The sequence below is a fragment of the Arvicanthis niloticus genome, chromosome 4, assembly GCF_011762505.2.
Source record: "Arvicanthis niloticus isolate mArvNil1 chromosome 4, mArvNil1.pat.X, whole genome shotgun sequence".
Classification (NCBI taxonomy): Eukaryota; Metazoa; Chordata; class Mammalia; order Rodentia; family Muridae; genus Arvicanthis; species Arvicanthis niloticus.
In genome coordinates this window covers 122,482,050-122,616,404 of record NC_047661.1, presented here as the reverse complement: position 1 = coordinate 122,616,404, position 134,355 = coordinate 122,482,050, and the positions used below count along the sequence as shown (strand labels likewise).

Here is a 134,355-nt window from a genome sequence, read left to right as displayed (position 1 = left end):
GAAGGCAATGCTGCAGGTGTAATGGATGTCGACGCTGGTCTACTAGAGAGGCTGAAGACCACACTCATCCACCATGGCCCGGCACGTGGCAGATGCAAAGGTGCCAAAGCGTTAGACAAGCACCATGTCCATCTCTGTGTGCTTGCATCCAACTGTGGGGAGCTTGTATGTCAAGCTGGTGGAGGCACTTTGTGCCGAGCACCAAATGATAACAAGAAACCAAGGGAATGCGTAGGCCTCTGTAAAATCAATCGAGGAGGGGAAGCCACAGAAAGTGGTTGGTTGCAGTTGTGCAGTGCTCAAGGACTATGGCAAAGAATCCCAGGCCTAGGATGTCGTTGAGGTCTACCTCAAGTGAAAGAAATGAGCCAATAAACAGGGAGAGAGATGAGGGAGCACCTGATTGGTCTGTCCGAATTCAAGAGACTGTGGACAGAAAGCAACACTAATGATCAAGCATGCAGTCCAAGTTTTGGGAAAGAGGAGGCCTGCATTGTCTTCTGGGATTCCTGGAAGCTAGGAAAGAAACACCAGAGAATGTGAACGGAGCTGGTGAGTTAGGGATGATGGTATTGGGATGAGAGCATGGAGCCTGGCTACATCTCCATGCCAGAGCAGCACTTCGGAAAACAAGGAAAGGAAAACCATCAAAACAATAATAAAAGCCTCCAAGAAGGGTTTTAGTTCAGTGGTAGAGGTATGGACTGACGTGAGCAAGGCCCTGCTTTGGAAGGATAGCATGGGGCAGATGGAGGGAAAGAAGCAGAGGAGGAGAGAGAAAGAGGGAAGAGGAGGAAGAGGGAGAGGGAGAAGAAGAGAGGGGGAGAGAGAGAGAGAGAGAGAGAGAGAGAGAGAGAGAGAGAGAGAGAGAGATGCTTGCCTACACAGTGTTGAGGGATAGGTGTAGGGGTGGTTCTGATGCTAAGGTCCTGTTCTCCAGTTGGTTCTTGATCTATCAGTAAAGAAGCCATGGGCCAATTGCTGGGCAGAAGGGATAAGCAGGACTTCAGAGTCTCTGGAGGCAAGCGGAGAGATGCAAGGAACTTCCAAGTCCCTGAAAGCAAGAGACAAATACAAGGGAGAAGAGGAGAGTTCACCATGCTTCTGATGGAGAAAAGTTGATCAGCCATGTGAGATTTCAAAACGGAGTGGCCACACGGGCTGCTCCTATAAGCAGGTGGTTGGGGGCATTTAGCAGGGACTGGATGTAACTGAGAAACTAAAGTTTTGGGCAGGTGAGAGGTGCAGAGATAAGAATATCCTGTTTCCAGGCAGGAAATAGTAGCTCCCAGCAATTGTGTCAAAAGGTGAGTTGAAATTGAACAACTGTGTATCTATGTCTTTTATCCAGCTTTTCAAGGAAAGCTGGGTGGGGATGGTGGCGCAGCCCATTCCTGGCATTTAGGTGGGGTAGCAAAGCCACACGCAACAGATAGGTTGTAAGGCTGGAAACACAGAACTAAGGTGAGCGCTGAGATCATATACATACAAGCAACAGTACACCAAGCAGGTTGTATTTACAACTTAGGAATGCATGTATGTAATAACATGTAACAACTAAAGACAAAGAGGCTGTGAACTTCAGAGAGAGAAGAAGGTACATGAGAAAGGCTGAAGAGAGGAAAGGGAAGGGGCAATGTGACTGTAATTTCAACAAATAAAATATTTTAAAAACTGACATGGTTGACTGGGTTTTTTTCAGTAGCAACAGATCAACAGAAAGGGTTAAAGTCAGAAACAAGAAATGGGGTGGGTTCAGCTGTAGATGGGAATAGTGGAAGGAAGGGGAGGAAACTGTTTTGTTAAGAATGTAGCAGTGGATGAGGCAGGTAGTGGAGCTGGCATGGAGAGAAGGGACTGGTAGAGGGGTGGGGTGGGAGGTTTCTATTGACTAATAAATGCCTAGGCCTTAAGCTAGGCTTGCTCTCCCACTACCTCTGAACTTATATTCACCCATTTATACTGTTCTATATCTGCCACATGGCTGGTTAGCTACCTCTCCTCCATTTCATACGTCCAACTTTCTCATAGTCTGGGTGGGGAATCTCCCCCACCTGACTCTTCCCCAGAGTTGTTTCTCTGCCCAGAAGTCCCACTTTACTATCCAGCTTTTTGCTACAAGCCATAGGCTTTTTATTAGTTAATCAGAAGATGCCTTAGGCAGGAAGGAAGGACAGAGACTCATCTTCACACAGTGTACAAAATAGCACTCCAACACAAATCAGTGGGAGAGTTAGCTGGGAGACGGGGATCAAGGCTGGAAGCCGGAGTCTAGAAGGGATTTGAGAATTTATGATCTTGGGAACAGTCTTTCCAGGTGTAGATTTTGGTGGAAATAATAATCTCTGGACACAGTGTGGACCTAGAGCCTGCTGTCCAAGCCTTCATAGAATGAAGAAAGATGGCGAGTTTCTAAGGTTAGGCTTAGATGACTATGAGATGGAAAACCAGCACAGACTCAAGGTTTTCACCCCTCCAGTAGCTCTCTGTGGAAGCAATCAGTACATGGTTCCTCATTTAATTCCCTGTTCATTTATTGTCACCCCTGGAGAAGTTAGCGTTACCCACAGAATATGAAACTGAAGCCTAATTACGTAAGTTTCCTCAGTCTGTAACAGCACACACACACACACACACACACACACACACACACACACACACACACCATGTGAATGCTCCTCTGACTGTGAGCTCCAGATCAGGCTTCAAAAAAGAAAGTAAGAAAGGTAAACAGAAAGATAAAGAAAAAAAAAAAGCAGAAAGGTCTGGAAAATTCAAACTGTCCACTATACCCAATAGTTGTTATTGCTGCCTCCTTAGTGGGTAAGGTCTAGTTTGATGACCAAAAATCTGGTCTCTTCAAAACATGAAGGATCCCTTCAATCACCCCTTTCCTCTTCCTCAACTGTTTAATGTATGGTTTTGCTTTTAAATCTGAGCCACGCTAAGTTAAAAGTCCTCCAGCAAGCCCTGTTGGTTATTCTGCCTGCCCTACTTTGTCTCATGGGCCAGGTGAAGAAAACAATCTTCCCTTCTCTTGCTTGCCTATTTCCAGGAACTATCACAGCTGCCACCATCTCCCACCCCCTATCCCCCACCCACACCCCCAAGGTGGGCAAACAGTTCAGCTTGTTCTCAGAACAGATATAGACAGGAAGGAACTCTAGCTGGGCCTCTCATGTGGACCATTGAGAGTGAGAAAGAGGAGTGACCCTTGTGTCTGGAGACCCAGGGAGCACTTTCTCTCCAGTCACTGGGAAGGAGAACATGCTTGTAGGTCTCCATTTGGGGCTAAATGTTCTGAAGTGTTTAATATTGTCATAAAAGGAAACAGCACTTGTGTGTAGGCCTTTCCAATACTTTCCAGAACCTAATGATCAAACACTGTGGCTAAGCCTATGACTTCCAAGGTCTTTTGCTTCACCCTCTTCTGCATAGGCTGAAGGAAGGTAAATAAGTTCTCAAGGTTGTGAAAACAGAGATTAGACATCTCACCCCCCACATTCCCCACACACCTTTTCCCCATCCTCTTCACCCCACAGTCCACACCCGGATCCTGTCTCCCAAGGGCCAGGAAAAGACACAAAATGGAACAGCTGGCAACCTTGGTCTTGCAAACGTGGCAATTCTGGGATCTGCAATGCTTCTGTGGCCTTCCAGGAAAATAGATGGGTGAGGGTTGGAGGACTGTGGGAACCTTGGGGCTCTCCAACTTGCACATTCTACCATCACCTGTTCTATAAATGGGGCTTCCAAGTACAGACCATGCTGGTTAGCAAAGGCAGACAGCTAAGCCCTGTGGTTCTTTCTAAACCATTCTTTCAAAGTCCGCTGTAGTTGTGTTTAATCCAGCAACTATGCTAAAGGTGGAAGGCTACAGAATTTCCTGGCTCAACAAGACCCAAAAGCATCCATTTATTTAAAAATCTGTTGCATAAGACTACAGGTGGAGGAAGGAAGGGATCTGGGAGAAAGATGTCCAGAGTTCCCCCAGAAGAATAAATGGCCCAACTCGTGACCTGGAGGAGGACTACAGAGAGTTCAAGGAATGATGTGAGGGATGAAAGTCTACGAGCCCACAGGGTAGGGGGCCACAAACAAAGCTATGGAGCACTTAGGAAAAGTCTGTGCCAGCGACACTGGCTGAGAAGCCAGCTTGGGCAAAAGTTTGAGGTATTTTTGGTATCTCAGGAACATAATTAAGAAGACCGGAGGAGAATCTTTCCTGGAGCTTACAAAGATGTTCCTCCAAACTTTGAGCTTTGCATTCATGCTAAACAAACAAGCTTGGATAACTGTAGGGTAAAAATAACGGAAAAGAAGGGTGAATGAAAATAGACTCCTGTGTATGCAACAAGAATAAAGTCATACCCAAACCCATGGTCAGAATTGAGAAGATGGCACCAGGATTCAGTTTCCCTGAGGCCAGGGATAAAGTGCTTTGATAATTCACTAGACCATTTCTTGGCTGTTCTCCTCCTCACTGCAGCATGCTATAAGCAAACCAAGCCATGGAGTCACTGAAAGCTTTCCCTAGCATGGGCAATAACAGGACCTCTGGGAGATGGAGGGCAGATTCAAACTCCCATCAGTAGGACATCTTCAGCAGTATCCCAGGCTTTCAATCTTGAGGTAGGATGTAATTGTGGAAGGATTCTGTAAGGCTCTCTGCAAACCTAAAAATACACCAAGCCTCTTACCAGCGGTAGGCATGGCAACAGTCTGCTCGCCAGCTTTGTGAGAAATACCCTTCAACTCTCCCAGTCATTGGTTACAAAAATAAGATGCATTCAGTGTAATCACAGTGTGTTGTCTTCCTATGAAAATACCCAAAGTGCTGTGACATTTAAGACTGTCCTGGGGAGTGGGACCTGTGTGGAAGCTGGGTTTCATGGTTATGAAAGAAAAGAAACTATGGGGGTGTTGTTGCTGTTTGTTTGTTTGTTTGTTTGTTTGTTTCTCATCCAAAGCTCTTCTGGGTGGAACTCTTGTGAACCTAGGTTGATACTCAAGGAGAGGCCAATTCTCTCAGCAAACAAAGACCCAAAACAACCCCTACGTGTTGTTAATCTGTCTTTACATAGAATTTACATCTTTGTGGAATATCATTTTCTTCTGGGGTAATTAAATATCAAGGAAGTTTTTACTTAGAAAAAAAGATCAGATTTGGGAGTAGAAAAGCAAACAGGAGTCTAATTAATATTTTCTATTGGTAGAAAAGTAATACATCTGTTTAAATGTTGAAAAAATATTTCCTGCAGGGACCACCATCTTTATTACAACAATAATTCATTATTAACAGGAAAAACTGATCATGACAAATCTCTCTATATATTAGTAGCTCATAATGGTATGTATATTCCAAAACAGATAATAAGGTTATTATAAAATAAAAATCTAGCCTTCTAGCTAACAACCTTACTTTTTTCTTCCTTCAATTCTATTCTTAACACAGGAGACAATAAAAAAAAAAAGTCCAGAATGTTTCAGACTTTTGATCAAATCTATACAATATTTAAAATAACAAGTCTTCGAGCTGGGGAGATGGCTTCATGAATAAAGTACTTGCCATCCAAGTGGGAGGACTAAGTTCTGGCCCCTAGCCCACATGAACACCAGAGGGTCCACCTGTAATCGCAGCACTCAGGATGTAGTTTATGGTGAGCTAGCTGCCTAGTTAGTCTAGCTGAATCTGCAAGTTGGCTCTGGGTTCAAGTGAGAGATCAGGCCTCAGTCAAAAGGACATCAAGGACAACACCTGACGTCTACCTCTGACCTCCACATGAATACGCACGAACATGCCATAAAATAAAATGAAAGCAAAACTCTTGCAAATACTTAGGGTCTCTAAGACATTGCCTGGTCTTAGTCCTTGTGACTCTGCTCCAGATAAACAGGCTTTCTAGTCACTTTAGTAATCTGGGCACCTACTTCTTGTTCATCATCACTAAAAGCTTGACCTCCTCAGGGATGCCTTCCCTGCCAGGCTGGCCATCACTGCATGATTAGCTCCCACTCTGAAGACACCCAGGCCCTTTCGCTGGTTCCCTCCTTCTCTCCTCCCCTCTCTCCTCTCTGTTCTGTCTCTCCTCTCCCCTCTCCTCTGTCCCCCTCCTCTCACCTCTCCCTTCTCCTCTCTCTTCTCTCTCTTCTCTCTCCTCTCTCCTCTCTCTTTTCTCCCCTCTCACCTCTCCCCTTTCCTCTTTCCTCTTTCCCCTCTCCTCCTTCTCTCCCTTTCTCCCTTCATCTCTCTCTCCCTCCCTCTCTCCCTTCTCTCTCCTTCCCCCATCCTTACCGTTTTCCACCATCTGATATAACCTGGATTTTCCTTCATCGTCCATCCTGTATGTCCCACCACACATGAATATAAGCTCCACAAAGACAGAAATGCTTCTTTTTTTGTGCTCTGAATTATCTGTTTTTTAGCCCTAAAAGAGTGCCTGGCAGTCAGACCACCATGGTTCTACCTAGACTAGAGAGTGAAAACTCGTCTCTAAACAAAACAGAATTCCTGGTTGTGAAGCACAACAGGGCATGCCTGTAATGCCAGTACTCTAGAGACAGAGGCAGGGGGATAAAGAGGTGGAAGCCATCACATATAGCAAGATCTTGTCTCAAAAACCATAAACTCAGCACGGTGATAAACATTCAGGTGACACAGTGAGTTCAAGGCCAGCCTGGGCTAGCTACATAATGAGACTGAGTCTTAAAACAAAACAAACAACCAATGCTTGGTACCTAACAGAAGACCAGAGAGATTTGTTGAGTGAATTAAATGAAGCCAATTAGCACCAATTTGATGAAACAAGAAGGAGAAGAAGTTGAAAAACGTACAACTTAAATCCACCCATCTTTATCTCTCTTGAGCCACTCCTTCCTAAGGTCTAATCCAAGAGCTGGCTGATCCTGGAACCTAGATTTTCACAGGCTGGTTCCCAGAGAGGAGACAGTATTCTTAGAAGTAAACCTGGGCAGCACCCTTCCCATAGACTGCATGTCACCTGCTTTGCAATTATCCCCTTGTTATAAAAATAATCTCATTGATACTAGATACATATTTAAATGTAATTTCAGACCTGGCAAGATAGCTTAGCTGAAAGAAACTCCTGCTTATTAAGCCTGACAAACTGTTCAATCCCCAGAACATCCCTAGTGGAAGGAGAGACCCCTGAGAGTTGACCTCCGACTTTCACACATGCATAGTGGTCTATGCATGCCCAATACACATACAACTAAATAAATGTAAAGAATAATTTTTCATTTAATTTTAATTTTATGTGTTTCACCTGCATATATGCCTGTGTGCCACCTGTGTATAGTATCTACAGAGGTCAGAAGAGGATGTCAGATCTCATAGGAATGACATTTCAGACAGTTGTGAGCTGCCATGTGGGTGGGTGTGGGGTATCTAACCCAAGTCCTCTGGGAAAGCAGCCAATGATCCTAACTTCTGTGTTCTCTCTCCAGCCACAAAGAATAATTTGTTAAATATGAAAGGGAAACATTTTCAAAGCCGTTACCATAGATACATGACACCAGAGGACAGAGATTGATTGGGTTCAACTTCACTCACAGAACCAATGGGGGGGGGGGTGGGGAGTAGAGCAAGGGTCAGCGGATGGAAAATTACTGAAAGGAAAGACAGAGATTCAGATAAATTCTGACTAAGCTTACCAGGCTGCTGGAAGGCCAAGGTGACCAGACACTACTTAGAGTTTGGAGGATGAAAAACCTGATGAAATGTCAATGCTGGTTAAATGATACAGACGCCAGATCTTGCAAAATGGCCCCTAAGTCTGTCAATCCAGAAGATACAAGGAAACACTCAGATGAGCCTAGCAGATGCTGGATTTTGACTAAAGTCTGGCCCAGCAGAATCTCTGTCACTCTGTGAAATCAGTGTTGGCATGTATTTACATTTGAGGTTAAGTAGACGGACTGGAGGAGATTTGTACATACCAGGGTCACCTGAACAGGCATTGCTGTCCAAAGCAAGACTGATGCACTTCAGTAGAAAACTCAAGACACTCCAAAATTCCACTGGAATCAGATATAGCAGACTATATATCACATGTGGACAAGAAATCCGAACTGTGTGCTCTTGACAAAAGCGAAAATATAAAAGCAAGGGCTTATGAATGTGTACAATGTCTTTTATTTTAGCATATAAGCTTCTGAACTTCAGGGACCATGCCGTTGAGCACCCTGGTGACTATTACTTCAATTCATGCTGAGTCTTCCAGGCATCATTTCATATTGTTGCCCTCTGTGATACTGGTGTGACTCACATGCTGGGTACTTACTGGAAGACTAATTTTATTTTATTTTATTTTTACAGAATGCTGCCAAACTCACACCAGAAGCTGAGCAGAAATCATAGTTAGAGTTACCCCAAAAGTTTTTATCCATTCCTTCTCTAGGACAGAGATTCTGAAAGAAAAGACCCAGGAAAGAGGTTTTGAAAAATTTTATAAAGGCAGAGACTTCTTAGAAGTAAATCCTACTTAGAATCTTGGCAGGTAAGTAAACAAAAACAAGACCGTGTGTTGAAGGAGGAGTGGAGAGTGAGAGTCTCTGTCTCATCCTCCAGCAAGGGCAGAATCCCTTGCATAGCTCTGTCCACCCTTAACTGAGCCAAAGCTGGTGTTTGAGAGGTTTTACCGGTGAGGCAAGCCAAAGTATCAGGAAGAGATATATATCTGAGCAAGGATGTGGGTCCTTGTAAAATTAATTCTCTGCGAGTACTCAGATTTCATTCCTTTATATTAAAGAGTGATTAAATTTATTTAAGAGGTAACCCAACGGCCTGTATTACTTATGCTCATGTTTAGAACAGAGGCCAAAGGGGTGGACTTGGGGCTCGGTTTCAAATCCCTTTTAATGGATCTACCATTTATTGTGTCTCTGCCAATTATCTGACCTCACGCTGCTACTCCTCCTCATCTGTGAAAAGGAGATGAGAATAGCAACAGAATCTGCTTCAGAGACTGTTCCAAGGAATGTGAGCTCCAGAATATAAAGCAACGAGAGGATTGGTGGGCAGGGTTTATGTTATGGAGAGCCATGGTAGCCTTGAGTAGAACGCAAATGTATCTTAACCGTGAAAACTAGAATATTGTGCAACATTGAGGATGTTTCTTAATTGGGGTGACATACAAGAATGAATCTCAACTTGTGTATCAGGACTCTCAGAAGGTACAACCAGCCAGTCTTCCCCTCTGACAACACTGGTCTCCACAGAGCTTCTTCTACCTAGGTCCATCTACTCCTAACCCAAGCAAGACATACTCCACCCACCAAACTGTCCTTCCACATAAAGAGCAGAAACTACCAGAAGAACAATAAAGACAGAAAATAAATACCAGGAGCATTCATTCATAAACCAGGAAAACACATGTGCATTTCCATTCATTTACCAAATACTCATATTGACTAAGGTTTTTGATTAAGATGAGCTACTGGTGTTAAATAATATGAACCCCATAACCTAAGGTAGTAAGATTATTCATTCCTGTCTTACAAACAGGAAAACTGGAGCAGAGGGCAGTTAATCAACTCCCCAGAATCACATAGATAGCAAACAGTATCCCAAGCATCCCATTGAAGAAAAGGACATTTCACCGCACTTTGATGATTCCTTTTGGAGCTGAGCAATGGAGCCAGACTATAGTAGGAAGAACCTGCTAGAAGGAAAGGAAGGGGAGAAGAAAGATGTAACAGTTGCCACTACGTGTTATACACGAATTATATGGTAGGCACGTACCTGAGTACTTTGCATAATTTGTGTCATTGACTTCCCACAATTCTATGGGATCTGTCCCATCTTACCAGAAAGGTGACTAAGGAGGGGGATGGTTAAGCAATGATACATTAGTAATCAGTACAGAGCAGAGACTCAAAGTCGGTTCTGCTTACCTCTAAACACATGCTTCTAACCAGTGTGGCCAATACTAGGACTGAAGAACTAAGATTGGTGCCAGGCATACCTACTGTTCACAGAAATAGTGGAGTCAGAGAAAGCCCACCCAGCCACTGGGAAGAACCCAGGCTTCTGCTTTGATGACTCCCCTGCGAAGCAGGAAGACTGTTTGCAGAGCAGAACCTAAGATAGTTTATATCTTTTGTCCATCAATCTCACATGTGGAATGTAGACTAGCCCCCCCCCCCCACACACACACATTTTGGTTGCTTAAATAGTCCTCCCATGCCCAACTTCCCTCACTAATTGAACAAGTGGCATGACTTAAAAAGGGAAGTCTGAAGAAGTTATGAGCACCCTCTTTTTCTCTAAGGGCCTGCTGTCTGTGTTGAACCCCAAATGCAACCAACACACCACCAATTCTGCCACAAGATATATAAAGGCCATCACAGTAGGGAATGCCAGAGAGAGAGAGAGAGAGAGAGAGAGAGAGAGAGAGAGAGAGAGAGAGATCTAGCATGTTCTGGAAACATCTGCCTCCTCTGCCTCTTCTGCCTCTCACTACCACTGAAAGGTGACCTAGACCATAGTTGACAGTAACAATATGCCTGACTGAAGTTACTCCTCTAGAAACTAAGATTAAATTAAATTATACTCAGATTTACTAACACTTACCAGATAGATGGTAGGGTTCATTCAAATACTTCATTTTCTATTATTCATAAAGCAGAAATGGTAAGTCTGTGGTCTCCCACCCAAACAGAGCCTAAGATCTTGAATACTGTGTCACAGTTCATGCTAAGAGATTCTTTCACTTAACCAACAAAATGAGGCCTAGGATTTTGGCTTATTCTTGACAAAAAGCTGGTTAGACCTGTATTCTTACTTGCAACTGTGTGTGTTTCCCCCCTGTTCTAGGGTGCCTTCTCCAACTGACGAGATTCAGAAAAGATCACCTGAGATGAACTACAGTGAGTTACAAGAGGGGGAAAAAAAGCTCCAAGTCTAGTTGACCTGAGAAAAATTTATGTGTTGAAGTTAAGTTCTTATAAAATGAAATCCCACAACACTTCAGCTACAACATAAAAGTATCAGGGCTGAGTAACATGTTTTTTATAGCCCTGTATATACTGGCTAAAAGCCTCACATAGAGCTTCTGGTCTTCCTCCTGCAGACACAGCACAACTGCTCACGTCACTCTGAAGCCGAGGCTCCTGACACCACACAAGGAAGGTTATGCTCCCTCATGTGGAGAGCCCTCTGCCAAGTCTGCATTTGGTGTCTACTTGAGTTTTATTGCTGGAGAAACAAGAGAGGAAATGTGTGTTCCCAGCTAAGTTGATAGGGAAGAAGAGGCAGCTGAAGGCTGAGTCTGGGACCAGAATCTCAGCTCCTCATCTTTAACACCCATATTTTTACTGCCAGCCCAGAAGGGTGAAAATAAAGAAAAGTATAACAAATATGAAATTTTAAAGAGTGGAGCTCAAGTGAACTGTGATTGACACTTCCTGTACGCTGAGAGTAGAAGCATGCCGTGGCCACCCTAGGGTCTGATTGTGCTAACAACCTCCAGTCTGGGCTCTGGGGTTCAATGACTGCATACCTGGTCCCCAGAGAACCCTAAAACATAGGCTGTAATTAACATAGGAAAAGCTAATCACTGAAGTGGAGTCACCGTCTTTATACATCAGAGTTCTTTTTTACCTTATAACCAAGAGAGAAAAGGAAAACAAATGTGAACAAATCATGTGTTTCCTTTAAGAAAAAAAAATCTAAGACATAAAATAGCTGCCCACTCTGCACACAAAGATGTAAGTCTCTGTTGTTGGTTTCCCAGAGCTCTTTTCTGAAGATGGACTTCATCGCACTCACAAAGTATGTAAGTATGTAAATTAACTCCTGCTACAATACATTAATCACTTCCAAATGTCATGTTCTCATTCTTTGTTCAATCAGCCAGTCATCAAAAAGTATCCATTGAGTAACAGGTCACCTCTGTCTCTACCGAGCAGATCCCAGTACGAGGAACACAGCAGAGAAACAAATATACACACACCCAGAGCTCATGGAGCTACATTCTATTTGAGATCTGTCTATTTTTCCGATTGCCAACTGAATACATGCTGACTATGTGGTAACTAATAGCTGACATAACTCATGGGACTGACACTGTTATAAAGATGGGCTGCGATGCACATAAAGCATAGGGAAGTTGCACTATGTCGCTAATGGAACATATTGTTACATATTCATTTGCCTTCAAGCTCCTTGTTCATTTTTTGGCCAACCAAGAAGTAAATGTACTTTTTAGGAAGTATTTTCATCAAGGCATACAGTATAAAGTAGGTATTACAAACAAAAGTGAGCCTGCTGCTGCTCACCTTCATTTGTGAAACTACGCTGAAACACCCCAGACTTACAAGGTAAGCATAAAAAAGGAAAGGCCACAAAAGTGGCATCACAAAAACCAGCAGAAACGTACCCCAGTGAAAACTTACCCCAAGAAGGTTCGGAGATAATGCTCTACAGCCTGGGGCTTCCATGTTGGCTACAGTTGTTCTGGAGACAGCACAGCACTACTAACTTCCAGCCAGGCCTACTGCATCTTTTAAGTGCCCTGGGTGGTGCAGCCGAGGAAGGGTGGGTCAGGCAAACCCAGGTGTTTCACAATACAGCCAGGTACAGAGCACGTACTTGCCTCTGGGAAATAAAGTTACGAGGGTGAAAGCTTCCGAGGAAAATCAACTATGGCATCAAGGAATGAGAGCAAAATTGGAAACACAAACATCAAAGCCTAGGTAATTATAAAAGCAAGTCTCTAAAAGAAAGACCATCACTGAACAAAGCTACCTTAGGTACTTCCCTTGTGAGTTAATTGGATGAGGGAAGAGGGGGGTTTCTTATATCTGAAAGGAAGGAAGGCAGGGAAGGAGGCAGGGAGGGAGGGCAGAAGGAAAAGAAGAAGGAAAGAAGGAAGAAGGGAGGAAAGAAGTAGGGAAGGCTATGTCAGAAAAAAATAACAGAAGAATAGCAGTATTTACAGGAGTCATGGTACCTTCATGTAAGATACACTTAAGTAGAAGACAAATATGTAATAAAGAAGAATGAACTAAGCTTTCTTCACTGCCATGCTTAACAAATCAGCATTTATATGACTATCAACTACATTTATATACAAAGAAAAGAGGGAAAGTGAAGAAAACCAGTAAACATTAGCAGTAAGGTACAGAGTTTTTTTCAAGCCATAGAAAATAAAGTACATACATGAACAAGAACACAAAGTGATCCTAGGATGTCCAGGTCACGAGCTACCTCCATTCTGAGGATAGCAGTAGGAGCTGAATTCAAATTCTGATCCCACCATTAAATATCATTTCAGGCAGCCCCTATAAGATGGACAACATCACTCCACAGCAATAAGGCATTAGATGCAACTTCCTATTTAATTGGAGAGACCCAAGAAATAACAAGTCATTGTCCTGAGTCAAATAGCCATTGAATATGTTGACAATGCATGCAGCTTTCCTTATACACAACTGAAAATTTCTATATCAAAAAGGCTTGGGGAAGGGGAGACAGATGGGGGTAGGATGCAGGCATATGAAGACAGCAGGCAAGTGTGACATTTTAGTCTCTTTTTTGTTGTTGTTGACTAAATTTAAACCTTTGCTTTTGAATATTTTCAAAATATTTTAAAGATGTTGGTCCCTCCTTCACACTCATTTCTCATTGTTGTCTCTGGATTCCTTTGCTGGTTGTTCTCTTTGGTGCTTCTTCCTTTTTGCCCCTTTTTTTGTGGACTATGAAATTCCAAGTTTCTGTAGCAAAGAAAACAGGATATGAGTTGTAGGTCTCCCTGCCCTCATGGATCATTGGCCAATACGGTCCACTAGGGAGAAAGGGGCAGAGATGATGAGGGGTGGGGTGCTCAGAAGCCCTGTTAGTATAGATGTGAAATCACCACATTGGGACCAGATACAAGGAGGCAGATCAACTTTACAATGGGGTGAGGTTTATAAAGTTTTGAGGGAACTCAGGGTAAGAACATCCAGGATGCGCAAAGGTCATTAGCTGGAGACTTAGGGTACCAAAATGCCTCATCAGCATGAGGCAGCATCTCAGGAATCTGAGGTGCTAGCTGAACACATTCTTATCAGGAAAAAAGGCAATTGATCCTGAAATCTAATCAGGTGTGAGGGCCCAGACAAAGTCAGAGAAGAAGAAGCACCACTAACGAAGGGAGTCTTCCATTACTTGCTGAGCGCAGAGGCTATCTGATCAATGGCAGACTTCAGCATTAATTAGCAGAGTTTTCCCACACTGAGTAGGAAAAATCTGAGTGTGTTCGGGTCAGAGAGTCCTGGTTCTGCCCATGTGTCTTGTTTTATGTCTCTGTTGCTGGAATAAAACACTGACCAAAAGCAGCTTGAGAAGGAAAGGATTTATTTGATTATATGTCCACAACATAGCCCACCATTGAGAAAGTCAGGGTGGAAACTCAAGCAAAAACCTGCAGGCATGAACTGAAGCAGAGTCATAGAGGAATGCTGCCCACTGACTTGCTGCCCAAGGCTTATTCAGCTAGCTTTCCTATATAGCCAAAGACCATCCACCCAGGATGGTACCACCCACAGTGGACTGAGCCCCCATCAATCAAGTCAACCATCAATCAAAAAATGTCCTCATCAATATGCTCACTGGCTACCCCAATGTAGGTCAATTACTCAGTTGAGATCCTCTTGTCCCAGTTGACTCTAGTTTGTGTCATGTTGACAAAAGATTAGTCAGCACACCACACTTCTTAACGTAGTGATGATTGTTATGGTGTGTGTCTGGGTTGGTGACGCAGGAAAGAAATGTCAGCACAAAGTATCCTAAGCAGCACATTAAAACTCTCACATTTTTCTACTGCACCCTGCATCTCTCACCTTCTGGGCTGGTGATATTCTACAAAAGTCAACAAGGAACTTTGCATTCCCGAAGTCACAAGGCCTGCATGAAAAGATGGCTACATGAGCCAGGCACACTGGCTCACATCTATACTCCCCTCACACAGGAGGTTGAACAAGAGAAACACCATGAATTCAAGGTCAGCATGAACTCCAGTGAGATCTTTTGTTAGAGAGAAAGAAAGAAAGAAAGAAAGAAAGAAAGAAAGAAAGAAAGAAAGAAAGAGGCAAAGAAGGAAGGAAGAGAGGAAAGACAAGGGGAAGGAATGATTACTGAATGCCAATCCCTTTCAGGGACCCAAAAACCAACAGCCACAGCAGAATACTGACAGTCTACACCCTAAACATTCTGGCAAGAAGTAAGGTTTCTGATAATTACTCATGTTCAAACACAGTGTAATTACTGCTGAAATTTCTGTAACTACAAAGAACCACGTTGGAGCTTGTAGTTCTGTTGGGTTCATCTAGTTTGAAGCTCTGCATTCAGTCCTTACTTAGTACCACCAAAATGGGTCATGGTGACATATGCCTGTAATTCCAGTACTTAGGCTATGGAGGCAGGAAGATAAGAAATTCAAAACCTCCTCAACTACTTAGACATGAGACAAGCCTAGATTACATGGGGCCCTGAAACTACCACAACAAAACCCCACCATATACCAATGCCACTACCTCAACAAAAACCTACTATGTTCTGAGGAAAACATTTAACAATAAATATACACCATCCGTTATAAATAAACATAAAAAAGTAAAATAGAAAATACGCGAAACAATTGTAAAATTAATACATGACAGCATAGGCAAGGTTTTTTTTGTTATTAAATGGCCGAACATTTTGAAATGTTCATATGCTCCTCTCCATTCTTCATGCCCTTTCATTTAGATTCTGTTTGCATCCTGTCTCCCTATCCAAGCACATAATTATATACTTACAGCCTCTGAGTAGCCCTGGGGTGGGAGGTGGAAAGCAGCAGAGGCCTATGAGGTTTAGAATCTATAACCTTCCACGGTCATAAAAACGCGCGGGCATTTTATAGAGAGGGTAAGTTTTGATGTCAAACAAAGTGGCATGTTGGTCAACTATAAAGTAAAAAAGACTTTCCTAAGTAGAGAGTCTATCTGCTCCAACAAGAGGCTGAGGAGACCACCTCCACCAGATCCCTGAACCATATAAGTAAGCTTCCCTTCCCCCACCCATCTTCCCTGCTGTTCTCAAAGCCCTCTGGGTCAAGCGAAGCTGCCCTGAGCAGCCTGCTATCCCTGTAGGACCTCCATACTCCTGCTGCCCCTCCCCCCCACTTCCATCAGACCTGAACCACACAGGTTAGTTGCCCTTCCCCCACCCATCTATCCTGCTCTGCCTGAGCCCCCTCATCCTTCCAGTCTGCACCTCCATCTGAACCTGTAGCAGATTGGTGTGTCTGCCCTTCCCCCACAAACTACCTGGCTCAAAAGATGTCTGTCATAACTAGGAACACAGGTGAGACCCCTTCCCCAATATCCACATCAACGTGGACCCCTACAGAACCCAGCAATCTATCCTGTTCTGCCTGAACCCCCTTGTCTTTCTGGTCTGTGCCTCCATGTGAACCAGTGGCAGATTGTTCCTGCCCCAGACATCAAAACCAGCCTGTCTCCCAGGAGGTCTGTCCTAACCAGGGACACAGGGACACAGGGACACAGGAGGACTGCTCTAACCATGGACACAGGAGGTTTGACCTAACCAGAGATAGCACTGCCTGCCTCCCAGGAAGCCTGCTCAAACCAGGTCACACATCTCTACCTCCCTCCAAGGAGGCCTGCTCCAGTCTGAGACACCCAGGCCAGTTAACACCAGAAATAACCAGATGGCAAAAGGCAAGTGCAAGAACATAAGCAACAGAAGCCAATGTAATTTGGCACCATCAGAACCCAGTTCTCCTACCACAGCAAGCCCTAGATACCCTAACACACCTGAAGAGCAAGATTCTGACCTAAAATCCATCTCATGAAAATCATAGAGGCCTTTAGGGATATAAATAACTCTCTTAAAGAAATATAGAAAAACACAGGTCACATAGAAGCCCTTTAAAAGGAAGCAAATAGATCCCTTTTAAAAATACAGGAAAATACAATCAAACCAAAGAAGGAATTGAACAAAAGAGTCCAAGACCTAAAAATGGATATAGAAACAAAAAAAAAAAAAAAAAAAAAAAAAAAAAAAAAAAAAAATCACAGATGGAAAACCTAGGAAAGAAATTAGGAGTTACATCACCAATAGAATATAAGAGATGGAAGAGATAATCTCAGGCATAGAAAATACCATAGAAGATATTGACACATCAGTCAAAGAAAATATAAAGGGTAAAAAGTTCCTAACCCAAAACAGCCAAGAAATTTGGGACACATTGAATAGGCCAAACTTAAAAATAATAGGAATAGAAGAGGGTAAAGATTCCCACTCCAAAGGGCCAGAGAACATCTTCAACAAAATCATAGAAGAGAACTTCCCTAACCTAAAGAAATAGATGACCATAAACATTCAAGAAACCTATAGAACACCAAATAGATTGGACCAGAAAAGAAAATCCTCTCACCATATAACAATCAAAACATTAAATGTACACAACAAAGAAGAATATTAAAAGCTGTAAGGAAAAAAGGCCTTAGTAACATATAAAGGCAGACCTATCAAAATTATATCAGACTTCTCAAGAGAGACGTTAAAAGGCAGAAGATCTTGGACAGACGTCATGCAGACCCTAAGAGAAAACAGATGCCAGCCCAGGCTACTATAACCAACAAAGCTCTCCTTCACCATAGATGGAGAAACTAATATATTCCATGAAAAAATATACAAATTTAAACAATATCTTTCTACTAATCCAGCCTTACAGAGGATACTAGAAGGAAAATTCCAACATAAGGAAGGTAACTACACCCAAGAAAACACAAGAAATTATCTCACAATAAACCAAAAAGAAGAGAATCACACATACATACACATAATACAGGCTGCAACAACAAAAATAAGAGAAAGTAACAATCATTGGTCTTTAATATCCTTCAATATCGACAGACTCAATTCCTCAATAAAAAGACACAGGTTAACAGACTGGATATGCAAACAGGATCCATCATTCGCCCCCACCCCCTACTACCCCTCCCCCCCCTTATATGAGAAACACACCTTAGCAACAAAGACAGACACTATCTCAGAGTAAAGGACTGGAAAAAAAAAAAAGTTTTCCAAGCAAATGGTCTCAAGAAACAAGCCAGAGTTGCTGTTCTAATATCTAATAAAATAGACTCTCAACCAAAAGTAATCAAAAGAGATGATTCTGATGAATCATACTCATCAAAGGAAGAATCCACTAAGATGAAATCTCAATTCTGAACATCAATGCCCCCAATACAAGAGCATCCATATTTGTAAAAGAGAAACTTTACTAAAGTTCAAAACACACATTGAACCTCACACACTAATAGTGGGGGACTTCAACACCCTGCTCTCACCAATGGGCAGGCCATTGAACCAGAAACTAAACAGAGACACAGTGAAACTAACAGAAGTTAGGAACCAAATGGATTTAACAGATTTAACAGAATATTCCACCCCAAAACAAAAGAATATACATTCTTTTTAGCACCTTATGGAACCTTCTTCAAAATTGACCATATAATTGAATAAAAAACGAGCCTCAACAGATACAAGAAGATTGAAATAATCTCATGCATCCTATCAGCTGACCATAGTCTGAGGATGGATTTCAATAAAAAACAAAAATAACAGAGAGCCACATACTCATGAAAACTGGGCAACTCTCTACTCAATAATAATTTGGTCAGGGAAAGAATAAAGAAGTTAAAGACTTTCTAGAATTCAGTGAAAATGAAGGCATAGCACACCCAAATTTACAGGATAAAATGAAAGGGAAATTCATAGCACTAAGTGCCTTTACAAAGAAATTGGAGAGATCCTATACAAGCAATTTAACAGCACAGCTGAAAACTCTAGAACAAAAAGAAGCAAACACATCCAAGAGGAATGGATGTCAGAAAATAGCCAAATTCAGGACTGAAATCAACCAATTAGAAACAAAACAGAGTGCTGGGGACAGCATACCATGACAGGGACTGCCCGCAGCAGGCTGGGATGGAGACATCTCAGTAGCCCACAGCAGCTCTTTGTTAAAAAAAAAAAAAAAAAAAAAAAAAACAGTTGTTCCCATTTTCCTAACCTTAGCCCTGAACAACGGCTGTATAGATTTCATTTGTGCATGACTGCTTTTCAGTTGGCCTTGGTGTGCATAATTATTCTATTATATCTGACTTTTCTATTTCTTTCTCCTGCTCTGGTGAATTCTGTGAAACTAGATGTTCCTTGATGTAATGATTCTTAAACAATTAAAAACAGAGGCATAGGGCACAGCACAGCACAGTACTAATGGCCCAGGTACATGCTGTGTGTTCTCATCTTGAAAACAATGTAATATCTGCACAATGGTAGTTCCAGATTAATGTTTGACTTGCAAAAGAAAATTTGAAGAAATTATTGGAAAATGAAATAGAGCCAACATTGGGAACCCAAGAAAGAAAAAAGCTATTGAAGTTATGAAATAAGTTTTACACAACATTTAAGAGTGGTTCCTGGATAAGCAAGTATAGAATCCATAAAATAATACACTAGGAAAACAGAGTCAAAGCACTGGGACCCTTAGGAGTCAATCGTGTGCAATGTACAGAAACAGAAGCTAAGAGTTAAGAGTTAACTTGATTCTTTCTGGCTACTGCCTGGCAACTTTGCCTATGTCATTTATCATTAGAGCTTCACATGAAAATACAAGTAGCTGACCTCAGAGCTCTGAGCTCTGAAGTATAATAAGTCAAAAGTTAAAGTTTAAATAATGATAAGTTTGCAATTATTATTATGTTGGCCAATGACCTGAGAATAGGGGAAGCTTGAAACTTTGGGGATCAATTGTAATTCTTGATCCTTTGTGGGATGTGGTTATTCTTTTGATTTGATTTGGCAATAATTATGCAATGCCTGTTTTTCTACCTGCTTTTGGAATATCAATAAAAGACTGGGGCAAGAAAAATGTGAGAGAGCTAATGGAGAATAAGGTGCACATGAGGTATGCGTGAGGTGAGTGTACAGTGAGGGGAGAGAATGTGAGAGGGTGTGAGGAGAATGTGTATGTGAGTGAAAAAGAGCAGTGTGTGTGAGGTATGTGTGAAGAGTGTGTGTGAGTGAAAGAGGAATGCACAGAGGTGTGTAGGAGTGTGAGAGGTCGAGAAAAGAAAAGCAGAGTACACAAGAGAATGCAGAGTGTATGCAGCCTCAAGCTGAGAGAGGGAGAAAGGAAAGGAGGGAGGGAGGGAGGAAAGGAGGGAGGGAGGGAGAGAGAGAGAGAGAGAGAGAGAGAGAGAGAGAGAGAGACTTTAAGCCTTAAAATTTTGCCTGTCAGTTTGGACCCAAAACGTTGTCTGTGTCCATTTATTATGTGCATTCCAGATAGCCCTGCTACCAGTTGAGAACTCCAATCCTGTGTCCAGGTTCAAAAGAGAACAATACAAAGAGTCAACAAAACCAAGAGCTGGTTCTTTGAGAAAATCAACAAGATAGATAATCCCACTAAAATCAGGGACTAGACAAGGCTGCCCATTCTCTCCCTATCTGTTCAATATAGTTCTCAAAATTCTAGCTAGAGTAATTAGACAACAAAAGGAGGTCAAGGAGATACAAATCAGAAAGGAAGAAGTCAAAGCATCAGTCTTTGTGGATGGTATGATAGTATAAGTACTCAACCCCAAAATTCTACTAAAGAACTACTACAGCTGAAAAAAAAAAAAAAAAAAAAAAAAAAAAAAAAAAAAAAAAAAAACCTTTAGCAAAGAAGGGCTGGAGAGATGGCTCAGCAGTTAAGAGCACTGACTGCTCTTCCAGAGGTACTGAGGTCAATTCCCAGCAACCACATGGTGGCTCACAACCATCTATAATGGGATCTGATGCCCTCTTCTGGTGTGCATGAAGACAGCTGAAGTGTACTCATAAAATAAATAAATCTTTAAAAAAATAGCTGGGAGTAGCTGGGACCCACTAGGACCCAGGAAGTCACTCTTGGCCCAGAGCACTGGTTCCTTCCTGTCTGGGCCCGAGCACTGAGCAGATCCTGGGTGGTAGCTCTGCCCGAAGTCTCACAGAATCCAGAGGAAGTGGGCTTTCCAGAAGTTCTACCCTGGGCAGTATCTTAGATAAGGAGAAAGCAACCCCAGCCCCAATCAGGGAGTACCTGGGACCCACTAGGACCCAGGAAGTCACTCCTGGCCCAAAGCCTTGGTTCCTTCTGGTCTGGGCCCAAGCACTGAGCAGATCTTGGGCCCCAGCCTTAACCCCAGTAGCAACACCCACCCCACACAGTTCTGATACAACTAAAAAAATAGGAAAGACAGGCTCCAGTCACTGACAAGGCAGGTAGCACTAAGGAGATCCAGATGGTGAAAGGCAAACACAAGAACATAAGCATCAGCAACCCAGGGTACTTGGCATCATTAGAACCTAGTGATCCCACACAAGAAAGTCCTGAATTTCCCATATCACTAGGAAAGCAAGATTCAGATTTAAATTCACTTCTAATGATGATGATAGAGGACTTTAAGAAGGACATAAATAACACTCTCAAAAAAATTGAGAACACAGGTTAACAGGTAGAAGCCCTTAAAGAGGAAACACAAAAATCCCTTAAAGAATTACAAGAGAATACAACCAAACAGGTGAAGGAATTAAACAAAACCATCCAGGACATAAGAATGGAAGTAGAAACAATAAAGAAATCACAAAGGGAGACTACCCTGGAGATAGAAAACCTAGGAAAGAAATCAGGAGTCATCATAGATGCAAGCATCACCAACAGAATACAAGAGATAGAAGAGAGAATCTCAGGTGCAGAAGATACCATAGAAAATATAGACACAACTGTCAAAGAAAATGCAAAATGCAAAAAATTCTTAACACAAAACATCCAGAAAATCCAGGACACAATAAGAAGACCAAACCTAAGGTTAATAGGTATAGATGAGAGTGAAGATTCCCAACTTAAAGGGTCAATAAATATCTTCAACAAAATTATAGAAGAAAACTTTTCTAATCTAAAGAATGAGATGCCCATAAACATACAAGAAGCCTACAGAACGCCAAATAGACTAGACCAGAAAAGAAATACCTCCCATCACATAATAATCAAAACACCAAATGCACAAAACAAAGAAAGAATATTAAATGCAGTAAGAAAAAAAAAAGCCAAGTATCATATAAAGGCAGACCTATCAGAATTACACCAGACTTCTCACCAGATACTATAAAAGCTAGAAGATGCTGGGCAGATGTCATACAGACCCTAAGAAAACACAAATGCCAGCCCAGGCTACAATACCCAGCAAAACTCTCAATTACCATAGATGGAGAAACCAAGATATTCCACGACAAAACCAAATTTACACAATATCTTTACACAAACCCAGCATTACAAAGGATAATATCGGGAAAGCTCCAATACAAGGAGGGAAATTATAGCCTAGAAAGAGCAAGAAAGTAATCCTCTTCCAATAAATCCAAAAGAAGATAGCCACACAAAGATAATTCCACCTCTAATAACAAAAATAACAGGAAGCAACAATCACTGTTCCTTAATATCTCTTAACATTAATGGACTCAGTTCCTCAATTAAAAGACATAGGCCAATTGACTGGATATGTAAACAGGACCCAACATTTTGCTGCATACAGGAAACCCACCTCAGTGACAAAGACAGGCTTTGCCTTAGAGTAAAAGGCTGGAAAACAATTCTTCAAGCAAATGGTCCTAAGAAACAAGCTGGAGTAGCCATTCTAAAATCTCCAGCCTGAGAACACAAAGGGAGGGACTCATGGCTCCACCTGTATAGGTAGTTGAGGGTGGCCTTGCCAGGCATCAGTAAAAGTGGACAGCCTTGGTGCCTGAAAATTTGGATTCCCTAGTGTTGGGGAATTTCGAGAGCAGGGAGGCAGGAATAGGAGGATGCTGGGAGCACACCCTCATAGAAACTCCCAGAATTATATGGATTAGACATGACAGAGGCAGGCCACCAGAAGACTACATTACAGAATTCAAACAAAAAATTATCTTGATACTAAAATTTGTTTTGTGAATTGTATATTGCAGAATACACAGCCTCGGTGTATCTACTCATCAAGCAAACTGAGCAGACCTGCTCGAACCTCTGATGTCCTGGGATTCCAGCTGGATGCAATGAAGACACATTGTCAGAGGCTTATCAATTTATTCTTCCCCCCACCCCTCTTCTAATTTCTCAATGCCCGTAATCAGCTTGAAGAAGTTAATGAAGAGTCGGCGCCCCTATTTACTGGGCTTGGGGACTGAGGTGATTATTGGGCTGTCTTTCTAGGGAAAAGCAATGGTTTTGTTGGAACAGGGAGGATGAGCTAGGATTTATTTCATAGCCATAACCTATTGGTAGAAATAAGTATAATTGTTATTAAGATGAAGTTATAATTTCTTAAATGGCACAAAATTTACTTTGATTTCAAATTTAAGTTTCTCATTGGCACAAGATTCTTATTGATATAAAAGTGAGATCAATATTGTTACTCTCATAGGCATTGTGCCTATGTAACACATTTAGGAATACAAGGCTTAGACCGAGTCCTTCTTTAACTTTTCTAACTGATTTGAGATGGTTAACCTGTGAGTTAAGGGCCTATAGCAAATTCATGGCTCTGAGTTTATTGTTAGGGTGTTTTCTATATTTTTCTTAGAAATAGCTGAGAGGAGTTAACAGACAACAGTCCAGATTGCCTAACATGGATAGTTGGTTTTCAAAACATCAGAAGTCCACAGAATTGACGTTACAAACATTTCTGTATTAATGTTCATTTTGATTAGAGACCTGTCTGCTCCTGACAGCTTCCTGTCTTGGATTCTAAGAAGAAATTGAGAATCTTTGGAGTTACCCCAGTTGTGGTGAGACAGCCACTAGGCAAGAATTGCCTCTTGTCATCTACAGACAAATCACTGTCCAGAAAAGGACACACTTGCAGAATAGTCGACTGATTATATCTGCCAAGACAGAGTAATTAGCCCTTAATAATTCTGCATCACTAGGTCTGTCAGATGATCCTGGGCCAGAAGGCTGAAGATCAAATGTTTTGTAGTATAGGGAATGTCCAGGTGTTCAGCGGTCTCTATAAGTTCTCTAAGTTTTAGAAGCTATGCTTTGTGCTTCCCATAATTTCAGTTAACTCAGTCATTCTGGATTTCTGACGGGGTTGAAGACTTATAGTCTCATAGCCAATCCTGGCTATTTACTTTGAGAGAAAATATTTGAGAGGATGATTTTCAGCTGACATTCACTCTAAAGCCAAGTAAAAAGCCAAGTTCAGAACTAAGTCTTTTAGTTAGGAGAGATGACAGAGGTTCTGGTTAGTCAACAAAATGATGGACTGGATATTGGGTCTATCTTGTACCTTAGTGACATAAATTGGTATAGTTATGCTCTAATTGTTTTTTAAGAGAAAAGTTTTATTTTAACAGGAAGGGTGATATGTAGGAGGAGCTAAGGTGGGAGGAATACGGAGAGGAAGAGGAGGAGTAAGGAGAGGAGGAGCTAGGTGATAAGAGGGGGGAGGAACATGGAGGCCAATGTTCATGTGTCTCCACCAGTCAAAGATAGTTGATATATCTAGGTTGGGTATTAGGTTACACTTCTGATTGTATGGGCATCTTGTAATTGAGCATTACCAAACTTATAAAGCCTTTGATTAACATTAAAAAATTTTTTTTAAACTCTAGCAAAGTGGCTGAATATAAAATTAGGTCAAATTAGTAGCCTTCCTTTATACAAATGATAAACAGGCTGAGAATGAAATTAGGAAAATGACACCCTTCATAATATTCACAAATAATATAAAATGTCTTGGTGTAATGCTAACCAAGCAAATGAAACAAGTCCCTGAAAAAAGAAATCAAAGAAGATCTCAGAAGGTGGGAAAATCTCCCATGCTCATGGATAGGTAGGGTTAACATTGTAAAAATGGTCATCTTGCCTACAGATTCAATCCAATCCCCATCAGAATTCCAACAGAATTCTTCACAAACATGCAAAGAGCAATTCTCAACTTCATATGGAAAAATAAAAAACCCAGGATAGTGAAAATAATTCTCAACAATAAAGGAACTTCTGGGGGGAATCACCATCCATGACCTCGAGTTGTACTACAAAGCAATAGTTATAAGAGCCAAACGGTATTGGTACACAGACAGGCCAAACAGTGGAGTAGATTTGAACACCCAGAAACAAACTCATGTATCTATGCACACTTGACCTTTGACAACGAAGCCAAAATCATACAATAGAAAAAAGAAAGCATCTTCAACAAATAGTGCTGGTCTAACTGGTGATCTGCTTGTAAAACAATTCAAATTGATCCATATTTATCACCTTGTACAAAGTTCAAATCCAAATGAATCAAGGACCTCAACATAAAACCAGGTACACTCAATCTAAAAGAAGAGAAACTAGAAAATAGCCCTAAACGCATTGGCACAGGGGAAAATTTCCTGAACAGAGAACACCAATGGCTCAGGCTCTAAGATCATCAATTGACAAATGGGACCTCATGAAACTAAAAAGCTTTTATAAAACAAAGGACCCTGTCAACAGGACAAAACAGCAACCTATAGATTGGAAAAGGTCTTCACCAGCCCTACATCTAATTGAGGGTTAATATCCAAAATATATAAAGAACTCAAGAAGGTAGAATCCAAAAAACCAAATAGCCCAATTTTAAAATGGGGTACAGAGCTTAACAGCGAATTCTCAACAGAGGAATCTTGAATGGGTACGAAGCACTTAAAGATATGTTCAATATCCTTAGTTATCAGAAAAATGCAAATAAAAATGACCCTGAGATTCAACCTTACACCAACTAGAATGGCTAAGGTCAAAAACTCAAGAGATAGCACATGCTGGTGAGGATGTGGAGAAAGAGGAACACTCCTCCACTGCTAGTGGAATTCCAAACTGTTAGAGCCACTCCAGAAATCAATCTGGTGGTTTCTCAGAAAATTGCAAATTGTTTTACCTGAAGACCCAGCTATACCACTCCTGGGAATATACCCCAAAGATGCTCCACCATACCACAAGGACACATACTCCATTATGTCCATAGCAAACTTATTAATAACAGCCAGAAGCTGGAAACAACCCAGATTTTCCTCAGTGGAAGAATGGATACAGAAAATGTGGTTCATTTACACAATGGAATACTATTCAGCTACTAAAATGAGAACATCAAGAATTTTGTGGGTAAATGAATGGAACTAGAAAATATCATCTTGAGTAAGGTAACCCAGACCCAAAAGGACATGCATGGTATGTACTCAACTGATAAGTGGACATTAGCCAAAAGTACAGAATACCCATGATACGACTTCTTACAGAAGCTAAGAAGTTTAACAAGAAGGAAGGGCCAAATGAGGATGCTTCAATACAACAAACAAAATAATCACAAAAGGCAGAGTGAGGGAGAGACCTGGGTGGGAGGGAGGAGGGGAAAGAGGAGTGGGATCAGGTAATGAGGGAGACAAGAGAGAAAGCCAGAGGGCCAGCAGAATGAATGGAAATAGCAGTCGAGGGGGGTAGGGGCTCAGGTGAACCTCTAGAAAGTCCCAGAGACCTGGTATGTGCCAGGATGTGAGTAGTCCCTGATGGGACCACTTCCACTAGATAGGCAGGGCCCCCAGTGGAGGGATGGGGTCACCAGCTTACCTTCAAAATATTTGACCCAGAATTGTTCTTGTCTAAAAGAAATGCAGGGACAAAAATAGAGCAGAGACTGAAGGAAAGGCCGTTCAGAGAACAACCCAACTTGGGATCTATTCAATGGGCAGGCACCAAACTCTGACACTATTACCAATGCCATATTGTGCTTACAGACAGGAGACATGGCCATCCTCTGAGAGGTTCTACCAGCAGCTGACTGAGACAGATGCAGATACTTACCATTGGACTGAGGTGGCGGACCCATATGGCAGAGTTAGGGAAAGGACTGAAGGAACTGAAAGGGATGGTAACTCCATAGGAAGAACAACAGTGTCAACAAACTGGACCCCTGGGCACTCCCAGAGACTAAGAGCATACACCAACCAAACAACATACATGGGTGGTTCCTCCCCCAACTCCAGCACATATGAAGCAGAGGACTGTCTTGTCTGGCTTCAGTGGGAGAGGATGTGCCTAATCCTGTAGGGACTTGATGCCCAGAAAAAGGGGATGGAGGGTGAGGTAGAGGGTGTGGGAGGTGAGGGTTGGGGGTCAGGGGGTGGAGTGTTGAATGGGGGTGGGGGAGCACCCTCTCAGAATCAAAGGGGAGGGGGGACGGGATAAATAACTTTGGGAGGGAGAACCAGGAAGGGGGCAACATTTAGAATGTAAATAATTAATTAGAATGTAAATAATGTAAATAAAATAATTTAATAATTTTAAAAAGGAGGCTAAAGAGAGACATGGCTAATGAGATCTGCCTGTTCTGAGAGCAAAGCAAGCCAGGGTCCTGCTGTACACTGGTATAGCTTCAAGAACCACAGAGAAAAGGACTACCTGCTGGGGTCTGGAAAGCAAAGCAGACTTCATGTAAAATTTCCAGCTAACTTCAGCAGGTAAAAGTAAGAAAAGCAACTCTTCCCAGAGGGTCTCATCTTGGAAACAAAAGGACATGTTGTGTGAGGAGCCGAATTTGCCATTAAAAGATGGCGCAGGCTTCTGCTTCCTGGTTCTTCACGGAAGCTTTACTTGAGAATGCGCCTGCGCATGGCGCGAAAACAGAGTATGACAATTGGATGAAAGATTTGAGCCAATGAGGGATCTGCACGTCTCACAAAGCTCTATTTAAGCAGCGGGCTTTCTGAGCTAGGGGTCCTTCCTCCACCTCACTATTAAGAGAGCTGTTTAATAAATGCTGTCAGAAGAATCCTGAAGTGTGGCGTGCTCCTTATCGGCGAGGCTGCGCGCTACATTTGGTGCAGAAACCCGGGGTTGAAGCCGAAAGTCTCGGAGTTTTGACCAGTCACGAAGGACCCTGTAAGCTCGCAGAGGATTCAGAACTGGCAGCGCGGAGAGTCTAGACGCTTTTCTGCAAGGTATGGCAGATCTTGTTTGGCTTACCGTTGCTCTTTCTGTTTGGGTGGCGATAGTCCTTGCTTGTTGTTTGTGTCTTAATGATTATCAAGAGGGGAAAGAGTGCACTTACCCCCTTCCCCCGCCCCCCCCCCCCGTGTTTATAGGAACTGTAAGTCACAGGTAGATAACTGTGCTAGTTCGTCCACTCCTGTAGATAAAGGAAGCATGGGGAAACAGCAAATAAAGCCGTTTTTCGCAGTGATGCAGGCGTTGCTGCAGGAAAATGGTTTGAAGATTCCGGGGAGGGTTTTGATTAATTTTTTAAAGGAAGTGGAACGAGTTGCTCCGTGGTTTATTACTACCACCGGATCCTTATCTAAGGACACCTGGGATAAACTTGGAGCTGACTTGATTAGTGAAAAGGAAAAAGGGAAGTTAAGACCAAGGACATGGCAAATATATAAAATGGTTAGAGCTTGCATAGAAGACGCTAATTGCCAAGAAAAAGTGAAAGAGAGACAAAGTTTTGGTGGAACAACAAGATAGCCTATCAGAAGCAGAAAAGGGAGAGAGCGCTAATAAGAATGAGAAGCGGAAAATTGGAAACTGCTGTGAGAAGGAACCAGTTGTTGGGTTCCAGAACTCTCAGCGGAAAATTGGAAGCTGCTGTGAGAAGGAACCAGTTGTTGGGTTCCAGAACTCTCAGCGGAAAATTGGAAGCTGCTGTGAGAAGGAACCAGTTGTTGGGTTCCAGAACTCTCAGTGGAAAATTGGAAACTGCTGTGAGAAGGAACCGGTTGTTATGAGGGACGTTAAAGTCTTGGGGTTCCAGAACTCTCAGCGGATAGGGCGGTCGACCGCAAGCAGAGAAAAGGAGGATACCCCAAAAAGGGATCCTCATAATAAAGTGAAATTTAGCAAATTGAGAATAGATTCGTCCTATTCCTCATCTTCAGAGGAGACATCCTCGGGGGAGAAGGAGAAGGACACATCATTAACTTCCTCATTGGAGGGGAGTTCCCCTGAGCCTTTCAATTCGGAGGAGCAGAGGGAACTAAAAGAGGAGGTGGCTCATTATGAGTCCGAGAGATACGGGCGGGATCCGCCTTACGCGCCAGGGTATGTCCCGTCTGCAGAGCTAAGCAGAATGATGATGTTAATTGATTTAACTTTCAAAATGGGTATGATTCTGAGTTATATAGTTATATTTTTCTGGATAAAAACTCAATGTAAAGGTTTTTCTGGTTACTGGCTTAAGGAAAAGTTAATTTGGAAAAAAAGGTTTTTCTATGTGTTTTCTGATGAGGTCATTAAGGTAGTAGTTATGTCTTCCAGAATTATATGGATCAGACATGACAGAGGTAGGCCTCCAGAACACTAGATTCCAGAGAATCAAAATAATTATCTAGATACTAAAACTTGTTTTGAGATTTGTATATTGCAGAATACACAGCTGTGGAGAATGAATCTTATCACCTGCATGTTCACTGATGCCCTGGACTTCCAGCTGGATGCAGTTAAGACAGACTTCAGATGCTTTCAATTTACCCTTCCCCTCATTCCTCTTCTAAAAGTCAACGCCCATGTTCAGCTTGAAGAAGTTAATGAGGAGTCAGCGCCCCAATTCCCTGGACTTAGGGACTGAGGTGGGGGTAGGGTTATTTGGCTGCACAATCTTTGGGGGAGTGCTGCTTACCCTCTGGTTGCTCTGCAAATTCAAACAACAACATCAAAAGGATACGCAAGCATTGCTTGTCGTGGAGCAGGAATATCCCCTCAAGCCTGGTTGAATCTGCTTAAACAATGAGACGCCATTACTTAATAGGATATCCTGAGGGCTCGTGTTCCCATTGCACCAGGTATCCTAGTGGTGGTCCTCCACACTTCCCAGGGCTCAGGTTCCCATTGCACGGGATAAAAGGTGTGGAGGGTCTCGTACTGTTTAACTGCCTTGAACGCCTACTGGTAGAACGGTGGGTTAGATCGGCGACCTAACAGACCTTGATTGTTGTTGCAGTTTAATAAGGAAGGGGGAGATGTGAGGAGCCGAATTTGCCATTAAAAGATGGCGCAGGCTTCTGCTTCCTGGTTCTTCACGGAAGCTTTACTTGAGAATGCGCCTGCGTGTGGCGCGAAAACAGAGTATGACAATTGGATGAAAGATTTGAGCCAATGAGGGATCTGCACGTCTCACAAAGCTCTATTTAAGCAGCGGGCTTTCTGAGCTAGGGGTCCTTCCTCCACCTCACTATTAAGAGAGCTGTTTAATAAATGCTGTCAGAAGAATCCTGAAGTGTGGCGTGCTCCTTATCGGCGAGGCTGCGCGCTACAATGTTGTTTGAACAGATCTTACCTCAAGCAAAAAGTAGAATGTATTGGTAGCCTGTGAGGAAGTTCAGGAAGTGAACCTTCAAAAAAAGGAAGGCTGAGTCACTAGAGAACCTGCCTTCAGGAAGCACAGAAGACAATCAGTTGGAGTCAGAGGGGGGCATCTCTGGGACTAGCCAGATAAAAACTAAATCCTTCCTTCTACTACAGAATGCTACTTACTATTCATTGGTCTAAAAAGTCCTGTTTCAGCATATCCTTCTAGTCCCTGCCCATCTCATTCCATGGAGTTCTTTCAGCTCATCTACAGTTCTCTTCCTTACCTGCGCCCACACCTCCACAGTGCCAATATAATTCCTTGGATACCCTGTCCTATTTCATAATCACAATCTTTCCTCATACCATTTTCTCTACCTGGAAAGCCCTTCCCTGTTCCTTGTCTACCTGGAGGAGAAAAACTTGCCCGTTTCAAACACTTCCTCTTTGAAGATGCCGCCCAGGTGACTTCCCGGCCATTACATCCTTTCCCGTCCTTTCTCATCATACATCCAGCAAATCCTCTATGGTTTACAATTTAATTTTGCTCTATTGTAATTATTTACATCAGTGTTTGTCTCCTAATGGGTCTTTGAGCTTTGTGGGGAGATTTTTAAATAACAATTGTTGAGTAAGTTAAGCAACTTTTCCGATAGAAACCAACGCTCCACAATGGACGGTTTTGCTTAGACTCATATACAGTGGGTGTACAGAACGTTTACTAAAGCATCTGCTCCCTGACATGAGCAGGCAGACCATCCATAGAGACGGACAGTTAACAGAGATAGGACAGGAGGGTTTTATTAGGATCTGCAAACATGCCCTTCCTAATCTCCACCTTTACTTGCAAGCCATGCTCTTTTTGCCTACTTGATCCACCAATGCTTAATAACTCTTTGCTTTATGTCAGTTATGGAATTTTAAAATGTATACTCTAAAATACCATTATACATTTAATTACTAACAAGTTTTACATATTGAAACATTTCATAGCATGGCCACTGAGCACTCGGGCTTAAGAGCCAGATTGCCTGGGTGTGAATTCTGATTGCAACCAGGTAGTCAACTTCTCTGTGCCTCAGATCTCCGCTCTGTGAAATGAGGCATTGTGTACCCAATCCTTTTGGATCATCAAGGCGATTAAATGATTCACAGAGAGAAAGCATTGGGAACACTGGGGGAGTCCGAAGTGAGCTGAATGTTAGTTGGCTTGCTTGCTGCAATAAAACGCAATCCTTATTATATGGCCATGATGTTTGGTCATTATCAGCATCTAATTAACATGTAATTAATATGCAAATGAGAAGCATGGTGACACAAGGAATAGAAAATCAGGAGATTGTTTCTGTCATAATAGCATCCACATCCATGGTCTCTGGTAATGTGACCCTCAGCACACAAGAATTAATTTGAAATTAAGAATGTTCTATAAGGAAAAATGACTGGAAAATGAGCTGCCTTTCAGTTTATCAAGAAGGCAGCTATGAAAAAGACAACAATAAATCCTTCATCTAAATGGAGGAAAAAGCTTTGGGCCTGTCCCCGCCTGAGGGATTGAAACTGATTATGGATTCCAGTTAGTCATGAGTCAGTTGTCTGTATTTTCAGTCTTGTTTCCTGGAGTTAGAATAGCAATCGTAACAGAAACTGATTTTGATCTAGGGAAATATAAGAAATTTATCTTCTCTCCTGTAAGCATATAGTTTAGTTGAAATTGGTGGCATCCAGAATTGGTTTAGCTTTTTGTTGTTCTTGGGGGTAGGTTTTTACTAGTTTGGGTGTGATACCCTCTTGATAAAGTTTATATAATGGGACATACTTTGAGTTTGTTCCGAAGACTACACATTGTCACCTTTTAAACTTCTCTTTAATGGGTCTCATGCAACCTAAGCTAGAATGACTAAAAGCCCATCCTCCTGCTTCCACATTTTGAGTTCATAGCCATATGGCACCACACTCAACTTATCACTTCCCTTTGGGGGAAGATTCCTGTCAATCCAAATTTATTTCTGTATATTTTGCTTCTTAAAAAATATTATTGAGCCGGGCGGTGGTGGTGCACGCCTTTAATCCCAGCACTTGGGAGGCAGAGGCAGGTGGATTTCTGAGTTCAAGGCCAGCCTGGTCTACAGAGTGAGTTCCAGGACAGCCAGGGCTACACAGAAAAACCCTGTCTCGAACCCCCCAACCCCCCCCCCCCAAAAAAAAAGAAAAAAAATTATTGGGGCTGGAGAGATGGCTCAGCAGTTAAGAGCACTGACTGCTCTTCCAGAGGTCCTGAGTTCAATTCCAAGCACCCACATGGTGGCTAGCAAACCATGTGTCATGGGATCTGATGCCCTCTTCTGGTGTGTCTGAAGACAGTGATAGTGTACTTACATACATAAGTAAATCTTAAAAAAATATTGATTCTTTATGAGTTTCATCTTGTACCTCAACCCCACTCATCTCCCCATCCCTCTATATCTGCCTCTGTCCTTGCAACCTCCCCATGCAATAAAATAAAATAAAATAAAATAAAATAAAATAAAATAGATAAATAAATTGAAATTGAAAAAGAAAATCTCACTGTGGAAGCTGTGGTGTATTGTGGGGTCACTACCACCACTACCAAGGTGTGTCACAGTGTGTGCAGTGTGTCACAGTATGTCACAGCGTGCCATGGCGTGTCATATAGTACACCCTTTTGCCCCCCCCCCAAAAAAAACTTTACTTGCAAATGTTCACTGCAATGAGTCATTGGTCAGGATTGAGGCCCCTGACTTCTGCTACAGTCAATACTGGATCCTCACTGAGACTCCTCGTAGATATTCTACTGTCACCCTGTGTCGTGGAGATCCTGAGCTTTGGTTCTGCAGAACCTGCCCCTTCACATGCTACAGGAGCTCGTAGATGGCGTAGATGTTGGGATGCCATCTCAAAGCCCTAGATCTGGACCTACGTGATAGCTGAGTTGGTCAGACTGTCTGCTCTCCCTCACCTACATCACTGTGGAAGCTTGTTCGGAACCGCACTAGCCCCACGTTCGGGTGCCAAAAAAATGTTGCAGCCCAAGCAAAATGTTGAGGCCTGGGCTGCCCCGAATTTGGCGGCCACCGTATCCTGGCCCAAGCTGCCGATCGGGTCCGTGGGTCGGGGTTCAGCAAGAGAGAGAGTGAGGATGTACTCGAAGAATGGAGACCAGACAGAGTGTGATTCAATCCCGTTTATTCTTCAGTCTCTCTTCCTAGTCCAAGTCCCAAGTCTTGAGTTCCTAGTTCCTAGTTCCTAGTTTCTAGTTGTACTCCCTGAAGTGTCTGATTCTCTCATCTCTCTTCTGTCTGCCTCTGCCTTTTATATGTCTCACTTCTAAACCATGCCTTTTGGTTACACCTTTAATCACGCCCTTAGGTCTTGTCTCTAAATCTGATCTCTACACTTCTAAATCATACTCTTAAGTTACACACCTTTAATCTCACACACCTTTAATCTCACACACCCAAGGTATCTAAACCAAGATTATCGGAGTGTGCTCAGCTGTTGTAGGCTATTGTAATCCAAGTCTCATGTCAGGGTATATGGCTCAAGATGGCTACAAAGCTAATAGCCGCTTTCTGCTAAAAGTCGGCCCCCAACAGAAGCTGTTCCTCACTACCCTGGAGTCTCCAGTTCTGCCTCTCTTCACAGCGAACACACCATCCCCTTCTTTTTCTCTCCCATCCCTCCACCACATACTTGCTCATCAAAGTGGCACGGTCCTGCAGGCAGTACTTGTCTGTGTTCCACCCACCTGCACCACATTGTTTTGCTTCTTAAAACTTGACTGCAGATGTTGTTTTTCACAGTATTCATGAGAGCAAGTGTCTGCCCTTAATGACTGGGGAGAAAGCCAAAGTTATAATCAAGTCTTTAGGTTTCAGAGATTAGTGACATATTTTACTTTCTTTCTAATCTCTCTTGATTTAACTCTAACATGGGTTATATATTCATGAGCAAACTGAGATCATTTGTTATGTGAAAGGTAACTTGTGGGGGCTCAAAAGACTGTTGAGCTGTTAAAGAACTTACACTTAGATCAGTGGACCAGTGTTTGGGTTCCAGCATCCATGTCAGGTCGTTCAAAAACACCTGTTACATCAGCTCCAAACAATCTGATGCTCCACTTCTGCCCTCTGGAGGCAACCATGTGCATGTGCATATGTATGCACGTACACACAGACACACAATTAGATCTTTTAAATTTTTGTTTTAGAAAAGATGACTTGAAAAATAAAAAAAACAAAACATAGGGATGTTGTGAAAGGCAAGAAGAACATGTTTCCCTAGAAATAACTTAGGTGAAATGGAGTCTGATGTCTAAAGGCTCCTAAGATCACAACCCTAAAACAAGATGAATGCTTTTGATGAAACTAAAAGCTCCTTGCTTAAGCTTCATCTCGTTGTGTTAGTCATTCACATCTGAGTTAGAAATGGAGACTCAGATCTCACATCCAATATTTAGCATTGGGATGATAACTGCTCTTATACTACGTGCACTGTGCTTTCAGAATTGCTACCTACGCTCCAAAGTTGAAAACAATAGATATCAAAGAGCTTCAATTATCTAGAGAGAACCTTTGGATCACTGAGAATCATCAAAAGGTGCAGGGGCTGAAGAGATAGCTCAGTGGTTAAGAGCACTGGCTATCCAGTTGTTCAGTTCAATTCCCACCAACATGGTGGCTCATAACCATCTGTAATGGGATCTGATGCCCTCTTCTGGTGTGTCTGAAGACAGCAACAGTGTACTCATACAAAATAAATAAATTGATTAATTAATTAATTAAATATTTTAAAAAGCATCCATCTTCCATCCTCTCCTCCTCTCCTGCCTTGTTTATGTCTCTATTATACATTATTTATATTCTAGATGCACAAAGAAACAAGTAACAGTTCTTCCATCTCCAAACCAAGGTGGAAAACTAACCCAAAGTACTTGTAAAGACAATAAATACCTGTACAAAAGAGATGAAAATATCTTTTTGCTGGCTTTGGCATTTGAATAGATCGTGGATTCCCCAATTGTTCTCTGTAATATCCTGAGAAGAAATGCCACAAAAGAGAAGTGACTATGGATAGGGTAGCAACCAGTTTGCAGCTCCCAGAAGGAGCCACAGAAGGTCAAGCTTCAGTGGAACGTCTGGCTAAGAAAACTCATGTAGAGTAAAAGAACCAATGTGAAGTAAGGGGGCCATGCAGGAAATACGGGGACCACAAATGAAGGAAGGGTATGACATCGTACAAGTTGCTAAGGAAGATACCAGAAGCACTGCTTCTTTTTGTTTTGTTTTGTTTTGAATTTAAATCCACTTTTTATTTTTCATAGATTTTAATAATTATACATTACTCTTAACATAAAGATAGTGAAATCTTAAGGATATTGAGGCAATTTATATAGCCTCTTCTATTCATTGTTCAGGATGGAAGTTTCCAAAGGGCACGGGTATGAGATTTAACACTGGAAAAATACATATGAAACTTGTTTAACTGGCTGCACTTAGGACCAGGCACAGCACAATAAATAGAGAACTGCATAATCTTTTAAAAAGACTGCTATATTGTAACACATCCTTACTAAAGAAGCACTATCAGTGAACAATCTGAAGCTCTACAATGTGGGCAAAGGGAAAGTTACAGTGAAAATCTGGGCATTGTTTCTGTAGCATCTGCACACTCATACATCATACAGCGAGGAAGAATGCACATCTCAAATCCAGGGCAACAAAAACAAACTTGGTCAAGTAGTTTCTTGGGATCATTCATTCTGATCACAAGCCTAGGTTGCTGGTAGGTATAAGCAGACAAGTTTTGAAATCTTTCTCATCTCCACAAGTCATGGCTTCTGGATACGAAGCCACTTTGGAAGCAAACCAATTAAGCAGCACCGTTAATCTACCTCTCAACAAGTCACTGCATAATCCATATCCGTTAACAGTGTTTAACAGTTTTTAAATTGTTACACGGAAGAATCTCCTGCTTGAATAGCAGTCCACTGTGTAGACCTGCACTAGCAAGGATGTACACATTACATCTGAAGTGTATACTGACTCTATCTATCCAAAAGACTGTAAGAGATGCACCACCTAATAATTTAAACAATATACCAAGGCTTAACTAAATACTTATGTTATTACACTTGTGTACTTGAGAGAGTTAGCCATGTTCCATGGCCTTCCCCTTCCTGAAGAGGAAGCATGGCCAGCACTATCAGCCTGAGAGTAAATAGGGAGCTCTCTCTCCAAGCTCTCTGAAGCGAGCCTTATTATGCAAATATGAGAATTATTATTTAAACACAGTGAAACAGCAAGACGAAAAATTATCTTTTCTTTTTTTTTTGTTACCAGTTAAATATAAGAACAACTTTCATCTCTCACAACAGAAAGGAAGCTGCTGTGACCAGATACATTGAGAAGCTTTCTGAGTCAGTGAAAAAGAAAACACAAAAAATATATTCTACAATTGGTAAACTTGCTGTTTTCAGAATGTCAACAGGCAAACAAACACAGGACACAAGTACCTTGTGGAAACAATGCCACTCTGGCCCCAAACTCCACAGTGAGGGTGGTTCTCCCAGGAGCAGACTGCCTGCAGGCACTGTGTGTCTGTGGTGTTCTAATCCTGCCCCACTCCACTCTGAGAAGCTCAGCTGACTAAGTCTGAGGAAAAGAACCGCCATGATGTGGAACATATTTTCAATGATTTTTAAACTGTATTTAAAAAAAAAAAAAGGTTTCCTAGTAATTGAGTATATAAAAGTCCTTGATATTAAATTTCTCTTAGTGAAATAAAATATGCTTTAACAAGATGATGTCAATTTAAGTTTGACCACCTAGCTCTTTCATTTCACTCTTTCACATTTTCAGAGGGAACTGATTTACCTATTATGTCTTGCAAATGTCTGTTAGAAAAACACAATAGTTCCCAAGTGCCCCACAAACAGTCCTGATTGATACTGAGGAAGCTACAAATAATTGGAACATTAATCTTTAATGTTTTTAAATAGAATTATTTCCTGCAAAAACAGTTACTCAACAAAACACTAAGTTGCAAGTGGTCTAACTACAAACGCTGAGTCTTTTCTTAAGTACCTATCCACAGTACGGAGATCTGGCCTTCCATTCCCAGTAGAGTACATGCAGTAGTCCTGTTTATTTTACTGGAGACGAGGGAAGGGGTAGTCACCTTATACACAAGTTTACAGTATGTATCGTGTTACAATGTGTATGTTACACTGTGTATCGTATGCACTACATTCACCACTTCAGATAAAGGTCAGGGAGCTCCGTCAAACACTGGAACAAAGGAATGTTTGTTTTATAAGACCTACCAAAGAAACAGCCAAATGAAAGAGAAGACACATAGGCACTAGTCTCAAAGCTGCACAACATGGAAGCAAAGGGTTGGAGATGGGAAATTCAGGAAAATGAGCTTGCTGAGGAAGAGGGAAGAGATCACAGTTCTAGTCTTCAAGGCTACGGAATGCATTCTGCATGTCTCCAAGAAGTTGTGCATAGTCGGCCTTGATCTTTGCCTCGCCATCTTTTACTGGATCCTTGAATTTCATGGAGGAAAGTTTATAGAGAATCTCCCCCATGTGCTCACGGATAATGGACCATGTGATCTTATTGTCACTCTGGGCAGTGGTCTCCACAGCTCGGCGAGCCATGTCATAGAATGAAATCATGTTGGACAGCATCCCCACTGTCTTATAGAATGGACAGAACCTGTCATAAGGAGTGTACCCATTTTGTTGTAGGAAGTCATCTTTAATAAGTTTTGCTACCTCCAGAGTGATTTTATGTCTCTGCTAAAGACGCCTTTCCCACGAGCTGCACAATTTCTGCCAGATCCTCTTCTTCCTGCAGAATCTCCTTAGCTTTAGTCCTCAGAGGAATGAACTCTGTGAAGTGTTTGTCATAGTACTCATCCAGGGCTCGCATGTACTTGCTGTAGCTGATGAGCCAGTTGACAGAGGGGAAGTGCTTGCGTTGAGCTAACTTCTTGTCCAAGCCCCAGAACACCTGAACAATAACCAGAGTAGCAGGTGTGACTGGATCAGAAAAGTCGCCATCAGGTGGAGAAACTGCTCCTACAATGCTGACACTCCCTTCTCTCTCAGGGTTTCCGAGACACTTCACTCTGCCTGCTCGCTCATAGAAGGAAGCCAGCCGGGCACCAAGGTAGGCAGGGTATCCACTGTCGGCAGGCATTTCGGCTAAGCGACCAGAGATTTCTCTGAGAGCCTCAGCCCATCTAGAGGTAGAGTCAGCCATCATACTGACGTGGTAGCCCATGTCACGGAAATATTCTGATAGTGTAATTCCAGTGTAAATGGAGGCTTCTCTTGCAGCTACAGGCATGTTGGAGGTGTTGGCTACCTCTTCATGATTGATTCCACTTTCCCGTCCACTTCCATGGTGAGCTCAGGGAAGTCTCAGAGAACTTCTGACATCTCATTTCCTCTTTCACCGCATCCAACATAGATGATCACGTCACTGTTGGAGTACTTGGATAAAGACTGGGAAATCACAGTCTTTCCACAGCCAAACGCACCCGGAATAGCCGTAGTTCCTTCCTGAACACACGGAAAAAGGGCGTCGAGAACTCTCTGGCCAGTAAGCAAGGGATGATTGGCTGGTAGCTTTTCAGTGACAGGTCGCACCTGATGCACAGGCCATACTTGGACCATGCTGAACTTTTCCTTCACACCTTCAAATTCAAGCTCCAGGACAACATCAGAGGCATCGTAATTCCCAGGCAGGGCGATGTAAGTCACACTTCCTCTGTTACGTGGGGGTAACATGATTTTGTGTTTGATGAGTGAGTTCTCATTGACGATCCCATAGATATCTCCACCAGTGATATGACTACCAACCCGCAGGTTTTTTCTGGGTGTAAACTCCCATTTGATATCTCTGCTAAGAGCAGACACATTTACTCCTCTGGGGATGTAGATACTCTGGGTCTGACTGCTGATATCTGATAGAGGTCTCTGAATACCATCAAAAATGGCTCCCATAATGCCAGGACCAAGCTCTACCGAGAGAGGTTTACCAGTGCGGAGTACAGGGTCTCCAACAGAGACACCAGAAGTTTCTTCATACACCTGAATGGTGGCCATGTCACCTTCCAATCGAATGATCTCTCCAACCAGCTCGCTGTGCCCCACTCTCACCAGCTCGTACATAGCAGCACCCGCCATGTCACAGGCTGTAACCACAGGCCCTGAGACTCCATGCACATAACCAAACGTGCTTTCTTTATCTTCATCACGGATTTTGGGTAGCTTGGAGAAATCCATTGTGTTAAATTTACCTGCCCGGGCTCGAAATGCAGACTCAGTACCTAGACGGGACCCCTTCTTTTTGTATTGGAGAACTGTGGAAACCCTTGCATGAAATTCTCAAGGGCTTGTCTCAGTCGGGTTTCTATCAGTATGACAGACACCATGACCAGAATCAAATTGGATTTACTTTATAACTCTCAAGTCACACTCTCAATTCACTGAGAGAAGTCAGGGTGGAAACCTGGAGGCAAAAGGCAGAAACTGAGGAAGAAGCCACGGAGGAACACTGCTGACTGCTGACTGGCTAACTCCTCACAACTTGCTCAGCTCACTTTCTTATACAACTCAGGGCCTCCTGCTCACACTTGGCACCACCCACTGTAGGCTGGACATTCCCATGTCAATTATTAACCAAGAAAGCCCACATACAGGCCAACCATTTGGAGGCATTTCCTCAACTGATTGACCCACTTCTCAAATGACTCCAGCTACTGTCATGTTGACAAAAAAAAAAAAAAAAAAAAAAAAAAAAAAAAATCCCGACCAGGAAGACAGAGGTCTTGTGAGGATGCCCAGAAGAGCATCCGTTTTTGTCTTTTTGCAGCACTTGGGACCAATTTAGGGCTTCAAGCATGCTAGTCTAATGCTCTGCCTGGGAATTATAGCTCTAGACCTCAGACTGGACTTTTAATGCCCAAAGGTCATCTCACAGCTGTAACAAGAAGACGAGCTGTGAGAAACTGAGCATTCCATCAACTTCAGTGACTAAACAAAGCCACAGGTGGCTGCACGTATCTATAACATCAGCACTCTAATAGCAAGATGGGAGATGGAGAAAGGAAAATTGTCTAAGCAGAAACAACAATGGAGATCTGCCTTCGCAAGGCAGAAGGAGAGAACGGACTACCAAGTTGTCCTCTGACTTCCACATGCACAATGTGACATACTCTGTGTATGTGTGTATGTGTGTCTGTCTGTCTATCTGTTTCTGTTTCTCTGTGTGTGCGTGTCTCCCCTTCCCCCTCTCTCTCACACATACACACCATGCATTCATAAACAAACCATAAACACACACACAACTGGGTAGACAGGCCTAGATTGCATCTTAACTTCCATGAGAAATCTTTTGTTATAATGATGAACTGCTGAAACTTGATATCTGGTGAAATTTTGCTGAGTGTCACATGGTGTCCATTCCACTCATTACTCCCACCACCATAGTCTAGCTGCTCCTCAATTATAGAAGAAGGTGACAAACTTCTAGAGAAGTAGGACTGGTCAGTTCCACACAGCTCGACGACATGGGCAGGGACCAGAACCCACACCTGGCTAACTCTGAAACCTATGTTCTTAAATACAATAACATATCTTGATAATACAATCTTTATGGAACATCGACTGGCAGACAAACCTCCAGATGTCTGCAACGTTTTTTTTTTTTTTTTTCAATACTATTTAATGCCTGGTTGAACTCTGAGCTGTCACATTTGTGTGTTTGGGTCTTGAATTAGATTTTAAGTTTCTGGCAGAGAGAGGCTTTATACCATCTCACGATTCTGTTTTCCTCACAAGGGCCAAGTCTACTTCTAAATACTCAGAAATATTTTTAGTTTGAATGAATGAAGACTGGGATAATCTTACTCTATAGTTCATATGAATGGAAGAAAGCCTGCTCACTAAACAGAACTTCATATTTAGGGAGACGTTAATGATTGCAGATCAATGCCGTGGCCCCTACTTAGCGTTTTGTAATGACCCTGAGGAAAACTCAACATGATCCATCCCCTCAGCCAGAACAAGTCTGTGACCTATCTACAACAGATGTTAATGTCACAATGATTGAAAAACTATTCATGGTAAAGACTTGAGGTAAAATATGAAATACATCTACTTTGTGCCCTTTATCAATGTGCAAAATGCTAGGAGTCATTATTTTAGAAAAAGCTAGAAGGTGATTGTCACACAATCCAAATGGTAAACCTATGCTATGGGTGATTTTCTTGTAGAATCATATTCAGTTGTTTGAAATTTGTTTGATTCTCTCCCCAAAAGAAGTTTAACCTAGAAGAAAATATGCAAGTCTTCTGGCTTCTAACCAATAATTATGTAATTATAGCAATCAAATAAATTTTAATATATTACCTCAACTCACGAGATCATAGAGAGAACTATCTTCTACTTTGCTATAATTGAGAAGACCTAAAATAAGTCTCCAAGGTTTAATTATAGAAACGAGAGATTATATAAAACACATATTTTCTTAATTCCACATGAACTATATCAAACAGTATATATCTATACCATAGAATACATGGTTGAAATAGTTCAATCAATGCAGCAATGGTCCTTGCATGCAGTGCTGTGAGCTCCACATACCAACCTCTCTCAAAGCTTCCAAATGGCACTTTCAGCTGTTTTGTTTCTGAAAATAGAGTTGAGAACCAAGACAATGAGCCCCTTGCAAATAAATGCGTGGGAGTGTGTCCATTGAACATGGGGGTGTGTCCATCGAGCGTGCAAGTGTGTCCCACGAGCCACTTTCCTTAAGCAAAGTGGACCCAAGACTACGTTTATAATAATCATTAAAAGCAATGATTTATGTTATAAGGTAATGATTTACACTTTAATCTGAGCATTACATCCATATCTTTGAATTTTTATTGAGGCCTGCTCTGCTCTGCCTGGCTAGAGACAAAAGACTTAACAATGCCTGAATAGTTACTATAACAAAAATGTTGCGACCTGCTCCGTTCTGCCTGGCTTGGCCTCCCAAGTGCTGGGATTTCAAACTGCCGCTCCGGTCTTTGGGTGAGGGTCTAGAGAGAGAGAGAGAGTGGGGATAAGGGGTAGAGACGCACAGAATGGAGACAAGATAGAGATTCTGATCAAGTCCCATTTATTGAAGGGAAATCTGGGGTATTTATACACATTTGTCATGTGCCTTGTAAGCCTTACAGGCATGGATAGCACATGCACCATGCACCTTGCAGGCATAGATATCACGTGCACCTTGCAGGCATGTATGGCATGGATAGCATGTGGATAGCTGCTTTCTAGCCACTTTCTGCTAAAAGTCGGCTCCCAACAGGTCCCCCTTTTTAATTATTTTTTCAAAGGGGAAGGCTGGGAAAACTGTGCCTGTCTTAGGTTGGAACAAATGACCCCAGCCTCCCTTTCCATCCTTGGATACTCAACAGCCATTGGTTGAGCTCCTGTCTTAGGATGCTGAGGCCACCCTTTTTTAGGGGCAGGGAGGGGGTCTTGATATGTTCTCTTATCTGTCATTGACTATCCAGCTTAGTGCATAAGTTAGGGGTTAATCCTCGTCAATCTTGATGACAGAGGTTTCAGGGTCCCCTACTTCCAGCCTGTAATAATGGACCTGTATGGATTTTATTTGAATAGCATCTATCTGTTGCCATACAAAAGCCATCAGTCTGTTGAACAGCATAGACCCGAGAGACAAGAGACTTAATGCCTAAATAGTTGGTATAACAGCAACACTCTTTTTAAAGGCAACACACAGAAATACAGAACTGATCATAGCTTTGATCTTAACAAAACAAGTAAGGAAATTCCCTGTCCCTGCTCAGTCAATCTCAAACCCCCAAAACAACTATAACAACTGTGGTAGTGGGTTTAAACAATGTACCCCGATGAATCATAAGTCAGAGAATCAAGAGTCCAGCAGAGCCACCCTGGAGATTCAGGTGGTGATGTCTCCTTCAGCATTGAGAACTTCCCAAGTCAGGTTTGCTCATTGATCAGTTCCAGTTTGAAGGCAATTGTGAAGCATCTTCATGTTTCCTTCATATTTCCTGCAAAGAAAAAATACACTTCTCAGGGGGTTTCTCCTCCCTGGATTTGTTATTGTTGTCTATTTGTTTAATCAGTCTCTCTGGCAGCCAATGTGCAGCATCTGCAGTCTGGGAATATATGCAAACAGAACCTCTTCCCCAGATAAGCACTGGATCTGGCCTATTCCAGGTGCCAGTTAATGGGTCTTTTCAGAGGACTGTTGAAAAATTCTTTTTGGTATAAGGATGCCAGAATCTATCTGCAGCAGATTTTCCTTCGAATTCAAAGTTTAAAAAATTTAAAATAAAGAGTGTGTGATGAAGAATATTTCGGGGGGGAAGGGTTCCTTGGTAGGATACCATTCCCCGTTTTTAATTTTTTCAAAATGACATTTAATGGTTTGATGTGCCCTTTCTACCATACCTTGGTCCTGTGGATTATATGGAATACCCATTTTATGTAGTATTCCCAATTTTTCACAGAATTGGTGGAAACTGGAGCTTGTGTAACCTGGGCCATTGTCAGTTTTTATCTGTTTAGGCACACCCAATACAGCAATTGCAGCAAGCATATGAGTGATCACATGCTTGCTTGCTTCTCCAGTTTGTAATGTCGTATAAATGAAGCCACTGTATGTATCTACACATACTTGTATATATTTTTGCTTGCAAAATTTATTATAATGAGTAATATCCATTTGCCAGAGACTGTTTGGTATTAGTCCCTTTGGATTTACACACAAATGAGGAACTGGTAAAAGTTTAACACATGATTGACATTGTTTGACAATTTGTCTAGCTTGTTCTCTGGTAATTTTAAACATAATTTTTAAAGTTTTAGAATTAAGGTGTTGTAACTCATGAGCCTTTTATTGCCTGATCCAAATTAGATGGCAGATCTGACAAAGTCACTGCAGCTACACGAGTAGCTAGATCTGCCTTAGTGTTTCCTTCAGAGAGAGGACCTGGTAGCCCAGGGTGGGCTCTCAGGTGTCATATAAAGAATTTACACTTTCTCCTCAAAATTAATTCTTGGTACTGTAAAAACAAATCGACTGTGTTGGGAGCCAACTTTAATCAGAAAGCGGCTAGAAAGCAGCTATCAACTTTGCAGCCATCTGGAGCCATATACATTGATGGGAGACTTGTTTTTCAATAGCCTACAACAGCTGAAGCCCGCTTTGATAAATATCTTGTTTATACCACATAGCTTGTTTTGCTGTTTAGTGACCCCAGCTGCATGGTGCACGTGGTAAAATGTTTTCACCTGTGTTCTCCTGTTTGTGCTTATATATACCCAGGATTTCCTTGTAATAGGGTCAATAGGAGAAGTCAATAGGAGAAGTGTATAGGAGGTGAATAGGAGGTGTGGATACAGTGAATGGGAGACAGTAAAGGAGGCTTGACTACAGATCCTCTGTCTTGTCTCCATTCTTCGTGTCTCTTGCCCCTCCATCCCCTCTCTCTCTTGACCAGAGCACTTAGCCCCAAAGCGTGGGGCAGTGTAGACAGCAAATTAGTAGCCCCAAAGTGTGGGGCAGTGCAGTCCTCAACAGGCTGCTTCTGAGGAATGCTTTTTTTTGTGCAGCAGTTTCTAAGAAAGGGATAGACTAAACTATATATGAGCTATCTGTGTAAATATTAATGGCTTGATTTGGAAATGCTTGAAACACAGCGATAACAGCATGTAATTCAACCAATTGAGCTGACACAGATGATGTTTCAAAGGAGATTATTTGATCTTTAAAGGCATAAGCAGCTGTTCCTGATGAGGAACCATCAGTGAAAACTAGCAATGCTTCCTTGATAGGTGCATGTGCAGTACAAGTTGGAAAAACAAATGCATGGTGATTATAAAACTGAACCAATTTATCTGGTGGATAATGATTATCTAGCTGACCACCAAATGAGGCACATGCAATAGGCCAGACTTCAGAATTCTGCATAAGCCAATCAACCTGATGTCTTGTATAGGGTTGTACTATGATATCAGGATCTTTTCCAAAATATTTTTGACTGTTATCTCTGCCTAACATAATCATATCTGCTACAGATGCATAGTATGGATTAAGAACCTTCTTGGGGCCGGGCGGTGGTAGTGCACACCTTTAATCCCAGCACTTGGGAGGCAGAGGAAGGCGGATTTCTGAGTTTGAGGCCAGCCTAGTCTACAGAGTGAGTTCCAGGACAGCCAGGACTACACAGAGAAACCCTGTCTCAAAAAACAAACAAACAAACAAACAAATGAACCTTCTTGGGGGATGAGGGAAGATGAACCCAAAATATGGGTGCAGTTTGCCAAAAAACTGCAGTAAGAGTTAGTTAGTGTTAAAAATAAGAAAATATAAAGGCTTAGAATAATTAATATGAGTTACAAATTGGGACGAAATAGCACTCTCTACCTTCTGTAAGGCTTTTCTACCCTCCTCTGGTAGAGCCCTGTCAGACTTAGGGTCAGGATCTCCCTTGAGAATACCAAACAGGCTTCAATTCTCTGGTCGTGAGTTTCAAATATGGTCATAGCCAATTAATGTCTCCCAGTAGTTTTTGAAAATCAGTAAGTGTCTTAAGGGAATCAGTCCTCAGTGTGGCCTTACTATTAACAATACGTGAACCATTAATCTGAAATCTTAAATAAGTATATGGATCTTGTAATTGTACCTTTTCTGGTGCTATTTGTAACCCTGCAGTCTGTAAAGCTGTTCTAAGATCATCAAAGCATTGGAGTACCTGTTTTCCTTCTTTTCCAGCTATTAGAATATCATCCATGAAATGAATCATGTAGATTTGCTTCCACATAGTTCTAACACACTCCTGTATGGCAGAAGCCACAAAATTTTGGCACAAGGTAGGACTGTTAGCCATACCCTGAGGCAAGATCTTCCATTGATATCTTTTCATAGGTTCTCTAAAGTTTATAGAGGGGACGCTGAAAGCAAAGTGCTTTCTATCATTAGGATGCAATGGGATAGAAAAACAAAACAAAACAAAACAAAAAAAACAAAAAAACAGTCTTTTAAATCTACAACTATTTTATAATAACCTAAAGGTATGGCCACCGGTGGGCAGCCCAGGTTGTAAGGCTCCCATCCTAATCATGGTCGCATTAACAGCCCTCAAGTCTTGCAACAATCTCCACTTTCCTGACTTTTTCCTAATGACAAATATTGGGGTATTCCAGGGAGAGTTACTCTCTTCTAAATGTCCTGCCTGTAATTGCTCCTGCACTAGCAACTGGGCAGCTTGTAATTTTTCGGTGGTTAGGGACCACTGATCCACCCAGACAGGCAAGTCCCCCTCCCAGGTGATTGGATCTGCACAACGTCCTAGGGGTGCAGCTGAATCAGTAGCCCTCATCAAAAATATCCCAAGCCTCTTCTTCCAGTGTTACCATAAACCTCAATAGGATGAGTGATCCCATCTTCACTTTTCCTAATCCTTTCCCTGGGGAAAATCCAGAGTTTATCATTTGAGCTGTAATTACTTCATTAGGGCTGCACATAATTAATCCCAACTGGGATAACAGATCTCAGCCCCAGAGATTAATAGGAAGGCCTGAGATGACATAGGGTTTTATATTTCCTGTATTTCCTTCTTTATCTTTCCACATTAGAGCTTTGTTGTGGGTTTTGACTTTGGCCAATACCCCTTAAGTTGGTTAAGGTTTGGGGTCAGAGGCCAGGTAGCAGGCCAATCACTTTGTTTTAGGATAGTCACATCAGCTCCTGTGTCACCCAAGCCTTGGAATGCCTTTCCATCCAGCCATAGTGTCATCATAGGTTTTTGTTTAACTATAGGCTGTACCCAGTATGCATCAGAAGAACCAAAACCTTGATCCCCTCTTTTAGGATTCTTATATTTGTGATTAGTAGGGAACAATGGAAGTAACAATAGTTGAGCTATCCTCCTTCCTGTAGGAATAGTGACTATATTCTGAATTGCCTGGGCCATTACCTTAATCTCACCCTGATAATCATTATCTATAACTCCAGGAAAAATTTGTAGTCCCTGCATAGTAGCACTGCTTCTTCCCACTATCAGGCCAAACACATTTGGATAGATCGGTCCAAACACTCCAGTGGGTAAGGCCTGAGGTCCCATTTCTGGGGTTAATACTGTGTGGGTGGCAGAACTGAAGTCCAGTCCTGCGTTTCCTGGTGTTGCTCGACTAAGTTCAGAAAGGGATTGGTGTTTGCTGGTATGACACTGACTGCTCCATAAGCCTGTTTTGGCTTGTGTTGGTTCAGAGCCTGGAGCTGGCCCCTGTTCCCGTTTCACTGATTATGGGAAAGGGTGTTTCCTTGTGTGTCTCTTTTGGACCTACATTCACTAGCCCAATACCTTCCACGTTTGCAATGTGGGCAGAGCCCAGGCTGTTTGCTGGGCTGTATCTAGGTTAACTCATTTTCTGCCTCGAAATCTCTTGCAAAGTGTCTAGGCTTGCCACATTTAAAACAGGCCTTTTTATCTCTTCTTGCCAAAAATTCTCTTACTGATTGTCCTTGCATGGCAGCTGCCATAGCTAAGCCCTGTTGGTAGGAGGGACCTATGTCAGAACAGAGTCTGATATACCCTGTAAGATCTGTCTTTTTCCTGTAGGGTCTAATGGCCACTTGGCAGGCAGAATTGGCATTTTCATATGCAAGTTGTTTCACATAGTCTACACCTGCCTCTGCATTACCAAAAATCCTCCCTCCTGTTGTCATTAATCGATGAACAAAGTCAGAAAATAGTTCATCAGGCCCTTGCCTGACTGTTGTTAAAGATGCACCAGGGTCTCCCTTTACCGGGAGTTTACACCAAGCCTTCATGGTTGCATTTTTAATTTGAGCATATAAACCTGGATCATATTGCATCTGGTTATCACTAGAAGCAAATTGCCCTTCTCCTACTAAGACATCAAAGGACCAACCATTGCCTGCCTGAATGTTTCTACTAGCTGTCTCTTTACAATTCTCATGATACTCTGATTTCCAAATAAGATAGTCTCCACCACTAAGAACTGCTCTCACTAACATATTCCAATCACTAGGAGTCAGCCACTCCTCTGCCATAGACTCTAAAATTGCAAGAGTAAAGGGAGCAGTGGCACCATATTGAGATACGGCATTTTTTAATTCTTTAATAATTTGAAAATTAAACCCTGTGTGATGTCTCCAAGCAACCCCTTGAGCGTCTCTGGTCTCTGATACAGGGAAAGCCTCAGCGTCTCCCTCCTCTGGCTGATCTGTAGCTGAACTAAGGCTAGAGGCTAGGGACTGCCTCTGGACACCGGGTTGAGGAATATGAAAATCCGGGGGATTTTCACAGTTGGCCTCTTGAGACCTCTTCCCTGTCCTTAATTTTTGTAGCTGATTAATTAAGTCCTGATACTCTTTTTCTAACTCTATTTGTTGTTTAAGAAAAGAAATTTTATCTTGTAACTCCTTTCTGGGATCTACAACCACTGTCTCCACAATGGGAGTCTCTGGAAGTGGAGGTGCACTGGGAGAGGGCCTTTCATGGTCAAAATATTTAACTGCCTCTTCCTCTAGGTCGGCACAATCTGGCTCTGACAAATTGTCATCAACCTTTGGTTATTTTTTTGGATTCTAATTTTGGATATATATGTTTCTTTTTATTTTGAACATGAAAGACAGCATTCAAACAATGAAACAAAAGCAGGCAATTAACACACGTGAGCAGCAAACAACAAAACAAAAACAGAGAGTTGAGTTCAGGCTTATTTCTTGCCCCATTTTCATTATACCTTTCTTGCAGCAAATTCCTGTGGCAATTCGCATATCCTTTTAACGTCCTAACTGGGTCTCTCGTTCCTAATGTCCTAACATTCTTCTAATGTTCCTCACTGGGTCTCTCATCCTGCTGCCTCTTGTTGAGTGCCAAAAGGCATACACCACCAACGCTCAGCTCAAACTGCCACTCCAGTCTTCGGGTCAGGGTCTAGAGAGAGAGAGTGGGGATAAGGGGAAAAGATGCACAGAATGGAGACAAGACAGAGGTTCTGATCAAGTCTCATTTATTGAAGGGAAATCTGGGGTATTTATACATTTTTGCCATGTGCCTTGTAGGTACGTGGATATGACATAAGCCTTACAGGCATGGATAGCACGTGCACCGTGCGCCTTGCAGGCATGTATGGTGTGGCTAGCATGTGGATAGCTGCTTTCTAGCCGCTTTCTGCTAAAAGTCGGCTCCCAACAAATTTCCATGTTTCAATTAAAAAAATGAAAGTATGCCTTTCTTTACATCCACCTCATAGGAATTTTAAAAGGGTGCAGATGAATCCAATAGAGGCACTTTGACAATTTCTAGTGTTTGATGTTAGCTCTGGATGCCTTTAGATGACTTTGCATGCCATTTGCATAGATAATGCAGAGGTGATCAGAAAGAGAAATAGTTCCTCCTTATACTTTTGTTCCTAATGTCTTTGTTCAGACCTCTCCAGCTATAGCAAAAGCTCCAGCAAGATATTTGTGATTTTTTTTATTACCTTAAAAAAAATAAGTGTGATGAGTAACTGTTTTCCAGTATTTTTTTTTTTTTCTAAAAATGTGCTCTTCACCATGAACTATTCAGCCTGTGTATCTCATATGGGTGATTTCAATGTCTTTATATTCTGGTTTCTACTGAAAGATTCTGCATTTTGACAAGCTTTGATGAAGTCTATTCACTCTAGACAATGTCTACAAACCCAAATTGAATAGTTGATTTTGACTTAATCCCCTGGAGTTCCTAGAACTGTCCTGATTAAAATTTAAAATATAATTACAGGTAGCACATTTAGTCAGGCAGTTAGTCAGAGAGCTGACTATGTAGTGAATCTTACTTCCTGCAGCATATTGCATTAAGTGTTCTGGAGGAAGGAGGGAGTGGGTGGAACAGTCACCTATGAAATGATTTAAGGATTATTATTAAAACAATATATCACCAAGTGCAAAGTACTCGGGTAAACTGTATAAAAGTTCAAGGAATGGAGAGTAAGGAGGGCTTCCTCCCTTACTAATGATCTACTGCCTATATCTAGGAAATGTGTTTTGAGGCTGTTGGAACCTTTAGGAGGATACTAACAAAACAAGTTAAAGTATTGGTCTATTACTAATAGGTAGGCAGTCTCCGTGCAAAGCAATTCTATAATTTCTTTTAAATGGACACCAAGGAACTCTTAGTAAGGAGCAAGGAGAAATCTTTCATTTTGGAATATTTTTCAAGTTTACATAGGAGTTGCAAAAGTAGAGCAGTTAGCTCATGTGTGCACACCCCCTCGTCTCTCCACAGGGTAGCATCTTACATTAGCATAACAAAGACTGCAAAATCAACAGCCAACACTGGTGCCTTGCAATTAAATACAATTAGGGCTTTATTCACACTTCATCTCTTTTCCACTAATATTTAGTTGTTGGGTTTTTTTTTTTTTTCCTATTCCAAGAGTAAATCCAGGTAGAAAGAGACTTGAATACTTCAATATTGAGATTCAAACAGCACGGGCTTCTGAACAATGAAGCTAATCTGTGCAAGATATTAATGTAGGCAGAAAAAAAAGAGCCGAGCATCCAAGAGTCATCTGGACACACTGAAGAGTCAGGTTGCTAGCCAAATTAAAGGCAAAGTAAGCCCAATTTTGCAGCCAGTCATTAATCTCTCTTTTCTTTGCCTAAAGGTGCTGATTACATCTCATTTTATCATAACAGATAAATCTTTTTATTGCAGATACATAATAATGTGTTGCTATAAGAAGTCTTTTAGTAATGCCTAGTTCAGTCATCTAGATTTTTTTTCTACATGAAGAAAGACATCAGAAGAGGTTGATTTGGATACTAAATAAAGTCAGAGGAACAAAATCCTTAGTGACCTGTTTTGGGGTGTCATAAGATCACCTGGAGGGCTTGTTAAAGTTCAATGTCTCTTCCCAGGGCCTCTGGCTCAGCATGGCCCAGGCACCTGCACTTCTAATAAGCACCTTGGTGTTGTGCTCACTGCTCACTCCACTAAGCTAATCTTCATAGGTTCGTGGCCAGGAGAACTGTGCAGATACAACAACCATAGGCTCTTAGAGTTGTATGTTTCTATGTTGCTTACTAGTCGGATAAGAGATCTGGCAACTCTCATTCCAGTTCTGTGCAAGGATGAAGTTAGGAACCAACCAAGCATCAGTTTCCCACAATGTTTTTATCATCTGGTCTTACCTTGAGAAAATGCAGTCACTTAAAAATTAGTAAAACATTTTTTGACAACAAAAGAGTATTTAAAACTAACCATGGCTTGTTACGAAGGCACATGCCTGTCACTGCAGGCTTTGGAAGATAGATAAAGATCAGGAATTTAAAATCATCTGCAGCCATCCTGAGGCCAGCCGGGGGGCTATAAGAGACCATCTCAACCTGCCTTTCAAAACAAAAAAGTAAACAAATAGGCAACCCGCACAATAAGTAAATAAGTCTAATAAAATTTTGGGACTCAAGCTAGGCCTCTAATAAATTAATGGTGGGAGAGCTGGATAGGTGGTTTAGTTGGTGTGAGCATAAAGATCTGAGTTTGACCGCTGGTAGCCATACAAAAACCAGACATCCCAGCATGCATCTATGACCTTAGTGCTGGGAAGGCAGAGATAAGGCGGGTCCACTTGGAGTTTGCTAGTGTGAAAGTCTAGCTATATACAGTCCTCATCCTTAAAGGATCTTCCATTTCTTTACCTTCCTCTCCACAAAGGCCATCTGGCTGTTTGTGATAGTAATTACAAGATTTCGTTTTATTTCTCTCCCAAAATGAAGCTTAACTTTCTTCCAGCTTATTGTGAAACCAAGGCAACATTAGCATTCTTGTTAAAGTATAAGAGGAAAAAGACGACAAGACTTTATCTCTAATGTATCTGCTTGCTGTAGAGAATAAAAAGGATTTTCAAATAAATGTGCCTGAAGGATAATAATAGAAGCCGTGAGAAAAGTTTACTTTCTTTAAAGGATCAGGAAAGAAAGAAAAAAATCTTATTCAGAAGGAACCAACAGTATAAACCTTTGGTTCTGGGGACCATTGGCCATTTGGTGAGGTTTGGCTTGCACATTGAAGAAACCCCATAAAACGCTCTTGACATTTCTTCACAGAAAATTCCTGTTCTATAGTAAGACTTTATGTTGATTGTTCTTCATCTTTAATGAATGGTAGCAATAGGAAAGAAGCCTTGTTTTTAAGGGAAGTTTATATCAGTAAGAGTCTCCACCATCCATGACTGCTCAATTCTCCAAAGCCCTGTTTTAGTTCCCTGGGTTTCACTGAAGGTATTGCTTGTGGCTCATATGCAGCCAAGTTTAGTGCTGTTCAAGTGGGACTTTGGTGCCACTGTGAGTGTGGCACATTTCAGTGCCTTGCTGATTAAGTTAGGATTTTTCTTTTCTGTCTTTTTTTTTTTTTTTTTCTTAAACGCTCACTGTGTTTATGAGGAATGCTAAATGGACACAGCAGTGGTGTGTGTGTGTGTGTGTGTGTGTGTGTGTGTGTAATAATTAAGGAACAAGTCATGAATTTGAGAGGGAGTTTGGGGCATGGGAGAGTTGAAGGAAGGAGATGGTTATGGAAATGAAGTGGTGACTTTTGAAAACTTTTAAAGTATGACAAATGATGGCTTCTAAGAGAAGGGAGGTGGGCCTGGGAAACGCTGAATGGAATGGATATGATCAAACCAGTTTGCCCAAAACTCTTGTAGAACTAGTAACATTTGTTGCAAAGATTTAGCAATTAGGAATAGGACAAAGAGATTGAATTAGCAATAATTTCAGCTTCAGTAGCTTTGACTTATTGATCTGCATGCTGTGTGTGTGTGTGTACGTGTGTGTGGCAAAAAAAAAATGGTACAACAAAATGCATCAACTTTGAAAGATACAGTAAACCAATATCTTCCAAATAATCAATAACTGCATTGTTACAAAGACACACATAGGTAGAAGGTCAGAGCAATACATTTTAATGTATGTAACAGACTATTAAAAGCTCATTGACATAACTTATGGAATTTTAGAGGTTTTTTTTTTTTTTTTGAAACAAGTCTTACTATGTATCACTGGATGGCCTGGAACTCACTGTATAGACCAGGCTGGCCTTAAATTCACAGGGACCCACCTGTCTCAGCCTCCCAAGATCTGGGATTAAAGTTGTGCTTCACCATACCCAGCTGTCATGGCAAGTAACCTTTAAGAAGCTTGTCACTTGTCAAATGTTGATGTAGTACCAAATATCAATAATTGTCTGAAAAAAAAAAAAACTCTTAGATATTCCTCTCTCAACTAGCTGCATAATTAAGGCTAGATTTTCTTCAGGTATTTCAACAAAGATTTCCTATCAATAAAGACTCTATGCAAAAATAGTTATCAATCCAGTTAAAAGCCCATAAAACAATATGACTCTTTGCAATTTGTTTTTTGTGCTACAGAGTGTAGTCATTTTCATAAAGTATGTAAGTTCTTAAATAATGGTTTTATTGCTACTATAAATATATGCAAGATTTAAAAACCCTAATTTATGTTTTTCCTTGTTTTGACAGATATAACCACATAGAGGTTTTCAATAACTTTTAAGAGTATTCTAAGACAAAACACCTGAGAAAAATTGGCATAAACATTTAAAATATTTGTCGGGGCTGTAGAGATGGTTCAGTGGTTAAGAGCATTGACTGCTCTTCCAGAGGTCCTGAGTTCAATTCCCAGCAACCACATGGTGGCTCACAACCATCTGTAATGGGATCTGATGCCCTCATCTGGTACTCAGGTGTACATGCAGATAGAGTATCATATACATAAAATAAATAAATAAATCTTTAAAATATTTGTCTCTTGCCCGGATGATCTGATCACAATGTATGGGCTAAATTTTATAGAAAATACACTCTTATCGATGGATTTCCAAGTACCACGGACTATTCAGTAAAGGAGATACATTCTGTGAATGTTTCTACCACACAGTTTTATCACTGTGCACACAACATAGTGTGTGCTTACACAAATGTTGGTAGCATATGGCAATCATTCAGCATAGTCTTTTGATTTAATCAAGAGATATGATAAAACATGAAGCATATGAGTTGTTACAGGTGTAACATGGCACACTGTTTTACAGAAACAAAAATTGAAATGGGAGTATAATCCAAAGATTAAAAGTATAGGACAACAAAGATTTAAACCAGCAATATCACATCTGCCAGGAACATACAAGTTGTTTTTTTTTTTTTTTTTTTTTTTTTACCATTGTCAAGAAATGAATTCTGTCATAATTGTAACGCTGTCATAATTTTATATGACTGTCATCATGGTGGGTTTACACCAGCATTACCACAAACATAAATTATGTTCGGCTACAATTTAATAATAGTTACATCCCTAACCAATAGGATTGGTTTCAGCTCCATGGTAACTGGAGACCTGTAGCTGAGATTTCTCACTGTGATATAACTGCCTACTTAGTGTCTTCATCAATGTATTTGGAAAGTATCTTGATTTATGTATGACTTTTTGTTCTATTACTATTAAAAAGGCTTTAGGAACTTGCTTCTACCTTAGACAATGAAATTTTGGGCGACCTAAACCTATGTTTTCAGCCCACTCATATTTGGCTCCAGAATAAACTGTCTCTCTTTCTCTGAGGTGAAAGCTGTGTGAATACTACCTTTGTTCAATTCATTATCATTTCTAACTTCACCCATTTTCCCGTAGTTTCTTCTTAAATAATTATTTTTAAGAATTGTTTATTTATTTTATGTATATGAATACACTGTAGCTGTCTTCAGACACACCAGAAGGTGTAGAGTGAAAAATTATAAAGGCCATCTTATCAAATATGTATAAATTTTTCGCCTTAGACCTTGGGCAGAAAAGCACCTGCCAGCAGGTTTGGGTCCATCTAATTAGTTACAGAGGAGGGGGGAGTTACAGTACAAAGGCCTGTTAAGAACATCCCAGAAACTGACTGGCCAAGGGAAGAACTACACCCTGCCCCATGGTACGGCCTACTAGTGTTCAAAAAAGGTAAAACAACCAATCCTGTGCACCCGCGCGAAAGTTCGATTTTTCCCTACCCCGCCCATATATAAGCGCTATGCCCCTGAGCCACGAGGTCAGTCCCTCTATCCCCTATGTGAGATATGGGGATATGGGCTGGCCCAGAGCTCTGATATAATAAACCACCTCATGTATTTTACAGCAAGACGGTCTCTCGTGTGTCCTTTGGGTGCGTGTTATCCTGAGACTTAAGTGGACCCCTTTTTGGGGAGTCCCGGACCTTTCAAAGGCATCAGATCTCATTACAGATGGTTGTGAGCCATCATGTGGATGCTGAGAATTGAACTCAGAACCAATGGAAGAGCAGTTAGTGCTCTTAACCACTGAGCCATCTGTACAGCCCCCTTAAATAATTATGAGTGTTGTTTTATATGTGCAAATCAAGGAGATTGTAAATCCAGCTTTATGAAGACCACTCACTTAGCATCCACAAACCCTGAGTTAGGGCCGTAGCACCTTGAAAATAAAACAAAATACCAGATCATTTTCTCCCTCAGAATACACCAAGAGGACCACATCTTACATAAAACACAGAATTTTACAAAACCCTCACAAAATCTATTCAGCTTCAAGCAGCAGACAAGTTTGCTGCTGCTGAGGTGCCTCGGAGCTGGTCGTTTCCGTTGCTTGGTAACTCTTCTGCAATACCAGCTTGTCTCAGATTAAAGGCTTCTCATTGGACTACTGCATAAACATCTTTACTGAAAGTCTGAGGTCAGTGGCAGAAGCACCTTCTGAGAACCTTTGAAGTTGCGAGGCTCCCTTGTTCTGTTTAGAGATTGTTCTAGTGGAAATAATGGGACATGCTACTTTAAAGCTCACCACACAACTTGTGAGCCATTTTGTTTCTTTGCAGCAAATTGTAGCTAAATACAAGGATCAACACTCAGGAGAGGCTCAGTGAAAGAATCTAGGATTTCTTCTCTCTGTTCGTAGGGTCAGGAGCGAACCCTGAATTTTGACATTTTTTGTTTTGTTTTGTTTTTTCGAGACAGGGTTTCTCTATAGTCCTGGCTGTCCTAGAACTCACGCTGTAGACCAGGCTGGCCTTGAACTCAGAAATCCGCCTGCCTCTGCCTCCCAAGTGCTGGGATTAAAGGCGTGCGACACCACTGCCAGGCTTTGACACTTTCTTAAACAGCTAACCCATAAAGCAACACCTTTGTTCCTCAACTTGGCGGCTCCGGAAGTAAAACCGTCTTAGGCGGGTCAAAGACGGAAAGCACTTCCGTTTCCGTACAGCTGCAAACAATATGGCGAAGGCCGGCGAGAAAAGTGGCGGTGGCGGCAAGGGAGGCTTGAAGAGGAAAGCCGCCGCTGAAGGGTCTCAAGAGGCTGCGGTCGCGAGCGATGGGACGGCGGAGAGCGGGGTGCAGCCCGCGAAAGCGGCTGCCTTCCCCCCGGGCTTCAGTATCTCGGAGATTAAGAACAAACAGCGGCGACACTTGATGTTCACGCGGTGGAAACAGCAGCAGCGGAAGGTACGCGCGCGGGGCCGGGGGCGCGCGCGGGGCCGGGGCGCTGGGGCCGGGGACAGACGTCCTAGAGCAGACGACCCACCCCCTTGCCCCGGAAGGCGGCGGGCTCGGCGCAGCCTGCCTGCCTAGCGTCGGTTGTAAACTCCAGGTCCTAACCTCGGCCCCTGACTCTTTCAAGGAACCCTGAGTGAAGTTTTAGTACTGCGAAGTGTCAGTAGTAGCTGCATTTGTTCTCTGCCGCCTTGTGCTCGCACGGCCCTGGGATCCAACATAGGCTGAAAACTAGACAGGCTTGCCCAGGATCATGAGGCTCATTTGTGTCTAAATTACAATTTTAAAAAATTCCCTAGTACGGCTTACATAGCAACTAACCCATGATGTCCTTTAGTTTTGTTTGCGTTCTCTTACTGGAGGACCTTGGCTGGAACTTTCCGTAAGTGCTAGGTTGCTACTGGAGTTCTTTTTTTTTTTTTTTTAATATTTATTTATTCATTATATATATATGAGTCTACTGTAGCTCTCTTCAGACACACCAGAAGAGGGCATCAGATCCCATTACAGATGGTTGTGAGCCACCAGGTGATTGCTGGGAATTGAACTCGGGACCTCTGGAAGAGCAGTCAGTTGTCTTAACCTCGGAGTTCTTATGGTAGACATGTCACCTATTTTGGTTTGCAAAGGTGAGGGAGGAATGTCCTAAAAGCCTTTTTTTTTTTTTTTTTTTTTCCTGAAGATCAGTAGGCACTACAGAATGTCAAACATTTTGTCTAGATTCAGGAGATACGGGTGTATACTAAGTAACAACTAATCATGTTTGCAACTTCCTATTGATCTTAAAAGGTGGTTTTGGTTATAAACTATAAGAATAACTAGTGGTGACCGTATTGGAAATATTCTGAAAACTCCCATTTCTGTCTATTTTTAGTGCTTTCCAGGAGATGTAATCATTACACTCGTGACCCTTAGAAAGCATCCACTAGGGAAAACATATGTTGATGATATGTTTAGTTAATTGGAAGCACTATAGTAAAAATTAAAACTACTGAAAGTTTAAGTGTTCAGCCTCAGCGCTGATATGATGTAAATGAAACACAGAGCAAGTTGTTTGTTAAATGAATCTTACTGATTAGTCTGACCATTGGTGGTTCAGTGTTGTAACTATTAAAGAAAAATCGATATATCTAGTTGTGGGTGGTAGTATGCACCTGTAATCTAAACACTAAGGAATCTGAGGCAGGAGGATGCCTGGATAGAAGGGCTACCTAAGCAGAACTTTAAAAAGTTTCATGTGCTTACTTTAAAAGGTTACAGTAATTTCTCAGAATGTTCCTAGAGTTGACTTGTAGTTTCAGTATGACTTTGTGAAATAATTGCTGGTTTCTCAATATTGTTTGCTCTTATCCCAAAGGAAAAGTTGGCAGCTAAGAAAAAACTTAAAAAGGAGAGAGAGGCTCTTGGTGATAAGGTAAGTAAGGTTTTTAGTCATGTGATTTGTCTTCTGTTATGAAGTGTTTCCTGTTACTGTGTTGGTTTCTTCTAAAATATTTCAGATATGTAAAAATAAATGTAACAAATCCCTTTCTACTCTTCACCCAGCTTGTCAGGTAGTGGTGAAAACTCACCCCTGTTCTCAGAGTTGCTCACTCAGATGGAATTGTTGAATTTCCCTGTGCTATACCTTTCTCAGTATGCTGTGTACAGGCAGTAAGCACAGGATGCTATAAGCACAGGATGTTGCTGTTGTCCAGTAGGTAGAGAAAGCTCTCCCTGGCTTTGGGGCTGGGGAACTCCCCACTTCAGCCTTGAGTGTTTAGCTCTTGTGGCTTAAAGCTGAAAGAAGTACTAAAAACCCCTCCATTGTTGCTCCAGTAAACTTTTCATTTTTAAAAAATTTTGCACATATGCTTAATTTCTAATTTATCTTGTAAGATTTTTTAAAAGCATATGGTTCTTCTCTCTCTTATCTCGTATAAATACCAAGTGAGAATAAGGCTTTCTGAGAAAGGCAAACATGTTCAGACTGTATACACACTAAACACACTGCTTTCTATGCACTGTCCAAGTAGGATCAGTTTAAATCATCTAAAATCATCAAAGTTAGGCTATTTCAACCTTCAGAATTCTATGTATGTGAGTCTACTGTCACTGTCTTCAGACACTCCAGAAGAGGGCATCAGATTCCATTACAGATGGCTGTGAGACACCACATGGATACTGGGAATTGAACTCAGGACCTCTGGAAGAGCAGTCAGTGCTCTAACCACTGTGCCATCTCCCCAGCCAACCTTTAAAATTCTAATACATCATATAATATTATTAGCTAATTGCAGCAAATTTATGTGCAGGTCAACCTTTAACGTTATCACTGGCCCTGGGTTGGGTGTAGCTGCAGCAAGGTAAAGGAACTTGCTGCTAAGCTTGGCCAACTGAGGTAATTCCTAGAACCCGCTGGATATAAGGAGAGAGCCAACTTCTACAAGCTGCACACCTTACACACATACCAACCATCCTGAATAGTCCATCAGTTCATCTTTCCTTCGTGTCACTGCGTAGCATCTATGTGTTCCCGTAGTTCTGTTTTACTCCTTGCAGGTGTGTTGATACCGTGAGCTAAGCGATGATAATGCTGCATTATCTGCTCATGTGATATGCAGCGTGTTAGCAATTGCTATGCTGTTGGACATTTGCTATATTGGTGTTTGTTTCCATTACAAATGACCACCCCATCGACTTTTATTTCTTTCCATGTGTTAACCCCAAACAGAATTACTAGGTGACTGGATAGACTTTTGCCACATTTCTGAGTAGACTTCAGGAAGTACAGAAACAGTCCCCTGGATTTGCACCTTACTAAATATTTTTCCATTCTGCTGGCTTCCTTTTTACTGTTAGATATTATTTTAGACATGGATAACTTTTGTGATTTCTGCTATTTCTGCTGGATTTTCAAGTCATTTCATTCTGTATTTCTATAAATGTCTTTTCAGATTTTTAAGGGGGAGTGTTATTTCTCCATTTTATTCCTAAGATTTGTGTAGCGGTGGTTGTGGTTTGAAATAAGGACAAGGTTGTTTTGAGGTTATTTGAAGCATTTTTTGTTTCCCAACAGTAATGTGAAGTTGTAAATATAAAATACTTCTAACACTAAAATATAAAATGCTTTCCCTTTTACTTAGGCTCCACCAAAGCCTGTACCCAAGACCATCGACAACCAGCGCATTTACGAGGAGACCACAGTAGACCCCAATGATGAAGAGGTAATGTTGGAAACCAAGTGTGAACGAGCATCCCTGAGGTGGTGCCATTTACCATCATGGTGATTGTAAGGGCGGGATACCCTTCCCCCTTCCTCATTGTCTCTCTTCCTTCTCGATGGTAGTTGTCTTTCCTAGATAATGCAGATAATGCACCAGATCATGCAGTCTGGGGACCTGCATGTATTCTTCACTTAGAGCTTTCTTAAATACTAAAAATTTATTTCAGTACATTTTGTACTTTCTCCATAGTGGTTTTCCAAGTAAGTCTTGTTAGAGCTACTCCTGCCCTGTGGCTATTCCCTCGGGCACGTGCAGCTATGAAGATCGATTTGTTTGCTAGTTTGTAAAGATACAGGTGATTTGATGGTAGTGGTCCTCTAACTATAGCTTGACTAAACTGGCTTGTCATACTTTTCTAAATATTAGATAATTATTTCTCCAGTAACACATTTATCTCTTGCTTTATTTTTTCTTTTGTTCTGACTGGAATAATGTTTTGTTCTGTTCTGCTATAATGTTGAGTGACTAGAAGAGGCAGTGAAGGGATCCTTGAGTGTTCCTCATAGGAAAGAACACTGCGGAGCCATCTCCTTGATGTGGATATTGTCAGCGGAGGGCTTCCTTCTGCTTTACAGAAATCACACTTATGCTTGGATCCATCATGAATGACTGTAGAATTCTTTTTCTGAAAATACTGAGATGTGTGAGACCTTCAGTCTTAGCTACTTTTTTAAAAAATATATGATAAACAGCTTTAGATTCTAATGATCTTACTCTGCCCTGTTTATATAACATAAATTAATTTTCCTGTCTTTGGCATTCTTCCAGCCTCTGGCAGATACCATCCGCCACTGCATCTTACCTAATTAGTTTTCTCCAGTCTCCAATTCCTGTGCTCATCTTTGGCTTTATCTGGTCCTCACTCAGCCCTGAGCTTTCTAAGGAAACACAGATCCAACTTCTCTGATAGCGTTGTGTTTAAATCTCTGGTTTCCCACGCATTGCTTTAACAACAGGATCCATACATATTGACAGCTTGTTGTTTTCTTTTTTTCTTTCTTTTTTTACTTTAGTTGAGAATTTTGGATGTTGTTTTGAGTTTTGTCGCTGTTTGGAGTGTGTGTGTGTGTGTGTGTGTGTGTGTGTGTGTGTAAGGAGGAGTTGGAACTAGGCAGTCACTCCAGCCCAAGGGATTCTCTAATTTCCCTAATTGACTTTAGCTTATCGATTATTATGTGTGCTAATTTACAAATATTTGAAGATATAGATTTCTTTGGGTGATTACTGTTAATTTTACTGTGCTTCCTTGCTTAATAGACTTTGAGTTTAGTCCTTTTCAGTTAAAGAGATTTTTAAGTCCTGGCATGTAGTCTGTCCTGAGGAATGTTCGGTGTTGTCCTTGAAAACCTGTGTTTCCTATGATTTTGGGAGGAATTGTGTATCTTCATAGGCTGCTCCCATCTTACATATTCTCTCTGCGTGTCCATTTCATTGTTACCGAAGGAAGAGCATGGATGCTCTACCTCTCAGCTCAGCGGTCTGCCTCTTCCAGCACGTTGAGTTTTCTTCCTAGTGTTAGTTCTTTTGTTAGCTGCCTGCATTTACAATTATATTGTGTATGTAATAACTTATGTGTAATGATAATTACACTTCCTTGATGTACTCATCCTCGATCCCACAGAAACTATCTCCTGTGATTTGAGCAGCACCTTTCTTCATGTCTTCTGTGTTGTGTGCGTGGAAACACTTCGGCTGTCAGGGACTCTCTCCACAGTAGGCTTGTCCAGGCTTTGCTTTGAGGTTATCCTCAGACTTGAATTTAATATGTATCACTTATCAAGAGCATACAGTTAGATCTTGCTTCTTTTGTCAGCCTGAAAATTAGTATTTACTGTCAGTAGCATGCTAGACTTTCACATCCATCTGCCTTTTCCCTGCTCTGTTTTCCTCTGTTCTTCCTTGGCTGTTTCCTTTTATATTATTATTTTTTTTTAGTATGCTGTTTTAATTCCTCTTGATTTTTAGACTGGTATTCTCATAGTAGCTACCCCTAGAATTATGTCATGCATTGGGCTGGGAGCTTAATCCTCAGCACTGGAGGGACACAAGCCAAAGGCCACGTGTCTTTAATCACTAGAGGGACCGCAGCAAAGCCGCATAGTTCTGCTAAGCCTGCAGAGACCACGGAGCTGGTAACTCGCTCTCCTCTGCCTTTGTATGTGCTGTTGGTCATAGACCACGTGTTGGCTGCATGACCTAGTGTCGCAGTTGCTGCTTGAATTCATCTGAAGCTTTTCAAAGGAACTGGAGTGTCTATCCATATGGCTGTCTTTTATGTGCATACAGCTTTGCCATTAGCACCTGGTTCCTGGGTCTCCAGGCTGCCATACCATCTAATGTCGTTTTCTTTACGTTTACAGGATTTCACTTTTGTTTCATAGCAGATTTAATAGCTGCTAATTATCTCAGGGTTATTTACTGAAAAATATGTATATCTTGGGTTTAACTGTTCAGAGTCTAAGGTTCTTTTTCTTTCTGTACTTTGAACATATTCTGCGGCATATTAATCATTATTTTTATCTGTCTCATCACAAGGCTTTCTGAGATTTTTAACAGCTTGACACTACTGCATTTATTATTGTTCTTTGATATCCCACTTGGATTTGCTGAGCTTCTTAGTGTCAGTGTTTTCATCAGGTTTGTCTTTTTAGCCATGATTTCTTCAAATAGCTTTTCTCCTGTCCGTCAGGATCCCCCATTACACACTGCTGACATGTTTGACGTTACGCTGCAGTTTCCCCCTCTTTGTTGCACTTCTAGGATGGGTTTTTGGTTCTCCACACTGGACCGTGTTGCTATCCATTTGAAATTGTTTTTCAGTTCATGTTTGTTTGTTTATTTATTTGACAGGCTCTCCCTCTATAGTCTATGCTGCCCTAGACAATGTAGCCTAGCCTGCCTTCAAGCTCACAGCAGTCCTCCTGCCTCAGCCTCCCGGGGACTACTGGAATGAGCTTGTGCTTAGCTCTCGCTTCTTGTGTAAGGACTGTTTGTTTCTGCAGCTTACCTGGGCTTCAGAGGGTGAGGTCACTGGGTTTCCCAGTCTTGTTTTGTCTTTGACCTGCATTGCTGCTGACTGTCCCTGTTTTTATCGCATGCTGTTTATCAGTCAGTAAATAGGCAGGTACTGTTGATCACCTGGGGTCCCTCAGACGTGCGTTTCTCCATCTGTGTGAGCATGTGTGAGCTGTGCATGTGTTGAGGAAGGCCTTCAGAGTGCCACCAGTTCTCATCTCCCTGCCTTACACATTTAGTGGGGTCTCAGGTCTCCCTTAGCTGTGTGAGATTAGTGCCACCTGAGGCTTTGTGGTGACTGTGTCAAGTACGTCTACAGTTTGTACTTCAGAGTGCCATGTTTAAATTTCTGGCTGCTCCATACCTACCCTAAATGAGGTCTGCAGTCCTGGTTTGACAAAGCTATGACTTCACCCACCTTCCTTCCCTCCTTCCCTCCTTTCTTTCTTCCCTCTCTTCCTCCCTCCCTGTCTCCCTCCCTCCCTTCCTTCCACCAACCTGTATTCTTGTCCTCTTCTACCCTAGACTGCCCTCCCTATCATAGAAGCTGGTACTGTTTCCCCCTCCAAGAAGATGAGGTGAGGAACAGCATTGGTCAGGACTGGTATTTTCACCTGTACCTGTAGCCATTTTGCAAGAATCCACACATCTTAGTCTATGCCCTGAAATTAGTTTGGTAACTAGCTGTTTATACTTGTGCAGAAGAGAAATCAGCTTCTGCGTGTCACTGTTAATGTCAGCTCCTCCTACACCTGTCAGCTAACAGTCATGCAGTGCTTTAAAATCCATGCTCAGGGAACTGTTTGATTATAAAATGATCTCTCCTCTCTTCTCAGGTGGCTTATGATGAAGCTACAGATGAATTTGCTTCTTACTTCAACAGACAGACGTCACCTAAGATTCTTATCACAACATCAGACAGACCTCATGGGGTAAACACATTGATTCCTATAGTCCATGAATTCTTATATTTAAATGTTCCATTCAGAAAAATGAGATAGTTAATTGCCTTTGATGACAGTGAATGAGCTAAACAAAAATGACCGATGGGGATTAGGTTTACTGAGCATAGTTTCCTCAGAATAGTTTTTTTTTTTTGCACCTATTCTGACACTGTTAGCTCACTGCTGGCCAAACCCTTGTTATGGGTGCTGTCCTGCCCGAAGTGATGCTGTCCTGCCCGTAGTGATGATTAGCACCGTCCCCAGCCTCCTGATGATTAGCACCGTCCCCAGCCTCCGTGCATTCTGAGCCAGCAGCAGTCCCACGCCGTTCGTCAGTTCTAGCCACAAAATAGCTCTGTCTCCAGGAAGTAGTTCTTGTTGAAGAGCTGGCTTTAGGATGATTGGCCTTGGATTCATGAGACATTCTTTCGTTCTTCCCCAGCCCTGCTCACTCTCTGTAATGTTATCTTAGCATCGTTGGTACTCTTGTCCTTACATCCTTTTTCTTGTTACTTTTGGTGATTTTTCTTTTTCTTACAGAGAACAGTTCGACTCTGTGAGCAGCTTTCAACAGTTATACCAGATTCACATGTTTATTACAGAAGAGGACTGGCTCTGAAAAAAATTATTCCACAGTGCATTGCAAGAGATTTCACAGACCTGATCGTTATTAATGAAGATCGTAAAACACCGAGTATCCTTTGGGTTTCTTTTTAAGGATATTTTCCTGTCCTTTTCCTTGCCCGTTTTTAAACATGTATGAAAGAATAGGAACAGGCTTCCCATCACTTTCAGAATGGATATTTTCTGTAACATTGTATCTCTATCCCAGGTGCTGTAAGAGTTTGTTTTTAAACCAGGCAAGCTAGAGCTAAAGCACTGCTGTCATCTTTAGTACAGGATGCAGATGTCACAGTCAGCCTGCCATAGTGAACCCAGACACAGAGCTCTGCTAACTAACAGAGCACTGCTCCAGGGACATGAGTGGGGAGGACTGTGTATGGAAGCTTGGGAAGGGGGGATGAATGAGGCAGAGGAACAGTCATTTGGAAAGGAGGAGACATGAAAGCGCCGGCCCAGGTGACACCACGACTTTGGTATAGCTTCATCTCATGCTCTCAGGAAACACATCACTTCATTGTTCTGAGGTAGGAGTGAAGCTTGTCATGTGGCTCCTGGTGTGGTGGGTGCTAGTAACAATGAAACTGAGTCTCACATCTGAGACAAATGTCATCTGACTCCAAGGTATTTCTGTTGAGACGAAAGAATATAAAATACATCGAGATTCTTATAGTTGCTATTATTTCTTGAATAGTGCCTGCCTATAATTTCAGTATCTAGGAGATGACCAATTGGGTGAGTCAGATTAGTAAAGAATTTATAAAAGCAGCAATAGAATGTTCTGTTCTGACACAGGACAACACATTATTTTTATACCAGTGAACAGTGTTTTAATACATTGTATTAAAAAATCCATTTTTTACAGCTTTCATTGCTTTTAATATAACTTACACATACTATTTTGTTTGCCTGTATTAGTTTTCCAGAAACTAAAATAGCAAACCCTTTTTAATGTGGCATTTGTTGACTATAATTTAGTTTGACTAGATTAGTGTATTTTTATATGCCCAGTTACTCCAGAAAAGGATGATTTTTAAAGTGATTGCTGCATGTATCACTGCTTCCCCAAATAGGACAAGGCCTGTTTTGGTTTTAGCAGTTAGGTTGTCATCATTTTTAAAGCTGCCAATTCCACTGTAAGAAACAAGCATTTATCAATTTAATAAGGTTTTCTCTTTGCTTTAGTATCTTATATAGGTGCCCTGTAGTAAATGACAGTGTGTCTAGCTTTCAGAAAGCCAGCAGTGTTGTGACAGGTCTTTTTATCTGAAACATTCACCGTTCTGTTTGACCACACACTCCCCTCGTAGGGCTAGCCTTCAGCCTCTTCTTTATTACTGAAACAGGCACAGTGACTGTTTGGCATGAGCGTTGTTTAACAAAACAACCTATGTACCCCTCAAAAAACATCACCCAAACAATTTATTTGAGAGCCTATAAATTTAGAATCTGTACTTCACTTTTGACATAAGACACAATGTAATTGAACTGCTGCAGATAGGATTCAAGCCTTTTTCAGATCTTTATTGTAGATCTACTGGTCTTCTTAATTTTCATGGTTTTGTGAATGTTCATGTAAGAGAAGTACTTGGCAATGTTGACCCTGTAGTGAGTCGTTAAATAGAAGCATTCAATGTTTGCTATTGGCCTGTTGTTTACTAAACACTAATACCTGTTTAAAGAAACAAAACAAACAATACACCAGTTCTAAATTTGGGTTAACAGAAGTTGGGGGGAAAGGCATTTTCATGATTCATACCTGCTATGTTAAGTGATGGGTACTGTGTGAGTTAATTTTAACTGCGTGAAAAGTGGGATTGGAAGCAGTCCTTGATAGAGCAAGAGTAGGTATGTCTCATATATTTGTACTTTATAGTATCTAGCATAATTCTGTTCATGCTAAACTACAAGTGGATTATAAAGGTTAATTTTAATTTCTCATTAATCCAAAAAGCTTCTCTCTTAAGAAGCAGCAGTAACTTTCAGTGTAACAGATATCTGTAGTCCTGGATGACACTCCTGTCCTATCTTCCATATGAGACATACGAGTGGGGGTGAACTCACACACTGATTGTATTGAGTCCCATCTTTCTGAGTAGTGGCCATTGGATAGATGTTTTTATTTTGTACTTTAACTTTGAAAGACCAGAAGGTCCTATTGAGAATGATGCTATTAAATTGTAAAAACGAACAAAAAATCCTGAGACTATAAGACTATTCTAGGTTAATACATGTTTTCCTGAAAGATTTTATGTGGTTTGACTTTAGTTTGGTAGGAAAAGCTCAGTTAACCCAGAACAACCAATACTTCCATCCACTAATTTATTGATTTTAGGTGCCCTTGACCATAAAGAAAACAACTTGTTATTCAATTTAGGATTTAAGTTAGTTTGGTATATTTCTTGACTTTTATGACCAGATGGACTTATTTTGAGTCATTTGCCAAATGGTCCGACTGCTCATTTTAAAATGAGTAGTGTTCGTCTTCGTAAGGAAATTAAGGTGAGTCTTATATACTCCTTGATCAATATTGATCTCAGATTATCAGTACATTCTCAAAGATCTAATTGATTTTACTTATTTGATCTCATGACAGCAAATTTTCTGAGATTTTATGAGACCATAAACAATTTCAACAGCAGTAGTCCTCATTACCATGAAACATTGATTTTATAGTAATATTTGAGTATTTAATAAGTTGCCTATTACACTTATGTCATTTTAAAGTTTTTTAAAGCCAAGATTGGTGATTCCTGCCTATAATCTCAGCACATGGGAGGCTTAGGCAGTAGGATCAATGAGTTTTAGGAAAGCCTGAACTAAAAATTTACAAGCCATTCTGAGCCAGAGTGAGACCCTGTGCCAAAAAACAAATTTCTTAATGTTGTCTAAATTCTAAACCCAAAAATTGTGTAGTTTTTCTGATCATCTTTACTGAGCCTTTTTTTTTTTTTTTTTTTAATTTTTCCAGCGACGAGGCAAAGACCCCACAGAACATGTACCTGAAATAATTCTGAATAACTTTACCACACGGCTAGGTCATTCTATTGGACGTATGTTTGCTTCTCTCTTTCCTCATAATCCTCAATTTATTGGAAGACAAGTTGCCACATTCCACAATCAGCGGGATTACATCTTCTTCAGGTTTCACAGGTGAGGGACATATATTAACTTGAACTTTTTGTCAATCATGTAGTATATTGAGTATGAACCTATATTCTGATATAACAAGTCCTTTAAGCATTGCCATAGGAAATTGAATAATTCAGTTGTTAACTTTTGTCTCTGAAGATACATATTCAAGAGTGAAAAGAAAGTGGGAATTCAGGAACTCGGACCACGTTTTACCTTAAAATTACGATCTCTTCAGAAGGGGACCTTTGATTCTAAATACGGAGAGTATGAATGGGTCCATAAGGTATGTGCTTACTGTCCCAAAGCCCACTTCAACTGTGTGCTTACGTAGTAAGGTATTCCCCTCCCCCCCATGAACTAGAAAGTACCAATATGATATAGTGTCTTGGCCTGTTAAATTAACCAGGATTTGCTTGAAGTAGCTCAAAGAACTGTGGTGTTTAAATGGGACCAGTAATATCAACATAGGAATGGAAGAATCTCAGCCCCAAACCTACCGTACTACTGCAGCTTCACAGAGAGTAGGCCCCACAGTCTCCTAAGCCTGTTAAAATGATTCTGCTGCATTATTTGAGAACTGTCGGACGCAAGAACATTTAGAAACTATCCTTTTCTGCCTAGCTAGAAGTACATCCTTCCCATTTTTTTACTTTTAAGCTCCCAGCACATTAAATTAGACCTTAAGACGGACTGTTGAGGGTCTCAGACATAGCCACTGTTATTCAAGACGATCTATGAAAGCCAGTTTCTACTATCTTACCCAAGTTATTCTTCATTGTCTTTTTTTCCCTTTAATTTGCAGCCACGGGAAATGGATACAAGTCGAAGAAAATTCCATTTATAAAAGACTAGGGGAGTGGTACTGAATTTTGCTGGACAGGCCTGTCTTGAAAAACTTGGTAATTTAATGAAATACCCTTTTTAAAATGGAATTTGATTTTATAAATCTTGTATTTGAACAAATGGCTAAGTGCTGTGAATTTCTACTCCATATAGTAAATATAAATAAATATAATTTTATTTAGGTCTGAAAATTTTTTAGGTATGAAAGTCCTAAAATTTACTGTTACTTCGGATTAGTTGTAAGTAATTTCATAGGAATGAATATTCAGACTTTCTAATTTGCACTCCCAAAGAACTTGTAGGCTAGAAAAAGACTTGTTGGTAGATAGTGTATAACCCTGACTTAATACCTCAGTCTTGGAGGGCAGGTCACTGAAGTTAACCTGTTTTCTTGCTCCTTTCTACCTAATTACCCTCTATTTTCCTACTTCATCCAGGCATTGTTGAGTTCTCAAGTTCTTGATTTTTAATGGAACTCTTATTTCCAGATGGAAACAGCTACCTCTTGGCATGACTAACTGCTAATGCCATTACAAAGGTGTCTGTTTGGAATCTTTTGTTGTTGTGTGTGAGCCCAGTGGGCAATGTCCCCTTCTGTCTTTTTTATTAAACAGGGTTTTTCATGGAGCTTACCATTTTAACCCACACTGGTAGCCAACAAATGGTCTCCCCCAAGGGCTAAGGTTATAGGTGTGCACAGGCACGCCCAGCTTTTTACATGGGTGGCAGGGACTGCATAGCAAGTACTTTACCACTGTGACATCTCCACACCTATATTTGGAATATTTAAAATAATTCCCATAAATAACTGAAGGATAGAAACTGCAAGCCTCCCAGTCTTTGAAAAGAGATTTGCAGTTCTGTAAGTTCCTAGAAGTCTTGCCAATATAAGGCATTGAGTCTTGGTGTTGAAAAGATTAGTATACAGCACATTTCATATCAATAACAAGGCCAAAAGTTTGTATGTTGCTTTATTGTATGCTACAGCCAGTGTATATAAAATAGTTAAACCTTGTGAAACAGAAATCCATGAAAATTCAGAGAGGTAGATGTTAAGGACTGACAAGTAGAAGTAGAAGATTGTGTATTATGGCACGTGTTAAAGAGAAGCTTTTGTACAGACTTCAAACAGTTCTCTTGAATATTCACTGGTTCATGAAAAGTGGTTTGAGAAACCTAGTGGGAGGAAAAAAGAAGATAAAGTATCACACCGGTAACTTTTAAAAACATTTTTTTATCACTAATAACCTGAGCAAGGACAATTTCTTTTATAATTTTTGAAAATGGTTTATGTTCTGCCTATTATACTTTGAATCTTGAACACATTCAGTTTATCTTCTGAGATGCCGTGCAGTAGCAGCAGTGAGGTGACACCCCCTGATGTCAACTACCAACCCCTTGCTGTGCTACAACTCAAGAGGCATGGTAAGTTTAGGGGTGTGATATACTTTCAGTCATGGTGAGTTTGTTGTTGTGCACCCCAACATGAATCAAGTCCTCTCTAGGTGGATCACTTGAATGTCAGTTTATAAAGGGTTAAGCCTAAGGCCTGTTTATCTGTTTATCATCACCAAGTATTAGAGTAAGAAAGAATACAATCTACAGTATAAAAAGCACTAGAATCTAACTTTCCTTTAATTTTCACAACTGGCAGAAAAATCATATTTTATGGAGTCTCACAGATTGCCTAAGATTACTACTGAAATATACTTTATCATAATAAAAAGGTAAATATAAAAATGCTTAACATAGAAACTCTAAAGATCCTTTGAAAAAATGATTTATAAGATGCAATCACTTCTATTCACCTACTCACAGAAAACATACCATGGATACTGAGCATACTACTGTCAGCAGCATAAACATGAAACCACCTTAATGCAGCCCATTAGAGGAATGGATAAAGGAAGGTCTATGCATACAACAGAATAGTGTCTGACAGCTTAAATGACTAGACTATACAGGACAAAACATCTCAGAAGTAAAGCAGTAGTTATACAGTTAGAAATTACTATCTTGAATAAAATACAGCTAAGTGCGTATACAGAAAAAAGAAAAAACACAGGCATAACAACTTCACAACAAGGAAGTGAGTCAAAGTGTGACCTGTTTTATAAAATAAGGTATAAAATAGTTGAACTTGAAATGGTAGATAACCAGTTCACCTTTATACTTACTTGAACTTTTGAATTACTTTATAACAAACACTGAAGAGGTTTCAACAAAACTGTATGCTGGACTATCAACTAACTTAGGACAGAAATGCAGGTTTTAGAGCCTACTGAGACCTCCTGGGTTATAACATGCACTTCAGGAAGGCGATTTATAAATTCACTTACAGTTTTCAGATCTAAATACCCTTTCCTTACCCTAGATTCCTTCAAATCATAATATCCAAAGTTTTCTTTTACTGCTGGAATTAACAATCATAATTTTACTTTGAAACCTGGGTTCTAAATGTAAGTCATTTAAATGCGCTTAAGTGTGGGCTCTTAAAAAGTCTATGAACCTCAGACTTAATATTTTTTATTAAGTGAAAAAAAGTCTGTAAGTATATAGGAACTGATTCTACACAGGACTTTTTAGTAACTCATAAAAATATGAAACTTGTAGAGATGCCCAGTGAATACTGCCAAGAGCCAGAAAATATTAACACTATTAAACACTAAGATACTAGCTAGACTGTTAACAGTATTTCTTTACTGAGAACCTGTTACCGAAAACAACTTTATTCTCCTTCTCCTTGTTGTTTCAAAAAACTTAGTCATCTTAACCAATCATATTTACTGAACAGTGATTAACTTCCTGTACACTCCCAGATCTACAAAGCCTATGTAACAAGGTATTTTAGGAAGCGGCTTCCTGAACTTTTCAAGTCAGAATGTTAGTATAAGGGTGTGTACCTTACACAGTGTATTTTAAAAGACACTCTTAAGTTTGCTTCCTAATTCAATACTAGTAACTAATGTACCAAAGATTACAAATGATAGTATCCTGTAATTATATCTTAAATTAGCCAAAACAACTTTGGCCATATCTTTGGGGAATGGGTTTTTTTCACACATGACATTTAGTCTAGAACATGAATATAAACTCTGGCCATATACTGTCCAAATGCTCAAATCCAGTTCACTGCCAACACAAATGTAAATCTCTTCTCTTGCTTTATTTTTGCTCAACAAATGAAAGGGGGGGGGGGGATGTCTAGGCCATGTGTGCTTACTCAGGTACCCCAACTTTGCTTTGCTTTCTTTCCCCAGTTCTCTGCTATGCTACTCACACCTTGGCTTTCTTACACCAGTGATGACAGTTTATCCACAAATCCACCACCGTACCTGCAGAGTCACACTGTAAATCTGTTAACATTTCAGTCTGCCTGTTAGGATCTCCAAATATGCATGCTGTTTGTGCCAGCACTACACAAACACATGGCTGTTGGTAGCAGTGGACTTCTGAGTCTCCCATGCTTTTTTTTATAGTTATCACATCTACTTAGCACTCTGTGATAAAAATAAAAACTATCAGTCTTTGTGACTATTAATCTAGTTTTCAGTAACCTTCAAAAATAAGAAACTTGGAATGCCAAGCAGGACTACAGGGATAGATGTTGCCAGTGCCACAAATAAAAGGACCTAGCTGGTTCTTCCTTTGTATCAAAAGGGGGTGGTGTGAACTTACCTCAAGATATAGGACTACAAAAAGGAGCAGACTTTCTGGGGTCTGAAGGGATTTGTACTAGAAGACACTCCAGTCAGCAGAGGGTCATGTTGAGCATTCTGCAGACAGAACTGTTTCAAGTCGGCAGCTGCCTGGGAAACCTATCACAATGAGAGAGGAAAGATGTCTGTTGGTTAAGGTTCTGATGGTCTTTGTAAGTCTGAAAACACCTAAAATAAACATCACTTCAAAATAACTTACAGTTAACAGTTCTGTACTGGCTCATACTTAGAACACTTAGCAAATGAAACTGATTTGCAATTTTTTTTTCTACTTATAACAAGCATTAAGTGACTCAGTAGTGTAATCCCATTTATCTACAGTGCACAGCATGTCTTGTTTTTACATGATGGGCTGTTCAACAAGCCCGACAGAATTTGTTTTGTCTTGTGTAGACCAGGCTGGCCTCAAACTTGTTATGTAGCAACAGCCTTGAACATCTGAGCCTCCTGCCTCTACCACCTGAATGTGGAGATCCAACTCAGGACTTTGTATATTCATAGGCAAATAACTGAGTCACACACACCCCAATTATCTTGTTATTAAGTAATACATAGTATTAATAGTTCAACAAAAAGATCTTAACACGTCTTGAAAGTAAACTAGAGAAATGCCTGTGAACCTAAGATAACTAGCACAGATCTCAGAATTCAATGTTCTTTAAATTTATACCCATCCATATACTACCTTGCATGTAAGAGTGACATGCACCTACCATTATATATATTCTGGTTAGGAAATACAGGATATAATAAACAATACTGAAGTCCTATTTGGGTTGCACTGTATACGTGTATCAACACTGCCAAATCACATTTGAGGCAAATACAGTGTTTCTTGAAGACAGGCTACTCAGAAAGGTTGTTAAACTGGGCCTGAGTTTGATCTCCAGAACCCACATATAAGTGGAAGGAGAGATCAAACTCTACAAGGTTACTTGTTCTCTTAACTCCCTATATGCACCATGGCATGTATGCTCACATACACCATGCATATGCTTTTTAAATTTTCAAGTTACATTAACAGTTCTAAAGGTTGTCAGAGTCAGGCTTTATAACTTAAAACAGTTGAGTTCAAAGCCAGTCTGGCTACTTAGCAAAACCCAGTCTCAAACTAGCTGACTGAACAAATACCGACACAACAAAGTGAATGGGTATGCAGACCCTGAATAACTAAAAATGCACTCAAGCCATTTAATTCTCAAAGTGTACACTTTACTCTCAATCTCACTTATCTTTAAGGTTACAACAAGTACCTAAGGCCCTGGTGTTGTGGCCTAAAGAGTTAACAGGGTTACAGATACTCTATATCAAAAGGTCCTAGATAACAGTTATATTGTGACCAAAGGATCAATCACCCCAGATAAGTTTAAGCTCACCTTCAATCTACCTGTGTCTGGTTTATATAACAATTCAGTATAATAAGTCCCATGTGACTAATTGACTCTGAATATTAGAGGTTCCTGCAGTTCTTAAACACTTGTACAAATAACCCACACCCTGCTTGGCCTCTTAAAAGCTGCTACTGTACAGAGGGTAAAGTATCAGTTGTCATAGTGTTACAGCATTTGGTTTTGTTCAACCAGCAGTAAGCACAAACTGCCTGTTAGTTCCTTTCCCCACATTTCTCCAAGTACCACTATATATGGACTTTCTCTCTAGGCACAGAATCCTAAGGAACAGTGAGACACCTAAGGCTGTGTGACTAACAGTGCAGGAAAGAGGTTCAAGGATGACAGGGAGCAAGGCCACCAGTGGGGCACTCCTTTAATCCCAGCAGGGGGACCTCATTTGAGGCCAGCCTGGTCTACAGAGAGTTCCAAGAGAGCCGGGGGCTATATGGAGAAACCCTGTCTCGAAAAACCAAAAAACAAAACCCAGCATTCTAAACAGCAAGACTTAAAATGGAACGGCTGCTAGTGCCCAAGCTGCAGTAACAGTCTCTATCCAATATCCAAGAGGTTGACACTGCAAAACTATTATATTAGGTTTCAAATGTCCTGACCTCCCTGAGTGTTTGGTAAAGCACTTGTAATTAGCACCTAAACAAATACAATAGTAAGTTCATGCTAGTTTTAAAATGCTACACACAAAAGCAGCACCTAGCATAGATGTGTTACTTGGATGATGGCAAATGACACCTAACCTAATTTAGGAACCTAGAAAAGAACATGTAAAATTCCCAAGTGAGATGCGCCTTGCCATGGAAACTTCAAAACCCTGTTTATGTGTGGTAGTTTAAACCATCCCAATCAGAAGCCTTCAGAAGAATTTAAACACACAAGGCAAGAGAAGCTAGGAGGCAGCCACGGAGCAGCTAGGGTTTTCAAAGAAAAGGAGGTTCTCTGGGAGCTCACTGCTTTGGCCCACTAGGGTTAAATACCACTACCATAATTACTACGTTCACCTGTCTTTCTTATTTCCTTCCCAACCCACTTTTTTTTCTCCCCTCCTGGCCTACTTTTATGATAGTTAATATATTGAATGATGATGATCAATACTGAATCGCTTCAAGTTTCAGAGCTTTAATCTGGCCAAGACTAAGTCACTTGGATGAAATGAGAATTTGATTAGAGAAATGGAGTCCAAACCATGACTGATGGGCGTCTCCCTACCCTGCTAAGGTTACCACAAGGAAGTTAAACGGTCTCTGACATTTCTACTTGAGGAAGCTAAATAAAAAGCCCTCTCCAAAAGCACGTTAGAAATAAGGACTAGCCTGCTGAATACAAAATCAAATCACCTTGGAAACCCGCAAGTTCTAGCAGGGTGATTTATATTCTTGTTTCTTTTTATAATCACCGGGAAGTGTTTCACATGTAATCCGACCTATTACATCAGAAAGAAGCCAATCTGTTTAGGATTTGAAAAAATAACCAAATGGTCCTTAGAACAGCGTTTGAATACCTAGTTGTCCACCAACACAGACAGAAAATCGGCCTTTCCCCAAAAGTCCAAAACCCGACACCCCAACCAGACCGCAAGGTAAGACCAACACAGACGAGCGCTCGGCTCGTCGGTTTCTCCGGCGTGAGAGCCAGTAAACAGACACCCCAGCAAGGTCAGACGCGAGCACACTGTGGCGTCTGTTCGAAACGCCTCTTTGTTCGAGGCTATACTGAGCAAGGGTGGTGTCCTCAGACTCCCGCAAACAAAAGTCACTTATTAGACCGTGGTCTGGGGCCACCCGAGCGGACTCGTGTGTGTTCACAGGACGGGGACTGCGAGTAAGTGCGGGGAGAGAAGTGTGAGACGGACGGAAGTCGTGGCAGAGACGGCCGGGGCAGGGAAGAGTCCGCGGGCGGCGGAAGGGCGGGCCCCCTCCTCGCCCGCAGCCCGGCCGGAGGAGCCGCGTGTCGGCCCGCGCGTCCCCCCGGGCCCACCGCCCGCCCACGCCCGCTCACCTTCACGCGGTTGAGCCCGGCCTCCAGCCGGAGCTGCTGAACCACCTTCTTCATGGCGGCGACGCTAGAAGAACCCGACATGGCGCTCGGGACAGCCGGGCCGACTCGTCAGTCCGAGTAGGGGGCGGCAGGTCGCGGGACGGCGGGGGCGGGGCTCCGAACTTCGTCTAAGTTTCCGGTGCTGTGCGCGCCGCGCATGCGCGCCGACGCCCCCTGGGCGGCCGCGGCCTCCCCCGCGCGCGCGAGTGAGGAGAAGGGGCGGAGCGGCCGGTGGGCGCGGTGGCGACGGGGGCGGTGTGGCCCGACGCCCGGCCGGCGCCTTCCGCGTCAGGAGGGGCTGGTTAGGGCGAGGTAAGAGGGCCCCGGGGGCAGACTCGGGAGCGCGGCCGAGGGGCTCGGCGCGGGTGGGCGGGAGTTCCTAAAAGCCCCGCCACCGACGGCCGGGTGAGGGAAATGGCGGTGCTGCCGCGGGGTCCCGAGTCCTGGCAGCTCAGCTCTGCGTGAGGCGCCCTCGGTCAAACGGGCGGCGCCGTGACCGGTCCGGGCCGCGGGACCCAGGACGGTCGGTGGCTTGGCCTGTTGCCGAGAGGTGCGAGCGGCTCCGCACGGCTTCCTGTTAGCTCCGTCTTTCAGGCATCAGTCCCCGAGCTTTTAAAAATAAAGCCTTCGCGTTCGGGGATCGTTTGCTCTTTTGACGTCTCTGGAATTGCTTACTTCGTGCTTGTAACTGAACCCCCAGAGGGGCTTTCAGAAGATCAAAAGTTAAATAAGATTTAGATTAGTTCATGCTCCGGTGTCCTGTTGAGATCTCACATCTATAAACAGGACATCTATAAACAGTCATGAGTGCTGTTTCTTTGGGATTCTGAGGGGGAAAAAAAGACATATAACTTGCTCTGGGACAACACATGGCATTCCTAAGCAGTTAACATCAGTTCGGGGGTGGAGGGAATGTGCACCGGAAATTTGGTGTTTTACCCAATTCTTACAGTGACTAAGAATCTTCTTGGGTTAGCATTCAATCCTACTGCTTGCCCTGGTGTGCTTCAGCAAGCCATTTAAACTGCCGAAGTTAAAACGCTTCCTGGATTTCTTGAAAATGAAACAAAATGAAATTATATGTGTAAAAGAATATGGAAGCTGAGGCTGGTAGACAGCGGTTAGAGGACTGGGGGACTGAGCCCTCGTGCAGAGGACCTAAGTTCACTTCCCAGCACCCACGCTGGGCAACTCAAAAGTAACAAGTCCAGGGCTACTGTCACCCTCACTAGAGTCTGGGAACATCCACATTCACACATGTACAGAACCACATTAATACATAATTAAAAAAAAGAACAATATTGTTTGAGACAGAGCCACCTTTTGTAACTCTGGCTGGCCTGAAACTGTAGACCAAGCTGGCCACAAACTCAGATCTGCAGCCTTAGGAGCGCTGTGATTAAAGGCTTGTGCCACCAAAATAAACAATTAACCTGTAACGTAAAGAATGTTCTACTTTATATTAGTGCAATACTTAAGAACTATAAAATGTGCTGGAAGAAATGTCAAAGAAGATTTTACATGGTACAGTACCCAATATTAAGGACATGTTGAGGAATAAACTTTATTTTGTCTTTGCCTCAAAGTTTATTTTTTCCTTTCTCCAAACTATTGAGTTAGGAAGCCAGAGTGTATTGCTGTCTCAAACACTAGATGCCATCATAGTTTTACAGTATGTCCAATAAGCAATACATATCGGGATATGAAGGAAAGAAAAATAAAATTGCCTTTAAATTGTTTTATATTTGAAGCTATGAGTATTAAATACAGTTCATGAACTGTTGGGAGCCGACTCCTAGCAGAAAGTGGCTATCTTTGCAGCCATCTCAGGCCATATACCCCTGACTAGAGACTTGTTTTCAACAGCCTACAACAGCCGAGCACACTCTGATAAATATCCTGTTTTTCTCACATATCTTGTTTTGTTTAATGCCCCCAGCTGCAAGGTGCAAATGGTAAAGTGTCTTCAGCTGTGTTCCCCTGCTTGTGCTTATAAATACCCAGTGTTTCCTTTCAATAAATGAGACTAGAGACTTGATCACACACCCTGTCTTGTCTTCATTCTTCATGTCTCTTGGCACTCCATCCCCACTCTCTCTTGCTAGACCATGACCTGCGAACCAGAGTAGCAGCTTGGGCTGGGACACAGTGGGCCCCAAGCCGGGCAGTGTGGGCCTCAACATAGTGGCCCCCCAACTGGTCCTCCTTTTTAAATTTTTTTCAAAAGGGAAGGCTGGGAAAAACCATGCCTGCCTTAGGTCAGAACAAGGGGCCTGAGCCTCCCTTTCCTGTCTTTGGATACTCAACAACCATTGGTTGAGCTCCTGTCTTAGGATGGTGAGGCCTCCCAGTTAGGGGCAAGGGTCTTGAGGTGTTCTCTTACCCATCGTTGACTCTCCTGCTTAGCTTGTAAGTTAGGGGTTAATCCTCGTCAGTCTTGATGACAGAGGTTTTAGAGTCCCCTACTTTCAGCCTGTAATAATGGACCTGTATAGGTTTCATTTGAATAGTGTCTGTTGTTGTACAAAAGCCATCAGTTTGTTAAACAGCATGGACCTGTTAGGCAAGAGACTTAATGCCTAAATGGTTGGTATAAAAGCAACACTCTTCTTTAAGGGTAGCACACAAGCCCCCTGTTGGAGAAGTAAAAGGTCTAAGCCTTGTACCCACAAATTTTGAATAGAAGAAATTATACCAATGAAATCCTTGAATTTTCATTAGCTTAGTAACAATTATACAGATTTCTACCAATACATTATGGCTGTGTAATCAATTTTAGCTCTTCCTCCCTGTTCCAATAAAACTATTACTTTCCCTAGAAAGACAGCCTAGTATTAACCACCTCGGTCCCCAAGTCCAAGGAATTGGGGTGCCGACTCTTCATTAACTTCAAGCTGAGCATGGGCGTTGAGATATTAGAAGAGAGATGAGGGGAAGGGTAAATTGATAAGCCTCTGATGTCTGTGTTAACTGCATCCAGCTGGAAGTCCAGGGCATCAGTGAACATGCAGGTGATAAGATTCATTCACCAAGGCTGTGCATTCTGTAATATACAAATCTCAACAAATTTTAGTATCAAGATAATCATTTTGTTTCTCTGGAATCTGTTTCTTCTGGAGGCCTACCTCTGTCATGTCTGATCCATATAATTCTGGAAGACACAACTACTACCTTAATGACGTCGTCAGAAAACACATAGAAAAACTTTTCCCAAATCTGCCTATATTTGAACCAGTAACCAGAAAAGCCTTTATATTGACTTTTTATTCAGAGGAAAAATATAACTACACAATTCAGAATCACACCCATTTTGAAAGTTAAATCAATCTAATACAACTGATTAACACTATCTTTCTGTTCAGCTCTCTGCCTAGAGCAGCCTTCTATTTATTTGTTTGGCTCTCTTGACTCAGAGCAGCCTGCAATTTACTCCTCGAGTCGTTAAAGGCTTTTTCATCTGTTTCTGCTCACTTATTTCTTGCCCCATTTTCGTGACTATGACCTACTGGTCTCGCTGCAGTCACCTTTGTTTCACTTCTGAATTCTTGGCAGACCCTTCTTCCAGTAACGTCCCTCACTGGGCCTCTGGTTCTTGCTGTTGAGTGTCACTGCCAAGCCAGCTCCATCAGTTGACAGGTTCTCCAGCTTCTCCAGCGCAGGAGTGAGGATGGCCGCTTTCAATTCCCACGGTGCCCTTCACTGTATCCCGATTACTAGAGTGCCAACGTTGAGGCACCACTATGTTGAGGCCCACACTGCCCGGCTTTGGGGCCACTGTGTCCTGGCCCAAGCTGCTGCTCCGTCTGTGGGTCAGTGTCTAGCAAGAGAGAGTGGGGATGGAGGGGAAAGAGACTCGAAGAAAGGAGACAAGACAGGGAGAATGGTCAAGTCTCTTTTACTAAAAGGAAAAATTCTGGGTATTTATACACTTTTCCACGTGCCTCGCAGCCATGGACAATCAGGGGAACACAGCTGAAGACACTTTACCATGTGCGCCTTGCAGCTGGAGGCACTAACAACAAAATAAAATTATAAGCAAAACAAGATGTTTGTCAGAGTGGGCTCAGCTGTTGTGGGCTGTTGAAAGCAAATCTCTTGTCAGAGTATATGGCCTGGGATGGCTGCAAAGATGATAGCCGCTTTCTGCTAGGAGTCGGCTCCCAACAATGAACAAGCAGTATCTCCTAATAAAAGATTGTTTTTAACCTTCCACAGTGTTCTAAAATATTTCAAAGGCTTTACCATGTGTTTACATATTAGATGATTAAAGATAGACTTTGTTGTCAAAAGTGACTTGGCACAGAGAACCGATTAACAATGAATGACAAGAAAACACTACCAATAAATTTTGCTCTTTTGTTTTTTGTCTGCAGGACACTGCAAATTTAAATTCACCTAGTTTCTTCACCTTATTCAGCTTTAGTTCGTTGGGTCTGAGCTCAGTACTAAATAAAATACTTTCAAGATTCACAAGCCTTTTGAGTTTAGCCACAAGCCAAGAGGTTTCAAAATGAGTTTCTCAAATGAATTTATATTACTTATGTTGAGGATTCTGGAATTTTGAGTTTACATTGTTCTGCTTTATAGTATCTAAGAAAAATGAAGTTTGGGCAAAATGAGAGACTTGCTTCTAAAAAAAGTGTCCTACAACATAGGTTTCCCATTTTTTTTTTTTCTGTTGCGTACATGCATTACATTTCTTTTTCTATGACTTTGCTAACATATTGGTATAATAATTAGTTTTCATAATTGAATACGGAACTTATAAGGAAATTTTGTTAGAATGTTTTCAAAAGTGTTTAAGATTTGTATTTTTAGTTCAACATTTATGCATATTATCATCCATTTTTCAGGGAATGGGGCATTAGATATTCTTACTCTAAAATGTTACATTTCTGTCCTTCTATCTGACCACATTAGCATTCATCTCATGCTCTGGGTTCTGTCTTAAATACATGCCAAAGGCCTAAATGCTAAAGTTTGCCTGCCTGCCTATGGGGCTATTGGAAGGTTAGGCCTTTAGGGAGTGAGACCTAGTGGAAGGTGAGCATACCACTGATAGGGGCGTCAGGACATTCCCCTCTTCCTCAGTCTTCATATCATAAGCCTCTGTTGTGTGTCCCTGCCATGATGGACTGTCCTGCCACAGGCTCAAAACAACAGGTCAAGACGTCATTATAAATTGACTTAGTTTATCAGTTAGTACTACAAATCTTAAATATGCCCTAATGGTATGTAGGTTCAGGGATGTCCCTGGGCACTTTGTTTATTTAGCCAACACAAGTTACCTTTTAGAAGGGTTAGAACTTTATTAGATCACCTGTGAACTAGGCAGGACAAAACTCTGAGAACAGAAATAGAATCTGAATTTACCCTGATCAGAGAGGCCTGTATCAGGAAGTATTCCCATCATCTGCCATAAGGTTGACTGGATTCTGGTTTCTCTTAGTTTAAAGGTATTGTCACTACCTGAATGAATTTAAGAACTGGGAAAGATCTTAAGCCCAAGTCATTTTCTCCTCAGATTTGTGACTGAGACATAGACCACAATGAATGGTCATATACAGTATGGAGGACTAGAGCCCTGCTTTGCTAGTGCTCATTCCATTTGATTGCTTTCGATAGGGTTCTGATACATGTAAATATAGCCTTGGTTAACTCCCAATTTTAGTGGTTACTTGGGATTTCTAGTCCACTGAGTATCTCTTTATAAAATTACTCAAAATCCTTATTTACTTTGAATACTAGAAATATTTAAATTTTGATTTTAGCTCTGGAACTGAGTCTCAGAGTTATTTTTGATGGATCTCTGTAGTCTTCTGCTAAGATCAGATGTGACATTGGGATATTTTTCAATAACTTTATTTTTAACAGATGGTTCCGGGGGCTCAAACCTAAGGGCCTTGCACACACCATGCAAGTGATCCTCCACTGCACTGTACTCCCAGACTAAACAACTCACTTTTAGACAAATTGGTAATTGTTGATTGAAATTACAAGATAAGATTGATTATCCATTCTTGACAGAAAGGTTGTAAATCGAAATATTGTAGTACATGGGAGATTGTATTAGAACTCTCTAGTCATCTTCTTGCTCATCAGAGCTCTTTATGTTCTAATTGGTATTACTTTGTTCATTAGCCAATTAGTTTGAAAATCCAAATCTTATGTTAGGATTTAGTATGTGAAATGATTTGGTTAGGATCAACTCAAAATTCTAATTATGCCTAAATTTTAATTTAAGCTTATTATTGATTAAATAACAGACTCATTCAAGTTAGTCAAGCATTGGGTGAGGTTATTATTTAAAGATAATGTAGACAGGTAATGGAAATTGATTCTGTGTGAAACTTCAAAACTAGAACTATCCCCACAGATAAGCCAAACAAGAAGAAAACCAAAGGTTGAGAATTTTAGTAGCAAAAATTCTGGCCTTTATTGCTTATGACTAGTTTCATCTAGATTGCCTGTTACAATGCATTGCTTAGTCAATCTGTTTTTAAAAATCTTTATAACCTCAGAAAAGTATACATTTCTAATAGTATGAGCATGTTAGTGGCTATGATGATTGCTTTCTAACTTCTTTCCCTATATTCTGTTTCCTTCAGCAGCTACCAAATTATAGTTGAAGTCTTGAGCCCCCCCCCCCCCAATCTTATTCCTAAAGGTCTTATCTTCCTAATAGGCTTTTTTATTTGTTTTTATCTATCTAAACTTTTAGTCTCAGCCAGTGACGGTGGTGGTACCACATATTTAATCCCAGCACTCAGGAGGCAGAGGCAGGTAGATCTCTGCGTTTGAGGCCTGCTTGGTCTACAGAGTGAGCTCCAGGACAGCCAAGGCTACACAGGGAACCCTATCTTGAAAAAAACACAGACAGACAGACAGACAGACTGACTCACACACACATTATTATTATTACTTGTCCAGCTAGATATGACTAAACATGACTAAAATATTACTAAATATTGCTGCTTTGCTATTACTTGGAAATGTGTGTATTAAAGTGTAGTTTACCAAAAAACAATAGTAAGTAGATCTTTATTGATATTTCTTGAGTTCTCTTGATTACAAGTTTCTTCTGAATTAGTATAATATATTTGATGTATCTACATAAAATTTCAGTTTCTTAATTTGAGTACTATTTTGTTAATTCATACTTATATAAGTGGTACTTTAATTGTTATTTAATAACTATTAGTTATTAATATGACCCAGCTAGTGCCCCAGTAATCAAGGCTGAGTCCTATGGATTTATTTAATCAGCTTAGCACAATTACTGGGGATTACCCCTAATCTATTTTTCTATATGCTAGACTGTGTTCTCCCCAAGTACTTGCTGTTTGAGTGTCACTTGGGTTATTTCTTCTCAATTAGTCCGTTCTCAGGGGACATTTCACTTGGGCGAGTGTGCCTGATTCATCACTTCTAATGGAGACCTCTGTTCTCTCCGTCCTTTCTCCTTCATCTCCTTCTTCTTCCTTATAGTCCCTACCCATGATCCCCAGCCCAGTAACTGAAACTCAGCTTACTTCTATTCTGCCCAGTAATTGGCTGTAGCCACTTTTATTTAACCAATAGCTTTAAGTTGGAGAGCAGGTTTATATAGATCACTTGGTATACGTGAGGATCTGCTTGCTGGGAAAACCAGATCTTGGGGCCAGTATTTAGCATTTTAACACATAGCCACACCATCCATACCAACCCCCAAATACTTATTATAATTGTTATAGGCTATAATGTGTTATAGATTATAATAGTTATTGATTAACTCTTCTCTAATAATCATAAATGTATATATCATTTTTTTTAGTTCATAATATAAACTAATATTAGCATAAAGGCAAAAAAACCTTTTATTACAAATATGAAATTACTGTTTTCTTAAACTACTAATGCATTCAAAGTAATGTGTTATAGTCAAAATAATGAATAATTTTAGCTGTTGTAATAAATTTACATAGGAAATAATATGTGAATCCAATTTGATTCAAAAGATTGTATACCTTACAAAATAATTTTATTAATTTTGATACTGTTAGAGACAATAGTGGTATCTAGTAGTATTTCATAGTGCTAAATATTAGTTGTATTAAATACATTATTAATGCATTTATATACAATAATATACATACATATATAAAATGTATTAAAGAGTTGGAAGAGTTTTGAATTTTGTATATTAAGTTACTACTTGGAGGTTAGTGTAAAGCAGTGATACAAAAAGTACACTCTTTTGAGATACAAAAAAGCTTTCATTGTGTTAGCATAAGTATCATTAAGTTAGTGGAAGTATGGTCAAGGATTGGCAACTTTGGAAATTTCTTTTTAGAATAATATTTCAACTACTCAGCTTTTATCATATATATACATGTATATATATATGTATATATATACATATACACATATACATATTTTATCATTAATTACTATAAATTGCCGTAAATTCTATGAGGAAAACTACAGGAAATAATAAAAATAATGCCTGATATACTTAAAGACCAGTATTTTCAACTAGGATGGTTGCTTACATTTATGCTATGCCCTGAAAAAAATGCATATCATCATTCCATGGCCATTGGTATAAATTTTTGTAAAAGTATATTTCTATATTTTATGTAGTATATGTTTAACCCAAAATTTTGATCCACAAAAAGTGAATTGATTAGTCAAAAAGTCTTCATACTGTAATTACCAGATTATTATCCTCAACTGGTATGGTGCTCCATTGTAATTTGAAAATAAAATGCACTTAATACAACTAATTTACTGATTGATTATAGCTTAGCAAGAGCACTCCCCTTTATGATCTTGTACTTGGCAGCGCTGTTACTGCCCAGCATCCCAAGGAAAAAGCAAGTCACGTATTGCTAGCTCAGGAAGAGACAACAGTCCTAAAACTCAAGAACACTATCACTTCCACACCATTATAAGTTGAGAAGGCCGTCTATATAGAGTGTACTTCTTAGAATCACTGACCTACTTACTGTACAGTATCCTTTTAAAAGAGAATAATAAGAATATATACATTTCTAAGCTTATATTTTGGGTTTATATTAAAGCTTTTATGTTTTTCTCTTTGCTTTTTGGACACATCAAAGACCAGAAATAGCTGGAATGCTATCTTAAACCAAAAATCTATTTAAATACTTATTTAATGCTGCTTAAATGAAGAAAGATATATTAAACATCCTAAACTCCACCTGATAATTATCCCATTGAGACACTTGTCAACATGTCGCTCAATCCAAGTCGACCGTCTTCATCAGAGGTAAGAAAACCATGCCTATTATTGGTTTTGAAAAGAGCAAAAAATACAAATGACATAATGTTAGATGCTAATTCTACCATGATCCCAACTTCCTATGTCACATTAGATTATATGATTATGCTTCTTGTATCTCTAACTCACTTTCTCTAATCTTCTCCATATGATCAGCATGAATCGATCTTGTCACCCTTCTTACTGTTTCTCAACTGATGATGCCCTCATACCCAGCCTGAATCCCACAGGGCACAGGATCACCCTGCCTCACACTTTGTTGATGATGCCCTCATACCCAGCCTGAATCCCACAGGGCACAGGATCACCCTGCCTCACACTTGGAACACTTTCAGCTCTTGCCTTGTTGTAATTTGCTAAACAACAATCCTAATGAATACATTTTCCACCTAGTCTTCTCTGAAGATCTGAGGAAGAATGTACAATAAGGACGGTTTTCACTCTCAGTTCATAACCATGAGTCTCAAGTGGAATATTTTTGCTGGAAGGTATTCATGATATGTGTCACTCATTGACTTGCTCTTTTGTACAAGTATTTTGAAACTTTTTAAAATCACCACCAACCTTTTGTTCTTTCTTTTTACAAACTTTTCACTTTTAAACTCTTGTTAAATTCACCTCTTCATCATGAAGAATGAGAATAAAGTATAATTAATTCATGAGAATTAAGTATAATTAATTCTCATAAACCTACATGATCTGATTGAATCCCTCTCTTCCTTGATAATATTCCTTCACTTTGCTTCTTACATAATTAGATTTTCCACCTGTTCATGGTTGTTCATTCTTAGTGCTTCTTTGTTGGATCTTGCCTTCTTCCCGATGACTTTATAGGGGATCATCTCAGCTATTAGTTCTCTCTCTGCTCTTGTTTTGTGTTGATCTCATTCAGCCTATAGATTTTAATACCAACTTTATAAGTCCTTTTTTTTCCCTTCATCTAAGTTTTCTTTTCCAAATTCCAGATATAAACATATTCAGCTAACTATTAAACATTGCTGTTCGGATGACCAATAAGCATCTAACCTAACATATCAAAAGCTGGTTTTAATCTTCTTCCAGAAATTTGGTCTGCTTTTTCCTTTTGTCAGATGATGGCAAATCTGTTTTTTCCTTTCTGATGCAAATGCTTTTAGCTAATACTTGATCATTCTTACACACTCAACTCTGCTTGACTTCCTAAATACTGAAATTGCAGGTGTACTCCATCATACATAGCTTCTAATATGTGGATGTTGAATAAATTCCAGGCTAAAAAGTTTGAGGAAAATTTAACAATATACTCTGAATATATATCAGATGCTAGTTGACATTAATAAAATAAATGTTTTATGTGAAAATAAAAATGTTAGAGAAGTCTTTATTTACAGACAATGGACATTAAAATATGTATGGATACTTTGATAGGAAGTCATGGTATCAGATTTACTTTGTTATGTCAAGAAAGAGAAAAAGAGAGTACCAGACATGGTGGCTCATATTGGTAACCCCAGCACCTGGGAGACAAAAGCAAGAGGATCAAGATTTTTAAAAATCTATCACTTGTACAGTTTATGGCTAGCCTAGGCTATATGAGACCCAAAAAGAAGGAAAGAAAAAGAGAGAAAGACAGACAAAAAATAAATGGCAAATGTTAAATTTTTATGTAAATTTTAGATATTTAAACATTCATAATTTTGTGTATGTTTCTCTTCATATGAAACAAAGATGTGTGTCATGTCTGTAGTGCTTCTATTAAAAACATGCATTCCCTTCCTCCTTGAGGTTATATCTGTAGTGCTTCTATTAAAAACATGCATTCCCTTCCTCCTTGAGGTTATATCTGTAGTGCTTCTATTAAAAACATGTATTCCCTTCCTCCTTGAAGTTATGTCTGTAGTGCTTCTATTAAAAACATGCATTCCCTTCCTCCTTGAAGTTTTCCCTACTTTGCTTCCCTTTTGTTTTCTGTTTATTTCAATCCTCTTCAGGTTTCCACATTGAGGCCTTCCTAGAACTCTTTCTATCTCTAGGTGTTCACCTGACTGGTTCATTCTTTCCCTTCAGTCTTTAGTTAGACCTCAGCACAATTCTGCAACACTATTCTATTTAAAACTCACAGCCTCTCCATGCCTTTATCTCCCCATTTTTTCCTTACTTTGATATCATTATATTTCCTAGTAAATACCCCTTTCAAAGAAAGTCTATATATAATTTGTTTTATACTTCTTAACCAAGCTTAACTCCTCACAGGGCCAAGATTAGTCAGAAGCAAATGAAGTATTTAGTCTGGGTAAAGAATTTAAGGGAACACCAAAATATGTGTGTGTGTGTGTGTGTGTGTGTGTGTGTGTGTGTGTGTGTGTACACCATGAGCTCCCATAACCAAGAGCACAGCGTTGGATCATCTGAAACAGGACTTAATATATATGGGTTCTGGGAAGCAGACTTGGATCCTGTGCAGGAGTAGCAAGTGCTCATAACTGCTGAGCTCTCTCTCTAGCCCCGTAGTGAGACTTTAAGGTTTCTAGACATTTACTGTTATAGTTAAGAGTGTAATTATTTAAGCCCTTTGAACTTTCATGTGCAGTGGATAAAGGCCTTTCCTAGAATAAAGAACATGAGACTCTGCAATGATTATTGTTTTTGTTATTGTTAACAGTGAAGCTCTACACCAGGAACAAATTCTCCCTAGAACTCTAGAGAACAGATCCACTTCCCAAACCACAGTATTAGCTTTTTGATTGTCACTGTGAGACAATCTTTAAAACTTGAAGAATGTAGGATAGAGGTTGAGAGATAAAGGCTAGCAATAAGAAAACACCATCTTCATTTTTGGCTTATGTTAAGGATCTGGGGAAGAGGCCACAAGGGGTTCAAAAAGAAGCACCTGAAACAGCTCAAGATGTAGGCCAAAGAGATGAATGAGGAAGTCTAGGCTTTCAAGCAAAATTAAAAACAGAAGAGAAACTCAGGAGTTAAAAGCCAAGGCTACAGGAAAGGGCCTCCTGGCCACAAATGAAATTAAGAAGTCTGGCAAAAGTAAGGTGTCCTTGTACTCAAGATTGTTCATTCCTTTTTAAACATCTGGATTCCCTGCTGTAACATCTTTTGCCACCTAAAGCTAAAATGAAGTGTTATCCTGGAGCCTGTCATACACTGTAGTAAACTTCTGTTAGTAAGAGAGGAGGAGTGGGGGAGAAAAGAAAGAAAAATTCTTAATGAACTCCAGAGGAAGAATGGCATTTATGAAAGCTGTTGTGTGCAAGCTGTGACCCAACAGGTTATCACTGTTTCAAAAAAACAACAACAAAAAAAAAACAAGTGTCAAGCAGTCAGTGTAGCAAATTCTTACTTTGTCATTTGATTAGATGAATGAATACATTCTATAGTTTAGTTGTAGTTTGTTTGTTTGGGTTTTTGGGTTTTTTTTTTTATGGTTTTTCGAGACAGGGTTTCTCTGTGTAGCCCTGGCTGTCCTGGAACTCACTCTGTAGACCAGGCTGACCTTGAACTCAGAAATCCTTCTGCCTCTGCCTCCCAAGTGCTGGGATTAAAGGCATGTGCCACCACTGCCCAGCTAGTTGTGTTTAATTTAAAATTCTATAGGAAGTAAATTGATTCCTTTTCTATAGAAAAATTTTAACTGATGCTTTTCTTATTCAGTTGGTGGAACTTCATGTATTTTATGTCCCTGAAGGATCGTGGAACTATAAATTGAATACTATTTCAATAGAAGTTATTAACAACTTTATTTCTGCTGGATTTATAAGGCAAGTATTTTGTGGTCATGAAACAAGTTATCTAAAACAAATATGTTTTCTGAAAATTAAAAATCTTCTAAGTGTTAAGTATCTTGTCCATATGATGGATCCATTCCTGATTCAGTAAATGCTGTTAATGAACAGCACTGTGCAAGGCTCGTGATATGGAGCAGGGCTAGAGCGATAAATGAGGTCACAGGTGTAAACTGCTGCCACAACGATATATAAACTTCATATCTTACCATTGCTAAAGAACAGATGTCACATGTATAACCGCTTTATTACTAAGATTAAACATGAAAATAATTAACAGAAATTATCTAAAATTCAACACCAGTTGAACTGTAGTTAAAACAATATATTGGTGGTGATCTTTGTAATTGATTAAAAGAATAAAAACTTAGTTATGTGTGTATTTTCACATTCAAACAGACATGACACTATGTGATCTGACTGTCTGTTTTCCCCTTGAGTTTATCTCTCCTAAACTTTGCCGTCACTTTCCCCAGTCACATTGATTACTTTTCTGTTCGAGAACAAATTATATATAGGCATTATATACAGTTCTGAACTGCTGAGATTGCTCCACAACTAAAAGTACTTACCACAAAACCCTAGCTACCTGAGTTCAATTCCACATAAAGGTGGAAGAGGAGAACCAACCCCACAAAGTTGTCTTCTGATCTCTATGCACAATGTTTTAATCATAAAACTTGAATGTAGATTTGCAAAACAACAAAAACATTTCCTTTTCAATACAAAAGACACTTGTAACCTGCATTCATTTGTACAGTTTTAAAAGATATATTGTTGATTATTTGTTTTGAAAAGTACTTACTGGAAACTATCAAAGTTCCAGGCTGTGTAGAAACATAAGATGTTAAATTATATTTAATACATTAAATTAGTATTTATATTTGAGATAGATGATTAAAGCTATTCATTAATATGTTTCAAATCTGTTTAAAACAATGTCATGGTATTTCAGAGTATCTCCTCAACTTACTTTACAAGCTCTGAGGGAGCGTCTTGGTGAATTTCTTGGTGTAGATGCTGTTGCAGAAAAATTTTTATTTCTGAAATGCATTGGAAATAATTTAGCTGTGGTAAGTTTTTTGCTTGTTTTTCCTTCTAAGTAAAGCCTGTATTATCAAATTACATTTGCCCTACTATGAGATAATTTAGAACAAATTCTAAAATGTTTGTAATATTTTATTTCCAACAAATATTTATTAACTTTTAACTGCATATAGAAATAAATAGGGAATTTGTCCTTAAAGTATATTTGGTGTAGTAGTGAAGGTGAATTATATAATATGAATAAATTGAATGTCATAGTTTATGTAGTAAAGAAAGTAAGATTTTCTGGTAGCAGAAGAGGGTAGATAGGGGACATTGAGGAAGAAATGATACTCAAGCTTAGATCATAAAAGATAATATTTGATGTTAAAAAAATGAAGAGTCAGAAAAGATTTCTGAGCAAAGAAAATGATCAGAGGAATAGAAAATTAGGCAACCAAGAAAAAATGAATGACTATATTTTGTTACATTAACTGTATCAAAAAGTGGGGCAGGCAGAGTTGAGAACCCATTATAAAGTACATTTTTAAAGATCTTGAATGCCAGAATACTTCATATTTTTTGAAGCCTTGCAAGTTTTGAGCAAAAGAATAACATAATTAGATCCTTTAATGAAAATTATTTTTCTTCATTGAGAAATAGAAGACATTATTGGCATAAATTCCATCCAGTTATACTATCTGAGAAAGTTACAGAATTCTTTATGCCTGTACCTCTTTGTCTATAAAGTACAGATGAGGTTCATATCAATCTAATGAAAGTGTGAAGATTAACTGAACTCATTTATGTAATACACACAGAATAGTACCACATACACACTGATGCCCATGCAAATAATAACCATAATTATTATTAGACATAGAATGTCAGTTATGTTTGGTTCAGTGAATAGAAGTAGGATTGGATTGTACCTTCTCTGTGATCTAGCCGTAGTTGCTTTTGTTGATATGCTGTATGTCTTCCATAGAACAGCACAGAAAAAATAATTGAAAAATAATATTGATGATTTAATTTTTTTCCTATGTATCAACTCTAGGTAAAGGAAAAGCAAGAATCAGAACTGAAACTCAAATCATTTGCTCCTCCATATGTATGTACTATGATCTTAAACTCACAGTAATTTTAAAATGTAAAGTGGATTTTGTTGGTTTTGACCTTTAAAAAATTTCCTGTCTTTTAGGCTCTTCAACCAGAATTATATTTGCTTCCTGTAATAGATCACTTAGGAAATGTTTATTCAGCATCAACAGTTACTTTAGATGAACAGCAGAGTATTAGTGATATTACAGAGATTAATGGAACAATCCACAGACCAGATAGTGTATCTTTGTCAAAGGATGAACCTGGAGATCCAAGTTTGTTGGAAAATACATGGAGAGACTTTACAAATCAGGAAGAAGGTAATTTCAACTAAAATGGGAAAGCCAAGAGTTTCTTATATATAATAACTTTGAGCAATCAAGCCTATATGCAAACTTTTGGGCAAATCTAACCTTACAAATACAGGCAAAGAAAGCTATAGTTCAAGTGGGGCCTTAAAATGGATAATTGGGAACAATAAAGCAATAAAATACTTTGAGATCTTCTGTCCTCTTCTGGCCTCCATAGACACTTGCATCCCCACACAGACAGACATAATTTAAAATAAAATAGATCTTTAAAGGCACACACAGAGGTAGATGGCACTTGAAGAAGGACACCTACGATTGACTCTGGTCGCCACATGAACATGTGTACACACACCCATACACACTGATGCACCTACATACACACATGCACACAAAGTGGCAAATAACCAAAATGCTTTAATTAAAATTAAGTTTATAGAAAGAAAAATGTCAGTTGAACATTTTCATCATATTCATAGACAAATAAGCTATTCAAGGGAAAAACAGGTATGGTAGATGCAAATGAGCTACGTCTCCCCCAAACTAACGACAGTAGCCATTACAGCTGCAGGATCTTGCTTTGTAAAATGATATTTATTGCTATCTCAATTTATTGTATACCAGATGATACTTAAAATACCACTTCCTGTAAAGTTAATCCTGGCTTTTTCATGCCTACTCTAACTCCCAAATAAAGACATGGAGACCCTATACTTATTACAAGCTCCTCATACTGTTTCTGAGCAGATACTGAGCTATTCTATCCTGTCTATGCTGCCTAACACCCAGCCACATGCCCCATTATTTGCCATCTTAGTCTTGTCCTGATTGCTCCTGCTCCATCAGTGTCCTCATGGCAACATCCCTGGTAACCTGCTCATGGAGAATGCTCATGGTGAAACTCCTTTCTGTCTGTCTGTCTGTCTGTCTGTCTGTCTCTCTCTCTCTCTCTCTCTCTCTCTTTCTCTCTCTCTTTCTCTCTCCCTCTCCCTCCTTCCCTTCCTCCCTCCTTCTCCCTCCTTTTCTCATTCTCCCTCTCTTCTCCTTCATTCCCATGTCTCTGAGATCCCCATTTGAGACCCGATCTGGGATTTGAAGTCCCAAATTGGCTGATCAGCTCTTTATTAACCAATCAGAGGTAATGAAAACCAATTTTTATACAACATTGAGATAGGAGATGCTTGATAGTGTAGATGTCTGGACTGCAATCAGATCTCTGAGCACTGTAATCAGCATCTGAATGAATACACAGTGTGCAAAATCATCCCCCATCAACTTTCTTTAATATTGTCTTCATTAATATTTAGTATTAACTGATGCCAATGAGATAGATACTCAGTGGGAATCCTTATCTTGGCGTGTATCTGCCATTCATGCTAATTCCCTTAAAAACTAAAGAAAAAAATTAAAAACACTCACAGTAAAATCCAGTATTTCTGAATGGCACAAGGTAGAGTGCCTAATATAGGTGCAATTGCTCTCCATGAACCTTGAAGTTGTGTAAGATTTCACATTCTATATAAAACTGCACAAACTTTTTGAAAACTTAATGGGAATGTTAGATTACACAGATTCCTCACAAATGTGGTTATTTTGCTTTTATTTATTTCTCTTTGTGTATGTGGGGGCAGAGAACAACTTGTAAGAATGGGTCCTCTGTTTTCACCATGCTGGTTCCAAGAGTTTAAACTCAAGTCTTCAGATTTGATGAGTGCCTTTAACTGCTGACTCTTTTTGCCAACACACATGTGGTTCTCAAACTGGGTTATGTTGGGGTCATGGGGCACACAAATAATGAGGAAAGGACCACCAAAGTCAGAAGTAAACCAAAAGCAACTTTATTCACTGCAGAAAAATGCTTCTAGCCACTTAGGGTCACGATCGGGCTTAGAGCTGGACCTTGAAAAGGCAAGAGTAGTCTCCTTTTGAAGCACAAACCCAAAAGCAGATGTTCAGGGGATAATAAAGAAGGAATTCGAAAACTAAGGGTTAGTTCTTGAGCCCAGGATGTGGTGGATAGCAAGATGTTGGTACAGGCTGAAGGCTATTCTAAAGGAAGGGATCTTATCTCAACCTTTATTTACCAGGCTCACACAGGTCAGGTGGTTTTACTGCAGCTGAAAAGAATGTAAGGCCTCAGGACAAGCAGTAAAATGGGGCAGCAGACCAATGCCTAGAAGTACTCTGGGTTCTTCAGGTTAATTTCTGGTGCTTTTTTAAAAACAAAAATTCCTGCAATTCAAATGAGGTGTTAGGGGCAGATGAGATGGCTCAGCAGTTAAGAACACTGACTGCTCTTTCAGAGGACCTGAGTTCAACTCCCAGGAACCACATGGTGGCTTACAGTCATCTGTAATGGGATCTGATGCCCTCTTCTGGTATATCTGAAGACAACTACAGTGTACTCATGTAAATAAAATCAATAAATCTTTAACAAACCACAGAAATAAACAAATGAGGTGTTAATGTATGCTAGTTCTTTAAAGTTCCAGAAACTAAAGTATGTATCAAGAATAAATGATTCTACTACTCAAAAGTAATTTATCAAATTTTGAATATATATATATATAACAAATCTTATTGATATTATGGTTTAAGTGTGAAACATTTCTTTAAAGACCATGTTTTAGAGATTATTGTCCCCAACTGCTGTTGCTATTTTTAGAAAGCTTGTGGAACCTTTGGGCCATTAGCCTATGGTGATGGGAGGTGGAATGTCATAGCTTGAATGTGGATGCCTTCCACAGATACATGTGTGAACACCTGTCCCCAGCTTGTGGCATTCTTTTAGGAAATTATGGAAGCTTGGTATGAGGCCTAGCAGTCAAACATAAAACCATTGGTGTAACAGAGCTTGATGTTTACATTTCGCCTCCACTTATACCACAAGCTCTTGACTTCCCAGTCATTTCCATGTAACAAGCAACTGCCACCTGCTCTTGCCTCAAGAGCACAAGTGTCCTCTACAACCATGAATGCTACCATGTCTTCCCAACCATGGACTGTGTATCTTGATATTTCTTCATTTAGAAGGTTTTGTCAATAAGCTGGTCTTGAGTAATAACCATCCACAGTTTTATGCTTAGCCAAATACCATTTTGAAAATTTTCAAGCTATATATTTTGAGTCATTGATTTTATTTGGATGAATCTTTGTAATTTATTGTCATAGCAAGGAATTCTCATTTGCCTTTCTTTTCATCCAACAAGGAATTTATAATTTTTATTGTTTAGGTTAGTATACAAAAAAATTTCTTGAAAATATTATATTAGTCTATTTTGTATAGAAAAAAATCTGAAATTGTTTCTTTCCTTCTGATTCACCCCATTCAGTCTTCTGAATGTGAATTATCTTCATTAGACAAACATGGCTGGTGAGAACATGCAAAGTGTATGTTTGGCTGGTGTATTTATTAAAGGAAGTCTTGTGCTCCAAAATCAAACTTAAAATGCTGATGTGAATACCTCCAGAATGCTTCCTTCATACAGTCATGATATGGATAGGACTTTCAGGATTTAGTTAACAAGGTCAATTGAGTCAAGCATTTTTTACCATTATAGTATAAGGAGAGACGATGAACATGTACCATGAACTTGTATTTCTGGAGAGGTAACTAAGGATTTTTAAGGACTCTGTGTACAAGCTAAAGAATTCAGTGGACAATAGAAGCCACCTGGAGTATTTAACAAGAGTGACATGATTGAATTTCAGTCCTAGAAACACATTTTGGGTAACAATAAGAAGAATATACTCTGGCACTACAGGCCTGATCTAGGAAAATAACAGTTGGGATTGGAATCAGATCTTGAAGTCAGGGATTTTTAAGGCTCAGAAAGTATGTTTCACCACTGTGGCACTTTAAAGAGGAAATGGGGAAGTCATAGCTGCTAAGGAATGCCAGGACTTGAGCTGTGTTTTATTAAGGCCCATGTTTATAGCACTGAACTAGAGGCATATTGAATCTTCACTGTTGGTAAAACTATTGCACACATTATTAGTACTCTGCACCTTCACTGCCATTTCTTTGCTTAAATTTCTCTTAACTTTGTTACAAACAACTCACAGTACAAATCTTAGTTTCAGAGTTACTCCTTTTCTGTGAATCTGGATATTTTCACAAAACATTCTTATCATTTTTCAAGAGTAAATATAGAAAAAGTTCTCGTTATGAAAACACATAGATATTACATGAGGCTGTGTATCATGCTTTGTATTGGTGGTAGGAATGACCAGTAGCTTATATTCCTATCAGAATGGACCCACAGGTCTACTAGATTTTGCATTGTCATTTCTTTGCTGGTTGAGGGTAGGTGAGCAGAGTAGGTTTTACTATTACTTTTAAGCAGCTATTATGTCTAACTTTGATTCATTTAATATTAATTAGATCATTTTGAAAACTCCTGTTTGCTTGACATTGCCAATATCAAGTGGGAAATGAGTGGTAGCAAAATTAAAATTAAAATCATACAACTTCAAATTGAAGAAAAGTTTTGGTTTGTTTATATGTCTTAGTGTTTTGCCTGCATATATGTGTAGCACATTCACGAAGTGTCCAAGGAGGCCAGAATAGTTCACTGAAGAATCTTTTATTCATACAAACTGAATTATATTGTAAAACTTATTCTGGAAAATATGAATTTGCATTTATAAAATTCATGAGATAAGGTTATAATGTATACATATGAAAACAATGCTTATTTTTACTGTTTTCTCAATATTTGAATTTTATTTGCCATTGCATGAACATAAACATCAGCTGAGGAAAGCCAATCTACACAAAATCACTTTGGAAATTCCAAGTTGCCAGGATCATTGGAAGAGTCAAATGATTATTTTGGGAACCTAAAAAGGTAATGAGTATAAATGTTGATTACATATATGCTATTCTGGAGTGTAAGGAAAAGAATGTATTTATACAATGGTTTATATTACAGTCTGTTCATATTAAGCAACAATTGTATAAGCAAGAGAATTATATTTACTAAAGAATTATATTTCTAATAATTTTTAATCTTATCATAGATCCATAGTGATGTCTTATTTTACTATTCATATTAAATGTAGTTTATGTTGACTATTAATTAGTTTGAAAGAAAACATATAGCTCATCTTGATTCTTTTTATATATAAAGCAGAGTCTTCCTATGATGCCCAGGCTGCTCCTAAATTCCTGGGCTCAAGCAGTCCTCTGCTTCAGCCGGGGAAAAAGTTCGGACCACTGATAGCCAAAAGTGCCCATCTTGCTTTGAGGCTAACATTAAACAGTTTTAAAGTTATATTTGTCTTTGTATAACATCAAAACAATCATTCATATATGAATAGTAGATACTAATACTCATGGAATCAAGTTTTAATATTTGTTTCAAATCTGTTATTTTCTTTTAAGTCCATTTCTTTGGAAAAATAATGATGAGGATGAGGAGGATGATAATACAACCATCAATAGAAGGCAAGCCAAAATGGTATGGTTAATAAAAATTTTACCTACATTTTTTAGGTAAACATTGCAACATAATATTGATAGAGAAATTAAAACTGAGCTCAGATTAAATATATAAGTTTTTATTTATAATGCCATAAATATTTTCTTATAATATCAGTATTGCCACTGGTGACTCAATTTTTGTTTGTGCTTTTGTGAAGAAATAATATGCCCAAATGAGTGGGATGACAACATTATCTACAGCCACCTTTTAGATCATTTTTAAAAAAATTTTCACTATTTTAAAGGTATTTAACCTTTAATTGTCAGTTTTAGTAGCTAGTTTGTAACTGAATATGCTGACAGATGTATTTCGTTGCATCAGCTCTTTGGAAGAGATTTCTTGAGTGAGTTGACAAGGTATATAGTATTAGTTGTTCTCACCAGTTCTCAGTTACTAGTGGTGTGGCTTTGGATGTGGTGTTTCATGTGACTAGCAAAAGTCTAAAGGAGCTAATGGACACTATATCACCAGTTTATTCTGAACAACTAATAGGACATGGAGACAGTTTTGTGAATATATGCAGTGTGAACTGAGGACATTATCAAGATGTTAGAAATACTACATTTAATATAGCCAACTATGAGTATCTATTACCAGGCACTAAGCATTTTGCACTTATTAACTTAATTCCCATTTCCCCTGCAAACAACAACAAAACTTTATGAAGTAGATATGATTATAAATCTTGATTGTTGATTTAACTGGATTAAAATATGCCTAGGAATTAGTAAGGAACATTTCTGGATGTGCCTGTGAGGGTGTTTCCAGAGAGAAAGGTAGAGAAAACCCAACCTAAAGGAAGATAGCATGCTCTAGCATGCGGAGGGATTGTACGGAACCCAAGGGGAGGAAGGGGGAGTCTACTCAGAGATATTCCTGTTCTGGTACCTGCCGGCCACGATGAAGCAGAGTTTGCTGGGCCATACAATCATGCTGCCATGTCGCTGTCTCATCAGAGGCATGCTAGTAAAAGAGAGAGAGCCAGCTATGGACTGAGATTTCTAAACCTAGAGCTGAAATCAGTCTTCAGAGATTATCAAATACAGGTATTTTCAATGGCTGAGTGGTTCTTCTCTGCTAACTTAACTCAGGGGAACTTTCATATTGGCATTGGCCCTCAAGAAATACCCCTTCTTTTAAAGCACTTTCTTCACTCTTCCAGAAACAATACCTGGTCATTATAACCATCTCAAGTCTCTTATATTTCCAGTTCCTGTTGAGGTTGGTCTATTGCTCTGTGTTGTAATACTAAATTCTACACAGGAAGGTCTAGACCTAAGAGTTACTTCTCAAGCTTTTGTTATGCAAACCTTGTTCCTTGATTTAAAACTATTAGTTAAATAAAATTGGCTACAGCCAGTTACTGGAGGGATTAGAAGTAGGTGGTTCTAAAGTGACTTGATTGGAGGAGGAGGAAGAGGAGGAAGAAGAGGAGGAAGAGGAAGAGGAGGAGGAAAAGGAAGAAGAACTTGAGAGAGAGCGAAATAGAGAGAGGAAGCAGTGGTGAGGGAAGAGGAAGCATGAGCACATGGCCAGGAGAAACAGCAAGTATCTAGGGTACACCACTTGGGAGGTAGCCAGGCCTACAGTCAGAGGAGTAGATTAGGGGTGACCCCTCAGTAATTGTCAAAGCCAAATAAAATAAATATAGTCTGAGTCTCATTTATTTGTAAGCTAGTTGGGGATAAGCTTAAATTGCTTACACTACAAATTTCTTGTTTTTAGACCCTCTCATTCAAATCTTTTTGCTCTTGATAGAGTCTTGCCTCTAAAATGCACCATAATTGACATTTCTATGGTATCTGTGTATAGAGTTATCTAATATAAAGTGCATCTAACTGCTCAAATGAGAGTTTCTGGCTACATGATTAGTTTACTCTTACAGTTGCAGGATTCTGTGATCTTATATATATCTCATAATATATATTATGAGATATATATTAGGATATATACATATACATATACATATATATATATACTGCCTTCCTTTTATGGTATTTGGAAAGATGTATGGAGAAATTCTAATTTCCATTATCTTGTAGAAACTTGATTCTATAACATACTCCAGAAAGAAAGCAAAATATGAATAATACTTGATTAATTTAAAAGTAGTAACTAGTAAATTAGAGAATTAAAAAAATAGCAGAATTGAAAACAATTTAAGATCTATAAAAATAATGAGAAAAACATCAACATGGCAAGGCTTGAATTAACAAGAACAGGTAAAACTAAGAAAATTGAGACCAGAGCCGACAAGTTGGCTCAGCAGGTTAGATGCTTGCATCAAGCCTGATGACACCAGGACCCACCTGATGGAAGGAGAGAACTGAGCTCTGCAAGTTGTCTTCTGACCTCCATGTGCATATACCACACACAAAACCAAGTGTATAAATACAAAAACAAGGAGGAAAAGGAGGAGGAGGAGAAAGAAGAATAGGAGTAGGAAGGAGAGGAAGAAGAATAGGGGGAGAAGGAGGAGGAAATATAAACATAAACATTGGATGTAAGGCATATATGATAAGATACAAAGTGATGTGCTAACATTTTGAGAATGCAATAGACTCATCAATTTTCTTGGCAAGTGTAAATTATCAAAATTAACTCAGGGAGAAAAACATCAGTAGCCATCTTAAAACTTTAAGAAGCTATTATACCCAGCTGCTAAGACTCTTGAAAAGAAACCACATTTGGAAGAAACATAATGAATTTTTTTTTCTTTTGGTTTTTTTCGAGACAGGGTTTTTCTGTATAGCCTTGGCTGTCCTGGAACTCACTCTGTAGACCAGGCTGGCCTCGAACTCGCCTGCCTCTGCCTCCCCAAGTGCTGGGATTAAAGGCGTGCGCCACCACCGCCTGGCTGATAATGAATTTTTAAAGCTTTTGTTTCTACTGTCTTCCTAAAATTTCTAAGCATTAGTGAAATGGAGAGGTGAGACATAAGAAATATCTATGGCTGTAAGTGTAAAACCAGGAGCTCATGATTATCTGGTAAAGGGCATTGCGGGTGTGATTAGCAGACGCTTGTGAACAGACCAGAAGAGGCTTCATCCCGTCAGCGTCTGTTCACTTTCATGCTTGCTTACAGGTGTGTCACAGGGAGCACATCGCACTACCAGATCTGATTGACTTTCCTTCATTTCCTTCTCAAAGAGTTTCTTCAAGATTAACTGATACCTCTTTATTAAAAATTGAGAGTAAGTATTTGTGACATCATGAGTCAAGATATTTCTGTGTGAGGCAAAGTTAACTAGGTTAATAAGGAATTATTGTTTAATGGCCCAAAAGTTTCAGCTCATGAATACCTTTTCAAGTTATGGAGATGGATGGTGGGGATGGTTATATAACACTGCAAGTAAATTAACGCAACTTAATTGTACACTGAAAAAAGTTGAATGGAAAATTTTGTTATACATATTTTACTATAACAAAAAGCTACATTATATTAATTTTATGTTGGTTACAGTATTATATTAATATGAGCTAGTCATTAATATTTCATTCTCAAACATGCATTTTCCATGTAAGATATAAGTACAGTAACTTTGGGCCCCAAATAAATAAACTAAAAAAATCAAAAGTAACTTAAACCTGACTACCTAGTTTCACACATGTATGTAAATGTCAAAGAAATATGCTGTTTTATAAATCCATGTAAATCAAAATGTCTCCTCCATTTTCTCAATAGTGGTAAGAACAGAAAGAAAAACATGTTTTGAGTATATTTTATTCTTCTTGTTTGCATGCTTTTGGGTTTTTAATTGTGTCTTTTGGGATATGAAATAACTTTTAGCTTTTCAGAATTGATAACTGTGGGTTATAATCTCTCTAGGAGAGAAGATTATTGAACAAATGAAACAAGTAAAGGAAGAACGGAAATATCTGGAAAATATTAGAGAAGAACTAATAAAAAAGGTTGAAAAGCTATTTGAGCAAAATAAATCAAAACGACATCATGGTAAAGTTTATTATCCAGATTTTGTAACTATAAATGAAATTAATCCTAAGTTCTACAAGTTGATACTTACAGCATTAACAATAGAGTTAATAATTAATATTTGTTTCACTTGCTACAGTTTAATACATGGTTAAAATATGTTCAATATAGAAAACATAGTCATTCAACTTTTATACAATAAACATTTTGCATAAGGCTTTGTAAATTAAAATTCAAATATTTTTTGCCACCAAAACTTATTTTGACTTAATTCTTTCACTCATTTATTAAATATGTATTTCTGTGGTTAGCAGATGTAGGCAGTGTTGTAAGGCTGAGGAGATACTAATAGGCAAACACAGTCTTCTTAGGGTCCAATGGGGAAGTGAGAACTAAGTTAAGCACAAATGATACTTCTTGTTTGGTGCTACTATAAAGGAATTGCACAATTGTGTGGTAGGAATTCAAAGGAAGAACACCTAAATTGGATGGAAAAAAATCAAGAAAGCTTTCCAGAAAGAGTTGGCTACAACAGGATCTAGATGTGCTTCTCTTCCCTCGTCATCAGTGATCTTTTCTCTACCTTGTCCCCCTCCCGACTCATTTCTTCTCAGCTCACTGCTTCTTTCCTAAGGTCATTCAGGACCTTATATCACGGACTTTAGGAGCTGTCTTTGAATCTTTGAGCTGCCCTGGGAGCTTAACTGTGGGATGTGTTATGTATGTGCCTCTGCTTTTCTGATGGGGATAAATGAAGGAACTTAGGAAGAAAAAATCATTTTCTTGCAATATAACCAGGAGGAGTATGGTTAGGACTAGTAGGAATGAATGAAATGTAAGCCAGAGTGAAGAAGGTATTAGACGATTGTAGCTTTTATTTGCCGGGTATAATCATTATCTTGGAGGCTTACTGCATCTGTCTGCTAACCTAAGCCTGGAAGCTCCTAGTCTCCGTATAATCTTATCTAGGCCTAGAAGGCTTTCAGCCTCTGAGACTTACAGCTGAATATGCTCACTCTTTCTAGCTCTGTCTGAACTCTGGGTGGCTAGTCACCTCAGCGGTTCTGGCTCAAAACTCCTCTCCACACTGTCTGGTTCAAATTGGCTTTTTTCAACTTCTGACTGGATTGCTCTGCTCAGCCTCATACTAACTTTGTCAATATGTTCTAATCTTCTGGCTTGTCATTCCCTGAATTGTTCTGTCTTTACCTGTGTTTAGCTTGTTCTCTTCAACCTCTCTCTGTAAAACTCCCAATAAAACCTGCCTCTGTATTCTATAAACTGAATTTTCATAAACTCAACTGCCTTAATCAACTTCACTGACTTAATCAAATTTACTACAACTCAGAGATCTGCATCCTTCCGTCTCCTGAGTGCTGGATTAAAGGTATATACCACCTCTCCTGGACCTAAACTTTCTCTTACCTGAAACTTGTTCTATACCATGCTCGCCTTGAACTCAGAGATCTGCTTGGCCTCTGTCTCCTGGATTAAAGGTATGTCTATATTCCAGCCACAGCATACAGACCTACATGGTCTTGAGATGTGTGTGATCTCTTGGCAGACCAACCATATTCTGAATTAAAATTCCTCTACAGATAATGGTTGAGAAATGTTAAATGATTTGAGAGGCCTTCATTTTGGGTTGCATTTGAGGATTATGAAGAAAAAGCCATATGTGGGATTAATTTATTCTAGAATTCTTGATTTATAGCAAAATACTCAACAGCACAAAAGATAGCTTGAATGTCATGGACTTCATAAGCTCTGAAGAACATGTTTAAGAATATTGAATTGTTACCTTAGAAGTAACAGCAGTGACTCAGCCTTGAGTAGTATAGGAGGAGTCTAATAAACACTGGAGTAGAAGTCACAGAGCCTAGATTCCAAACTAAGTCAGTCTTTCACTTAGGCAAGGTTTTCCTTTTTCTTGGACTTATTACTCTTTCTGTATCTAAAATGGAAATTATTAGTCACTTATTACTTCAAAAGTAATGTACATACACACACACACACACACACACACACACAGAGAGAGAGAGAGAGACAGACAGACAGACAGACAGACAGACAGACAGAGAACACCTAGGGCTTTGCAGTAAAACTGTCATGTTTTTAAGACCCAGTACTGTAAAAATATTTTTTTAAATGAAGATGATAGTTACCATTGTGTGGAGTAAGGTTTACTGGGACAGAAGGACAGCTCAGAAGATACTGCAGTTTTCAAAAAGATGCCAGTACTGAGTGGAGCTAGCAACAGATCTAGTGTTACAGGGATCTTCATCTGTGGGGCTATGTTGGCTGTGGTCCAGTATACATTGCTGAGAATGGATAGCAGGGCTTGGAGAGACAGCCAAGTACTGAGCTGGAGTTCCATGCAGCTGTATGACTGTTATGACTGTCATCAAACTATCTTAAACGTAGGAGTTTTCATTATGTTTTCAGTTCTATGATAATCTCAAAGAAATAAAGACAGGGCAACCTGGTGGCATACCGCCAAGCAGACTGTTTCTACTTAGACTTTCCTTAGTACTGAAATAATTGACTTTTCTCAGCCAAGGGCCTCAGGTTTGAGAAATTGCCTGTATTCATTACCTTTTTCATTGCTGTGACACAATTCCTGATCGAAGCAACCTGAAAGGGAAGATGGAACTTTGCCTCATGTTTAAGAAGGGGTAAATTCCATTCCAGTGCAGAAGGCCTGTGGAGAGAACATCAGATAACTGGTCCAGGCAGGAGCAGAGAGGTGGATGCTGGTGTCCTGCTGGCTGTCTCTCCCATCCCTTCTTTTTATTCATTTAGGGATCCCAACCCATGGTCTGCTACCACTCACATTCAGGATAGCTCTTCTATTCTCAATTAGTCCTCACTGGACACCCTCAAAGATACATGCAGAGGTGTGTCACAGGTGATTCCAAATCAGCTGATGATGATTATCTACCATGCTATGCTATAGAACATAAGGGAAATGTTTAGAGTAACTTTAATAAATTGTTAATGTGAATCAGCTGATTCCACAAAACAAATTGATATGGTGGTTGAATCAATGAAGCAGCCTTAGAATTTATCATTATCATATATATATGTATTGTGCTATTTTTAATTTTTTAAAAAGTTTTTATTTATGTGTGTGCACATACAGCTATATGAAAATATATGGGTACTTGTACAAATTAGAAAATGACATCAGATCCCCTGGAACTAAGAGGTAGTTATGAATTTCCTGATATGGGTGCTGGGAACTGAATTTAGATCCTCTGAGCTTTCTCTATGGCCTCAATACTTTTAATAAAGATTTTTCAGACACATTTAAACATAGTAGAACTTATGACCTGTGTCCTTTATAGTAAGGATGAATTCTATTGGCTGATAAACAGAGCTCAGGGCTAGGCCTCAGAGGAAGGATCTGTGTTAAGCATAAGAATAGATTCTATTGGTGAAGTATTTAAAACACATGGTGCCTTTTTCATATGGATGTGTTCTATTCATTGCAGGACTAGGGCCTAAATAATACTCAGGATATTGGGGGATCCAGGTGGAGGCTAGCTACTAATAGAACAGCAAAGAATCACCTGGTTGATCACTTACCATTCTGACATTCCAGGTGGCTAGATGTCATTCATTTTCCTATTGTTGATGAAAATTGTCCCATGTGATTGACAATCCTGGCTTGTCCAATGCTTATTCTAAGTTGTGCATCCTACATCCATTACCTTCCCAAAAGGAAGGAAAGTGAGCATAGTGAGGAGATGCTGGACCAAAGCAGGACTAAAACCCTGCAGTGCAAACTCCAAATCCTGTAACTCTATGTCTGATGTCAAAGGACTTAGATGGCTCTTCGGATCCTCACCTCATCTCAGCCTTGTTGACTGCAATACACTTCTCTCTCTTAGGCTATTTCTACTCCTTGTTTGTAGCTCTCAGCAGACATCCCAGGGCTCTGGCATTTCCAAAATCTTGGGGTTCAATACAATCCAGGCTTCATTCACTTTCACAGCTTCACACAAATGGCCTCTCTGGTCTTCCATAAAGTGAGTCCCCTGCTACACATCTGGCCTCAGCAGTGTTCCTTAACCATAGAGGAAGATTCCCTAACCCTTTTATTCCTGTGTCCTTGATTCTATAACCAGAACCTCGTGGATGAAGCTGCCATGGTCTTGCTTGAGTCCAAAGCTGGCCCCTTAATTACATCTGCATAAACTTCCCTTTGTAGTTGCTTTTCAGTCTGAGGCAATCCTTTGGGCCTTTTTCGTTCACAGGTTACAGAATTAGTTGAAGGGACTCTTCCTTATTATTCCATTTATATGCATTTAATATCAGGCCTTTCTTTAAGCTTCCCATTTCTTGAGCACAGGACTTGTCTCAAGCATTAATTTCCTTGTACTACTTTTCTCCTCAGACTTACATTTTATTTTCTTTTTTGCCTAGCTTACTGTTTTTATCGTAGATCTGTATGAGTGGTTACTGGTTACTAATAACCACCTGACACAGTCTTGAAATATCTGCTGCCAGTCATAGTAGTCCCAAACTCTTCAATTTACCCTCAGGGAGATGCTTAGGAGAAAGGCAAAAAGCTACTTTCTTTGCCCAAAAATTACAATAATTGTCTCTAGCCCAGTTGCTAATTTTGTCGCCCCCTCCCCCAAACATTGAGCTGGGCCTCCAATGTCCACATTGCTTTCAGTACTACCACCTTCCAGGTTCTTCCTAGGATGGTCCATTAAACTCCTGCTTATAGTATTAAACCACTTTCTTAATCCAAATTCCTAACTAATGTCAGCATTCTTCCAACAGGCAACATGCTAAGGTTTGTCACAGCAACACCCTAGTCCCTAGTACCAACTTCTGTCTTAGGTTATGACCAAGGCAACTTATAACAACAAAACAAAACAAAAACAAAACAAAACAAAACAAACAAACAAAAAAAAAAAACATTTAACTGGTGGTTTGCTTATAGTTTCAGAGGGTTATTAGTCCATGATCATCATGGTGGGAAACATGGCAGCAAGCAGGGAGGTATGGCACTTGGAGCAGTACCTGAGGGCTTACATCTGATACACACAGCAGGAGAGAAACTGAGCATAGCATGGGCTTTTGAACCTTTCAAGTCTACCCCCACCCCTATCTCCAGAGATACATCTCCCAACAAGGCCACACTTCCTAATCCTTCTCAATGAGTTCTACTAGCTTTGTGTCAAGCATTCAGATATATGAGCCTATAGGGGTCCTTCTCATTCAAACCAACACACTAATCATGTTATTAACTAGCAAATGTTTCTCTCAGCGCTAAAGTATTTAATAAGTCTATAAGAGAAAAAAAAGGAGAGAAGGAAAAGGCTTTTAATTGGTTGCTTCTTGCTTTTTTGTTGATTTGTTGTTGTTGTTGTTGTTGTTGTTAAACTCTAGGGTCCTTCCTACCTTAAAAGTTTAATCTTTTAACAGTAACAACCTATAACTTTTGTAGTTTGTGTTTTGTTTGTAGCCTCTGATAGCTGGAAGAAAAAATACTTTGACACCAAGAAAGTCACAGCATCATTGGAGGAAGTTTTAACAAAACTTCGAGAAGATTTGGAACTTTACTATAAAAAACTGCTCATGCAGCTTGAAGCCAGGGAGATCAAGATGCGGCCAAGGAATCTGGCAAACATCTCAGATTCTAAGGTGCTGTGTAGACTGTGCCCTCTGCCACTAGAAAAGTCCTATCCTGGAAGTAGGATCATATGGTTCTACAATAGGAGAGAAACCTGGCCCAGAGTTATGCAATATAGAAATCTTTCCTTTATCTTGGTGGAGGGCAACTAGGCAGAACTCTGAATCAGTAACAATTACCAAGGAATACTCTGGCTGCCTTAGGCAAATTAACATTACAAAGAGATAAATAAATAACTAGATAACTAGATAAATAACTGATAACTAGAGTAAGGTGCTAACTGAGCCCACTATAGTCCGGTGGTGAGAAGGCTTTCAGCACCCACAGAACTTAGAATATTCTAAAGAACTTTTTAAATTATATGAAATTTTGATCAAATCATTTTTTGAGATAGTCTTGAATCTTACACCACAGACAAGATTATCCTCTATTGTATAATTCTACCACATAATTTAATAGGCAAAAATAAATGAATAAACCCAGGAGCCATTTAACACTTTGCTTTTTGTTAGACTGATCTCACATATCCAAAAGATATAAAAATGTTAATTACGATAATGACTTCATTGTAGACATGATGAAATAATGAATGTTTACTATTTTAGGTAAATTTAATATAAAAAACCCAGCTAGGCTAAAATAATTACTTATCATATTAGTTTATACTATTTTTAGCATAGTTAATACTTTTTCTTACAGCTTTATTGGTTCAACATAAGAATCTATTTTGCAAAGGAAGTTTAAAATTTTTTGTTTGTTTTGCTTTTTGAGACAGTATTTCTTGTGTAGCCTTGGCTGTGCTGGAATTCACTCTGTAGACTAGGCTGGCATTGAATTTAGAGCTCTGCCTGCCTCTGCCTCCCAAGCATGAGTATTAAAGGCGTGCGCCACCACTGCCCTGCATGGAAGTTTAAATCTCTTAAATAGCTTTAGTAAAGAGCATGGTCCTGCATAGGTTTTCTGAGGACAGTATTTTTATATTTTTATATTTTTTTATATAAACAGTTTAACAATTAGATATGTTTTTAAAAATAATACTAATCTGATTTAGCTAATAAAATACTATGCTGATTTTTAGGTGTTTGCTAATATCTTCATAAGTTAATAGTGTTAATCATGTTATGTTGATGGTCCGTTTTACAAATATCAGTTTTGTTTACTGAGATAGGATCTTACTATGTACCCAGCCTGGCCTTAAACTTGAGATTCTCCTGTCTCAGCTTCTTAAATACTGAGATTGCAAGTATGCACCATGATGCCAGCCTCATTTTTTAAAAATAATAAATGACTAGTATAGAACAGAAGAGAAAGTAATCCCTAATGAACAAGATCTAAACAGAAAGACATATCCAAAACAATAAGTTTCTTTTCTGTAATACATTTTAATGACCACTTCACAGTTTTTGTTCATAAGGCTATTTATACTAAATATACAAATATACTAAATAAATACCTTTATGTCACACACAGAATTATCTTATAATCCAGATTACTGAAGTACAGCATGCAATTGACCAACTTAAGAGAAAATTGGATACTGATAAAATGAAACTCATATTAGAAGTTAAGGTAAGCCGGGCGGTGGTGGCGCACGCCTTTAATCCCAGCACTTGGGAGGCAGAGGCAGGCGGATTTCTGAGTTCGAGGCCAGCCTGGTCTACAGAGTGAGTTCCAGGACAACCAGGACTATAGAGAAACCCTGTCTCGAAAAAGCAAAGAGAGAGAGAAGGGGGGGGGGAGGGAGGGGTTAAGGTAATCTACATTTTTTCTAGTCAGAGTATAACGTTCATCTTGAAATAAAGTGTTTGGCATTTTAACCTTGAATGTCAGTGTTACAAGAGTATCCAAGACTGACTCTTCTTGAATTGGTCCTTTAGCATTAGTTAGATGACAACCAACAAAGTGCACAGAGAAAACTAAATACAATAAAAAGATGCATGTTATAACAGGCAAAGGTAAAATCTTACTAAAAGTAATTAAAGGTTAAAGGACCACATGAGACAGTACAATATGAAAAGAAGATAAAACATTTTAAAAATAGTTTTCCTACAGTTATGTAGCATACACGAGGTCCTGTATTTCGGATGTTTATAAATTGGACGAAGCTATGGTTAAGCCCCTAACTCCCATTCAATTTCTTCCCATTTCTTGGGTAATCATTTGTTGTTATTTTCATACGCACGATGTTGGTTTTGTTTGTTTCAGCCCTGAGGCTCTTGCAGCCCATTGCGCATGATAAACAAGCACTTCTCTCTTGGATTTTAGAAAACAAAACTCTTTTGTTAAACAGGAGACTATATATTCTTTCATTAAAGCATATGTACATAGAACTGAAAGCCGACCCCAGAAATTCTCCACTCGCTCTTTTTCCAGAATAGCTTCATGGTACAGAATTATCACCTTCTAGAATTAGCACTAGCCACAGAACTTTCTAGAATGGAGATGTTATATACCTCACTGTTGAATATGGTCGGCACTACTACCTAGGGATACTAAGGACTTCAGATGTAGCTTGTGTGACTAAGGACCCACATTTTGAATTTGATTTACCTTTTGGTAATTTAAATTTTCAATGGTCTACCACTTTGGACAGTGCAGTTCTAGATGTGTTTCACTTCCCTCAAGGCTGGCTCACACTAGGAAGCTTAAGACTTAAGTGGAAAGAACAAAGGGTAACTTATGTAATCAAAGCCAACTTGTCCAGGGAAAGAAAACTGTGTTCCATCTGTGGAGAGGAAGGCAGAGTGGAGACTTGTACACCTGAAGATAGTGGGGATGCAGATAAGGGTGTCTCCAAACCATCCATATGACTTCCTCTGCTTTTTTCTGGAACACATGCACATTAGTTTCCACCTTCCATGTAGATTTTAAGTTTACAAATGTGAGTTATGACTTGAGCATAAATAATAATTTAGTTTTAAAGACACAAAGAAAATAAAGTTTTTGGCTTATGAATTAGGAGAAAAAAATCCCGTATTTAACTGTAATGCTTGAAGGATATACAAGCAATACTAAGTTTTTATTGATCTTGAATGAACTACCTAAAACACTCCCACCAATGCTAATCAGAAATAAGGGTCAGAAAAGCAAGTCTGAGCCTTTCGCAACCATATTTACTCAAGGTAACAGAGTATAAGTAGTGGTTCTAAAGGTTTAGTGGTGTATCTTAACAAAATTTGTCTAAAGGACAGCATGTGACGACATAAACCCAGGGAAGCCCGAGTATTTTATTCTTAACAACATGTGTGGAAGAGTATGTAGCTGTTCCAACCGTGTGCTTTATACTCTGAGCAAAGTACTTAGCCTTTGGTTGGCCTCAAGGTTCCTTAATTATGAAATAAGGAAAACCAAAGATTTAAGACCCTTAGAAGCATTTTGGGCACAAAGTATATCCTGTTATGCTTCTTAATTACCTGTCCTTTCCTAAAGAGTCTTGTGCTCAGGGTCCCGTTAGCATCTGTTTTACTTATTACACATTGAGATCTTGAAACTAAAGTAAAAGGTAAGGTTCCTTTTCATCTATGTTTGAGACATTTCAACTGCCCTTTATATACCCACAAAGGACATTATCTCATGAACATCTAGGTAGATAAGTGTGCCTATTAAACAGGATGTATACTATATTAATTTATCGTAGAAGTCTAATAAGAATGAAGGCATAAAAGGCAAATGAGGACAGTTCCAACCATGATGTATTTTTAGAAGGATAAGATGAAGTTCACTTTTTAAAGGCACCTCTTTCTACAGATGAGAAAACAAGCAGTTTCAGATTTACAGACATTAAAAGCTGAACTGACACAGAAGAAAATGGGTACACCTTTCCGATCTCCAATATGTATGTTCATTTATCTCTTGAAATTTTAACTATTTGATAAGTCACTGTATTTCTTGGCAATGTTTTATTAATTCATAAGATTGAATTAAGTTAAAGAAAAAATTTAAAAATTAGATTTACTTTTTACTTTTTGTGTGGGTATTGTAAATTATAGCACAAATCTATATAGTAGATGTTTATTTTAAAAATTTTGTGTCTATTACCTATTTTGTAGTACTATATTTTATAATTACTTATTTTTAATAAACTTACATTTACAGGCCAGTATGATGGCAAAATTAATGATTAGCAAAACATATGTTTTAGTAAATACCAGTGTATTTGCTGTGAAATACAATTTTGTTAATCACATTTTGATTAAAACAATTGCAACTACATGCACAACAAATTTGCATCTAATAATTTAATTTGTATTGATTTTAGAAATATAAAATGATTTTTAGAAGCATAAAGTTATTCAACATATACCATGGAAGTAAATAGTTTTACTGTCATAAATAGCTATGTAAATAGAAACTATAATATTATCATAACAGATAGTTGATAAATGACTTACTCCAATTTAGAAGGGGATCATATGTAAAGAAGACAGGATTTATGTCATGGAGTTCAAAGGATACAAACATTTAATCTATGTTCTTTTGGGAAATAATAAAAATATAATGTAATGATTTGTTTTATTTTTACTTAATTTTATATGCATGGATGTATGTATGTCCATGTACCATATGTGTGCAGGAAGAGTGAATCAGCTCCTCTGGAACTGGGGTTGTGACCAACCATGTGGTTCTGGGAATTGAACCCAAATCCTCTGGAAGAGCAGCCAGTGCTCTTACCTGCTGAGCCAGCTCTCCAGCCCTGTAACTTTATAGATTGCTTTGAGAAAGAAAACAAGGACTGCTTTACACTAGACATTTATTTTCCCAAAAAATAAACTTTTAGAAAAAGGAACAGGTTTAAAGAATAATGTTCTTAGGTAGCTTAAAAGCAAAATGCAAATGCAGAAGAAAGTATGAAATGTAGAAAAGCAATGGGTGTTAATCTGTGAAGGACCCTGGTGACTGTAGGCATAAACAGTGACCAGAATCAAGATCAGCACCAGCTTACCCTCATAGCAAGGATCCACGTGGATCTCATCAGGTAGCTCTAATCTACTGGTTCAGGTATTACTAAGTTATCTTCTCACATTTCATCTGTAAGCCTATTTTATCTCATACGCTGTCTAAATGTTTAAGTGACTCTGATGTGCTTATGTCATGAAATATTCGTATGTACTGTAAGGAATCAGGAACCAGAAAAGCCATGCCTACTCACTTTTATGACCCAAAAGAGATGCCAAATTCCTGGTACTAAATTCAAGATTGTTGGAAATAAATTCAACATAAACTGCTTCTCAAAGGCTAAGTTTTAAAGACTGTGTCCAAAGCCAACAATTTCCATTTCAAGTTACACATAGTTCTTGTCAATCTTTTATTAGCACATATTAATTATACAAAATAATGGGCTTTATTATAATATTCTGTACATGTGTGTAACATACTATGGTCATATGCACTTCCTTCCCCATTATCTTCACTTGTCTACTTTTTACACATATTTTTAAAATTTGTATTGACTTTTAACAATTATTTCAATAACAGGAGTGAAACTTCAGCATGAACTTTTGAAAACTTTTCTAATTATAATACTGAAACATGGAGGAATATAGAGTAAATTGACTTGTTTCTTGCTTTTATATTCCTGTATATCTAAGATATGTATTTTTTCAAATACAAATGAAAAATGTCTTAATTTCTTACCTGAGTAATTGGGTATAGTAATAAGTAAGTTAGGGCAACATGACAACATACACATTTTTATCTCTTCAAGAAGGTCGATCTACTTACACAGGTCAGTCCTACAAAGCTAAGAGTCTGACAAAAGACGCTTCTCCCATCACAGCCTTGGTTTTAAGGCTCCCCACATTTCTTCCGTTTGCTCTCTGGCTAGAGCATCATCTGAGTAGTCAAGACAGTTTGCATTCCACATGCCAAGGCCCCGCAAGCCATAGTCTCTGACATATGCTGCCTTTAGTGAGATGCTCCGTGGGTTATCATACCACACTTGATGAAACTGGCCAGCAAGGTCCTAGAACAAAAACAATTGTATTGGAAATGTAAAGTATTCAGTACAACAAGGGAAAAAATACTGAAATCCAAAAATTCAAAATGTATGCAATAAAATTAAAAAAAAATTATAGCATATTACTTTACTCTATTTTTTCATAGTTATATACATGATATTTCTAAGTACTATCTTGTGCTACTTTAACAACAATAAATATTACACAACCTAACCTCTACTTAAGAGGTATTTTATTTAAGAACATCCCTGCCTTAAGATTCCTTATTTGATCTGTTCTATTAGTAACTAAGATGTACACTTGAATCCTCCAGACTGTAGAGTTTTTAACTGTTCAGACTTCAGTAGGGCCTGGTGATGAACTCCTGGCACCCACAAGGATGAGGCAAGCCTGAGCTACAGTGAGGCCCTGTCCAGAAAAACACAGACAGAACTGACAGTTCAGACTCACAGATTTTCACTCTACATAAAGCTTGTTCAATCAAACAAGGCAGGTGCTGGGATAAAATATTTCATTATTTCATGTCTTACTATTCCACTGAGAGACTCTGATATGCAGTCCAAGTAAAAAGAACAACTGCTACTATCTATTAAAACCAGATTGATTGATTGATTGATTGATTGATTGATTTGTATTCTTTACAGTTTCTGGAAGTGTGCCAACCTAGAAGTTCAACAGATGAATACTGTTTGTGATAAATCAGCCAGATGAACAGGTAACAGCAGTGGAGGTGGAAAGTGCTGCCTCCTTGCTAGTCTTACAGAACTGATTCTGAGAGGCTGTTGGAGGTGACTCAGCACAGAGCTGACTGAGAGAATGAATACACTGAGGTTTTACACTTACTTCTACCCTGCTACACTGTCTCTCAAGAAACAAACAGGTTATCAGAAAAGAAAGAAAATTAAAGGACCAGATGTAGGCAAAAAACAAAGGAGAAAAATGTTTTAAGGAAAAAGTCAGAACTATAATGAAAAATAATTTACTGTTTTCAAATGCATTAGGAAACTGCTTAAAGGCAATTCTGAATGGACGCCAGTAATATTTTATCTGTGGTAGCACTCTTGGAATTAGTTTCCGGATGAGTCTACTTTGAAGAGCAGTAGTAACCTGGTAAGCAAACAGGCTGCGGTGTATTTCAGCTGAGTGGACTCCTTCAGCACAGGCACACCTCACTCATAATTCTTCATCCTGTGCATTAACTGGTTTAAGCATGTTTAAAATATACATGGTTCTAGAATATTGAGTCCAAGATGAAGCTGCTATTGATGAACAGGATAAAAGAGCAGAATGATTCTTTTCAAGCACAACAGAAACTTTATTGTTCTGTGACTAAATGAGGAACATAACAGTAACAATAGTCTGTTGTTTAAAGTGCCATGAACTGGTTTCCAAGGCTCCCCAAAATGTTTCATGAATTATTTAACCTCAAATAGTATGTTTTGGATAGTGGTTACCAAGACACACTTGTCAGATGAAAGAAATATGTCATAAATAAGGGTTAACCCCAGGCAGTGGTGGTGCACTTCTTTAATCCCAGCACTTGGGAGGCAGAGGCAGGCGGATCTCTGAGTTCAAGGCCAGCCTGGTCTACAGAGTGAGTTCCAGGACAGCCAGGCTTACCCAGAGAAACCCTGTCTTGAAAAACCAAAAAACCAAAAAAAAAAAACAAAAACAAAAACAAAAACCAAACAAAAAAACAAAAAACAAATAAACCAAAAAAAAAAAAAGACAGACAGACAGAAATGTTGAATGCCATCATCTCTATGAATAAGAGCCAAGGTACCAAGGGTTCATAGATTTGAAAACTGCTGACTTTAACTGATTATGATTTCACATACTAGTCATTATAAAAGAAGTATGTGACGTAAGATACACATTAAATAATGGATTTAACCACCATACCGTTTATACATATATCAAAACTGATTGTATACCATAATTAGATACAATTTTATCAATTAGAAATGTTACTTTTAAAAAAAGAATGCATCTGCATCTTCTCCCTTACTGAAGAAAAATTAAGCCGATGGTTACAAAACAGTGCACGACAGCATATGCATTCTAAATTATATATGACTGATAAATACTCCCCTGCCTGGCTCCGAGTGATTAAAACAGGCTCCATGGTAAATAAATAGCTGTATGTATTGTAACACTTTTTAAATATTTTAATGTAATTCTATATAATAGAAATCTCAGACAACAGATATCGTTGTCTGTTTTCTAAATCTACTTGGTCCTAGCACATGCATGAATATTTGCACATGTATGTGCTTGTCTATGTATAATGTTAACAGTTCTCAGAACAGAGCTCTAGTAATACTGCTTACTATATATTATATATACATATATATATAAAGTAATATTACATATATACATATATACGATAGGGTTATAATCTACCCAGGTTTAACTATGAGGCATATAATTTTGATTCTGAAGTTAATACAAATATGTCTGTAGTAATATGTTTGCAATCAATTTTCTATAAACAATCAGATCATCAGTCAATACTATAAAGGCAACAAATAACTAATATTTCAATACTTCTTAAAGTAACATAATTCGAAGGAACTTTAAAGATAATTTGTACTTTTTTTGGTAAAAACTGTTTTATTTTTGCCAGATTGTGAAACATAACAATTCTTTGACTCTGGAATAGATGTTTCTATCGCTATTCCTAATTTATTTAACCATGCCCATAGTTCTTCATGTTTTCTTATGTGATGTTTTTCTGTCTCTAAATTTTGACATTCCTTATAGTTTGTTTTACTTTTAGAATAAACTTGATAAATGCTGTTATTTTCAGTATAAAAGTATATCATGAGTCATCTATTACTCTGTGTTTCGTATGGAGACTTTCAAACATAAAACCTATTTTGACCAAAGCCCTTTCAAAAGCAATTACCTTAGCACAATTGTCAGCTCTTAAGGGAAGTTCTGTTTGTGACATGCACATTTTACAGAACTTTCAAAAGGAAATTGACCAAGCAGAGTATTGCACTAGCAATGTAATCTGAATTGTTCTCTGGGGAACTAAATCTACTGATTACACAGACTCAAAGACGGGCTTATGCAAATAAACAGTAAAATGGTAAATGTTAATGCCAAACACGTAACCACAACTTAATAAAATTATGTAAATTAGCATAAACGTTCAAAAGTTGTGAAAATGTACCTTGTAGTTATAATAAGGAGCTTGCTGTTCTTCATTCCACTGGCTTCCCGAAACAGAACTATTTACTTGCTTCATGATCACCTTGTAGGGCACTTGATGTCCTGCAGCATCACTACAGGGAGCCCCCCTGAAAGGGACCTTTGCAATGGTGCAGATGTCATCCTAGGAATTCAGAATGTGCATGCTATTACTGAGCAAGTGTTAAAGCCAGAGGAGAAAAACAATAAGACTGTTAGAATAAAAGATATGCTGTAAGGCTGGAGAGATGGCTCAGCAGTTGAGAGCACTGACTGCTCTTCAAGAGGTCCTGAGTTCACTCCCAGAAACCACATGGTGGCTCACAACCATCTGTAATGGGATCTGATGCCCTCTTCTGGTGTGTCTGAAGACAGCTGCAGTGTACTCAATATACATAAAATAAATAATTCTTTTAAAAAAGATATGCTATAAATAACCTGATTGTACAGAATAATGAATTGATAATAAAATGGAATACATGGCATTCAGAAACTGTCATAATAGTAAAGAATTAAAAAGAAACAAAGCTTACCCTCAAAATGCATTTCAGAAATTATTTAAATAAAATTTCATATATTCAGAGCAGAACAAAGTATATAATGGAATAGTATCATATATATACAATATAAGTTGTTCTTACCTTTGAGAGATTTAGGCAAATGTAATCATAGCCATACCAGGGAATGCCCATTACGAGTTTCTTAGGGCTAATGCCCATCTTGATGTAGTCACTGTATCCTAGTCACATGGGGATAGAAAAGCATGTAATTGTTCTGTTTATATATCTGTTAATATGTACATACAAGCTAGGCAACCATGACAAGCCTTAAGTTTGTAAAAACAGGTATATCTGTGCAGATACAAGGTGAGTTTTCTTCTATAATGTCATAAAAGCCATCCCTTAAGAACTGGAAGTCCTATGTCTTGCTTTCTAAATTTTTTTTTTGTTTTCTTTGTTTAAATAAATATGAGATGATATCCAATGTAGATGATATTGGAAACAAAATACACAAAATACAGGAGGAATGAAAATTTCAAGAAATCATACTAACTTAGATGTTAACTGCTAACATATATTTGATATTTGGGATTCTAAAGCTTCAAGAAAAGTTCTATAAATCTTAAACTTTGTGGCAGTGATATTCAGAACTTCTTATAGAAACTCAGGCGTTCTGTTTAAAAAAATATTATGTGTGTTTCCCAGTGACTGGTGGAGATAAAAAATGCCCTTGCTGTTATACTGTAGCAAGCTGTAGTTTAGAACACAAAGAACATGAGTGAACTCTCCCAACTACTCCCAAAAATGTTGATTGGCTACATCTTGGACCAGTCTTAGGTTACACAGCCACAGATGCTGTAAACTCATGAGTGCACAGTCCTGTCGTTGTAACCACAAAGTGATTTTGTTTGGGTCTCCCCAACTCTGGCTCTTACAGTCTTTCTATCTATACACCACACAAATGTTTCTTGAGCTGTGTGTGTGTGTGTGTGTGATATACAGAGTACTCATGAGTTCCCATTTCTGGTTGAATGTATATGGTTGAGTCCATAAACATTCACATATACATACACCAGTTATTATCTGAACTCTTAACTAGTTATAAATTTCTGCATTAACTTCTATAATATTAAACAAAAATATCACCAGGCAGCAGTGGCCCACGCCTTTAATCCCAGAACTTGGGAGGCGGAGGCAGGTGGATTTCCAAGTTCGAGGCCAGCCTGGTCTACAGAGTGAGTTCCAGGACAGCCAAGGCTACACAGAGAAACCCTGTCTCGAAAAACAAAAACAAAACAACAAAAAACAAAACAAACAAACAAAAAAAGACAACCAAAAATCTCTTGGCATATGACAAGCCTGAAGTAAAAACGCCCATGTGAGTCCATCTTATCTCTAATGTAGTCAGTGATAATAAAGTTGTTCCATAAGAATATGGGAAGTAAAATGAAATATTTTTGAAAATACTAAAGCTCTCAAATTTTTGTATTTTATTATAATACATTTTATTATATTTTATTCATAAAGCACACTTTTATATAGAAAGTATATAAATAATTTAGAAATACTAAAAAACACCTTAGTGTCTGAGGTTTTGGAATAAATGCTACTAATTAAGTGACCATTTTTTGAATTCTTACCAGTTAATGTCTGATTGTAGGGAGCATTGGCGGCTGCAATACATTCTGACCAGATCTGACTTTGCTCATCGTAAGACATCACAAAAAGAAAGTCACAGGCGTCTGCAATCCCAGTGTAATTATAGCACCTTTTGTCTATGTGCTTTGGTGACCAAGCCACATCAAAAGTTACCTGTGAAAAAACTACATATTATTTATATAACATTTTCTTGCCTTATTCTACTTGAGAATAAAGAAATGCCTATAATGTATGCATATGGAATTTAACACATATATAGAAGAGCTCTAATAAATATGTTTTGTTACTACATTGGACTGGCCTGTGTCTATATCTGGATACATAAGGACCAGCAGCAGAGCACTGGAAAGAAAACGAATTTCAAATCCAAATGTTTTCAAAGCCTGGGCTGGGAACTCACTGATGAGAAGGAGCAAGTTCAATGATAATGCATGATGTTGGAGTCCCTGAATGAGTTGAAAATGAAGCCATGTGACTTTAAAGGACTGTGCAGGCCACACAGGTCAACATTGGTACTGCCCGATGGTATTCTGAGTTAGTCCCTAATTCACAAGTATATGACATGGTAGGGTGGGCCAAACACTACACACACATACAGTCAGAGGACTGGGATTTATTTGTCAACACAAAATGCTGAATATATCATTTAAATGATCTTAGTTTCTGGAAACAGACAAATGAAACAGGTGATAACTTACCCTTTACTCTGAATGGTGATCAACAAGGTTGAGTATCTTAAAATATGGGTTTTTACCTCAATTAAATATTAATAAGTTTTATTTTAATGTGTAGAAACAGTCTTAAATCCCAACAAATGTTTTCCCTTAATGAGGCACCCAGTAAACAATTATAAAATGAGTTTTTATATTAAAGTATTTATATTTTGTCTAATTTATCTTACCAAACTTTCAGACTTTGTCACAGTTTTTCCCTATGCTTCACTGAGTATTAAAAATTCTACAGGGCTGGTGAGATGGCTCAGTGGTTAAGAGCACTGACTGCTCTTCCAGAGGTCATGAGTTCAAATCCCAGCAACCACATGGTGGCTCACAACCATCCATAATGAGATCTGATGCCCTCATATGGGTGTCTGAAGACAGCTACAGTGTACTTACACAAAATAAATAAATAAATTCTAAAAAAAAAAAAAATTCTACAAAAAAAAATGGCTGTGAAGTAAAGTGTTTACATATTGGAGCTATTCTGTCATTCTCTTATTACAAAATGGAGCTGTCTTGGAGTAATGGAGAAAGTGGGTGCCTCTAAGCCAGTGGTTCTCAACCCTCCTGATGATGTGGTGACCCTCAGCCATACAGATATTTTTGTTGCTACTTTATAATTGTAATTTTGTTACTATTATGAATTGTAATGTAAATATTTTAGACATAGAGGTTTGCCTAAGGAGTTGGGACCCACAGGTTGAGAACCACTGCTCTAAGCAGTTAAATTTACAATCTATTGTTACTATTTATATACCTTGAATACTAATAGTATGTTCCCTGGAATTCCAAGTATTTCAAAACCAACCCTGTATAAATGCTATGTAACTTTAAAATCCTCCTTTTAGTTAATTTACTTGGGGCCAGCAAGGTGGCTCAGGATAAGGGCAATTGTCACCACACCTGGAGACCTGAGTTTGTTCTCTGTAACTGATGAAAGGAGAGAACTGACTCCACAGAGTTGTCCTTACACACACACACACACACACACACACACACACACACTCATTCAAACACAGACCAAATAAATGTAGATTTAAAAAATTAATTCCACACATTAATGAAGCATATTTATGAAATCCTGAGGGCAAAAATGATATTCTTCATCCCCTTGTAAGCTGTAAACCTCTACTTCTGGGTTGTCTAGATTGTTACCACTTATTAGTCTTCATTTCTTCTCCAAGTTTACATATTACCACAGGGTAATCTTCTAATGTCATCTGTTATATACTGAATAAAATGCATTTTTCCAGTCTGGTATTCTGAACCTTTCACAATCTGGTAGTCTTCACACCTTTAACTCCTATAAGTTTGAACTTCATGTAATATATTCACCTAACACACACTTGAAAGATAAATTTGGAATTTGCTTTTGCTAGTCCCCTGACCTTGCCCATTCGCTGTGGGTTAATCCTGACTGGTGCATAGACTGTTCTCCACATGCCAATTCTAGCCTTCTACTAAAGAAGAGGGAAAAAATTCTCTGAGACCAAAACTTGAGAGGCAAGTGGTACCCTGAGTGCCAGGCATTTGCTATTGCTGGTCTATGCTGAAAACTTGAATTCCACTGAACACTAATGGTCACTTTTTGAACATTTACTGAGCGTCATCCCAGTCAAAGCCATGGATCTCCTTCCCACTGATATGTCCATCCTTGTGTCATATAATTTGACCGGTGAGTCTCATGTGACAACCATCTATCAGAATCACCCAGAATCACACATGGTAAAACTGCAGGTCCCTAAGCTCTATCCCACACTCAATGAACTAATGTCAGGAGATTTTAAACAACACCCCATGAGATCCTAGGGCAAGCTTCAGAGTCGTGGTGTCTAGTACTTACGATGCTGTGCCTTGGATGACTACTGCACATGTGTATGGTAGATACTCAATGTATTCATTAGACATACTTTATACAATGGTGACTTGTGCATCCATAAATTCTACAAAGTACAGATGAAAAGTGTTTGCTAATTTTCTATACTGTGATATTTCTAAAATGTTTAATGTGTGGATATTATTCTCCTTAGATCATCAACAATCAATATAATAGCTATGTATATAACACTGTATTAGGTATTATTAATAATGTAAAGATTATTTTAAAGTATATGAGTAGTTTTACATAGGGTTTATCAAATACTTTGCCATTTTATGTACATGACTGTAGCATCTACACATTTTAATATCCACTGGAAACAATCTTCCATGGATACCAAGGACAATGTGTATGAGTCTACTTAAATATTTTGGCTTTTCTGAGACAGTATCTCACTATGTAGCCCTGGCTAGCCTTGACCTCCCAGTCTCTCTGCCTCTACCTACTAAGCACTAGGATTAAAGACATGTACCAGCAGATCTGGCAGGATTGTAAATATTTAAAGACAGGGATAATTAATTTGCTCAGTAATTTTGTGTATGTGTGTGTATGCGCACATGTGCAGGTTGTACCAAGGGCTTCGTGCATATATCTGGGAGCGACTCTCCAGTATGCATTTGTGTATACATATAGGTTTTTATTTGTTTTTAAGATCCTGAATTTTCTTAATGTGCAATCATGTTTAACAGTCCTGATCTAGAGGCACACTGTCTTTTGCTACTTACACATTGTCTGACAAGATGGCTTATGTTGAAATTGTTCTAATTTTGCTCCTGGCCCTACAGTCACAGTTCTGACTGGTTCGACAGAATTAGTCATTTGAACTTTCATGGGCCCTGAGTGCTTTACAAATAATACAGAGACTACAGAGAGTGAGACAGTTTCCCAGCACTAGCCTCTTCTTTAGTGCCTGCTTTTTCTGCTCTGTACAGGTAAAAGCCAGTTTAGGCCCTTCTGGCTTCTTGCTGCCCACAATCTACAGTGCTGCAGACCAGAGGATAGAACAATTGCAGTGTTGTACTTTGATATAAATAGAAACATAGGACCTTAACAGTAACACTCCAGAAAGGGGTTTTGGGAAATGTGTGCAGAAACTCTTCCACCATTGCTATAAAACTAAGATGCCATTAGTCATACTTATGTGACTATATTTTGATTAAAAACCACCACCAACAAAAATGAATATTTACCTGTGATCCCTCAATCTCACGATGGAAACTCTCTGTGGTTTCTTTAACCAGAGCTGTCAGTGCTTCATATTCAGGCGATAAGCAATTAACTTCTTGTTCTATGTCTATATTAATTCCATCCATATGTTGTGTTTTGGCTAAATCAACTTTTTGAGCTATCCATGATGCTCTGAAGGTAGGATTAATGATATCCTTCAGTGATACATCACCTTTGGAAGGAAAAGACATATTTGTATGGATGCTTTTCATAGGTAAAGCCATTTACTTCACAAAGCCACTCCCAAAGAGTTCACAATGTATTTAAAACACATAAATTTTTTAATATTAAGCCTAATTTGCTTTCCAAATGGAGAAATAGTACCAAATAACAGCCATTGCTTACTAATCTTCAAAATAGTCATTGTGAGCTAAAATCATCCTCAATTAGAAGCAGAACTTGTCTGAGTTCGAGGCCAGCCTGGTCTACAGAGTGAGTTCCAGGATAGCCAGGACTACACAGAGAAACCCTGTCTCGAAAAAACCAAAAAAAAAAAAAAAAGCAGAACTTGTAGACCATTAATAAAGGTCAGCATGCTCTAACTAGGCAGTCACATTTGCTCAAAAACAAGTAAGCTTCTTTCTTTTTTATTTAAATCTGTACTTGTGGAATAGATTTAACGGTATCTGCAACTAAGGTTTTTAAAAAAGAGGCATAAAAAGGACTATATATTATAAACAGTACACTTTTTTTTTGCATTGGCTAGATATGCATCTGCTAAAAACATACCTTTTAGCACTACCCTGGCTCCTTTTGAATGAGCATAGCACATAAGTTCTGAGTCATATTTTCCAAAAACTGCCACAGTTGTAATCTGTGACCAGTCATAAGATTTCCAGGTTTTCTGTCCAACATCAAATACAAAGACCTGCCAGGAAAACAGGGTTGGGCATCGGCACTTAAACTGAGGTTATCATACTGACATCCAGATACTTGAACCACCTCCATGTCAGGCACTGTGGTGGACACTGGGCACTGAGAATGTAATACGAAGACATCGGGTTACCAGCATATTGGTGGTTGCATTGACCTGGAAGAAGTACTGGCTAGTGTGGAGGCCTGAAGACAAAGAGCACAGTGACTGTAAGTGTTTAGTATGGCAGACACATGGAATTTAGAAAAAGCATAGAAAAGAACAGAATCTGGGGTAATTCATGAAAGTCAGCCCTGTTGAAAAGTTGGTATCCTGAGGAAAATGAAGAGAACAACCTTTTTTTTAATGGATTCACACAAAAACATCACTCATCTAGACTGAGGTAGCCACTCAAAGTGCACCTCAGTCAACTATATGGACTGAACGGCCCTTTGGAGCCATGGGGCTTCACCGAAGGTTTTGTACTTTTACTGTCTATTACATTTTTATACATTTATAAACACACACATGCATTTATAAACACATACATTTATAAACACATACATTTATAAACATACATTTACATTATAAGCACATACATTTATAAACACACACGCACGTACACACGCACACACATGCACACGCACACGCACACACACACCCAAAAACAAAAAACAAGAGTGACAAAACGAGAAAAGCCACTGGCATTGCATCTTTATGGCTTATGTGTTCTTTTGCCTGCATTACTCCTCACCTAATATAAAGACACAAGTATATTTTAAAAGGAAAAGGAATGCATCCTAGAAAATTCCCTTGTGCTGAAGTGAAAGACAGATTAAAGACCCAAACTTGAATCACAGTAGGGAAATGTTTGGATGAAAATGGCAAGAAATTATGAGTGAGCTCTCCGCAAAGGTTGGGGCACCAGAGCTCCCAGAGTTTGATGATCTTCAAGCTACTGCCTCTTTCAGATGGAGCCATGGATGCTGCTTAAGTTGCTGTGTGTGCTTTTGGATGAAGCTGACTTAGAATAGTAGTCAAGTCCAATTGTAAAGTAGCTAATGTTGTTCCTCGAGTGTTTTTTCCCTCAGAGATAATCCTAGAAGCACAAAAGCTTACTGGTCATGTTTTACCTGAAGGTATTCATTTATGATATAGCCAACACTTAATGAAAATGGAGGAGAGGTGTTTTGCTAGGCACAGAGGTTAACAGATACCAAGATCCATTAGGAAATTACAATAGCATCAAGGCCTGGAAGGAAATGCAGGGCCTTGATACATGTCCAGGTAATCAGCTATCCAGGTGGTGCAAGAAACCATCCGTGGTGACTTCATGTGAGGGTACCTCTGCATTCTGGAGGATGACAAAAGACAGTCTTCAGGCGAGTAAGCATTTCCAGATAAGAACTAAGTTTCTACAACTCAAGTTCCCCACAACTAAAGAGAATTCTGAGATTCTAGAACTGAAAAGAAGGTAGGTACAACACAGAAATGCTGAAAGAGAAAAGAATAACATAAAATTAATAAGTTAAGTGGCATTCTCAAGCAGTATTTAAGGACCACAGAATTGTTAATTTTTCTGGAGATCCATTAGCATTTGAAGCAGGGTGGTACACTATACTGGCACTAAAAATAGAGATGTAGGGGCTCACAGAGGAATGGATCAGTAAGGGCTGTGCGGAGCAGCAACCATGATTGTTGAGGCTGTCACTGAATTCTCTCATCCCTTTACCTTGCAGAATTAACTATGCATAGTTCTTTTTTTTCCTGACAAGCTACCATCTAATAAAGTTACTACACACAGAATGTGAGACTGAATAGTTCAATGTTTTAATTCTCATATTTAAGACTCAATTTGTTAAAAACAAAACAAAAAACAACTTAGGGCCTGTGATATAATAGCAACCACTCTCAATCTTGAAAACACAAAGGGGCGGTTAGGTCTGCATGGTGGAGAATGGTATCTTGTTTAGTATCGACTATTACTGTGACGAAACACTGTGACCAAAGCAACTTGTGGAGGAAAGGGTTTATTCAGCTATTACTTCCACATAACAGTTCATCATCAAAGGAAGTCGGGACAAAAGTCAAACAGGACAGGAACTTGGAGGCAGGAGCTGATGTAAAGGTCAAGGAAGAGGGATCCTTACTGTCTTGGAAGCCAGGACTTCCTGTTCAGGAATGGCACCACCCATAATAGTCTAGGTTCTCCCCATCAATCACTAATTAAGGAAGTGCACTACAGGCTTACCTACAGCCGGATCTTATGGAGGCATTTTCTCAACTGAGGATTCCTCCTCTCTGATGACTCTAACGTGTGTCAAGTTGGCATAAAGCTTGCCAGTAGAAATGGTGTTCATCCTCAAAGCATAGTTCAGTACCCCGTACTCCCACCACACAAAATACACACAGTGGGGAGGGAGACTCATATAATCTAGTCTTCCCATTTCAGGAAGCAAAGCTAGTGAGGCCTCATTTACTACGAGTATATGAATGAATATAATCTTGTTTCTTTGTGTGTAATTAAAAATTCTCACAAATACTATATCACCCACTAAGTATTGAGTGCCACAATAAATCAGACTGTTATAAAACCACTTAATTGAGGGGAGGGGCTTTAGGATGAGTGCCTTGGATTCCTACTTAGCCAATCAGAACCAGCTAACTCTTCTCTAAGTAGGTGTCTTAGGGTTTCTTTTGCTGTGAATTGGCACCCTGACCATGGCAACTCTTATAAAGGAAAACATTTAATTGGGGTTGGCTTACAGTCCTGAGGCTTAATCCCTATCACCATGGCAGCATCCAGGCAGACATGGGGCTGGAAAGGGAGCTGAGAGTTCTACATCTGGATCCACAAGCAGCAGGGGAAAGACTGAGCTACTCTAGACCTAGCTTGAGCATAGGAGACCTCAAAGCCCATCCCCACAGTGACACACTTCCTCCAACAAGACCACACCTGTTAATAGTGTCACTCCCTGTGGGCCAAGCATGGAAACACATGAGTCCATGGGGGCCATTCCCATTCAAACCACCACAGTAGGAAAGTTCCACCAGATCATCAACAAAAAGCTTTCCATTGCCAAACAGCTAATTCTTTCTCTCCCAAATTTTAACTTCTGATCTTATGATTTGAGTGCTGCTAATGACCACTGCCCAACGAAACTGTAATGGATCTATTTTTTTTTTTCTCTTTAAAGAATGTTCAGATTTCCACAGTAGGCAGTCTACAAAAATACTGTCACTTTTTCTAAACAATGTCTGCAAACACAAGCATTTAAATATCTATGTCTCAAAACGAAATACAAGTTTAAGAGCCATGAACTGTTCCTTCTTTGTACGATTTTTTTGAGACTGGACCCTCAGACCTCGCTGATCTCCAGGTCCCGCTACTGCCATCAAGTTCAGTTGTGCGGTTTTACCTCTGCTTCAAGTGTGAAGTCCGTAAGCTTGATAAGCCTTTATGCTGGGTTAAAGGAAGATTTACTCAACAGCTGTTTTTGACACTTGGGGGGTGGGGTGGGGGTGAGTGTCCACAAACTAAAGAACTAATCCGTACCAAGTGCAAAGGTTACCGAACATCCTGCCTTCGGATGTACTTTTGGAGGTGGACACTTTCCTACTAAAAGTGCATTGCCTTGGAAACCGAGAACCGGTTCTCCTACCCTTCCCGCCGGAGGCTGAGCGGTTAGGGGGAGGAGCTGGCCTTGGGGGTCCGATGAGGCAGGAGCATTAGCTCAAGCAGGAGCTCCCAGTCTGAGGCCTGGGAAGTTGCCCAACCTCTGAAGGAAATCAGAAAAGAGGAAGGCTCTCAGGTGGTTACGGCTGCTCAGTGAGCGCACAACTTCTCTTACAGCCTTGAGTATCAGACCGACGGGCAAAGGGAGTGCTGACCTCAAAGTCGGGGCGATGGCGGATCGGCCGGCAGAGAGCGGCCTCGGAGCACGGGCAGTCCCCGGCCGAGAGCCGCGCCAGCAGCGGCAGCAGCAGCAGAGTGAGTACCGGGAAGTCACACAACGCCATGCCTAGGGTGGAGGCTGCGGGAATGACGCCTCTTGAAGGGCGGGCCCTGATGGCGGATGAGCGGAGCGGGGTCTCTGCTGAGGGGCGGGGCCTGCTGCTAAACTGAGATTGACCGGGCTCGCTGCTCAGTAGGTGCGCCCTAGGAGGCGGGGCCTGATGCTGGACCTGGGAGAAGTTGGATTTGCAGCCAAGTGAGTGGGCTCTCACCCCGGGGGCTGGAGCTGTTACCTATGAGTAAATGTAAGATGTGGCCGGGTCTTCCCTACACTCTACTGCTAGGAAGGGCTAGGGAAAGTCTTGACCGAGGTAGCTCTACCACTTTTATTCTCGCCATCACTCTCTAGCTCTACACCATTTCATGATTGTGTGGTCTGAAGGTTTTCTGCTCATTCATCTTACAACTGGTTTTGAATCACTTGCTTGGTATTGCTCCCCCCATCCCACCCCGTCTAAAGCTCAGCAAATGCTTCACTTGTAAATAGTTGCCTGTAAAACTCCAAGAGCTCCTGTTTGCTTTTTTAAACTTCAATCGGTTTGAGACCCTTCTAGGCATTCTTTTCCAACTCTCTACACAGGAGATTTTTAACAATGTAAAATAGATGGGATGATATTATTGTCATCTTACCAGATGTTTCGTTAAGTGTGTATTGTGATTTTTTTTTCCAATATAAAATAAAGAGAATTTAAAGATAAACTGTGTGGTGATTTTGCAGGAGAGTTAGACCTCACGAGAAGCCTTTCCTTTTGCTATGAGACTCGGAAAGGGGAGCTCCAACAGGCTCATCAGACCCTGGGTGTGTGACCTAGATTACTCTGCTTAGCCAGTGTAGCGAATGCTGGAAGGAGAGCTATGAAGATCACTACATTTCTTTGGGGATTCTTCTGTTTTAAGTATCAACAAGAATAAAAATTCTCTTTATGGCTATAAAGGAAATTGAATGTCATTAAACTCAATGACAATTAAAACACCAATTACAGCATATGAGTTTAAATTTATTGTAAACTCCCTAAACACCAATAAAAATGTAAATGATATAAATTCTTTTCCCAAAATGTTATCAAAACAAGGAGCTCTGAGCTCTCTCAGAAGAAGGTAAAGCAAAGGCTACCTGGAAACAAATGAATATATTTCTAATCTTGGCAGGTTGGAAAGGCTGGAAACCAGTTTTGCTTTCTTGTCTTAGTTTCTCTTCCTGATGCTGTGATTAAAAAGTAACTAAGATAGGGTTTTGCTTTTTTTTTTTTTTTTTTCTTTTCCTGGCTCACAGTTCAACAGACAGTCTACTATGGAAAAGGGATCAAGAACAGGGTCTTGAAGCAGCTGATGACAGTCAGAAAGCAGGATGTGTGCATGCAGCTGTTCAGCTAGCCTTCAGCTAGTTCAGCTAGTCTGGGAACTACCTCAGAAACTGGTACAACCCAGAGTGGCAGAGAGAGTCTCCTCACCACAATTCACTTGACCATAGGTGTGCCCAGAGGGTGACTGAACCTGTCAAGCTGACAGTTAACACTATCACGGCTCCCCACTTTAAAGGCTTGAGGGATGTGGTAGCAACATCCTTCAGTCTCCTATGGATGAGGTCAAGGACTGTTGCTCGGCTACTTTTCCTCTCATGCTCTGATCTGCATTGAATCCTCATACTCGAATCAGAGTAGTAGCCATGGAAACTATCTTACAATGAAGCTAAACCACAGGTGGGTGTTCCAAAGATCTGATGCCACTAAACGTGAAGCAGGGCTTTGGCCTGACCTGGCCTTAACAGGTACTCTTGTTTTTCAGTGTTTTTCCATATAAAACCTGGTTTGTACTTCAACAGCTGACTGTAGCTTGATGGTGGTGAGGTGTGGAGCTAAGATTTCAACCTGGACAAGGCAGCTCCATGTCTGTGAGCTTAACAGTGAGGCCAAGCAGTCTCTACTTTCCATCAGGGAGGGGCAACATTCAAGCCTCTCCAGAGCCTAGCCTCATCTGGCCTTTGAGCAAGCAATCTGGCTGCTCAGGTAAAACTTCACAGCATCCCAGGGCCATAGTGCCTCCATTTTTAATGATAATCTCAATTTGTTAGGTAAGTCTACAGTCTATTTTCCTGACATCAAGAATTAGGGTAATGGTTTAAGACTCACACATAGCCTGCAGCACAGGGCATCACCACAGCTTCTAGAATCCCCCTGGCCATGCTTACCTGTTTTAAAACAGAAGCTCCTCTGGCCCACTTTACACTTCTCTTTCCCTTCCTTAAGAAGGAGGTTTCAAAGCTGGGAATTGTGGTCCACGTCATCAGTACCAGCATTCAGGAAGCAGAGGCAAGCAGATAGCTGCTGAGGTCAAGGCCATCCTGGTCCACATAGTGAGTTCCAGGGCAGCCAGGGCTACGTGCTTAGATCCTGTCTTAAAAAACAAAAACAAACAAGCAAACAACAAAGAAACAACAACAAAAACTGTCCAGGCCAGCTGGACAATCAAGTGGGAACCTTAGACCCTGTGGGGAGGAATGAGATTCGAGAGAAAATAAGGAGGCACAGCAAGTCAAGAAGTCTGATCAAGCTGGTGAAATTTTATTGTTCACACAGGTTATATACTCTGAAAACAGGATATGGGGAGGGGTAGGAAAGGAAAGAGGGCTTTGCAGGTGGAGGAAGCTAGCTGCAGCTATGGGGTCTAAGTTATTCTCACAAAGCCTTCCCGTTACCAGGGGTTCTAAAAACATCTATCTAGCAGGATGTTGGCTAAATCTAGAGATCAGGAGGAAGGGTTACTAAGGTGGGTTGCTAGGAGGCCTTGTTTGAAATTCTGAGAACTGACAAGTGAATCATGGAAGGTAAGCAGAAAGAAGAATAGTAGATAGAAAAGCCAAGGGTGAGGGTTTGCCAAGAGTAAGGCCTTGCTATGGCTTCCCACAAAAAAAAAAAAAAAAAAAAAAGGAAATAGGTCTTGGCTTTTGCTTGGCTCTTTCAGAATGTTTACATCTTTCTAACCAACCCAGCATTTTAAAGAACACTAATAACTGCACATAGTTTCTTAACCTTGGGCTGGAAATGTTATCATTCCTGGCCCTTTACCTGGGGAACTTCCTGCAAATAGCAGTCTCTGTTCTGTACTCTTCACACATCTGAACAAAGACAGCTAACATTTCTGCCTCCTCTGATTCTCAAATCTCTCCTAGCTAAACAAATGAATTTCCATCCCTAAACCCTGACCTAATTGTTTTCTGACTCATCATCCACTCCAAGCTCTTTTTGGTAAGTTCCAAGGACAGGGAGTGTGGCGCTTACAGACATTCCAGCCTGAGCAAGTCTACGCATCACATGGCATAACTTACTTTCTGGAGCGAATGCGCCTTTGTGCCTGCCATATCCTGCCGGGTCATAATAAGTTCACAACAGTAAAACCTCTGTCTGTGTTGGTTTGGTACGAAATGTAAAACCCACTCTCATTCCCCTTTTACTAATGTTGCAAAGTTAACTTGTTTCACATATTCATCCTAGGAAACTGCTTATTGAACCAGTCCATCCTGGATGCAAAGATTTGGAGACACTATGCCTTTCATGGACTTCAAGTTGAAAGGCTTAGAGAATCAGCTGAAAAATCTGCAAATATAGTATTTGCCAATGTCTTTCAGTGGCGTGATGACCATTACTGAAAGGGAATCCATTTTCTACCTACCTCATGATGGAAACCAATAAAGACCAAACCCATCCCGCTAGCCAGGTCTGTCAGCATGCCAAGACTGAAGAGCAGAGAGAAGCCTTCTTTTTCTAGTTCATCTTTAGCACTTTTTACCACAGCCCACACACTTGAGAGATGGCAATGAAATTGTCTGCATTGGTTTTATTAAGGTTTCAATAACTTAGTGTCCTAAAGGAGATGAATGAAGCAATAACAATGTATTTATTGTTCAGTGATTCTAGGTGTCCAAGAGCACGACGATCAGTGGAGGAGTTCTTTCTAAGGGCTGCAGTAGGAATCTGTTCTAGTCTTGCATTTTAGTTTGTGAATAGTCATCTTCATGTTCACACAACCATTTCTCTCCATGTGTGTATGCTCACATCTTCCCTTGCTTCTATAGACAGCAGCCAATGCAACAGAAACTGCGTTGATTTTAATTAGAGAGGAATCCTCATTTCTGAGACATTAGGGGCTAGGAATTCAACATGAATTTGTGGGAGGTCAATTTAACGTGTAACAGTTTCTATTTACCAGATATTTTTGTAATGCCAGTTTTCTTCCACATCGTTCAAAATATAAAATGGAATTCTTTCATAATTCTAGTTAAAATAATGGAAATTTGCCTTAATTTTCATAGTGTTAACAATAATAATGACCATAGTAGATATGTAATTTTACCATGGTGATGGTAATTTTATCAAGAACTATATTTAAAACTATGAACAAAACAGTGTAATGGTGACTCAAAAAGAACTGCTGGGCTCTCTTGTGCTCTAATTCTGCCACCAGAAATCTAGGTCCCCTTGTAAGTCAAGTTCAGACCAATTTAATTTTAGAGAAAGCCATCACGTCTTGCTAGCAACACTGTGGGTTCTGTACTGATCCAGCCCATCAAATTGAGTCCATGGTTCTCAGTACAGGTCTTACAGTACTTGTTTCTTCTGACATGAATTCTGTCTTTATTAGCTATGTAACCATAGAAAAGTCACTTGGTCCATTTGTACCTGGAAGAAGGAAAGGCAGTTAACAATCAAGCGTATACACTTATTTCTGGAGAGTTGGATGCATCCGTTCTTCTAAGGCTGATGACACCAGGTGTCCTAGAAAGAGAAGGAAGTGAGGCCCCCAGAACAAGTCCCACCAAAATGAACCAATGATAGTCTCTTGTCTCCTCAGATGTTAAATCCAGCCAGCTATATAACACAACTTACTGTGATGGTCAGCCTGTCAACTTGGCATGCCCTAGAGTCAACCAGAGGACAAACCTCTCACTCTGTCTATGGGGTCTTTCTTTCTTTAAATTTTTTTTTCTTTCTTTCTTTCTTTCTTTCTTTCTTTCTTTCTTTCTTTCTTTCTTTTTTGAATGTTCATTTTTTGTGTGTGTGTGTGTGAAAATCTTTATTGGATATTTTATTTACATTTCAGATGCCATCCCATTTCCCCTCCCTAGAAAACCCCACTTCTCCTTTTTGCTTTTATACTATTTGTTTAATGTTAATCAAAGGTTTTATAAGTTTGGTAATGCTCAGTATCAATCAGAAGTGTAACCCAATACCCAACCTAGATATATCAACTATCTTTGACTGGCAGGGACACACAAACATCCACCTCCATGTCTCCCACCTTGTCACATAGCTCCTCCTTTCCTTCTCCTCCTCTCCTTACTCCTTATCTTCCTCTCCTTATTCCTCCCACCTTAGCTACTCCTACATATCACCCTTCCTGTTATTTTTTAAAAAAATCTTTTCTCTTAGAATACAATTAGAGCATAACTATACCAATTTGTGTCAGTAAGATACAAGATAGACCTAATACCCAGTCCAACATTTTGTTGACTAAACAGAACTTCTGTTGTCCCTCCTAAAAGACTTAATTCTGAACCTGGCTTTTTTTCTTGGCTTTAGATTGAATGTCAGCTGAAAACCATCTTCTCAAATATTTTCTCTCAAAGTAAATAGCTGGGATTGGCTATGAGACTATAAGTCTTCAACCCCGTCAGAAATCCAGAATGACTGAGTTAACTGAAATTATGGGAAGCACAAAGCATAGCTTCTAAAACTTAGCCAAATTATAGAGACCGCTGAGCACCTGGACAGTCCCTATACTACAAAACGTTGGAGCATTTAATCTTCAGCCTTCTGGCCCAGGATCATCTGACAGACCTAGTGATGCAGAATTATTAAGGGCTGATTACTCTGTCTTGGCAGATATAATCAGTCGACTATTCCGCAAGTGTGTCCTTTTTTGGACAGTAATTTGTCTGTAGATGAAAAGAGGCAATTCTTGCCTAGTGGCTGTCTCACCACAACTGGAGTAACTCCAAAGATGCTCAATTTCTTCTTAGAATCTAAGACAGGAAGCTGTCAGGAGCAGACAGGTCTCTAATCAAAATAGACATTAATCCAGAAATGTTAGTAACGTCAATTCTGTGGACTTCTGACGTTTTGAAAACCAACTATCCATGTAAGGCAATCTAGACTATTGTTTGTTAACTACTCTCAGCTAAATAAAATACAGAAAACACCCTAATAATAAACTCAGAGCCATGAATTTGCTATAGGCCCTTAACTCACAGGCTAACCATCTCAGATCAGTTTAAAAAGTTAAAGAAGGACTGGGTCTAAGCCTTGTATTCCTAAATGTGTTATATAGGCACAATGCCTATGAGAGTAACAATATTCACCTCACTTTTATATCAATAAGAAGCTCATACCAATGAAAACCTTAAATTTGAAATCAAAGTAAATTTTGTACCATTTAAGAAATTATAACTTTGTCTTAATAACAATTACACATATTTTTACCAATAGGTTATGGCTATGCAATAAATTTTAGCTAATCCTCCCTGTTCCAAAAAAACCACTACTTTTCCCTAGAAAGACAGCCCAATATTAACCACCTCAGTCCCCAAGCCCAGAGAATAGGGGCACTGACTCTTCATTAGCTTCTTCAAGCTGATTATGGGTGTTGAGATATTAGAAGGGCAAGGGGAAGAGTAAATTGATAAGTCTCTGATGTCTGTCTTCACTGCATCCAGCTGCAGTTCCAGGACATCAGAGGTCCGAGTAGGTCTGCTCAGCTCACTTGATGAGTAGATACACCGAGACTGTGTATTCTGCAATATACAATTCTCAAAACAAATTTTAGTATCGAGATAATTTTTTGTTTGAATTCTGGAACGTAGTCTTCTGGCGGCCTGCCTCTATCATGTCTAATCCATATAATTCTGGGAGTTGCTATGAGGGTGTACTCCCACCCTCCTCCCATTCTCACCTCCCTGCTCTTCAAATTCCCCAACACTAGGGAATCCAAACTTTCAGGTACCAAGGCTGTCCACTTCCACTGATGCCTGGCAAGGCCACCCTCAACAACCTATAGAGGTGGAGCCATGAGTCCCTCCCTTTGTGTTCTCGGGCTGGAGATTTTAGAATAGCTACTCCAGCTTGTTTCTTAGGGCCATGTGCTTGAAAAATTGTTTTCCAGCTTTTTACTCTAAGGTAGAGTCTATCTTTGTCACTGAGGCGGGTTTCCTGTATGCAGCAAAATGCTGGGCCCTGTTTATGTATCCAGTCCATTAGCCTATGTCTTTTAATTGGGGGATTGAGTCCATTGATGTTAAGAGATGTTAAGGAACAGTGATTGTTGCTTCTTGTTATTTTTGTTATTAGAGGTGAAATTATCATTGTGTGGCTATCTTCTTTTGGATTTGTTGGAAGAGGGTTACTTTCTTGCTCTTTCTAGGGTATAATTTCCCTCCTTGTATTGAAGCTTTCCTGCTGTTATCCTTTGTAATGCTGGGTTTGTGGAAAGATATTGTGTAAATTTGGCTTTGCCCTGGAATATCTTGGTTTCTCCATCTATGGTAATTGAGAGTTTTGCTGGGTATAGTAGCCTGGGCTGGCATTTGTGTTCTCTTAGGGTCTGTATGACATCTGTCCAGCATCTTTTAGCTTTTATAGTATCTTCTTGCACTTGCCTTTTGCCATCTGGATCTCCTTAGTGCTACCTGCCCTGTCTCTGACTGGAGCCTGGCTTTCCTATCATCTTGGTTTTATCAGGACTGTGT

General features: G+C 39.8%; 4 protein-coding genes and 2 pseudogenes across 6 annotated transcripts; 3 read left to right on the top strand and 3 right to left on the bottom strand.

Moving 5' to 3' along the window:
- Positions 1-3: 3 nt before the first annotated feature.
- On the top strand, positions 4-367 carry LOC117707462 (small ribosomal subunit protein eS12 pseudogene; annotated as a pseudogene).
- A 35,968-nt stretch (positions 368-36,335) lies between these two features.
- LOC117707709 (V-type proton ATPase catalytic subunit A pseudogene) lies at positions 36,336-39,763 on the bottom strand (annotated as a pseudogene).
- Positions 39,764-56,768: 17,005 nt separating this feature from the next.
- Rpf1 (ribosome production factor 1 homolog) lies at positions 56,769-69,081 on the top strand. The gene is made up of 9 exons (XM_034499832.2): positions 56,769-57,018; positions 58,424-58,480; positions 60,192-60,272; positions 64,184-64,279; positions 64,832-64,985; positions 67,332-67,414; positions 67,884-68,065; positions 68,204-68,330; positions 68,850-69,081. Exons 1-9 carry the CDS (start codon positions 56,791-56,793, stop codon positions 68,889-68,891), a joined length of 1,050 nt encoding a protein of 349 aa, XP_034355723.1. The 5' UTR covers positions 56,769-56,790; the 3' UTR covers positions 68,892-69,081.
- Positions 69,082-69,844: 763 nt separating this feature from the next.
- Gng5 (G protein subunit gamma 5) lies at positions 69,845-76,185 on the bottom strand. The gene is made up of 3 exons (XM_034499833.3): positions 76,011-76,185; positions 72,569-72,708; positions 69,845-70,066 (listed from the first exon to the last, which is right to left on the bottom strand). The coding sequence occupies exons 1-2, from the start codon at positions 76,089-76,091 to the stop codon at positions 72,583-72,585; spliced, it is 207 nt and encodes a 68-aa protein (XP_034355724.1). The 5' UTR covers positions 76,092-76,185; the 3' UTR covers positions 69,845-70,066; positions 72,569-72,582.
- A 37-nt stretch (positions 76,186-76,222) lies between these two features.
- Spata1 (spermatogenesis associated 1) lies at positions 76,223-118,213 on the top strand. 3 transcript variants are annotated; one of them, XM_034499828.2, is made up of 15 exons: positions 76,223-76,361; positions 85,151-85,320; positions 88,978-89,084; positions 90,064-90,181; positions 91,192-91,245; positions 91,336-91,555; positions 96,300-96,393; positions 96,930-97,005; positions 100,115-100,223; positions 100,859-100,984; positions 106,446-106,624; positions 108,084-108,182; positions 110,361-110,448; positions 113,215-113,285; positions 117,926-118,213. In XM_034499828.2, the coding sequence occupies exons 2-14, from the start codon at positions 85,285-85,287 to the stop codon at positions 113,235-113,237; spliced, it is 1,329 nt and encodes a 442-aa protein (XP_034355719.1). In that variant the 5' UTR covers positions 76,223-76,361; positions 85,151-85,284; the 3' UTR covers positions 113,238-113,285; positions 117,926-118,213. The 3 variants fall into 3 exon arrangements, with proteins under 3 accessions (XP_034355719.1, XP_076789465.1, XP_076789464.1); XM_076933350.1 differs by lacking the exon at positions 108,084-108,182; XM_076933349.1 differs by lacking the exon at positions 110,361-110,448.
- On the bottom strand, positions 111,902-126,761 carry Ctbs (chitobiase). Its single transcript, XM_034499830.3, has 7 exons — positions 126,494-126,761; positions 122,479-122,617; positions 121,713-121,921; positions 117,906-118,077; positions 116,407-116,504; positions 115,749-115,910; positions 111,902-112,575 (listed from the first exon to the last, which is right to left on the bottom strand). Exons 1-7 carry the CDS (start codon positions 126,620-126,622, stop codon positions 112,384-112,386), a joined length of 1,101 nt encoding a protein of 366 aa, XP_034355721.1. The 5' UTR covers positions 126,623-126,761; the 3' UTR covers positions 111,902-112,383.
- Between the last annotated feature and the right edge of the window lie 7,594 nt (positions 126,762-134,355).

Bases quoted from the DNA above. Each gene is read 5' to 3' on its own strand.
- Ctbs (XM_034499830.3), bottom strand. From the start codon at position 126,622: ATGGCGTTGTGTGACTTCCCGGTACTCACTCTGCTGCTGCTGCCGCTG. The intron at 122,618-126,493 runs GTCAGCACTCCC...TTTTCCTGGCAG, and splicing joins GCCATCGCCCCGACTTTGAG to GTCTTTGTATTTGATGTTGG. The intron at 115,911-116,406 runs GTAAGAACAACT...CTGAATTCCTAG, and splicing joins TTTGCCTAAATCTCTCAAAG to GATGACATCTGCACCATTGC.
- Rpf1 (XM_034499832.2), top strand. From the start codon at position 56,791: ATGGCGAAGGCCGGCGAGAAAAGTGGCGGTGGCGGCAAGGGAGGCTTG. The intron at 57,019-58,423 runs GTACGCGCGCGG...CTTATCCCAAAG, and splicing joins GGAAACAGCAGCAGCGGAAG to GAAAAGTTGGCAGCTAAGAA. The intron at 58,481-60,191 runs GTAAGTAAGGTT...CCTTTTACTTAG, and splicing joins GAGAGGCTCTTGGTGATAAG to GCTCCACCAAAGCCTGTACC.
- Gng5 (XM_034499833.3), bottom strand. From the start codon at position 76,091: ATGTCGGGTTCTTCTAGCGTCGCCGCCATGAAGAAGGTGGTTCAGCAG. The intron at 72,709-76,010 runs GTGAGCGGGCGT...TCATTGTGATAG, and splicing joins CCGGGCTCAACCGCGTGAAG to GTTTCCCAGGCAGCTGCCGA.
- Spata1 (XM_034499828.2), top strand. From the start codon at position 85,285: ATGTCGCTCAATCCAAGTCGACCGTCTTCATCAGAG. The intron at 97,006-100,114 runs GTATGGTTAATA...GCTTGCTTACAG, and splicing joins ATAGAAGGCAAGCCAAAATG to GTGTGTCACAGGGAGCACAT. The intron at 106,625-108,083 runs GTGCTGTGTAGA...TGTCACACACAG, and splicing joins CAAACATCTCAGATTCTAAG to AATTATCTTATAATCCAGAT.